A 129,351-nucleotide genomic window follows, 5' to 3' on the forward strand; every position below is an offset into this window, starting at 1 on the left:
TTATAGGGTGTGGTGGTGTCCCTTCCTTTCAGGTTGTTGGCCTGAGGTAGGACTAAATGTTTTATATTAACAAGGCAAGTCAATTAATTGGTGTTATTTTTTGTGTTTGATGTTTTGTGTTTGATGATTTTCTGTATTATTTTTTTCCAAGCAAAGTATAAGGGATTTGTACTCCAGTCTAGTAGATGGCGGTAAAGCAACATTTATTGGATGCCAACAGCCGTGAAACCTCATCGAAGAAAAATACAAGGAGGAAGAAGAATAAGAAGGAAAATAAAGTGTTTTGAAATAGCATCCGGTTGATTTAGTGGTCACAGCGAATTCAAGATGGCGGCGCACATGTCGCATTGTAGAAGTTGGGGCCGTGTTCAGAGGTAATAATCACAGTTTAGTACTTGCAAAAATAAAATAACGTAATATTTTATATTCACGTGTATCCTAAAGCATTTGAATTGACTTTACTGAAATATGTATTTTCGTGATCAGCTAGCGCGCAAGCAAGCCGTGTAACTGATAGATTAAGTCAAACAAAACAATGTTGTGGAAAGCTATATTTTTAATATGCAGTCGGCTGCGAACGAATAGCATTATTGACAGTGTCGTTATATGCATGCGAGTACAGTCGTGATTTCCTCTTTAGCTAGCAAACTAGGTAGCTGACGTACACTGTCACTGGCAACTTGGAATTCTGGACAAACACACTTTGGCATCATCAATAGTTAGCATATGGTGCTACCTAGCTCTTTTTTTTATAAGCTAACTACTACCTTTTAGAGTCTATTGAAAATAGTATCTTCTGGTCGGGGAAGTTTTAAAGGTCCACTATAATTGCTCGGTTATTTCCTGATTGCAAAATTCTAGTTCGCCTATGTTTAGTTAATCTAACAAAACAGTCAAGTATAGTGTAGAGAATCATTGGACCATCTAAACCACTGAAATATTTTCCATAACCAAAAATATGGTATTTTCAGGTGTTTGAAGCTGGTGTACAAAACCAATAGTAAAAGATGCATAAACGAAAGTATGAACAGGAAGCAGAAATCGGACACACAAAACATATACAGCTTCTTAGAGTTACTTTCGATGAGAATTACATTTTATTTTAAAGTTTATTATTTTGTGTATTTCACCCCCAGTTTTGTGATATATGAAGGTCAAGTCATGAGTCGCTAAAGTGCGATGGCCAAAACCTCCCCGAACCCGGATGATGCTGGGCCAATAGTGCGCCGGCCTATGGGACTCTCGGTCACGTCCGGTTGTGAGACAGCCTGGGAACGAACCCGGGTCTGTAGTGACACCTCAAGCACTGTGATGCAGTGCCTTAGACCTCTGTGCCCTCGGTAGGCTGAGAATTCCATCTCTGTGTTTACAGAAAAAGGGGCATACATATAGTCTCCAAATATCTCAACACAACTCTATGATGGAGTTGAGGGGAGACGAGTGTGGGCTGACTGGAGCTCTGATATCACATAAAAGGAAGTTATCAAAAACGATGGATTTCAGCACCCAAGGAGTAGCCCACCGTATGGATGGTGTGATGCAATTGGGGAGCCTTCAGAGGCCCTCAGAGGCCAAATTGAACTCCGTACCACATCGCAGTGGGCCTCTCAATCTTTTTTGTAACAATGTAGAGAGCTCCATATAGGTCTGCATTGACTTGATTGGTTGACGGTAGGTGAGGGCGGGAGGTCCTGTATAAACACTAACTCCCTTGACAAATTCCTTCACAACAGCACTGTGCTGCTCTGCAAAGCGCAAGACTGCAAAACACAACAAGTATGAATGCCCTGACTTCTGCAGAGGCCACGTCACTGTATGGCCAATGCAGACAACGGATTGACCATGCAGCTTCTTTAAGATAGAACTGGTCCACGGACCCCAACCGATAATCGTTTCGAACTTTATGAATAGCAGATCTACTAAAACGTTAAGCTTATTACTTTCTTTCTACCTTTCAAAAACACCTCATATTTTGTGGCACCTCCAGTGTAGAACTAAGCATGTAAGTGTTGACATTTGTTTTGCATGCTGAACAAGATCAACTCCAGGCAATTTTACTATCCTAGTCAAACTGCGCACTGATTTAAACAATCAGTGTAAAGATATACAGGGTATATAGTTGATCATTTCATAAGGACGCCAGCAGTCACTTTGCAAGGCACACTGCATGGCCAAAGCAGGAGAAAAGGAGCTCCCTAAACTTCCAAACGGTCAAAACCATTCGATTTTGAGGTGGGGTGAAATCCGAAGTTGGGCTTTATATTCGTTGGAGATGTCATAGCTAATTTGTAAACTAAAGAATTAATGCGTTACGAGCCCAAACAGTTAATCTGCAAAAATGATACGTTAATTAGTGGGCGGCGGTTATTTCTGAAGTGGGGGGACAAAAAACAGGCTACATTGCGCCCCCCTCCCCAAATCTGATATTGGTAGTTGGGTGGTAGATGCCAAGTCTCCCTCATGGCCCATGTGTCTACATTGTACATACACCATAATCATGCAACATTCACACACACACATACGTACATCATATATACAGTTGAAGTCAGAAGTTTACATACACCTTAGCCAAATACATTTAAACTCAGTTTTTCACAATTCCTGAAATTTAATCTGAGTACAAATTCCCTGTCTGAGTTCAGTTAGGATCACGACTTTATTTTAAGAATGTGAAATGTCAGAATAATAGGAGAGAATTATTTATTTCAGCTTTTATTTCATTCATCACATTCCCAGTGGGTCAGAAGTTTACATACAATCAATTATTATTAGGTAGCATTGCCTTTAAACTGTTTAGCTTTGGTCACACGTTTTGGGTAGCCTTCCACAAATTTCCCACAATAAGTTGGGTGCATTTTGGCCCATTCCTCCAGACAGAGCTGGTGTAACCGAGTCAGGTTTGTAGGCCTCCTTGCTCGATACACACTTTTTCAGTTCTGCCCACAAATTCTCCATAGGATTGAGGTCAGGGCTTTGTGATGGCCACTCCAATACCTTGACTTTGTTGTCCTTAGGCCATTTTGCCACAACTTTGGAAGTATGCTTGGGGTCATTGTCCATTTGTGACCAAGCTTTAACTTCCTGACTGATGTCTTGAGATGTTGCTTCAATATATCCACATGATGCAGTCTATTTTGTGAAGTGTACCAGTCCCTCCTGCAGCAAAGCACCCCCACAACATGATGCTGCCACCCCCGTGCTTCACGGTTGGGATGGTGTTCTTCAACTTACAAGCCACCCCCTTTTTCCTCTAAACATAACGATGGTCATTATTGCGAAACAGTTATATTTTTGTTTCATCAGACCAGAAGACATTTCTCCAAAATGTACGATCTTTCTCCCCATGTGCAGTTGCAAACTGTAGTCTGCCTTTTTTTATGGCAGTTTTGGAGCAGTGGCTTCTTCCTTGCTGAGTGGTCTTTCAGGTTATGTTGATATAGGACTCATTTTACTGTGGATATAGATACTTTTGTACCTGTTTCCTCCAGCATCTTCACAAGGTCCTTTGCTGTTGTTCTGGGATTGGTTTGCACTTTTCACACCAAAGTGCGTTCATTTCTAGGAGACAGAACGCATCTCCTTCCTGAGCGCTATACCGACTGCGTGGTCCCATGGTGTTTATACTTGCGTACTATTGTCTGTATCAAAAGCTTCTAAAGCCATGACATAATTTTCTGGTATTTTCCAAGCTGTTTAAAGGCACAGTCAACTTAGTGTATGTAAACTTCTGACCCACTGGAATTGTGATGCAGTGAAATAATCTGTCTGTAAACAATTGTTGGAAAAATGACTTGTCATGCACAAAGTAGATGTCCTAACCAACTTGCCAAAACTATAGTTTGTTTTCAAGAAATTTGTGGAGTGGTTGAAAAACGAGTTTTATTGACTCCAACCTAAATGTATGTAAACTTCCGACTTCAACTGTATATATTATCATTTACACTTGCACAGTCAGCGCAGACAGATTCACCTCAGAGGCCCAGCTCATGAGCAGCAGATTCTAATTTAGAATGAAAAAATGGTTTAAGTTTCAAGCTTTAATGTCATGTGTTAGCTATTTAGCAGACTTATGGCTTGGTGATAGAAGCTATTCAGGAGCCTGTTGGTGTCAGACTTGATGTACCGCTTGCCATGCAGAAACTGAGAGTAGTCTGTGGTTTGAGTGGCTGGAGTTTGTCATGATTTTCCTTCCTTTCACAGCCTTAATGTAACAAATGTTAGATCATCGGACCAAATCGCATTGATTAGTTCTCTAATCAAACTGAATCGCATATATTCGTTTTGAGTGGTCTTTAAAGGGAATGATGCACATCCCTAGGATTTACACATAACATTGTGCTGCCGGCAACAACAGTACTAAAACCTGTTAGAACAGTATAAAGTAAGTGTATATTTTACATTTGATATAGTTTTGATGTGATTAAAGTAAAGGGCTGTATCTTTCTACAACTGTACCGCAATTGAGAATCGATTCGCGTTTAGATTGAGTATTTGGCTGTTTTGGCTACCAGAGCCGGTCTACCTCTGAAAATAGCATAAGGTCCTTGGACCTAATGGACTAACGGTAACGTTATAGGCTCCTTAACAGTATATATGTTGGGCTAGGTGCTACCTAGAACATGTGGAAAGGTGAATCTGGTACTTAAGTTTGACTTCAGCTCCCCTGACTGTCAAGACATGCTGTTGTTGATTGCCGCAATCCATAAACTAACCTAAACCTGGCCTCTTTCTAATCCTGGTGTGACATTTGTTTCCTCACTCGTCTCTAATATATATGGTCTAAAACGCCAAACGGTCTCTACAAGTCAGAATGTTGAATAAATCTCATTTGAATTTACTCTGTTGTCTGACCATTTCATCCTTATTCGGGTGGAAATGGGAGACAAAATATCCACAGGAAAGTAATATTAACTGACCAAAAACGATGATCTCTGTGTGTCTATCCCGATTTGTCTGCTTATCAACTAAAGCTGGACATTACATGATTTTTTTTTTAACTACTTGGGATCCACAACACATTAATGGGATTGCAGGTGAATTGTATAATTGTAGGCGACAACTAAAACGTCTTAGGTCGCAGAATGGGAGCGGGAGAAAGATGTGCGATTATGGGTCTTTCGCTCTCCCGATCCGCATTTTAGGTCCAGATAAACCTAATTCTGACATGCTAGATATTTTGCGTCGTATCTTTTCTACAATGTGATTTGTGCAATTTGTCCTCTGTTGCTTGGCTACAACTACAAAGAAGGGATAATGATGACACTTCTGAATACCACAGGCACCACGACTCATCTGGAAATGTATAAAACTGGGATGGGTCTAGACAGGAGGTAATGTGAGCAAATGTGTGTAATATGAGCACACCAGTCGCAGTCTTCAGGATGATAAGATTATGCTGCCAATTCGCATAATGTTGGTGCTCCCAAGATGTGAAGATGTTTGTTTTTTGTGTAATGTATGCCTAGTTAAAGGCACAAAACGGAAGTTTTTCAGGTGTTTACATGGTTTTGCGCATGTGTCCGGTTATCGTAATCTCAACGGCAGTACTGACGTTTAAAAAAAATTGGGTACATTATACTTTCCTGTGGATATTTTTCTTACATTTCTGCCTGAATAAAATAACTACAAGAGTAAGTTCAAATGTAATGTTGTTCATCATTTTGGCTTGTAAAGACATTTATTTAATTCAGACTGGATTGCAGAAGTCTGAGATTACAGTCTGAATTATTTAGGCACATTTAAACCTTACATCTTTGCATTTACAGGTTTGGAATTGCAGTATATAGAAAGTACAGCAGTGGCAGCAGATATCCAAATATCTCACTCTCTGCACCGTTACCAGGGATCCCTAAACCAGTGTTTGCGTCCGTTGACGGGCATGAGCAATGCGAGACTAAAATCACTACTTTGGAAAATGGCCTTAAGGTAGCATCTCAAAACAAGTTTGGTCAATTCTGCACTGTTGGAAGTAAGTTGAATATAATTGATATTTTCTTCTTCTACTTCAAAAAGTCTCCATTGCTGCATAATCAATAAAGTATGAACGAATGAATGATTTGCTTCTTCTCTCCTTCCAGTTTTAGTGAATTCAGGATCCAGACATGAGACAAAATACCCCAGTGGAATTTCACACTTTTTGGAGAAACTGGCCTTTTCTGTAAGTGTCATCTGCTTTGAGACGGCTTGTGCAAGAGATGTTCCACCGTTTTGCCTCAGTCTTGTCACTGTTGTAGCATAAGCAAATTGATGGCCATGTTTTTGTTTATGGGAAACAATGAATGTACGTGTATGTGCGTCTTCAGTCCACAGCCCAGTATGGCAGTAAAGACGAAATTCTTCTCACACTTGAAAAACATGGAGGGATCTGTGACTGCCAAACGTCCAGGTATGAATCATTTCCTTTGGCTTCGATGTCCAGGCACAGTATGTTTTCTCTCTGACTGCCGGAAAGGTATAGGAAGTATAGTCACGGTACTCTTTATCCCTTTCAGTGTTCTACTGCTTTGGAAGGGGATGAAGCTTCTCAGTCAGTTTGTGTGACGCCTAAGGTTTTATTCACAGAGACACCACCATGTATGCCGTCTCTGCCGAGGTGAAGGGACTGGACACGGTAGTCAGCCTGCTCTCTGATGCTGTATTGCAGCCACGCCTGCTAGGTGAGTCAACACGCTGAGTGACAGGTCTGTCTGTCATCATGTTTGACGTCTCCTTCAATGATTTGGGGAAAACGTTGACTTAATTGAATTGCCTACGAAAGTAAGACTCGTAAACGTTTTTTGTGGGAGTATATTTTCTTCAGGGATGGCTCTGCTTCTGGTTACTAGATGAGGAGATTGAGATGACTAGGATGGCAGTGCGCTTTGAGCTGGAGGATCTGAACATGAGGCCTGACCCTGAACCTTTACTGACAGAGATGATCCACGCAGTGAGTCGTGCTATTGATTGATACTCAGAAATTATTCTTGAGCTGCACGACGTCTCTTGTTGCACCGTTACTAATTTACTTTGGCCCCGCCTCTGCAGTGAGCCTAGATCAATTGTGCCATTTTTGGACAAATTCGTACGATGATGCATGACGTTTCACAACACTTACTCTGTGAACTAGGCAGCATATCGGGGGAACACTGTTGGGTTGCCTCGCTTCTGTCCAGTAGACAACGTGGAGAAGATTGACAAGAAGCTGCTACATACGTACCTGCGGAGCTACTACTGCCCAGAGCGTATGGTGCTAGCCGGTGTGGGTATCGAACATGAACAACTGGTGGCCTGCGCCAGGAAATATCTGCTGGATGTGAAGCCAGTATGGGGAGCCAGTACGCCTACCAATGTCGACCTGTCTGTGGCACAGTACACTGGTGGAATCGTAAGGGTAAGAGCAGGAAGATTTTTTTCCCCCTTTCCTTTCCTTCCTTCCTTTTTCCTTGTTTATTTTACTAAATCAGAATGTAAATCTCTGTTTTGATCCTCTCAGATGGATAAGGATATGTCAGACGTGAGCCTTGGCCCCACTCCCATCCCTGAGCTCACCCACATCATGATTGGCCTGGAGAGCTGCTCGTTCCTGGTGGGTGCTCACTGTGATTGGTTGGTGTGGAGGATCTCCCGCCCACTTGCTTGAACTGTCTCAGGCTCTATCTAGGCTATCCTGTATCTGGATGTTATTATACATATTTTGTGATACAGGAGGAGGACTTCATCCCATTTGCCGTCCTCAACATGATGATGGGTGGAGGCGGGTCCTTCTCAGCGGGGGGTCCTGGGAAAGGCATGTTCACTCGGCTTTACCTGAACGTGCTCAACAGGTAAGCAGGATACATCCTTCTCAATTCTAATGAAAGTAATTACGATTGTATATTTTTAAAGTTATTATTTTTTAAATCTACAGGCATCATTGGATGTACAATGCCACCTCATACCATCACAGTTACGAGGACAGCGGCCTGCTGTGTATCCATGCCAGTGCAGACCCCAGACAGGTAAGTCGCTCTGGATAAGAGCGTCTGCTAAATGACTTAAATGTAAATGTAGTTTAAAGGGCTAATACTAAGCTGCCATATGCTTGGAATATAATATATGTTAAAAATAAAACATTTTTGTTATGTCTTTTAAAATAATAATTTGGTGGTGGCTTATATTTGTCAAATTTCACACATTTACATGCACTCAGTGGCCAGTTTATAATGTATACCCATCTAGTTTTGTGTCGGTCCCTCATTTGCCTCCAGAACAGCCAGAATTCTTTGGGGCATGGACAAGTTGCTCAATTGGTATCAAGGAACCTAACGTATGCCAGGAAAACATTTCCCACATTACACCACCGCCACCAGACTGGGGCCATGGACATGTACTGCTTAATGCCAAATCCTGACTGCCATCAGCATGACTCAATAGCAAGCAACTGAAATTTGTTGGCCTAGGCAATATTTTTCCACTCAATTGTCCAGTGTTGGTGATTGTGTGCCCACTGGAGCTGCTTCTTTAGGAGTGGAACCTGGTGTGGTTGTCTGCTGCAATAGACAAGGACTGACGAGTTGTGCGTTCCGAGATACTGTTCTGTACACTAATGTTGAACTGCGGCGTTATTTGCCTGTTGGTGGCCCGCCATTCTCATTTGGCCTCTCAACAAGCTGTTTTCGCCGACATGATTTCCGCTGACTGGATGTTTGTTTTGTCGTACCATTCTCGGTAAACTCTAGACAGTGTCGTGCATGAAAAGCCCAGGAGGCTGGCCGTTTCTGAGATGCTTGAACTGGCGCGGCTGGCACCAACAATCATACCACACTCAGTGTCTTAGGTCACTCGTTCTGCCCGTCTAGCATTCAATTGAACAGTAACTGAATTCCTCAATGCTGGGCTCTGACTGCTTTATATAGCAACCCATGGCCACGTGACTGTTTGTAGGAGCGACCCATTTTTGTGAATGGAGTGGTGTACCTAATAAACTGGCCATTGAGGGTGTGGGAATTGGAAGTGTTTTTTTTTTTTTTTTGCACATCCCAACTCTCTGAGACACCCTCATAGAGTGGGGCCAGGGTCTGTCATTATCAATGGCGACCCTGGTGCAATTAGGGTTAAGTGCCTTTCTCAAGGGCACATTGACAGATTTTGCACCTTGTCGGCTCAGATTGCTAGTTAGAATCCTTATGTTACTGGCCCAATAGCCTAAAGGTTATCTGGCGCCCCTGCATTTGACTTTTGTATGACGTGTGTTCTCTTGACGTTGTGAAAGTGCTGCCATTCCAAAGTTGTTGATTACAACATCTTGCTTTGTCAAGGTTCGGGAAATGGTGGAGATTATAACCAGAGAGTTTATTCAGATGGCTGGGACAGCAGGAGAGGTAAGGCTTGTCACAAAAGCCATTTTAAAATGACAAAGATTTCTGAACTTGGAACTCTCTCTTTGAACTTCCAAACGTTGCATCTCTCTTCCTGTGCTCAGATGGAGTTGGCGAGAGCGAAGACGCAGCTCAAGTCCATGCTGATGATGAACCTGGAGTCGCGGCCGGTTATCTTTGAAGATGTCGGCCGACAGGTTCTAGCCACAGGGAAGAGGAAGCTGCCACACGAGCTGTGTGACCTCATCAGTGAGTAGTAGTGCCCTGGGTCATAATCGTGGATATTGATATCCTCAAACCCAGAATGAAACATTGGTGTCCGACAACCTGCAGGGAAATGACAAATCATGACTGTCATGGCAGATGCGTAGTTCTTTATGCTGACTTTTCACTCACTTCTCTTTCCAGGTAACATTACAGCAAGTGATATCAAGAGGGTCACAACGAAGATGCTGCGCAGCAAGCCAGCAGTAGCAGCGCTAGGAGACTTGACTGAGATGCCCTCCTATGAGCACATCCAAGCTGCCCTGTCCAGCAAGGACGGACGCCTGCCTCGCATGTACCGCCTCTTCCGATAGACCTCCCTGTGTTTACCCTGACATAAATGTATATATATACTGGACACTGACCTACACTACCGGTCAAAAGTTTTAGAACACCTACTCATTCAAGGGTTTTTCTTTATTTAAAATGTTTTCTACATTGCAGAATAATAGTGAAGACAAATTATGAAATAAAACATATGGAATCATGTAATAACCCAAAAAGTGTGAAAAAAATAGCCACCCTCTGCCTGGAAGACGTCTTTGCACACTCTTGGCATTCTCTCAACCAGCTTCACCTGGAATGCTTTTCCAACAGTCTGGAAGGAGTTCCCACATATGCTGAGCACTTGTTGGCTGCTTTTCCTTCACTCTGCGGTCTGACTCATCCCAAACCATCTTAATTTGGTTGAGGTCGGGGGATTGTGGAGGCCAGGTGCAGCACTCATCACTCTCCTTGGTAAAATAGCCCTTACACAGCCTGAAGGTGTGTTGGGTCATTGTCCTGTTTAAAAACAAATGATAGGCCCAGTAAGCCCAGATCAGATGGGATGGTGTATTGCTGCAAAATACTGTGGTAGCTGTGCTGGTTAAGTGTGCCTTGAATTCTAAATAAATCCTAGACCGTGTCACCAGCAAAGCAGCCCCACACAATCACACCTCCTCCTCCATGATTCAAGATGGGAACCACACATGCGGAGATCATCCGTTCACCCACACGGTGTGTCACAAAGACACGGCAGTAGGAACCAAAAATCTACAATTTGGACTCCAGACCAAAGGACAAATTTACACCGGTCTAATGTCCATTGCTCGAGTTTCTTGGCCCAAGCAAGTCTCTTCTTATTGGTGTCCTTTTAGTAGTGGTTTATTTGAAGCAATTTGACCATGAGGGCCTGATTCACGCAGTCTTCTCTGAACAGTTGATGTCTGTTACTTGAACTCTGAAGCATTTATTTGGGCTGCAATTTCTGAGGCTGGTAACTAATGAACTTAACCTCTGCAGCAGAGGTAACTCTGGGTCTTCCTTTCCTGTGGCGGTCCTCATGAGAGCCAGTTTCATCATAACGCTTGAAGCTTGAAGGTTTTTGCGACTGCACTTGAATAAACTTTTTGAAGTTCTTCAAATGTTCCGCGTTGACTGACCTTCACGTCTTAAAGTAATGGACTGTTGTTTCTCTTTGCTTAATTGAACTGTTTGTGCCATAATATGGACTTGGTCTTTTACCAAATAGGGCTGTCTTCTGTATACCCCCCTACCTTGTCACAACACAACTGATTAGCTAAAATGCATTAAGAAGGAAAAGATTCCACAAATGTACTTTTTAAGGCACACCTGTTAATTGAAATGCATTTCAGGTGACTACTTCATGAAGTTGGTTGAGAGTATGTGCAAAGCTGTCAAGGCAAAGGGTGGCTATATTCTTTTGGTTACTACGTGATTCCATATGTGTTATTTCAGAGTTTTGATGTCTTCACTATAATTCTACATTGTAGAAAATTGTGAAAAGAAAAACCCTTGAAAGAGGTGTTCTAAAACTTTTGACCGGTATGGTACAATAATGTTCTCTTAATGGATCTGTGCTAAACACTGGGACAGGATTCATGTTTGGATCTCCAACTGTAAAATAACATTTTTGAGTGAGGTGATTTAAAAAAATCTAAATGTTACTTTTTTTCCCTTTTTTTGCTTACCTGGAGCGTCTACACTTTCTTGCCAGAGGGAAGTTTTAATTTCCTGTTCACTATCCCACCTGACCCACGTTGGCTGGGATGGTTTGCATGCTTTTGTGTTTAATTCCAAGTATGTGTGAATGAATATGGCTCAAGAGTTACATTGCTGGATCTGTAGAGGGAGACCTACAAATTACCTTCATGGTAAAAAGGAAAATAAAGGGTTGTGATTCTCTGTTTCCCGGCCTTCTGTTGGATAGCAAACAGGCCTGGCCCCGGTTGCCCGACAGCGATGGACCTTCGGCGTATGAGTGTTAACGATGCGGCGTTCCTGTAACAGCCAAAGATGTAACATGCGTTTCCCAAAACAGCACACCGAGAGAACGTTTGCGAAGTCCATCGTTGGAGCATGTCGATATAGTGATAGGATCAATAGAAAGGCTGCGCTGCTGAGGTCATCGGTGGTCACAGACAGATGAACATCTTGATTCTGTTCATGAAGTGACGTGGAGGGGAAAGAAAAAGCATCTAATGACGCACTTAGTAGTTCTACGAGTGGTCCGAGGCAGTCAGTAAATATTGTGCGTTTTCAAATACAACTTCAGTAACAAGGGTTTTGGGAAACTGCTCAGAGATTTAACAATGCTCCTACAAAGGCTCTAAAGAGGAACTTAGCCTTAAGATACTTTTGGAAAACCGGGTCCTGGACTACACTGTATGTGTGAATGTCCTAGCAATGTCCTACTACACTGATGTTTGCACATTTAACACAGATACTTCCTTAAATTTGACAGACACTTTTTAATGACATTTCAGAGGCTGTAGTCTCACCCAAGGCCTTGTCATCTTCAGCAGGCGGTGACAATACTAAGAGAGACGTATCTGACTAACTGCAAGCACTTCTGTCAAAATGTCCCTTACACATATGGCTGAGTTGGTCACCTGTGTACAGCAGAGATAATGAGATGTTTGGATTAGTGTCACCAACATTGAGTCTTTTTCTTGAAGATAGGTACACATTGATTTCCACTTATCCAGACTGAAATTAGACCTACTGTATGATGCTGTGTAGTTATAGTATTGTCAGTATTCTAAGCTATATTCTTTCATTCAACCCACTATATCACTGTTTTGACATCTGTGTATACAGAGTGTACAAAATATTAAGAACACCATCCTAATTGAGTTTCACCCCCCTACAAGGTGTTGAAAGTGTTCCACAGGGATGCTGGCCCCATGTTGACTCCAATCCTTCCCACAATTGTCAACTTGGCTGGATGTCTTTTGAGTGGTGAACCATTCTTGATACACGGGAATCTGTTGAGCTTGGAAAACCCAGCAGCGTGCCAGTTGACACACTCAAACCGGTACACCTGTCACCTACTACCATATCCCGTTCAAAGGCACTTAAATATTTTGTCTTGCCCTCTGAATGGCACACATACTCAATCCATGTCTCAGTTGCCTCAAGGCTTAAAAATACTTCCAACCTGTCCCCTTCATCTCCAGACTGATTGAAGCAGATTTAACAGGTCATAGTAGCTTTCACCTGGGCAGTATGTCATGGAAAGAGGAAGGTGTTCCTAATGTGTTGTACACTCAATGTATATCGTACTGTGTGTGTGTGAGCGGATATCCTTTCAGGTGCCAGAGAAATCTTTACATTTATTACATTTATTTCTCATTTCCAAAACTATATCGCTATATAGTGGTATGTGTCTTCTCTACATTGTAATCATGTATTTAGCTTTTTCACTTTGTTTCAGAATACTGCCACAATCTTACATTTAATTTCAAAACAAGGTTTCTCTGCGTCCTTGAAAGTGAAAATAATGAATCTGTATTCAGCCCAATTGGAGATTTGTTTCTGGTAAATTAAGAATTATTGCCATGAATTAGCATTTATAAAGAAATTATACTGCCCTTCTTTGAGGGATATTTAATGTCCACTTCAGATGACAGAAGAAAACATTTGTTTCACAATCTCAAAAATAAAACAGAAATAACATTCCAAACAGCTTGTGATATTACATCACAAATCATGTTATAAAAGACCCACAGATATGGAGTCCTGAGAAAAATCACAAACAAGATCACAGGCACTTGCCCTGAGCGTTAAAGTGAATGACAACTCATGATTCACCATTACACCAGAACCATTGATCTCCATGCAATGAATCCTCTTCCCCTCGTTAGCACAATACAGTACATGGAAAGTATATATTTTTTTGATTAAGTTACATGAGTGTATTTAATTTAGTCACGACAGATGACATTAAGGCAATGAACCAGAGTTCAACCGCTCCAACACGATCCACATCACCATTGCAAAGGATGGTTCTGTATCCGTTATGCGAGATATTAAACAATATGTTAATAAGCAAGATTTCACAAATATCAATCACACATGTTTTTTTATACAATGCCAGAAAAGCCACCATGCCTTAATTCAATAAGCACCATACTTGCAGAAAATGTATGTTCATCAAGCAACATAAAAATAACTGAAATTCCCTTTAAATTTGATAGGGATAAGTCCATTTCTGTGAAATCATGGGTCAGTTGTTTCTTTACTGGAGGAAATCCTAGAACACCCCAAAAGTTTGGTATATCAAAGAAAGTGCTTTATACTGCTTAAGAGCTGTTTGATGAAAATGCATTGACAAGGCCTTTGAATACAGGTACACCAAGTAAAAAGTGACATTACATATGGACCATATCAACATGGCTTGTTAAATAAATGTACAAAATAAAACAAACAAAAAAAGAACGTATTAAGTACAGTATGCTCAGAGCAACATCAGCCAACCAGCACACACGGGTGACTGATTACCTTTCAATCTTCAATGTCAGGTTCCCCAGTTCAGTCTTGTTTATAGAAGGTCTGTATAAATAGACCAGTTTACTGCCAAGTCTGCAGACTGGAGTCTGAACTCAAGGTCCCTGTCTTCGAGAACAGCCCGTCAGAGACCCCCCCCCCCCCCCAAACCACATGAGTGACAGTTCCAACAGCCCTCTGTAGGGGGTGCTCATGGATAAGCCTACGTGACTTCCATGAGTCACAGGGAGATTCTCAATTGGGCAAAAGTCCGTCCTCTCCTCCCTGACCCGGAAAGCGATAAGTGGTCGAGGAGAGTGTCAATTCGTTAGTAGGCGAACGGAGGAGTCTGCTCATTACTTACTTCAGCAGAGGTTACACAATAGTATCCTGGGCTAGTGTTTTAATATCCACCACACCCCTTTTGAATCAGCTGTTGTTTTCTCAAAGGAGAAAAGTATGCACACATTTAAAAACTATACGCTACTTTTATCTTGAAAATGTCTCGCAAAACTAGCTAAATGTGTATCCATTTACACATTTATTTGGGGATTCTACCCGTCAACATAATTTGCCTGATGACACACAAGTAGAGAACGAAAGTAATTTCATACAAGCACATTTGTTTCTACGTTTCCTCTCCTCGATTACCTTTGACCTTTTCTCAAAAGCAGGCGTGGACGCAAGGCCTCGGACAAAACCAACAGATTCTCCCACAGACTGGGCTGGAAGTGGAAACACAAGACTGGTTCCCTTTGGTCCCCCATGGCTGGGTCAGATTGATTCTGGTCCAGGTTCAGGAGATGGAGCAGATGGTGCTGCTGCCCTGGTCCTTTGTGGCTTCCCTCTTCTTCAGCTCTCTGGTGATCCTCCTCCTGATGCCCTCCAGGTACAGACTCCTGTCAAACTGACCCGCTCCCAGAGGAATACTGAGAAACACGCCAGACAGTGAACAACAAATAAAGAGGGTTAACCAACTGTTCTGAATCTTGAGCTTTTCGTTGACCGCACTTTTGGACACCTATTACTGCGAGAAAGGTTTATAGTGTTGGAGCTGAACGCTGCTGTAAACAGCTAAGAGAGGCAGGGGTGGGACTCACTTGTCTCTTCCAGGACGGAGTTTGACCTGGAACATGCCGATGACAGGCCGGTGGTCTGACGTCTTGATCATTGAACAGCTGGTGTACTTTATCACTTTGATGTCACCCACCTGCCTGTTCCTGAACAGTATTCTGTCCTAGAGCACACAGAGGAACAGTCAAATAAAACATTCCTTTTTTTTTGTGTGTGTGTGTGTTTAAAACAAGCCAATAAAATAAAGCAAAGAGGCCTGCTTGTATGAATGACACAGGGTATCGCTGACGGTGACACGTACTGTGTATGAGGGAGTTCTCTGCTTAGAGGTGGTGTCATACACGTCACAGCCAACGTCAAATTTGTAGGTGGGGAGGAACTGAATCAGTGCTTCCTGGAAGCCTTTAAAGATGGAACCTGGAACAGAGCATAACACATTTGTACTCTATTGTCAAGTATCTGTCACAGTGAGCGTGGTAACAATACATTGAGATATCATCCACAATCTAATACATGTAATATTTGCCTAAACCTCTAGTGTTAGAATGGTGTCGTTCCATGTAGACGTACCATCCTTCATTTCCTTGGAGAGTTGGTCATGGTGGAGAAGAGGACCCATGTCCACACCCTGGTTCTGGTTTAGAAGGGCCTCTACCTCCACACGGTCTTTACTCAGGCGGAAGTTAAAGTCCCCAAACCAAAAAACCTCATCAAACCGTGTTGTCACATCCGCTGAAAGACATAGTCATTATCAGTAACATTAACAATGTACTTATTGAGCACTTGTTGCATGAGGGAAACTACAGCATTTCTCCTCGCATAATTAGGATGCTCTTCCAGATGTGGCAGCAGTACTTCAATATAGTAGTAGTACTGCAATAAACAGCTCTGGTCTTTAAGAGTACTTACAGGATGTGGAGCGGTAAGGGTTGGTGTCTGGAAGAACTTTAGGCAGAGCAAGTGCTTCAACGATCTTGTTGTAGTCCAGAATCCTCTCGTACACTCTGGAATCTCCAGCTGGAACATAAGGACATTTATTAAATCGCCTAGTTAGCAGTGCGACTGTATCCAAAAGGCTTTCCACTTCCTGTTTACATTCACATGCAATATCATCACCTCCTGAACAACAGAGGTGTCACTCACAGGTAAAATGGGAGGTGATGAAGAGGAAGGAAGTGCCAAAGAAGGTGAAGCCGATCCCCACGGCTCCTTTGGTTTTAATCTGAGACATGATGCGTGTTGTGACCGTGGCATGCTCCACTTCTGTTAGGAGGAGATGCGATGGTTACAGGGGCCAAATCAGATCACGTACTGGACACATAAAACGTGCAGTGGGTAGCCAGAGAGATCACCTTACAATGTTACCTCTCTTACAACATTTTAATTAGAGACAACCTTCTGAGATTTGTTGATGGGAAAGGACTGATTCACTCTCCTCTGAAAAAAAAACAGACAACTTGTAGTAGTGCCATTTGGGACGGACCTGAGCAGAACCAAATGAGGTCCCTCCTGACGAACACAGTGAGGTAGAGAACCCCGTGGGAGGCTGCGTAGAGCATGACGTAGTACGGCCCCAGAGTCTCCTGAAGACGGATCTCCCATTCCCTCCTGTGACACACACACACACACACAAAATATCAGCATAGAGTGCTGAAGACACGATTGATATAATGCAAACTGCTCTCATACACAGTCCTATACCGGTCTGGACATCCCTCCTGGACTCCGATGATGTAAAAGTCTTGTGCAAATTCAGAGTCTGTCGGGAGCAACAGGTCATCTAGGTTGTTTGGAAGTCCCTGAAAATGATACGGAAGCGGTCATATAAAAAAAAAAATATCAAAGAGAGTGAGTGTAGAACTTGCGTACAGATATTCAGGCTCTAGGCCTAATGTTGAACAGTAGGAGTGGTCCCACCTTCTCTCCATGCATGTTCCATGTGGCTATGTAGATGCCAACTCTCCTCTCTGGGAAATAGCGGTCCAGCTCCTCAGCGCCCAGAAGGGCACCACTGCCCAGCACGCTGCCCTCCAGAAAACTCCTGGAACACAATGAGGAAATGAACACTTCATAACCGGAGGTATAGCAGCACGGTTTTCCCTGCTTGCTCTAACAAACAGTTCGTATTCTTGGCTACTTTGAACCAAACCCATTTCAAATGTCTGGTAGGCTCCATTATACAAATTAAGTAGAATACACACACAATTCAAAGAACGCTGGATATTATTGGCGCTGAGGCACATTTCAAAACAATAGGCTTCTTCCATAGCCGATAGTTGTCTGAAACATTTCAGATAAATCCCCCGATTCCTTGAACAGCTCCTTGCTGAGGCACAACATGTGTATTGAGACCCATCTTTGCACCCCAAATGGTGGCAAAAACTATGCGGATTCACACACTTCCACCTGACAATTACCTCTGTCAGAGTGAGCACTTATACATACCATAAGCCTCTGAGGCCTTCATTAAAGCAGCCAGTGTTGCTAGAGCACACACCAATGCTAATGCCCTAGCGGCAGATGTGGCACGGTAATAATTACAGCACAGTCTTCTTGGTTACAATTCACTGATGGTGAACGTGACTGCTCACAATAAGTTACAATAGCTCAAATGCCCATCTGTAGTTCATGCAGAATATATTTAACTCAAGGCCCACCTCAAGTCTTACCATGAGATGTCATGTTCCACATCGCAGGAAGTACATGATTTTATCAATGAGATGGAGCATCACTTAAGCCCATCTTCATTTTGGAGCTGCATCAAACAGTCAACGGATACTTTATACACTGTATTTAGATAATCTATTACAGTTTCAATGCCTTTAGAAAGCTATCAAGACTTATAGCACTCTGATACCGGTACGGTATCCAATACAGGTAGAGAAGGCTTCTGCAGGACATATCTGGTCAGTTATCTGGAGAGGATATCATTAGTGAGAGGCGTGTAGTCCTACCTGTTCCTGACGTCCCTGGGTCTGATGGGGTTCAACGCTGAAGGTGGACTTCATGGAATTGACAGAGGTGTTGTCCAACACCATGTTATCCAGAAGCCGGCTGTCGCTCAGGTTCCTGTGCAGGTGCAGCCTCTCAGGCCCAGCTCTCCCCGGCACAATGCCATAATCCACGCAATCCCTGTCAATCCGATTAGCCGTCCTTAAGGACTCCGACACCGAGGTCTGCTCCAGAGCAGGAAGTGGACCCGATGGCTGTAAGGGAGAGAGGCGTACCTTAAAGGGCCTCCCCCCGCTGCTCAGCTGGGTCACCGTGGTGGTCGTGGGGCCTCCTCTCATACTCGGAGAGGCTCTGGCCCCTGGCTCTGAAGACAGGGGACCCTGTAGGAGTTAAGAGGGGTCCAACGATGGAGCCCTGTCCGTTCCTTAAGGTGGCAGCACCGCTCAAGGTGAACACACCTGTAACTGTCGAGTCCTCCTTAAGAGAGTCTGTGGAGGAACCAGTCTCAGCTGGGTCAGTCAGACTCTCCTGGCTGTGCTTAAGTCTTCTGCTTCTCACCTCCTCCAACGAACCGCTCTTCCCTCCTTTCGAAAGTGCAGGGGGCTTGGGCAGCAGGGGCGGTCGCGGCTGGTAGAGACTGGTCTTGCTGGTTTGGTCTTGTACATCCTGAGGGAATTGCAGGGTGTCGATGAGCTTGGTGGGTTTGTTGTCCTCGGTAGAGGGGTTCACTGGCCTCTTGTCACTGCTAACTCCTGGATCCTTCCCACCAGGAGCTTCACGAGGTAACACTCCATCAGGCTGAGAGGGGCTGCTGTCCTCCCCATTCTCAGTCATCCTCATGCCAGGCTGCACCTTCTGTCAGATGTCTGTCAGTACCATGGCATGGAAGGTCATCTAGAAAACAATTATAGCTACTGTACTATTAATGAGAATGGATTGACAATATTTCTAATTATATGTATGATTGTTACACTAGCTAGCTTGACACTTGCTATGTTACTTATCTTACAGAAGCAATGACGCGAATTGATTAGCCCGACTAAGTTAGCTGCACATATGGTTGGCTCATATTAGCTAGCTAAATTACTGGAAGAGAGAACTCCACAGACAAAATAATAAACCTTAGTTACCTGTATATTTAACAGCTCAGTTTGCAGTAATGTTAACTGGATGCTAAAATTGCTAACTACTGTGATGACATGTAAAGCTAAGTAGCTAGCACGTTTACGATAATGCTAGCTAGTTAGCTACATCATCGTAAACATGTGCTGCTAGAAAAGATAGGGCGCATAGTAAGCTGCTAACGTTAGCTATATAGCATTCAAATTCACATATAACAATCGCTAGATAGCTAGCAGAAACGCACTGGTGAAACGTTGTAGCCGCTAGCTCTGCTAGCTAATATTCTAACCTATGACAGAACGCTAGGAATATATCAGTCTGGGAAAAACAAATGCATTAGACATGACACTACATTTAATCAACGTTAGATACCTGGGGAAAGCGAAATCAAGTTTCGTCCATGACAACATTGTGAGAATATATCGTTAGAGGTAACGTTAACTAGCTAGCTATTTTTAGTTTAGCTCCCAACGCTAAACCAAACTTTCCACTTCTCTATGATCACTTGACATGGTTTTTCTTCTTCGTTGATGTTTATTGGCAGAATACATTCATAACGTGTATTGCCGCCACCTACTGTAAGGGGCAGTAAAAAAATACCCCAAAAACAAATTCATAACTAATTACCAAAACACTAACCAAATTCACGCTACTGTCCTGTATAAAATAAAAGATACTACTCCTTCGGTCGGATTTCAAATCCCTACACAGGCTCATTGAACCTCTTCATTCAGTACGACCTGTAACATTTCGGCTGTATAGTCCTGGAGGTCCAGAAATATATTTGCCGCCTTCACAATGATGTCTAACTTAGATTTGTGTATTCATTTGACTAGTGCAATTTATCACTTGCGCTATTAAACGCAACTAAGTCCACCTTCTTCACTGTTAGTGTGTCGGGATCCGTCTCCTGCATGGCTTCACTGCAGACTGTGGGCCATCCACTACCATCTCATCTCTACTCACTCATTCAGCTATTTTCACCGCCTCCACATAGGCGACCTGCTGGATAGCCCTGATCCTAGTTACTGCAATCTCATTCATCCTTACAGGGCACACCGGGAACGTGATTCCCATCACAATAACAACATGCTTCATCGGACTCTTCAACTGCTACATACAGTATTTATTACTTCGACAAACACTTGCCACGTGTCCAAACTTGTTAGAATTGTAACACTGCAGCGGCTTCTGTACAGTACATATGTTGTCACCGCATACCTCACATTTCCACGTTTGACATAAATCGGGTGAACCACTTAATCAAACCGATAGGCTTTGCTCCTTCTTTCCATCCATCATTTAATTCAAGCGACGTGCGTCTACCACTCCTGGGACGTTATCCCTTAACCCCACAGCCGCTATGTCAAACGAGACACGAGATGACACCTTTATCCGGAGCCCTACTCTGAAAATCACAGCTTTCCACGTCATACGTCAACATCTTGTAGAGCCACAGAGCTTTCTCCTTTTGCGCTTTCGACACTCACGATATCAACATCATACCGCTCATTGCCACTCTGACCGATTCCACTCTACCCATTTCTTCGTTCACCATCTTCGAGACCGCAAACGAGAAAACAAAACACACGTTGCTTGCATTGTAACGCCACCTACTGGTAGCTAGTAATAGTAGTCGTACAACTACCCGAGCCACCCTGATCTCATGTCATGAGTTTACTGTACATAAATAGGTCGCTCATAAAATTAGGATGTAGAATATTAAAATGGACATGAATGCTCTAAAAATGGTTTATTTCACATTCATTCGACATTACAAAGTATCAATGGCAGCCGATGCTGAATTATTTTACACAATTCACATACAAGAAAATAATCAACACAATATTAACTACAACTTTAAAATATATCTATTTTGGAAAACCATCAGAGCTAAGGGTAAAACAGAAATGGCAGTCCACAGCTCGCTGGTTGAGCAGTCGAGTTCTATGAAAGTATAAAAGGTCAGCCATTTTGTTCAGCCAATTGTTTACAGACAGATTATTTCACTTATAATTCACTGTATCACAATTCCAGTGGGTCAGAAGTTTACATACACTAAGTTGACTGTGCCTTTCAACAGCTTGGAAAATTCCAGAAAATTATGTCATGGATTTATAAGCTTCTGATAGGCTAATTGATCTCATTTGAGTCAATTGGAGGTGTACCTGTGGATGTATTTCAAGGCCTACCTTCAAACTCAGTGCCTCTTTGCTTGACATCACGGGAAAATCAACAACAAAAAATAAGTCAAGACATCAGAAAAACAATTGTAGACCTCCACAAGTCTGGTTCATCATTAGGAGCAATTTCCAAATGCCTGAAGGTACCGACATAACCTGAAAGGCCGCTCAGCAAGGAGGAAGCCACTGCTCCAAAACCGCAATAAAAAAGCCAGACTATGGTTTGCAACTGAGCATGGGGACAAAGATCATACTTTTTGGAGAAATGTCCTCTGGTCTGATGAAACAAAAATAGAACTGTTGGGCCATAATGACCATCGTTATGTTTGGAGGAAAAAGGGGGAGGCTTGCATGCCGAAGAACACCATCCCAACTGTGAAGCATGGGGGTGGCAACATCATGTTGTGGGGGTGATTTGCTGCAGGAGGGACTGGTGCCCTTCACAAAATAGATTGCATCATGTGGAGGAAAATTCTGTGGATATATTGAAGCAACATTTCAAGACATCAGTCAGGAAGTTAAAGCTTGGTCGCAAATGGGTCTTCCAAATGGACAATGACCCCAAGCATACTTCCAAAGTTGTGGCAAAATGGCTTAAGGACAACAAAGTCAAGGTATTGAAGTGGCCATCACAAAACCCTGACCTCAATCCCATAGAAAAGTTGTGGGCAGAACTGAAAAAAAGCGTGTGAAAGCAAGGAGGCCTACAAACCTGACTCAGTTACACCAGCGTCAGGAGGAATGGGATAAAATTCACCCATCTTATTGTGGGAAGCTTGTGGAAGGCTACCTGAAATGTTTGACCCAAGTTAAACAATTTCAAGGCAATACTAGCAAATACTAATTGAGTTTATGTAAACTTCTGACCCACTGGGAATGTGAGGAAAGAAATAAAAGCTGAAATAAATCATTCCCTCTACTACATTTCACATTCTTAAAATAAAGTGGTGTTCCTAACTGACCTAAGATAAGGAATTTGTATTCAGATTAAATGTCAGGAATTGTGAAAAACTGTGTTTAAATGTATTTGGCTAAGTAGTATTTAAACTTGACTGGGTGTGGTAACTCATATGTCTAGTAAAGATGTTAGGTACAGTGGAACTCTTTATAAATGGAAGCATAGCAGTGTATCAACCTACAGTTGGGAAGTCGGAAGTTTACATACACCTTAGTCAAATACGTTTGAGTTACCACACCCGGTCTCAGGGATGGTTGACTGGAAACTCCTTTGGTCTCTACTGTTAGGTACGTCAGCTTTGACTTTTCTTGAACCTTATCTGTGGAACAATCTTCAAAATGTTCTTAAACGTGATGTTGTGGTGCCTCTAGGGGAATTCAGAAAGCTGATTAAAGACCTTATTACTGATGAATGTGTTGCTGTTTTTTATGACTATATTTTTCTTTCTGCTTGCATTTAGTATTTATATTTTGATGTGTGTATTTTCTGTTAATTATTTAATTCAGGGCTCATCTGTAAAAGAGACCTTGGTCTCAGTAAACCCCCACGTTAAAAATATAGATTATATATCTTTTTTTAATTTACAATAAAATTAATCCAAATAGACTTGTCTGTTTGTTCAATGTATTCACACATAGCTACTGTAGCCTATATTTCTTTTTTAAATGACTTATTGTTGTTTATTTTTCCCAGTAACCGCTTTGAGATTCTGTAATGAAAAGCGTTATAGAAAGTTGAATACATTATTAATTAAGTAAAAAATTTTGCAGCCAGAGACAACCTTTGCAATTGCACGTTTAACCAGAAGGTGTCATTATAGGGATGTGTACTGTAAGTGCAGCACGTGTGGCTACTTGATTCACAATAACATGAAATACATCTGATTTAGCTCAATTATTGACTTGTACGTCATCTACACACATTCGCATATCCCATTTACAATGAAATAGTGGGTAGAGTGAAGAGAGCAGGTTTGCAGACTGTTGAGGACATGATTATTCAGCATACGGTCGACGAGGCTATTTACCCAGAGTAAATACAAAGGCCATTTTCTGAGCTGTTTGAGAACTGCTAAGTTCCTGTGTTTGCTCATGTTTAAAATGTTTATTGGCTCAATGATCCTGCAGCACAGAAGTGTTCTCCTGTGATTGAATCACGGTGCTTTATCTGAAATCCCAGCAAGCGCTCTGACATTGAGTCTCACCCTGGTAGAGAGCAGATGGATGCTGCAGCTGGCTTCATGCAACTCAGCTCGTGTTTGATATCGTCACCTTTTATGGCTCCCTCCTACAGTTGAAAGCGAGATGTCTAGGTTAGAGAGGACCTGGGAATCTTGACTAGAGAGGGTTCCATAATCCAGGGCATCTGTTCACTGGAAACAATGTTCTTTCATGACTGTAAGACTAAAAAGCCTCCCAATGATGTCACTCCATGATTATGAACTTCTGGATCATCTGTACCAGAGCTTATTATATATACACTAAAGATCTGGGGACCAGGCTACCTCATCTCCCCTACTGAGAATGATCCTTGCACAGTTCAAACATGTTTGAAAATACCACTTACACATAGCCTGTTGGTGTGGACCCAAAGGTCTCCCAAATAGGACTTTGTTCAGACATGCCTCTCTCTCCCAGTGTTTCCGACCCATTTTACAGAGCTGCTATATAGAGAGCCCTGGTGAAACTGGCAGCTACATGTTGCAACAAGACTCTTGGTTAGGAGTGGGAATAAAAAATGATCTGGAAGCTCAAGGGACACGTATGCAGTTTAACCATGAAAAAGTAATCAGGGTCTGCTCACGGAAAAGGTTTTCCACAATGTCTGAATCTTCTGTATGCTGTATATGTACAGTGGCAAGAAAAAGTAGGCGAACCCTTTGGAAATACCTGGATTTCTGAATAAATTGGTCATAAAATTTGATCTGATCTTCATCTAGGGCACAACAACAGACAAACACAGTCTGCTTAAACTAATAACACACAAACAACTATACGTGTTCATGTCTTTATTGAACACACAGTGTTAACACTCACAGTGCAGGGTGGGAAAAGTATGTATTAAACCCCTGGATTTAATAACAGGTTAACCCTCCTTTGGCAGCAATAACCTCAACCAAACGTTTTCTTTAGTTGCGGATCAGACCTGCACAACGGTCAGGAGGAATTTTGGACTATTCCTCTTTACAAAACTGTTTCAGTTCAGTAATATTCTTGGGTTGTCTGGTGTGAACTGTTCTCTCGAGGTCATGCCATAGCATCTCAATCGGGGTTGAGGTCAGGACTCTGACTGGGTCACTCCAGAAGGCGTATTTTCGTCTGTTGAAGCCATTCTGTTGTTGATTTACTTCGATGTTTTGGATTGTTGTTCTGTTGCATCAACCAACTTATGTTGAGTTTCAATTGGTGGACAGATAGTCTAACATTCTCCTGCAAAATGTCTTGATAAACTTGGGAATTCATTTTCCCATCGATGATAACAGGCTGTCCAGGCCCTGAGGCAGTAAAGCAGCCCCAAACCATGATGCTCCCTCCCTCCACCATAGTTTACAGTTGGGATGAGTTTTTGATGTTGGTGTGCTGTGCCTTTTTATCTCCACACATACTATTGTGTGTTCCTTCCAAACAACTCAACTGTAGTTTCATCGGTCTACAGAATATTTTGCCAGTTGCGCTGTGGAACATCCAGGTGCACTTTTGCACTGTTTTTGTTGGACAGCAGTGCCTTCTTCAGTGGTGTCCTCCCATGAACACCATTCTTGTTTAGTGTTTTATGTCTTGTAGACTCGTCAACAGAGATGTTAGCATGTCCCAGAGAATTCTGTAAGTCTTCAGCTGACACTCTAGGATTCTTCTTAACCTCATTAAGCATTCTGCTCTGTGCTCTTGCAGTCATCTTTGCAGGACGGCCACTCCCTAGGGAGAGTAGCAACAGCGCTGAACTTTCTCCATTTATAGACAGTTTGTCTTACCGTGGACTGATGAACATTAAAACTTTTAGAGATACTTTTGTAATCCTTTCCAGCATTATGCAAGTCAACAATTCTTAATCTTGGGTCTTCTGAGATCTCTTTTGTTCAAGGCATGGTTCACATCAGGCAAAGCTTCTTGTGAATAGCAAACTCAAATTTTGTGAGTGTTTTTTATAGGGCAAGGCAGCGCTAACCAACATCTCCAAACTCGTCTCATTGATTGGACTCCAGGTTAGCTGACTCCTGACCCCAAATAGCTTTTGGAGAAGTCATTAGCCTAGGGTTTCACACTTTTTCCAACGTACACTGAATGTTTAAATGTTTAAATTACAATCATTTGTGTTATTAGATTAAGCAGATTGTTTGTCTATTGTTGTGACTTAGATGAAGATCAGATCAAATTTGATGACCAATTTATGCAGAAATCCAGTTAATTCCAAAAGGTTCACATACTTTTCTTGTCACTGTATGCACTGGTATGTGAGCATATACTGTGTCACCCCTCACCAAGAGACAACTGATCGACCTTCCCTGATAAAACATTGGAACTGTGGATCCACTCTTTGAATCATATTGTAGATCTTGTATAGATTTTGGAATCAAAATATTTTTGTCTGGAACCATAGTTTAGACTGTGACGATACTAATTGGAATTTCAAACATTGTGTCTGTAGTGCCATGTAGTAAACCTCTGCAGAATATTTTTTGGATTCTTTGGTAATGTTAGCATTAGCAGCATTTGCTTGACTCCTATTCAAAGTTGCCATGCGGTGTAAACATTGACTTTGGCCACTTGATGTCGGTTTCTATCTTGGCCAGACTGTACAGTTCCTTTTTACCCGTTTCTCATTATAAAAAAACAATAACAGAGCAGTGCAGTGCAGTAAATACATCAGTGGTCATACAGACACACAAACACACCCACTCCATTCCATCCGTTTAAGGGTGAGAAAAGGACAAAGTTGTCCATTAAACTTCTCTATTGTACAGCAGTGTAATGGTCTCTCTCTCTCTCTCTCTCTCTCTCTCTCTCTCTCTCTCTCTCTCTCTCTCTCTCTCTCTCTCTCTCTCTCTCTCTCTCTCTCTCTCTCTCTCTCTCTCTCTCTCTCTCTCTCTCTGTCTCTCTCTCTCTGTCTCTCTCTGTCACTCTCTCTCTCTCTCTCTCTCTCTCTCTCTCTTCTCTCTCTCTCTCTCTCTCTCTCTCTCTCTCTCTCTCTGTCTCTCTCTCTCTCTCTCTCGCTCTCGCTCTCTCTCTCTCTCTCTCTCTCTCTCTTTCTCTCTCTCGCCCCCTCACCCTCTCTCTCTCTCTCTCTCTCTCTCTCTCTCTCTCTCTCTCTCTCTCTCTCTCTCTCTCTCTCTCTCTCGCCCCTCGCCCTCGCCTCGCTCTCGCTCGCGCTCTCTCTCGCTCTCTTGAGAGGGCCGAGCGAGCGGGAATCGATGCGCTGATATGATATTCAGTCTAATGAGGATCAGAAACATCTTAATGAAGGCCCGTAATCCCGGTTTAATCCCTCATTACAGGCCAATCTGTATTCAGTGCTCCTACCTCTGCAGTCACGGCACATTGCCCTCGTTATTGTTCTCCCTCTCCCCATCCTTCACATAGGGCCACGCTCTCTTTGTCTTCTCTCGGTGTCAGTTATATTTGATCCCCTCATTAGACTTTAAGAAGAGAAGCGCTCCAGGGCTGAAAATAGTGCTTTTGTATGCACTTCTTATAGTATTAGTGGACTGAAATGGAAAATTAGACATATGCTTAATAACTCTAGACCAGTGTGGGACTGGGGCCCAGTATTGTTTAATCATTTTATCAAATTAAATGTTATAATGGAGTTTGAGTGGTGAGACTGGCTGGGCTTTGACCAGAAGTAAAGAGACACACTTCGGAATCATGTATTACTTACTGTATGTGTATGAACTTGGACAGTGTGACATTAGTAGTCAGACATATGGGCTTTTACAAAAGAAACCTCATCTTGAGAGTATCCTACATGAATTGTGTTCAAAACAGATATGACCCCTATAATGTGACACCATACGTGTATAGGACGACACACTTCTGACAGGACCACTGAAATCAATCACACCTATGAAATCCAACCTGTCCAGCCACATTGCTTTGCAAATACCTTTGCAAGGTAGACCCTTGTGAATGGAGCATGTTAAAATATCCAGAGGGAATGTTGTTGGATGATATTGACCTTGTGACCAGTTCAAATATCGCAGTGAGGCGTTGGGCGTCTGAATGGAGGTGTGTGTATTGGTGACCTCTACTTCCTACAATAGTCCTGAACATGAAGGCCCTAGTTACGGGCTCCAGCTATAGGGCTGAGAGTTTTCCCAGGAAAAGTCAGGTCAGCTCACATGGTCAGGAAAAAACTCTGTGCTCTATTACACTACAACGTTAGAACCATTTTGTTGAGCCCTGTGGATGAGAATAGCAGCCGAACCTTGTGAAAACCAGCTTATCAACACCAAGGGCGTCTATTCCTGTCGGCCAATGCACGTGTCCCATTTTTCACTAATGACGGAGGTTAATGTTGAATGATATGGAGAGAGAGAGAGAGAGAGAGAGAGAGAGAGAGAGAGAGAGAGAGAGAGAGAGAGGCGTTGCAATGATCCACTGTTGGGGTGAGAGGACCATTTGTTTGGCGATGATGTCGCTCTAGCTCAGCCATCATAAATACCTCGCCCTTTTGCTTGACGACGAGGGAGCCGGGGGAGAAAACATATAATGATAAATGAATCTCATTAAGAGTAAGAGTTGCTAAAAGCAGTAATGCAGCACAGACATGATGAGGTGAGGCCATAGGGAGACATCGGTACAGTTGTATCTGTGTGTGTCTGAAAGAAGATCAAAGGCATGTGTCTTTTGACCTGAGGAGGAATATCAGCATCAAGAGCCCTGCTTTATTTTTTGGGGGGCAGATTCCCCATTTCTTCTCCAGCTAATGGCAGCATATAAGAGGTGAAAAAAAAACTGTTTTTAAAAGACTGAAGAGGTGTAATTCAGAATTATCTCTACAATGGGGACCAGCACTGGCAATATTTTTGCAGTCAACAATTAAGTTCATATTTTATGTCAAATATACGTCATAAGTCATATTTGATCTGCACTTTGTTTTGAATAGAAACGCATTTACGTTTTGTTTTGTTGAACCCAAAGGGACAGTTGATATACAGTTGACTTTGTCACAAAAAAGTTGTTTTCCCTTCCGAAGGTATTCCTTTCACAACAGTGAGAACTCTGCAGGTCTAATTTAGAGCTCTGTGTCACTTAACACTGCCTTACCAGCCAATCAAAACCAAAACACAGCCTGCTGATTTTGATTATATCCATATCAATTTATGAGGGTAGGTTTGGCCATGTCTGTGCACGCACATCGAGTGGGCAAGGAACATTATCATTTAAATCACCAAAAGGGGGTCAAAACAGGAAGAAAAACAACATAGTTTCTTATTATAATATAATAATATATACCATTTAGCAGAAGCTTTTATCCAAAGCGACTTACAGTCATGTGTGCATACATTCTACGTATGGGTGGTCCTGGGGATCGAACCCACTACCCTGGCATTACAAGCGCCATGCTCTACCAACTGAGCTATGGAAGTTTGTTGGAAACAAACCGTCAGGCAATGTGTAGTAGATGATGGTGTCTTTAGGAACGTATAGGGTTCGTGAGCTGTGGAGGCACAGGTCAGAGATCCCCATACTCAATCACTGTGGCAGATCTCCCTCAGAGGGGATGCTTTTGCTCAAACATGCTTTGTGTAATCCACTCAGATTCCCTGCTTGCTTCATTCCATGTTCCCATTCCCAATTTGCGTTGGAATGATCCAGGCAGATCTACGGGTCACCTGGCATGAACACTGCTCCACCCAAAATCACCAACTCTCAAACTCATCAACACCTAAACTTGGCTTCTTAAATTAAATGACTCCCACCTCAAATTCGAGGGTGTAATATTTAATTAGCATTTACTGTTCAAATATTATTTAAATTAAAGGGGCCCCCAGTGAACCTCAACTTGAATTTGCCTGTATTGCTTCATCCCATTATCCATCCCCCCACTCCCCTCCTCACTCGGGCTCTGCCCCTGCTCTGTTTACACTGGGCAAAGAGAGGAGCAGGTGCAGGCCTCAGGAGTATTGTGTGTGTGCGTGTGTTTGTGTGTGTGTGTATGTGTGTGTGTTTGTGTGTGTGTGTGTGTGTGTGCGTGCGTGTGTGTGTGTTTGTGTGTGTGTGCTCTCAGAGAGAGCATGTGCCAGCAAAGACCCTGTACACTAATCACACATGATAGCATCTCCAGCAGAAAGACAACAGGCGCACGTTAGAGCCCCGGGCACTGGGCTGGCCAAACTGCCATAACCAGCCATGGTGACAGCACTCTCACTCAGACACAAACTCTCTCTCTCTCTCTCTCTCTCTCTCTCTCTCTCACTCACACGCACGCACGCACGCACGCACACACGCACACACACACACGCACACACGCACACACACACACACACTGCTGCCTTTAAGGTGTCTGTGTCTGTTATTTGTTATTGGAGAGTGAGGGGAACAAGATTAGATCTACAGATTGCACAGTGTGTGTGCAATGCTTTCTACTGACAAAACAAATGGTTTTGTGTTAATATAAGAATAGTTATTTTTCAAATCACATGGTTTTGAACACATTTAAAGTACAGTTGAAGTCGAAAGTTTACATACACTTACGTTGGAGTCATTAAAACTCATTTTTCAACCACTCCACACATTTCTTATTAACAAACTATAGTTTTGGCAAGTCGGTTAGGACATCTACTTTGTGCATGACACAAGTAATTTTCCCAACAATTGTTTACAGACAGATTATTTCACTTATAATTCACTGTATCACAATTCCAGTGGGTCAGAAGTTTACATACACTAAGTTGACTGTGTCTTTAAACAGCTTGGAAAATTCCAGAAAATTATGTCCTGGCTTTAGAAGCTTCTGATAGGCTAATTGACACCGTTTGAGTCAATTGCAGGTGTACCTGTGGATGTACAGTTGAAGTCTGAAGTTTACATACACCTTAGCCAAATACATTTAAACTCCGTTTTTAAAAAAACAATTCCTGACATTTAATCCTAGTAAAATTCCCTGTCTTAAGTCAGTTAGGATCACCACTTTATTTTAAGAATGTGAAATGCAGTAGAGAGAATGATTGATTTCAGATTTGATTTCTTTCCTCACATCCCCAGTGGGTCAGAAGTTTACATACACTCAATTAGTATTTGGTAGCATTGCCTGTATCCACCATCTTTGGTTATATCTCTATGGGTGGGACCCTGCCAACCTCTGGTCATCTTTGGTTATATCTCTATGGGTGGGACCCTGCCAACCTCTGGTCATCTTTGGTTATATCTCTATGGGTGGGATCCTGCCAACCTCTGGTCATCTTTGGTTATATCTCTTTGGGTGGGACCCTGCCAACCTCTGGTCATCTTTGGTTATATCTCTATGGGTGGGACCCTGCCAACCTCTGGTCATCTTTGGTTATATCTCTTTGGGTGGGACCCTGCCAACCTCTGGTCATCTTTGGTTATATCTCTTTGGTGGGACCCTGCCAACCTCTGGGTTATATCTCCCTGCCAACCTCTGGTCATCTTTGGTTATATCTCTATGGGTGGGATCCTGCCAACCTCTGGTCATCTTTAGTTATATCTCTATGGGTGGGGTCCTGCCAACCTCTGGTCATCTTTGGTTATATCTCTATGGGTGGGATCCTGCCAACCTCTGGTCATCTTTGGTTATATCTCTATGGGTGGGATCCTGCCAACCTCTGGTCATCTTTGGTTATATCTCTATGGGTGGGATCCTGCCAACCTCTGGTCATCTTTGGTTATATCTCTATGGGTGGGATCCTGCCAACCTCTGGTCATCTTTGGTTATATCTCTATGGGTGGGACCCTGCCAACCTCTGGTCATCTTTGACCTCTGTTCTGCTGTGGCCAAACGCTTTAGTAAGGGTTACAGAGATTAGTTCCACATGGTGACTTACAGTGGAGGACTTAGTGGAGCGCACCGGCAGGATGTTTCACAATTAAAAGTCTCCACTCTTTGATCACTGGAGCCAAGGAGCTGAGATCACCAGGAATGAAGAAGTGATCATAGATGGCTAATGGTTTAACAAAAACCACTTTATTCTGTATATTCTAATGACATTAAATGAAACATGTTGAAGTTTTTATTCAGGACCTAGTGATATGATTGCATTTTTCAAAACAAGTTGTAGAAAAACTAAAAACGTTGTAACAACATAATCATGAGCTACAAAGGCACAATTCATAACATGTTATTATTGGATTTCCATGCAGTACATACTCACAAGTCATAACGTGTTATTATTGGATTTCCATGCAGTACATACTCACAAGTCATAACGTGTTATTATTGGATTTCCATGCAGTACATTCTCACAATTCATAACGTGTTATTATTGGATTTCCATGCAGTACATACTCACAAGTCATAACGTGTTATTATTGGATTTCCATGCAGTACATTCTCACAATTCATAAGGGTCAATCAAATCAGGTATTTCATGTTATGATATATGAAATAATATGTTATGCACATTTCTACAGCTATGTTTGTAATCATGTTGCTTTTCTGAGACTCAATTTGCAGATTAATAGAAGATGTCTGTCTGCAGTTAGGGAGTCTCCCAGCTTACTGTGTTGTTGACACAGCTGCAGGCAGGCGGAGTGAGTGTGTAGCCTACCCAGAAACCAGGATGCATCATGTGCTTGCCAGCCCACCTCACAGGGCTAAACACTCACTGTGAGAACAATTGAAAGGTGAGGATATTTTGATTGTTAGCTGTTAGACTTGAGAGAAAGCTAGAGTCATTTGTGGGCCAGGGCACTTGGAAGCAAACAACCCTCTTGGACACGCCCCTCTTTTATTTCTGAAGCTTGTTCTTACACAAAAAAACATTTTTCAAATTCCCTTTTGTTATTAGTCTTATCTTATCAGGTACTGATGAATAATTGTAGCCAGCACCCTTACAAAACTAAACAACCTGCGGCTCCACTCTACAATAACTGATCATCCATACTAAGAAAATATTGATATAGCTGCATTATGCAACTTTTTGGGAGACCTTACAGAAGTCACATAGAAATGTGTTTTTACAGATCTGTCTCATTGAAAGCAAATTGATGTGGTAGATCTGTTCTATGTCAGCTATTTCTATGCTTCCAGTTTTCTATGCTTCAAGTTTTGTTTTTGCGTCTTTTACTTTCGGTTTTGTACACTAGCTTCAAATAGCTGAAAGTACATTATTTTTGGTTATGGAAAATATTTTTCACAGGGGTTTAGATGGTTCAATGATTCTCTACAACAGTGGTTCCCAAACTTTTTATGGTCCCGTACCCCTTTAAACATTCAACCTCCAACTGCGTTCCCCCGTCTAGCACCAGGGTCAGCGCACCATCATTGTAAGCCTACCACAAACAGACTATACAATACATTTATTAAACATAAGAATGAGTGTGAGTTTGTCACAACCCGGCTCGTGAGAAGTGACAAAGAGCTCTTATAAGACCAGGGCACAAATAATAATATAATAATAATCAATCATTTTGCTCTTTATTTAGCCATCTTACATTTAAAAAAATCTTAGTTGTTCATCGAAAATTGTGAATGACTCAGAGAAAGGTGTGCTTGAAAGGATGCACATAACATGATGTTGGGTTGTATTGACAGAAAAGAGCTCCAACTTCTTAATCATAGCCTCAGTTATGTTCCGCACATTGAATATAGTTGCGGAGTCCCTGTAATCCGAGATTCAGATCATTCAGGCGAGAAAAAACATCACCCAGTCGTGTGAGAAACTTATTATCATGCAAGCGGTCAGACAAGTGAACATGATGGTCAGCAAAGAAAACTTTAAGCTCGTCTCTCAATTAAAAACAACGTGTCAATACTTTGCCCCTTGATAACCAGCGTACTTCTGTATGTTGTATAAGCATTACATGGTCGCTGCCCATATCATTGCATAATGCAGAAAATACAGGAGTTCAGGGGCCTTGTTTTAGCAAAGTTAACCATTTTCACTGTAGTGTCCAAAACATTTTTCAAGCTGTCAGGCATTCCCTTGGCAGCAAGAGCCTCTCGGTGGATGCTGCAGTGTACCCAAGCAGGGTAGAGAGCAACTGCATTACCACTCCACTGTCATGGCTTTTGCGCCATCAGTACAGATACCAACAGATCTTGACCACCAAAGACCATTTGATGTCACAAAGCTGTCCAATACTTTAAAAATATCCTCTCCTGTTGTTCTGGTTTCTAATCGTTTGCAGAAGAGGAGGTCTTCCTTAATTGACCCCCCATAAACGTAACGTCTGTTGACTCATCCAGCTGTAACGCATGTAATTCACTGGCATGTATGCGAAGCAGTAATTGTTTCAAAACATCTCCTGCCATGTCACTGATGTGCCGTGAAACAGTGTTGTTTGATGAAGGCATTGTCTGTATAGTTTTTTGGGCCTTTTCCCCCAGCATTGTCCCAGCCATATCCACGGCAGCAGGAAGAAGTAAGTCCTCCACAATAGTATGGGGCTTGTCTGTCCTAGCCATTCGGTAGCTCTCCATATAAGACGCTTCTAGCCCCATCTTATTAATGGTATCTGTTGCTTTTATACGTCTTACTACTCAAAAGTCATATTTATTCTCGCTCAAAAATCTCCCGTGGCTTACTTTTCAAATTGTCATGTTTCGTTTCTAAATTTCTGCGCAAGAGTGAAGGTTTCCCACGAGAGAGTAACGGTTAATGTGATTGGATGTTAATTCTTTGACTAGATTACCTGTATTTGTTATGCAGGTGAATGAGGACCCAAAAGCGACTTGGCGAAAACAGAGTCTTTAATCCAGTAAAGTAAATATTCAATACTCCTAGACAATTCGGAGCGGTAAATAAAACATAAAGAACAATTCCACTCGAAATGACGAGAACAGACTGGAGACTCGATCATAAACTGCAGGTTGCCTCGGGAAGGCACTTGACCGTAGCAGACTCAGACACCTGCTCACCACGCAGCATCTGAGGGAAACACGACACGACAGGGCGATACAAAGACACAGAACGGTGAACAATATACAAGGATCCGACAGGACAGAAACGGAAAACAAGGGGAGAAATAGGGACTCTAATCAGGGGAAAAGATAGGGAACAGGTGTGGGAAGACTAAATGATTGATTAGGGGAATAGGAACAGCTGGGAGCAGGAACGGAACGATAGAGAGAAGAGAGAGAGAGAGGGAGAGAGAAAAAGGGGAACGAACCTAAAAAGACCAGCAGGGGGAAAACGAACAGAAGGAAAAGCAAAATGACAAGACAATATAAGACAAAACATGACAGTATTTGACATTGTGTTGTTATTTCGCTGAACACTAGATGGTTTAATTTTATTTTTGGCAGTGAAACGAAGCTACTCAGGCGAGAAAAAAACCTCACCTAAATGCATAGCCTCATTTTTATTTGAGTTTATTTTTTAAAATGTGAATCACATTTTTATTTGGCGTACCCCCGATGGCATTGCGCTGCGCGTACCCCAGTTTGGCAATACCTGCTCTACACTATACTTGCTTGTTTTGTCTCATAAACTGAAAATATGCACACTATTAGAATTTTTGCAACCAGGAAATGGTGGAGCGATTTATGCATAGTGCATCCATCTTTAAATGTGTTACTATAGATGGGATGAAAACTTGACAGTTTGGATGTTCAATTCTTGTAGTTAAAATGTTGTCACATGAACATTGAACCAATACGAATGCTGTGCTGTGACCTTTTTGTTACATTCTGTCACAGACCCCTCCGTAACTTTCATTACCCACACCTGTCCCTTATTCCCACTGATTAGTACTTGTATAAGTGTGCCCTTTTGTTTCCTGTGGGCTGTTGATTATTGTTCCAATGTCTGTTGGTGCGTGTGTGTCACAACTCCTACCGAAGGTGGCTCCCCTTCCCGTTCGGGTGGCGTCGTCACCGGCCTACTAGCTGCCATCATTGATCTTTTCCTCCCCCTCATTGTCTGTTTATTAGTTACACCTGTTGTTAATTAGGTTTATTAGTTGGGCTTTATTAGCCAGCCGGCCCACCTGCTGGGTGTGCGGGATTGTTCTATGTGTACTCATTATACACGCCTGTAAGTCACGGTTGTTCGTGTACGTGAGTTGTTTTTGGGACTGTTTAGTTCCCCTGTGTTTTTGGGACATTTGTTTTGAGTGGTGTCTGTTTTCACCTGGTTGGTGAATAAAGAAGTAGCGCTACTCTGAATTCTCTGTCTCCTGCGTCTGACTCCTTCCTCCACTACACCCCGGGCGTTACAGAATCCCGCACCAGTAAATATGGAGTCAGAAGGAGCAGCTGCCAAACCCCTCCCATCGATGGAGGAATGTGTCCTCCACCACACCACCATCCTCCATCGGAACGGATCCACCATGGACCAAATGATGGAAAGAATGGACCGATAGGAGAGAAGTGGTCTCCTCTCTCCACCTTCGGCTTCCCCAGCTCAGGATTCCCCTTCTCCTCTCTCCCCATCCCCCGGCTCCAGCGCTCTCCGTCTTGCGCTCCCGAGGGATTATGATGGAGCGGCGGCGGGGTGTCAGGAGTTCTTACTCCAACTAGAACTGTACCTGGCGACCGTGAGACCCACTCCCTCAGGAGCGGAGAGGGTGAGTGTCCTTGTCTACTGCCTGACGGGTCATGCTCTGGAGTGGGCAAACGCGGTCTAGAATGGCCCAGACTCAGTGAAGGAGCACTACCCGGAATTCGGGTAGAGCGACTGTTCCACCTTAGGCAGGAGAAGAGGAGCGCCCAGGATTACGTGCTGGAGTTCCGGACCTTGGCCGCTGGGTCTGGGTGGAACGACAGGGCCCTTATAGACCACTACCGGTGTAGTCTCCGGGAGGACGTCCGCAGGGAGCTAGCGTGCCGGGACACCGCTCTCTCCCTAGATGAACTAATTGACATGTCTATCCGACTGGACAATCTGCTGGCTGCCTGTGGGCGTTCGGAGAGGGTCCTGTGCGTTCCACCACCCAGCACCCCCGCTACCATTCCGATGGAGTTGGGAGGGGACGTGTCGAGGGGTACCGGAGGAGGAGGCTCCCCCTGCACCAGCTGTGGTCAGAGAGGACACACGGCCGATCGGTGCTGGGGGGGCCCGCATGGGAGTCGAGATGGCATGGTAGTTTCTCGGTCACTCCAGGTGAGTCAGCACCAAACTCACCCAGAAACCCCTGTTGGTCTTGATTTTTTTTCTTGATTTTTCCCCCTCTTCCCAGCATAAGACGCTAGTCGATTCAGGTGCAGCTGGGAACTTTATGGATCGCGGACTCGCCATCAAGCTGGGGGTTCCGCTTGTGCCGATAGATTCTCCCTTCCCCGTGCACTCCCTAGATAGCCGGCCATTAGGGACAGGGTTGGTCAGGGAGGCCACGGTTCCACTGGACATGGTAACGCAGGGGAATCATAGGGAGCGTATAAGTCTCTTTATTATCGATTCACCTGCTTTTCCAGTGGTGCTGGGGATTCCCTGGCTGGCTCGGCACAATCCTAAGATTTCGTGGAGAAGGGGATTCTCCAGGGGTGGTCAGAGGAGTGTTCTGGAAGGTGTCTGGGAGTTTCCATCGGTGCCACGTCGGTGGAGAGCCCAAACCAGGGTTCCACGGTCAGCATCCCCCCCGAATATGCCCATTTGGCAATCGCTTTCAGTAAAAAGAATGCGACTAAATTACCACCTCATTGACCGGGAGGGGATTGTGCGATAGATCTCCAGGTAAACGCAGCACTTCCCAAGAGTCACATGTACCCATTGGAAAACATATGTCACGGAGTCTCTGGGACAGGGGTACATTCGGCCCTCCATCTCACCCGTCTTCTCGAGTTTGTTTTTTTGTGAAAAAAAGGAGGGAGGTCTGCGTCCGTGCATTGATTATAGAGGTTTAAATGCCATCACAGTGGGGTATAGTGACCCACTACCTCTCATCGCTACGGCGGTGGAATCATTTCATGGAGCACAGTTCTTCACAAAACTGGATCTCAGGAGCGCGTATAGTCTGGTGCGTATTCGGGATGGAGATGAGTGGAAAACTGCGTTTAGTAGCACATCGGGCCACTATAAGTACCTCGTCATGCCATATGGTTTAAAGAAAGCTCCAGCCGTCTTTTAATCTTTTGTAGATGAGATTCTCAGGTACCTGCAAGGGCAGGGCGTGGTTGTTTATATCGATGACATTCTGATCTATTCCGCCACCCGCGCCACGCATGTGTCTCTGGTACGCAAGGTGCTTGGTAGACTGCTAGAGCATGACCTTTACTACACGGAGGATCGGTACTCCCATCCTTCCCACTTCGAGGTTGATGGCACCGTGGCATCCGAGCCAGACCGAGGCTCCTGCGGTGGAGGAGTGGGTGCAGCGCTCCAAGGAGACCTGGAGGGCCGTCCAGGAATCCCTCCAACAAGCCAGTGGACCGCAGAAGAGGAGTGCTGACCACCACCGCAGTGAGGCCCCGTGTTTTTACCAGGGGACAGGGTCTGGCTCACGACCCGAAACCTACCCCTCCGCTTGTCCTGCCGGAAACTGGGGCCGCAGTGTGTAGGGCCCTTCAAAGTCCTGAGGAGAATAAACAAGGTGTGTTATCGATTACAACTCCCTTCCTATTATCGTATTAACCTCTCGTTTCATGTGTCTCTCCTCAGGCCGGTGGTAGCTGGTCCCCTGCAGGACAATGAGGTGCCGGAGGTCCCTCCTCCCCCTCTGCACATCGAGGGGTCCCCGGCGTACACGATACGGGCCAGAGGTGTACACGATACGGTCCCCGGCCTACACGATACGGGCCAGAGGTGTACACACGTACGGGCCTCTCCGGAGGAGAGGGTACCGGGGGGGGGGGGGGGGGCATTTTGGATCCGTCAATGTTGAGGGATTTCCATCGCCTCCACCCGGATCGCCCTGCGCCTCACCCTCCGGGTCGCCCTCAAGGCCGGTGTCGGCGCCCTGCGGGAGCCGCCCGTCAGGGTGGGGGTACTGTCACGACTCCTACCGAAGGTAGCTCCCCTTCCCATTCGGGTGACGCTCGGCGGTCTTTTCCTCCCCATCCTTGTCTGTTTATTAGTTACACCTGTTGTTAATTAGGTTTATTAGTTGTATTTTGTATTGTTTTATTTGTACTCATTATACACGCCTGTAAGTCACAGTTGTTCGTGTATGTGAGTTGTTTTTGGGACTGTTTAGTTCCCCTGTGTTTTTGGGGCATTTGTTTTGAGTGGTGTCTGTTTTCACCTGGTTGGTGAATAAAGAAGTAGCGCTACTATAAACTCTCTGTCTCCTGCGTCTGGCTCCTTCCTCCACTACACCCCGGGCATTACAGTGTGAGTACCTGTGCTGTGTGTTTGGGCTTTCGTGCCCTTGTGGATTGCGCAGATGATTACGGGTCTCGTCCCGTGTGATAATCATTATTCGAGGTACTCCTCGCCCTTTTGTTTTGAGTTTCTACGTTTAGTGTTTGTTTGGTCTTCGTCCCCATGCCTTTACACGGCACGCCGTAAGTTGGGCTGAATAAAAAAAAACTATTACGCATTCCTGCGCCTGTCTCCCAAATCATTCATACCAACATGACACATTCACCTTGTGCCCTGCAACCCCTTGCCCCTATGCTGATGTACTGCCCTAGTTGACCTGCTTGAGTCAGCCCTGATACAGTGCCTTCAGAAAGTATTCATACCCCTTGACTTATTTCACATTTTGTTGTGTTACAGCCTGAATTCAAAATGTTTTAAATATGATTATTTTTCACTCATCTACACACAATACCCCATAATGACAAAGTGAAAACATGGTTTTAGACTTTCTGCAAATCTATTGAAAATGAAATACAGAAATAGTATCTAATTTACAATACTTGGTAGAAGCACCCCTGGCATTGATTACAGCAGTGAGTCGTTCTGGGTAAGCCTCTAAGAGCTTTCCACACCTGGGTTGAACAATATTTGCCTATTATTCTTTTAAAAATTCTTCAAGCTCTGTCAAGTTGATCATTGCTAAACAGTCATTTTCCACTCTTGCCATAAATGTTCAAGTTGATTTAAGTCAAAACGGCCACTCAGGAACATTCAATGTAGTCTTGGTAAGCAACTCCAATGTGGATTTGGCCTTGTGTTTTAGGTTATTGTCCTGCTAAATTTAGCCTGTGCTTAGCTGTATTTTGTTTATTTTTATTCTAAAAAAAACTCCCTAGTCCTTGCCAATGACAAGCATACCCATAACCTGATGCAGCCACCATGTGTTGTGTTAGATTAAGTGCCATGTTGCAAACAGGATGCATGTTTTGGAATATTTTTTATTCTGTGCAAGCTTCCTTCTTTTCACTCTGTCATTTAGGTTAGTATAGTGGAGTAATTGAATGTTGTTGATCCATCCTCAGTTTTCTCACATTACAACAACCCTCTACAGGATCGCCCTGTAGAGGGTGATTGGTGAAATCCCTGAGCATTTTCCTTCCTCTCCGGCAACTGAGTTAGGAAGGATGCCTGTATCTTTGTAGTGACTGGGTGTTTTTTGCTTCTGAATTTATTTAGGCTTGTCATAACAAAGGCAAAGAATACTTACCTATAATGACTGAAGACATTTCCGCTTTTACATTTGTATTAATTTCTCAAATGTTCTTCAAACAAAATTCCACTTTGACATTATGGGGTATTGTATGTAAATCAGTGACACAAAATCTCAATTTAATGCATGTTTTATTCAGGCTGTAAACATAACATAATGCGGAAAAAGTAGTTGTGTGAATATTTTCTGAAGGCAGTGTATGTGCTATTCTCTCCATTAGGGGGCAGTGGTGCTCTTAATGAGGATTCCTTTCCTACACTATTGACCAGGAGGCAGCACAATGAGAGGAGGCCAAACAGTGGTGGAAAGCTGCCCTTTGTCTCTCAGTCAGTGCCCTGTCCTCCAGCTATGCCTGGAGATCTGGCTTGCATGGCTTCGTGTGGGCGAGGGTGTGGTACCAAACCCAAACTAACAACAATGGTATCAGTTTGGTCGGTCTACTGGGAGATAACAGCTTGTTAATACTTTGACCTGTTGTGTTTTGTTTCAGAGTTATTTGTGTCCGTATTGTGTTATTATATTATGTGAATGGTAGGGGGGTTGGTTAGTTAGAGGAAGGATGTTCTCTCTCTCTCTCTCTCTCTCTCTCTCTCTCTCTCTCTCTCTCTCTCTCTCTCTCTCTCTCTCTCTCTCTCTCTCTCTCTCTCTCGCTGTGGTGTCAAGGATGTGTACTCCCCAAGGAGCCATAGGGATGGAAGTCCTGCTGTAGGGGGTAGGGTTTAATGTCTTGCCTCTAAATAGCAACAAAGAAAATACAGCTTTCTGGGAACACAATAGATGAATTTTCAACACACACAGATAATCCTCAGACTTTTGAAATGTCTCCTGACGAAATTGGTTTTGTCTCAAGACACTTGTACAAATGATCTTGATGAGCTTACGAATTGGGTTATTTTACAGCCAAGTGAGTGTATGTGCTACTGTAAGTGTCATAGTGTTAACAATGCAATCCACCTCCTCTCATGTGCTGTATCTGTCTATTTCACAGCTCATTGAGAAGACCAGTGGCGTGGAAAAAGAAAGACTTATCCAGCCTGATTGATCTATCTCATAGTTAGTCATTCATTCCCAATAGGTTTGTTGACCTCCCCCAGAGATACACATTAACCGAGATCCTAGTAGGCCGAACGAGGAGCAGTCTACTCCAAGAAGAGGGGCCAATAGGTTTGTTGACCTCCCCCAGAGATACACATTAACCGAGATCCTAGTAGGCCGAACGAGGAGCAGTCTCCTCCAAGAAGAGGGGCCAATAGGTTTGTTGACCTCCCCCAGAGATACACATTAACCGAGATCCTAGTAGGCCGAACGAGGAGCAGTCTCCTCCAAGAAGAGGGGCCAATAGGTAAAACCTTACTCTTTCAATTTCAGGTGTCAAAACGTGATTCGGTTAATAAAGTTCAGAGTCAATTGGGCAAATGGTGAAGTTGTAATAATACACATTATATATCAATAGGCTGTGACCTGACCCTAGGGTCCGAAGTTTAGTCCGGTCAGATCACATGATCTGGAAAAACTCTGTCCCTTGTAGATATATCTAGATTTCTTCCCGATTACATTTAACCACGTGAAGAATATATTCTGAAGTGAGTTCAAGTGAATTCTCCAGACTTTGGGAGACTCCTCACATCCTCTCTCCTCGCCTGCTAAAAACCCATTGGATGAGAAGGTCCAAGATCCCTCCCGTCTGACCTTCTCATCCAATGGGTTTTAAGAAGAGGGTGAGGAGATGGGACGCGAGGAGTCAAGGAAATGCAGTTTAGATTCTCCCATTATTCTAGGCCTCTGAGGTCATTTCCTGTGCTGCTATTCCTGATCCTATTGTCATTGAATAATCCACGGTTGTTAATCATCCACAGGAAGTCCTTGCTTAATTTGTGTTGTTTTCCACACCTCCTTTTTTGTCATTCCCAAGGGAGAAACCAAGCGATCTACTTATCAGCGCTTTCAGATGTTTATTTACAAATCATCAGGGGCTTGAGAAGAAAGGATGCCTCAAAGACGGTCACCTGCGGATCTTCAAACCCTGTATGATTTCCCTGGCACAGCAGCAGCCCGGCCCGGCTGCGCCACTTGCCATATTTGATCGGTGTCGACAGCCACTCATGGGGCTTCAAAGGGAGATAATGAGGGCTGCAGATGTGTGACTGCTGGCAGTCCTAATCTATTTAAAGTAGGGATCCGCTCCGGATCTTCTTCATCCACCCTCACAGAGACGAGGCTTTTTCCAAGGACTCTATAATACAGTGCATTAGGAGATAAATGCCTCTCCTCACAGCTGTCTCATGCTGACAGCCTCCTGGAAAACTGGCTCTGTGAGGCTCTGGAAGGATCCTTCCTCCCCTGTATCTCTCTCTCCCTCTTTCCCTTCCGTCCCTCAGCTCTGACTCCTGGCCTTTCCATTGAGCTCATTTTACTTCATAAGTTATTTTCATGGTGAGACACTAGAGTTTTTGGTCAAGGCTGAGATATTTCTCTCTTTTTCTTAAGCTACCCGAAATAGTATGATACATGAACAAACTAGATGACATCTTGACCTGGGATTTGTGGTGACCTAGTAAAACAAAACAAAAAAACTCTCCGAGACAAGATGCCAAACTGTGATTGGACGAGCCCCGAGTGAGTGGTGTTCTATAAGACGCTGCTCTGGATCTTCTGTTTATGTATTTATAGAGCAAGGTCTTCTGAGGGTGATGGATGACAGTCTCTTGTCATCCTCTGGTCTCAGCCCAGACTGCAGACTTCCATCCCCAGAGTAGGAGGCCTGAGCTGGACCCCAGACGACACATCTGCCATCACTACTCCCCTGGGGCCCCTGGGGCATGGGAACCTGGCTGCCTCCCCCACCCCCTTCCCTGTCCCCATCTCTCTCTCTCTCTCTCCTCTCTGTGGTCCATCTCACCCTCCTCTTGTCTTCTTACCCATTTCCCATCAACCTGATGACTTCTATGTAATCGCCATGTGAGGATATCATTGGAAAGTGATGTCGCGGAGGAGGACCCGACGCCTGATAGCGGCCTGTGAGAGGCTGAGAGGAGCATATGGGTCATTTCTCCTGATAGTCCCCAGTGGTCGTAGGTGATAATTGTCAAGTTATAGAGCCCTTTCATCTCCCATTGATCTCAGCAGAAGACCTGGTGGGACAGATGGCTGTTCCCCGCTGACTCATTCATTCCTCTAGGGATCAAGTACTGGGGGAGCTTTTAACACATCCATGCTACTTAACCATTTACACTTGTCGGAATTGGCCTACGTGGATAGGGCTAAATGGAAAGGTTTCTTCCAGACAAAATTTGAAAAGCAGATGCATGATCATGGTAGCAATTGAAAGGGAACAGTTTGGATAGACCAAAGGTGAGGACACAACAGTTAGACTTTTATCAGTGACCAAATCTGCCATTTTTAACCCATATACACTAGTTTATATTCTCCCCTTCTCTCTAGCTGTAAAATACACCATTCTGTCTGGATATGTTGCGGGAAAACATTTTTACATTTCACATTTACAAACAGTATTAGTCATTTAGCCGAGCACACAATCTTATCCAGAGCAACTTGCAAATTCATCTTAAGATATATATACCTAAGACAATCACATATCACAGTCGTAGCAAAGTATTCTTCATTGTACAATAATACTGCAAACATCACAACTATGAAATAACACATATGAAATCATGTAGTCACCAAAAAGTGTTAAACAAATCAAAATATAGTTTAAGTTCAGCATGTTGCAGCTGTTGGCAATGCTATTTACCACAAAAAGGCAGCAGAGATGTCACTGGCACAGATCTGTACGTGTGAGTTGCAGCTGTCTGCAGCATGTGTGTGTCTGCCAGCCACTGGGCAGAGCCGGCCCGCTGCTCCTAAAGTTCACAACTTCACAGCAGGCCTTCCTTCACACTCTCACATCCAGACAGCTACTCCATATTCCACTACTTCCAGTCCAGTTTCTGTCTTATTTACTGCGTTGCATTACATGCTGTTGGTTCCAGCACCTATGTGCGCCTGTCTTTTCAGAGAGGAATGATATGTATACAGTATGTTAGAAGAAAATGGTCAAATAAAGGCTATTCAAAAAAATACGACAGGAAAAAAAGTCATGTCTATGGGTCAAGATTTGGCTTTGTTTTTTTTGTGAAAGGTCAGGATCATTTAAATGAAATAAATGTGTAGCCTAAATCAGTTTGATTCTGGTCTGACTGAACTGCTGAAGTCCCAAACCCCATTGTGCTCATTGGGGTCAATTCTGAAAAGCAGGCTTTGTTTTTGAGGGGCATGAACAAGCGAAGGCCACTTTTGAAGTTGATCCATATCATTTGTGTCTCTAAAACAAGTTATATGGTACAGTTGACACACTGTAAGGGTATAAGATAACACAGTTGACACACTATAACAATATAAGATAACATATCAGTCCAAATCAAATGAACAGACAGACACATGACGAAATACTCCACATAACTCAGATTTCACAAATGCAGCATGCGCCCAAACAACAGAGAAGGGAATAATCAAGGAAATACCTGAGATACCTCAATATGGCTTGTCAGTGCTGTGAGGGAGGCACGTGGTCTCTGGACTGCACCAGTCAACCCCATGAACTGATTCTAAATCAGTGAAATGTATCCTCTGGAATGTACAGAGCAGTCACAGAGTGGAGAGGACAGTGGAGAGTGTAATCGGTGGAATGACATGACTGGTAACATGTGGCTACTTTTCTCCTGATTGGTTTACATGCCACTCGTTCATGTCATTCTGATGTGTTGGACAGATGGCGAGTGAGAGAGATTTGGGGTATGTATTTTGGACAGGTCTGGGTCTAAATATGTTGTTTGCACTGAATAATGACAACAATGTGAAGTATAACAAGCACATCTACGTTTACATAATGGGTTGAGCTGGACAAATACAATTTGATCATCTGACATATCTAATACATTATAATGGACTAGGAAAGCGATCCATTTTTAATGGAACCTAGAATATCATTTCCTGCAAATAGCTATGTTTGTAGTATTGTAGACGGCAATCTTGTTGACCTCGTACTGTATGTTCTGTTGCCCTGTTTCCTTATTGTCCAACTACATGTAATGACATCAGCATGCGACTTCCACTTGGCAAGGCAAACTCAATCAGGGGAAAACATGAATATTTCCGTAGATTCTATCGTTCATGGCCAAGAGTCAATTGCACATTTACACTTGATCACACAGGGAACAATGTGTTCATTCAGATGCTACTCAAGGACAAGAATGGTCACGAGATCCACTGCTCAACTGATAGAGATTGATGGGAAAGTGTCCACCATGGGAATATAAAGATATAGTCAGATTCACTCCTGGAGGATGATACTTAGTATTTGGTATTTTGGTATTTTATTAGGATCCCCATTAGCTATTGCAAAAGCAGCAGCTACTCTTCCTGGGGTCCACACATGTAACCATGAAAACATGAAACATGACATAATAGAGAACATCAATAGACAAGAACAGCTCAAGGACAGAACTACATACAGTATCAATGCATACACACAAACTATCTAGGTCAAATAGGAGAGAGGCGTTGTGCCGCGAGGTGTTGCTTTATCTGTTTTTCTGAGACCAGGTTGGCTGTTTATTTGATCAATATGAGATGGAAGGAAGTTTCATGAAATAAGGGCTCTATATACTGTAATACTGTATGCTTTCTTGAATTTGTTCTGGATTTGGGGACTTTGAAAAGACCCCTGGTGGCATGTCTGTTGGGGTAAGTGTGCGTGTCAGAGCTGTGTGTAAATTGACTATGCAAACTATTTATTGGATGATTGACAAATTAAGTAAGAATGCTTTTGGCGCTTTCTCATGGGGTCTTTTTTTTCATATTGAGCTTTAATGTAGAATTCGATGAATCATCAAGCATTATTGTACAGCTCAATTCTACACACATGGAAACCACAGGAAAGTACTAGAATTTAGTAGCAGGCCATTCGATAAGCTCTGTGACAAATGAAGGGGTGTGTTACACAGAGTGTGGTGAGCTAAATTACACCACAGATCCCCAGAGCAGAAGCTTTGACAGACAGAGGGGGGCATTTGGGAGGGAGAAAGGCTGGGGAATCAGTAACCAGTTGTTACCCTCTCATGTATGAGGAGCAGGTGAGCAAGGCTGATGGACTTGCTATTGTCACACACACACACTACCAGGGAGGCTAATTGACACAGATCTTAAACAGGGGGACTTACAGGAAGAGCACCAGAAGAAGGTGGGAGTCAGTATCTCTTTTGTAATCCTCCAGTTGAGCAAAGGCAGCTGGGAGATTGGCAGCCGTTCAGTCCCAAATGAGGGACCATCTCCCTGGCCTGTCTCTGCCTCTCTCTGCACCCCTGACCCTCCATCCATTCAAAGCACAAATCACAAATTAGGAGAGGAGCTGAATGTGGTGGCAATGAATGAAAGGACACAACCAAACAGGCCGGCAAAGGGTGGAGGTTGGCTTTGGAGGAGCATTGTGCTGGGGTAATGAGTAGTCCATGAGTCCAAAAGTACAAACGGGTCTTTGTTTCCCAGGGACTAGATAGGCAGACGCACGGGTGAGTTCATCCCAGTGTTGCGGTCTCACTGTCGGGAGCGCTTGTCCAGCACATGTCCACATGGATGGCCGGTCAAACACTGGAGCACTGGTGCCTGTCTGGGGACACTGGGAGGGTGCCTGGGGGACAAACACATGGCGACCCTGACCTGCCCTGCTAGCCAGTACTGTATAACTCAGCGGCTCTGAATGGCCGGCTGGCAGGCCTAGCAGTATGGCTCCCTGAAACTGAAATTATTAGAAGCTGCAATGGAGGATGTAAGGACGGTCTGATCATATAAAGGAAACGCAGGTGCACTACATGTATAGGCCTATCTTTACTGTTAAACATAGTCAAGTAACTGTCTTCTAAAGGAAAAGCAGGTGCACTACATGTATAGGCCTATCTTTACTGTTAAACATAGTCAAGTAACTGTCTTCTAAAGGAAAAGCAGGTGCACTACATGTACAGGCCTATCTTTACTGTTAAACATAGTCAAGTAACTGTCGAGGGAACTTTGAATTTGCAGACTTACTCCACTCCCTGTGTGGACTTAATGAGTCAAAGAATAACTGACACTATTTTCTTGAATTTCTGTTATGCAAAATGTGTCCTAATTCGGTGTTTATAGTTTTCAGTATAGAAGATTCCATGCAAAATGTTGAGACCTGAGGCAGTCTCACAGCGCAGGTTGACAAAACTAGCATGACTTATCTTTCTTCACCCAAACTAGAACATATGTTCACTCTCTTCTACCATTATACCAGCCAAATGAAAGTAACTCAAAACAGTGTGAAGGCTTCAATCTGGTCTACTGCAACATGGCACACCCAGCACTTAAACAAACAAACACACATTTTGGCAGAGCCTCATAAAAGAGAGTAAACCAAAAGTCTTTGTACGAGGTCACAGCGGACATTTGTGGGGAAATAAAACTGTAAATAGAAATGTAAATATTATTTTCTCCACTCTGGAACTGTTTCCCAGGCTTCTGACTGTATGTGGAATGTGGCGATGTTACAGAACCCGCAGAATTGTGCTGATCGAGAAAGAAGAAGAGATATCGGGTTAAATGGTAAACAAAGTCCTAATGCCCTCCAGCTCTTTCCCTTTGTGTTGGGGCTGTAAACCGTTTGCTGAGACGACACAGGATGGCAGATGTCAGGTAAGTGAAAATGGGAGTCCGGCTGAGATTTCTCAGAGATAGAAAGATCAAGGCAGCAGTTACCTGTCCTGGGTGAGAGGAGAACATCCAGATCTCAGGGACAGGTATATCTATCAACAAGGTCAGGTAACTGCCAAAATAATGGAAACACTTGAGTAAATGAGGGACACATACTGTAGTGTTTTGAAAGCAGGTGTGGTTCCCGAGTTAATTAAGCAATGAGCATTCCACCATGCTTAGGGTCATGTGTAAAAATGCTGGACAGGCCATAATTTTGGCTACCATGGCTATGCCCCCATAGGATGACAATGCACCGATCCATAGGGCACGAGTGGTTACTGAATGGTTTGATGAAAATGATGTAAACCATATGCCATGGATGTCTCACTCATCAGATCTCAACCCAATTGAACACATATGGGAGATTCTGTAATTCTCTTCACGAGTGAGAGTAGTGCACCTCTTTTCTGCTCAGCTTTAAGTACATACAGTATAGTCAGAGAGCATGGGGTATAGTATTACGTTTTTATTGTCATTAAATTATGAACCAAATGAACACAGGGCTTTAGGAAAGACTAGTCATCCCTCTCCCCATTATAGCCCATTTCCACCCTCAGAACCAAAGCTTGCAAGTCTTACTGATATCCCTCTACTGAAAGGGGAAGGGGAAAGCCGCAACGAAAGTACAATACAAGCCCATTTTCTCAGATATCACAGAAGCTGGAATGACATAGTGAAGTCAGCATGTTCATAACGCGGAGGATGACCTACCTGCAAAAAAAAACAGCCCAGTCCAGCCATGTTTCGCAGTTGTTGTTTAATAAGGTTCCAAACATATGTAGTTTTCTTATCCCATCTAGTGACTAAATGACAGCACAGGCTTCAAGTGTCACGCTAGCTCTGGGTTTTAGTCTGGGAGAAGTCACAGGAGAGACGGTTGGGGGGAAAGTAACACAAAGTAAACTGATGACCTGGAATATAATGGAAATGAATGTTTCAGCACAGGCCGTTGTCTCCTCTAGTTCACATTGCTTTTATAATGCTAGCAAAAATATCAACAAGTGACTGAATGTTTGAAAATGATATATGACATCTTTCGAATTATGACTTAATCAATTCACTTGATGGATCAGCTTCTCACATGAGCTTTCATCGGCAGTTAAGTGGTTAAAATACGTAATTATGAAATATCTTTATAATTCTTCATAAGTCCTTATTACCTTATGTCAAGCCATGGAAATGTGAGAGACTTGATGAGTTTGTTGTTTGTGAAGTGAATAAAGATGTTTATTCTATCAAGACACCAAGAGTGCGCTTGACAAGGGCAGCTGGAGCGCACCTGATTGGTCGAATTAGGCATGAATAGTCAATGAAAATGGTAAAAAACATCTCCTACTACATTCCCATTAAAGTGAGATGAGAAAATGATGGTTAATACAGCTATTATGTCATCCATTTTAGTCTGATTAATATTCATAAGGCTAAATATTGTGGTTGTGCAACATTGCGCTGTTGACTCATGGCTCATTTTCATACATTTATGTATGAACCAAAAGCATCAATTATTTAACTCGATACATGAAATGATGGCTGATAGAACATTTGTTGAAAGTAAGGAGCATTACAAACCAGAAACAAGGAGATAAGACAGATATTGTGCGCTTCTCGCTAGCCGTTACTCCCGCCCCAAGGCTGTTACTCCTGTCCTGCTGGCAAGTACAAAAGTAAGGTTGTGGTAGTTCTGTTCTCGGTCTATTTCATTTCAACTTATTTCCCCTGAAATGAAATCACAACTAATAAAATATGGTGTCTCTATCGCTATTGATCGCTGAGTAATTAGGAAAAAAACGAAAAGTGTTACGTTCATCCTGGTTCTCCCCTACTGTGTAACATCATTCTGTGGCAACACTGATTCTCCGCCCCACGCCCGGCCTGGGAATAGGAGGCCATTTCCTGTTGCACAGAACGCTGGGAGAAGTGATTTCTACCTCTGACCTGATGGGACACTGGTATGAATGGAACACGACAGGAAGGAGACACTGTTTGTGTCTATGAACATGCCATGTTCTGACCAGAGGTATGTCAAGTTAGAATAAGTCAGTTCATTTGGGTCTAACAAACCAACACATTGTGAAACAATTCTAATTGTTTAAGTTCCATAAACAGTAGGGCTTTAAAATGGTCTATGTTGACAGAATAAAACAGCAGTACCAAATAAAATATTCTGTTGCCCAGAAATGACAGATACACAAAAGACTATAGAAGACACTGGACACAGATGCCATGATACAAAGCATCAATTGTGCATATGCAAAAGCTCTTCTTTCCTAAAATAACATTTGTACAAATAGATATTTTCAATGTTATTCTAATAAACCTCTTGAGGACACATACACTACATTTATTACTGTGACGATAATGTACAGTCAAAGATCATCTCCACCCCAAGGAGGCTGCTACATAGTGCATAAGTTAAATACTCACAGTGCAGTACCATTGAACACACCATAAGATCAGAAAGGGTGGAGCATCATCAGAGCACTGCTGAAGTTGGCTAAAGAAAGTCATATGTCCTTAGATTCTCACTGCCTTTTGGGTCGGGGTGCATCATGGAAGTTTTGGCCTTCCATGGTGACATTACGATGGGGTAAATTAGTTAAAGACCAATAAGAAAGAGAGTTCCAAACCTCTGCCAACAACAGCTAGTTTTCAGTTTCCCCTCCCCAATCAGACCACTCCCAGACAGTTATAGCAAAATTCTTGCTTGAGAAATTGCTCTTTACTAAGAAGCTATTTTTGTTCATTTATCACAGTAAGGTACTTAATTGTTCCCCAGAAATGATTTGACGTTGAGATAAAATAGCTGCATTGGACCTTTAAAATGGCAATGTGCCAGGTTTGAGTTTTGAGGAAGAGACGAAAGAACCCCCATACACCAGGGAGACATATTTGAGATCTTCGTCAGATATCGTTTAAAAAAGTGTTCATCGCACATCAATCAAAATCCTTAGAATACTGCTTTTATTATGCATTCATAGGCAACATAAAGAACTAGTAAACTCATGCAAGGCTGTTGTGAATGCATGCAATAAATCCGAGATATTGTTGATCCCGGACGGTCTCTCTATGTGAGCTGCAGAATAGGACCTCATGATAACAGGGACTTTTTATCATCCCAAGCAAGTTGAAATAAAGTACTGAAGAACTGCACTGCACTTAAAGGGGAAATATACAGTAGCTACTATGTATATTTGGACTTTAAATTAATAAATTAATGACATGCACCCATTGATTCTGGAATACAATATAACATATAAATGCCTCGTGAGCTGAGTTCAACTGTCATAATAACCCCAAATATAAACATACCCTCAAAACATTACATAGCCTCAAAACATGGTTGAAACTGTAACTTTGATATCATGCATGGTCAGTCCTTAGCTCTGTCTATGATTTGAGAGTGGTGACATTTCTCCAGCCCCCATCCCTCAGCTTCTTTGCGTAACCAATGGCGGAGAGAAGCTTTGTTATCGTTTCAACTGCTGATGGCCTCTTTAGACTTCACTTGTCCGATGTGCACTTTCTCAGGCCGTTGATTGCATTTGACAATCGTCCCATTTGTGTGTGATCACGGTATAACGCCCAAGGTGCAATCAACCTTCTGTTTCTCCTTCTTTCTCACAGATCGTCGTTGCTGACTTATTTCCTCCCTGTTACTCTGTGTGTTTCCCACTATGTAGAAGTAGTCATATCATGAATAGGACAATAGTTTGTGCCAGACACAAACAAAATAGGTCTGAAATGTGTTGACTCTTAAATGTGGCATTGTTTGGAGAGAGTAGGGGGTGGACATCTGAAAACCCTGTGAAAAGCATGAGGGCTTGAGCTGAAACTTGCCTTAAATAACTGTTTTTCACATGTTAGGCATTCAGGACACATCGAAGAAATTCTGAAATTAGTGAGAGGAGGAAGTTGGAGGTGATTTAGTGTTGATGGTATCATATTACATGGAACATTTTGCCTAACGGAAGTTTAGAGAGAGAGAGGACAGTAAGAAAAAACATTTGTAAGGTGAAATATGGATATTGTTGATCTGGGCGGGCTCTCTATGTGAGCTGCAGAATAAGGACCACATGATAACAGGGACTTTTAGCACAAGAAGTGAAGGAACCTGGCTATGTCCAGCTAGCACAACACTGATCTACAAGTCTCTTTCTAAACCAGTGTCACAATCTACTACCATAGTACTCAGTGCTCACATACCGACATTACACAGCGCTCATAGGAGAGTACTAATCTTCCTCACCCTTCCTTCCCTCTCCCCAAACAAACATTAGATCACACACACACATACACACACACACACACAAACACACACACACACACAATTGAGGCATACACGACTATTCAGCCTTGTAAAAAAAACACTTGATGTAACACTATATTTTGCTAAAACAACCAGAGTCCATCAGTCTTAAGTAGATTGTTTTGCTGCAAATATTGAGAGAGAAGGAAAAGGGAGAATGAAAGAAAGAGAGAAAGAAGGAAAGTCCCTCACTCACACACAGAGGCACAGTTGTGGCCTTGCTGTGTTGGTGCCAGTGCTACTGTCCCCGCTCTGAGACTTGACATGTATTTCATTCCCATGACTGGTCCGCAGATATTTACCCAGAATTCCACGGGGCATGGAGCCAGTCTGTCCTGCTGATCAGTGATCCTTAGCCTCTCACAACACTCTTATCGTGACTACATCAGCATACCCTATGAAGGAATATCAAACTCAGGATCTCTCATCTTCTAGTATAAAAATTTCAGAAGATGATGTTGAAAATATATGCCGGATTTTATCCTGAAGTAATGATAAGATAAATGTTTGCTTGCGCTATGCACGGCCATATACCCATAAAGGGAGGATATTATAATATATGCCATTTAGCAGACGCTTTTATCCAAAGCGACTTACAGTCATGTGTGCATACATTCTACGTGTGGGTGGTCCCGGGGATCGAACCCACTACCCTGGCGTTACAAGCGCCATGCTCTACCAACTGAGCTACACAGGACATATTAGTAAGCCACTAAAGTGAAAAGAATGAAAAGAGGAGTGTTTCTAGGAAAAGGTGACTCTCCTAACTGGAATTCGGATTGGCCTGGAGGAGGTGATGCAATAAGTCAGAATTTTGTCAATTTGGTGAATTACCTCATCATGAAACAGAATACTGAGCTGCATGGGCAGACAGATACTCCCATACCACTGGAAGCCTTTTGTTGAGCCGTTTCCTGGACCACCAGTTCTCCTGGCTCATTGGCTGGTAAACAACACCTCAGGGACCATCATGTGAAAATGGTGCACTCGTTTTCCAATTTGGGTAGCCTTATGGGAGATCTTTGGATAATCTTCAGGGAGATGAGTTATGTTTGAGAGAAAGTTCCTCTAGTGTCACCAGTGCAAAGTATCATTTAGTGTTGAGAAAGTACATATTTTGAGATGGATGTGAGCTCAATCTATTTTTACATTTTATGGGAAGTAAAAGCAGTAAAAAAAAATCTGTGAGGACCTCTTGACTCATGGCCCAAGAAATGGGTGTGGAACATAACATTTCTGCCTGATACTGTAGACCTACAGCAGAGGAGGACAGGCGATAATAGACAGTGCCTTTTGAAAGTATTCAGACCTCATGACATTTTCCACGTTCTGTTACGTTACAGCCTTATTCTAAAATGAATTAAATACAAAAATGTCCTCAGCAATTTACACACAATACCCCATAATGACAAGGCGAAAACAGGTTTTTAGAAATACCTTATTTACATAAGTATTCAGACCCTTTGCTATGAGACTCAGGTGCATTCTGTTTCCATTTATCATCCTTGAGATTTTTCTACAACTGGATTGGAGTCCACCTGTGGTAAATTCAAATGATTGGACATGATTTAGAAAGGCACACACCTGTCTATATAAGGTCCCACAGTTGACAGTGCATGTCAGATCAAAAACCAAGCCGTGAGGTCGAAGGAATAATCCGTAGAGCTCCGAGAGAGGATCGTGTCGAGTCACAGATCGGGGAAGGGTACCAAAGCACTTCTGCAGCGTTGAAGGTCCCCAATAACACAGTGGCCTCCATCCTTCTAAAATGAGAGAAGTTTGGAACCACCAAGACTCTTCCTATAGCTGGCTGCCCGGCCAAACTGAGCAATCGGGGGAGAAGGATATTGGTCAGGGAGGTGACCAAGAACCCAATGGTCACTTTGACAGAGCTCCAGAGTTCCTCTGTGGAGATGGGAGAACCTTTCAGAAGGACAACCATCTCTGCAGCACTCAACCAATCAAGCCTTTATGGTAGAGTGGACAGACGGAAGCCACTCCTCAGTAAAAGGGAGGACAGCACTTGGAGTTTGCCAAAAGGCACCGAAAGGACTCTCAGACCATGAAAAAACAAGATTCTCTTGTCTAATGAAACCAATATTGAACTCTTTGGCCTGAATGCCAAGGGTCGCGTCTGGAGGAAACCTGGCAGCATCCCTACGGTGAGGCATGGTGGTGGCAGCATCATTCCGTGGGGATGTTTTTCAGCGGCAGGGACTGGAAGGCTAGTCAGGATCGAGGGAAAGATGAATCAAGCCAAGTACAGCGAGATCCTTAATGAACACCTGCTTCAGAGCACTCAGGACCTCAGACTGGGGCGGAGGTTCCCCTTCCAACAGTAAAACGGCCCTAAGCAAACAGCCAAGACAACGCTTTTGGTGCATTTGGCCAAACATGATATCATGATCTGGATTTTTCCAAGCTTTTTAAAGGCACAGTCAACTTAGTGTGTGTAGTGTTATTAACAGACAAATTATTTCACTTAAAATTCACTGTAATTTCAGTGGGTCAGAAGTTTACATACACTAAGTTGACTGTGCCTTTAAACAGCTTGAAAATTCCAGAAAATTATGTCATGGCTTTAAAAGCATCTGATAGGCTAACTGACATCATTTGAGTCAATTGGAGGTGTACCAGTGGATGTATTTCAAGGCCTACCTTCAAGTGCAGTGCCTCTATGCTTGACATCATGGGGAAATCAGCCAAGACCTCAGAAAACAAATATAGACCTCCACAAGTCTGGTTCATCCTTGGGAGCAACATCTCAAGACATCAGTCAGAAAGTTCAAGCTTGGTCGCAAATGGGTCTTCTAAATGGACAATGACCCCAAGCATACTTCCAAAGTTGTGGCAAAATGGCTTAAGGATGACAAAGTCAAGGTATTGGAGTGGCCATCACAAAGCCCTGACCTCAATCCTATATAAAATGTGTGGGCAGAACTGGAAAAGCATGTGCGAGCAAGGAGGCCTACAAACCTGACTCAGTTACATCAGCTCTGTTAGGAGGAATGGGCCAAAATTCACCCAACTTATTGTGGGAAGCTTGAGGAAGGATTCCTGAAACGTTTGACCCAAGTTAAACAATTTAAATGCAATGCTAGCAAGTACTAATTGAGTGTATGTAACCTTCTGAACCACTGGGAATGTGATGAAAGAAATAAAAGCTGAAATAAATAATTATCTCTACTATTATTCTGGCATTTCACATTCTTAAAATAAAGTGGTGATCCTAACTGACCTAAGACAGGGACTTTTTACTAGGATTTTATGTCAGGAATTGGCCAATGTGTATGTAAACTTCCGATTTCAACTGTATATATATATATGCTAGATAGAGACTGGGGGAGCAAGGCTCAGCAAGCAGGGAAGTAAAGGATAAGTGAGAGAAAGAGAGATGGTGAGAGAGGGAATGAAAGAGAGAACTAGATAGAAAAGGAAAGATGGATAAAGTACTGGGAAGAAACCATGTCCTAGGGGATATCCTTGTGAAGAAAAGGCCACATATTTCCCAAACTCAATAAATTCGCCAATTTTTCCTGGCTGCACCTCACACAGTGGCTTTAATAGGATGTTGGGAAGCCAACATTTACCCTATGAAATATATCTGTTATCTAGGGCTCAAGGGAGGGAATTTAGAGTCTTGGACAGAGTGCATCCGACCAACACAGGGAAAGTCAAAACCTTGAGAACACTTCTTCAGCAAATACAGAATCCTTCCTCAGCAGATTTATTTTATACAGTATGTGCAATGAAAATGAGATAAACCTGAATCTGAAAAACATTTTATATAATCTGATTTCATAGAGACAGTTGGCAAAATAACTTGAACATATTTTTGTTGTTTTAACTTGTCATATTTTGATGCTGTAATTTACTTTTTTTTAACCTTTATTTATCTAGGCAATAACAAATTCTTGTTTTCAATGATGGCCTAGGCACAGTGGGGTTAACTGCCTGTTCAGGGGCAGAATGACAGATTTGTACCTTGTCAGCTCGGGGACTTGAACTTGCAACCTTTTGGTTACTAGTCCCACACTCTAACCACTAGTTTGTGATGCTAACCACTAGGTTACCCTGCCACCCCAGCAGTTGAAACAACACACAGGTAAAACGCTGGTATCGTGAGGTGAGAACTGTGAGAATAAAATCCCAGTAATTATTGATTGTTGTACAATGGATGGTTCTAATCCTGAATGCTGATTGGTTAAATCTGCTTTCCAACCCGTGTCTATACCACAAGTTACCACCGGCTGAATATATGACTTTAAAATGCCTTTTTACTCTGTTCCATCTGACTGTGCAATCCATTGTCTCATCAGCCCAGCCAGGCAATTTATGAAGTTGATTTCTTTTCGACTAACATTTTGTTTTCAACAGCGGAGATTTGTATAAACCCTGCTGTCTGTCTCTCCGACATTTGCAACATTGTTTCAATATTCAAATTCGATCTCCAGCTGTCCCATAGTAATGAACATGTCGGGAGTCGGGATGAAACAGACAGGCAGGTAGTGTTTATCAACTGGCATCATTTTTATGGATATATACAAAGAAATGTCAATTGAAGAAAGGTAAAACTAAACGAAGTGCAGCTTGAATGCAGTCTTTCCTGCTTCAGTTTGAAGTGATTGTGTTAGCTGTGTTGTTGGCTAGCTCCTCTGAACAACAGTGTCTTAATGAGAGAGCACATTTTCTATGCAAGGCGAAATCGCGCCTCATTAGTTCATTGTTACGGATGTAACCAGATTTATGTCACTAGAAAACAGCTTAAACAAATGCAAATGCCACTACTGTTGTTATTCTGGCTGCACTGTTTGATGTGACTGTAAATTAGCCGTAGTTGGCTAACTAGCAACCAAGGGATAAAAACATTGCCAGCCAATACGGAAATGGAACATTTAGAACGAACAACTGGGTCGTGTCCACAGATTCAGCACAAAAAGACTGAACGTCTGGGTCGCGTCTCTGGCAACCGAACGGATAGAACGACCAGCCGGCTTGGGAAGCAAACCTAGACCTGTGCCGGGACTATATCTTGTGGAAGGATGAAATAGTGTGAATAAATTAATCAAAATAACATTTTTAATGACAATTATTTGAATATGTTGGCAACCCATTCTATTTTATTGGTTGTATAAAAGTGATAATATCCTCGAAGCCGGTGTTTGGATGATATATTGGCACAGTTTGCTGGCCTTCGACTTCGTCTCGAACCTAACAACACCCGTGCCAAAATATCCTCCAAACACCGGCTTCTCGATCATTATCACTTAATTGGGGTAACAAAGGGAATGGTGCTCTCACTTCCTGGGAACCATGGTCAGTGGGAGAGGCACTCTTCTGCTTATTAGTGTCCTTACTCTGACACATTTCTCGGATGAAAGAGAAATCAGCTTTCTCACATAGCAGTGACTCCCTTTGATACCACACTCTACATGTTCATATTGTTCATGATGAAACAACCATATAGCAACATTAACCTCAACCTCAACCAAGCTTGTATTTCAGACATGAGCAACTGAAAATATACATTCATTAGCGTTGACATGGAGAAGTGCTGGGACCAAGAATGCAGTGTGAAGGGAGAGGAGTCTTAGGAGAGCTTAGGGAGAGGGACAGAGGGTGACGATGGACAGAGAAATGCAGGGGCATAATATGGGGCAGCAGGCATGGTGTGACAGGACAGCATCCAGGAGCCACAAAGGTTGATACAATCTTCCAGTAAACAAAAGAAGGAAGCTGTCCCATGTGACTGGCTCCCACTAACTTCCTTTATGTGATTGCGCAGCCCAAAACAGAACCAGAGCAGCTATAGGAGTCTGAACTCCCACGGTTCCACAGCACTGAGGTAGGTACTACTATTAACCATTGGTGAGCCTGTTCATACATTGTGTCCCCCCCTACAGTAGCTGGAGCGGCAAGGACACAATACTGGGAAGTGGCTGCAGTGGCCAACAAAAAAGTGATAAATGTGTGTTTACGCATCTCATGACATGTTAACCCGATATTAACCTAATTAGTTGTGATTAGGTGTTGGAGATTTTTAGCCACCACTTTAACCACTTTAAATGTCTTGTTCAGTCCCTTACAGTAATGTGAGTGTTGGTGGGTGGCAGTCGATCCGGACTGGGTTGGCTGAATATAAATTGACTAGAAATACTGGCTAGTCACCAGACAGCTCAAAAGGCTTTAGATGGATCATGGTGCCAAACACGTTTGTGAACCATTGCCTAATATCAGCAGTTTGTATACTCAATCAGTTGGTATATTCAACCCAAAATCACACTTCTTATTGTCACCCCCTCCCATGGCAATCTCCTCAGGAGAGCAGCAGCCAAGGACCCAGGCCAGCATTTCCTCCCATTTGACAGTATAACCTGGAATCCAACAATACTGTTTGTAAACCATATCCTACAGCCATTCATAAGAACAATACTAGAGGGGTAGGATACATTAATCTATGGTTTGGTTGATACACAAATAATGAGACTGCAATACAATGGTGTATTTTGTCCTGTTTTCAGGTAGGCTAAATATCCCCAGTTGAAGACTGCTTGTAGTATTGTCTCGGTGTGGGAGGTATTAGATGGGATGGACACTTTAAAAAAAGATCTATATATTTTATTCCACCTTTATTTAACCAGGTAAGCTAGTTGAGAACAAGTTCTCATTTACAACTGCGACCTGGCCCAGATAAAGCAAAGCAGTGTGACACATTTACATTTACATTTAAGTCATTTAGCAGACGCTCTTATCCAGAGCGACTTACAAATTGGTGCATTCACCTTATGACATCCAGTGGAACAGCCACTTTACAATAGTGCATCTAAATCTTTTAAGGGGGGGGGGGGTGAGAAGGATTACTTTATCCTATCCTAGGTATTCCTTAAAGAGGTGGGGTTTCAGGTGTCTCCGGAAGGTGGTGATTGACTCCGCTGCCCTGGCGTCGTGAGGGAAATATATGTTGACACAAACAACAACACAGAGTTACACATGGAATAAACAATCGTACAGTCAATAACACAATAGAGAAAATATATAATTATAAAAGAATTCTAAAAAGAATGTCTCTGCTCTAACAATGGGATTTGTTGTACACAGTTGGGATAATGTCTACTGTGCTAATGGAGATATTAAAAAAATATTTAAAAAAGGTAACAAAGAGCAATGTACAATGCAGTTAGATAACTTAGCAAACAAGGCATTTGTTTTATGCACATGGAGGACGCCCTTTTTATGTACCTTCGCTAATTGAAAAGACCTCCAGGGGACCATGACACACTTTCCTGTGTTTTAAACGCCATTCGACACATTCATGTTCTTGCAATGCCACATGAAACGTGTCTCGAACATTAATGTGGGCTATTCTGAGAACATGGTAACCACGTTCTGGGTTCGTTCTGTTTGACATTGAAGGAATAAACAGGTTCTCAGGAGGTTTTTGCTGACATACATGTCATGTTCCTATAACTAAAGGAAAACTGGACAAACATCAGGTGAACATTACAGGTCAAATTACAAAAACGTTTTCTCTCCCAAGAATTGTTTACTGGGAAGGTGCATTTTGGATTATCCCAGTGTTAGGGGTTGGGCATTTAACCTATTCAGGTTGTTCATTCCAGGAGAGCTGAGGCAGGAGTGACATATTGTCCCAGGGCTCTCTTAACCTCAGCTGTGTGATGAATTATTGACACTGTCAAAGTTATTGGCGCTCTGCCTAGCTTGGAGGCAGTCTGCCTTAGAAGCGGCTAGGTTCAGTGAATTTGCCACTTAGATTATTGTTTATTATTTTGAATGTTCATGTTCATGTTCGTCCACTTCTTATATTCCATAGTTCCACATTCCAAAGTTTCAGCTTACCTTCTGCACCTGTAAATACCACAATTTATCACCTGATTCCATATGACTTTTGATGTTTCACACCCCTTGACAAGACCACGTAGGGTCCACTATCCTATATGTGCTGATATAACTCCCAAATACATCAATGTGATAGTAATCATGTTGATTATCTCCCTTATTCTCATTTCACTGTCCATGGCCTGTAACTCCCTGTTTTATTGTGATTTCACTGTCCATGGCCTGTAACTCCCTACAAGCGCCATGCTCTACCAACTGAGCTTTTATTCTCATTTCACTGTCCATGGCCTGTAACTCCCTGTTTTATTCTCATTTCACTGTCCATGGCCTGTAACTCCCTGTTTTATTCTCATTTCACTGTCCATGGCCTGTAACTCCCTGTTTTATTCTCATTTCACTGTCCATGGCCTGTAACTCCCTGTTTTATTCTCATTTCACTGTCCATGGCCTGTAACTCCCTGTTTTATTCTCATTTCACTGTCCATGGCCTGTAACTCCCTGTTTTATTCTGATTTTTCCATGGCCTGTAACTCCCTGTTTTATTCTCATTTCACTGTCCATGGCCTGTAACTCCCTGTTTTATTGTGATTTCACTGTCCATGGCCTGTAACTCCCTGTTTTATTGTGATTTCACTGTCCATGGCCTGTAACTCCCTGTTTTATTGTGATTTCACTGTCCATGGCCTGTAACTCCCTGTTTTATTCTCATTTCACTGTCCATGGCCTGTAACTCCTTGTTTTATTCTCATTTCACTGTCCATGGCCTGTAACTCCCTGTTTTATTCTCATTTCACTGTCCATGGCCTGTAACTCCCTGTTTTATTGTGATTTCACTGTCCATGGCCTGTAACTCCCTGTTTTATTCTCATTTCACTGTCCATGTCCTGTAACTCCCTGTTTTATTCTCATTTCACTGTCCATGGCCTGTAACTCCCTGTTTTATTCTCATTTCACTGTCCATGGCCTGTAACTCCCTGTTTTATTCTCATTTCACTGTCCATGGCCTGTAACTCCCTGTTTTATTATAAGCAAGATGATCAGATTTTCTCAGGTTGGATGATTTAGAAGCTCAGGTCCCTGGAGGTGGTATAAAAGTTGTGTCATATGTTACATTGATTAGGATCCACAGATGACGCAATCTCAATCGCAATCCACACTGCCCTAGGCAACAACACATCTGCCACGCTGCTCCTTAACACTGGGACCCCTCAGGGGTGTGAACTTACTCCGCTCCTGTATTCCCTGTTCACCCACGACCGCGTGGTCAAACACGACTCCAAAACCATCATTAAGTTTGCTGACGACACGACAGTGGTAGGCCTGATCACTGACAAAGATGAGGCGGCCTATAGGGAGGAGGTCAGAGAACTGGCAGTATGGTGCCAGGACAGCAACCTCTCCCTCAATGTGAGTCAAAGGAGCTGATCGTGGACTACAGGAAAAGGAGGGCCGAACAGGCCCCCATTAACATTGACGGGGCTGTAGAGAAGCGGGTTGAGAGTTTCAAGTTCCTTGGTGTCCACATCACCAACATACTATCATGTTCCAAACATATCAAGACAGTCGTGAAGATGCACGACAAAACCTTTTCCCCCTCAGGAGACTGAAAAGATTTGGCATAGGTCCCCAGATCCTCAAAAGGTTCTACAGCTGCACCATCGAGAGCATCCTGACTGGTTGCATCACCACCTGGTATGGCAACTACTCGGCATCTGACCATAAGACGCTACAGAGGGTTGTGCGAACGGCCCAGTACATCACTGGGGTCAGTTTACCTGCCATCCAGGACCTATACAATAGGCGGTGTCAGAGCAAAGCCCATAAAATGGTCAAAGACTGCAGTCACCCAAGTTATGGATTGTTTTCTCTGCTACCGCACAGCAAGTGGTACCGGAGCGCCAAGTCTCGGATTAAAAGGCTCCTCAACAGCTTCTACCCCCAAGCCTTAATACTGCTGAACAATTAATAAAATCGCCACCGGACAATTTACATTCAGCGTTTATTATCTATGCATAGTCATTTCACCCCCACCCACATACACAAATGACCTCAACTAACCTGTACCCCTGCACACAGACTCGGTACCAGTGCCTCCTGTATATAGCCTCGTTATTGTTATTCTTGTTGTGTTACTTCTTATTACTACTTTTTATTTTAGCCTACTTGGTAAATATTTTCTTCTTCTTGAACTGTGCTGTTGGTTAAGGGCTTGTAAGTAAGCATTTCACAGGTAAAGTCTACACTTGTTTCACAGGTAAAGTCTACACTTGATGTATTCGGAGCATGTGATAAAACAAGTTTGATTTGATTTGATTTGATTAGATCTCCTATAGCCTTTTACAGGGGGTTGGTGTGCACTCAACATGGTAATTGCCAGGCTTGTCCCCAAGACAAAAGCAGGGCAAAAAGTTGGTAGGGCTGTCATTAGGTGGGAACCGCCAAACCAAACAACTCCTGAAACAGCCTCATTGGATCCCTTGGAGCTCTTTGAGGTGCTCTGTGGGGAGTTGGGTGTTTGGGTTGGAAGGTCTTTCACTTTGTGTGGTGTAACCGAGGTGACAGAGTCTCCTGGCCCTCCCTGCCCCCACAGCCTTAACGTTGCCTCATGGTGTGACAGGGCAGCTCAGAGACAAACAGGTGAGAGAAGTTGACACAACACGACTGGTGTGGATATCAGCACCCATGGTCCCAAGAGGAAACTGATCAGTTGATCGTTCAAAGGATTGCCTTTTAGAGTCATTTTACTGTCAATGGGAAATGTGACACATCACATCAAATCAAACTGTATTGGTTGTATAAACATATTTAGAAGATGTTATTGCGGGTGTTAGCGAAATGCTTGTGTTCCTTGCACAAGCATTGCTACACAGAAGGTGTTTCAACAAATAGTGTAAAATTAATACTCACACCTGTGTGTGTGTGTGTGTGTGTGTGTGTGTGTGTGTGTGTGTGTGTGTGTGTGTGTGTGTGTGTGTGTGTGTGTGTGTGTGTGTGTGTGTGTGTGTGTGTGTGTGTGTGTGTGTGTGTGTGTGTGTGTGTGTGTGTGTGTGTGTGTGTGTGTGTGTGTGTGTGTGTGTGTATGTGTGTGTGTGTGTGTGTGTGTGTGTGTGTGTGTGTGTGTGTGTGTGTGTGTGTGTGTGTGTGTGTGTGTGTGTGTGTGTGTGTGTGTGTGTGTGTGTGTGTGATGGACGAAGATGAGGAGAGGAGAGTAGCAGGAGAGAAAGTTGTTTGTTTTTCACACTTCGGCAAACTTTGCTAGTTGCTCTGTTGTTCACACTTCACCACATTGCTATATAATCCAGTGGAGGGTCATGAGTCAACACTGGAACCAATGACATGTACTGTAAATCACACGGGTAAATGCATTTGATTTCAATCACGTTTTGACAGCAACCCTATTGATTTGAATAAAACCTTTGTTAATTGTAGAAATTCTCAGAAAGTGACTTTTTGGACCTGCATGCCAAAACATTCAAGAGATACAGGTTCTCAAAGTTGACCCATATTGCATAACCCCACTATGCAATAATATTAGTTTTTGTTTTGTTTATTGGTCATGTACACAGTTATATAGATGTTATCACAGGTGCAGCGAAATGCTTATGTTTCTAGCTCCAACGGTGCAGCAATATCTAGCAATACAACAACAATATACACATTAACCGACATTTAAAAAAAAATAATAATAATTAAGACATGAGACGTCCATGTCTTCATCACTGGAAAATATAATGGGTTGAGATGTATAATTTAAAAGCTTACAAACAGGGTTGTAAAACTATTTGATCATTCGTGGGGATAAAGTTTTAAAAAAAAAGGTTTTATCGTCAATTATCTTAGAACTCCAATTTGTTTCATATTCGTATATGCTATAGCATAGATTCTATTTTACGTCCTCTAAGGTTTTAGTATTGTGCCCGCCGTCGGATAAGACACAACGCGTTCTTGAATACAGGGTGGGTGTCATGTTCTGGCTGATAAATGTTCTAAAATGGGAATGACATTTAAATAAGCTAGAAGTGTTATGAAAAATATTATTGAAACTTTCAGTCAAAGTTTTAGGGGAGTCATTAAAAAAACCTTCAAATAACCTACATTTTCCGTTATCGGAACGTCAATATATAACCTCCCAGGAGAGCATTCAGGGAACCATATTAAAACGTTCTCAGAACCTCACTGCAACCAAAAATTGTATGTTCCTAAAACAGGAAAAATGTTCACTTCCAATCTCAGAAAGTCAGGAAAATGGCTTCATTCACAGAACCAAATACAGGTACTTCCAAGGAACCAAATGTGCCAGCTGGGGTAGGTCCATTCTATGAATTCTATTTTTATTATTGAAATTCCAGAGCATGTTGTGTCTCAACAGATCGTGGGCACAATACAAAATGACGTGTGAAATTGACACAACATATGTGAATATGAAAAAATATTAGAGTTTACGAGTTTTGTCGATCATCGACGTTAAAGGTTCTTTTTTTTCATTTTTTTTTTCAATAAATAATCAAATAGTTTGAAAACACTTTGTAAGCTTTTAGATGATATCAAACTCAACCGTTTATATTTCCCAGTGATGAAGACATGGGTGTCTCATGGTATGGTGGTGTATGCAAAATGGGTCAACTTTAAGCACCTTCATCTCCTGAATGTTTTGGCATTCAGGCCCAAAAACTAACTTCTGACCACTTCTGCCATGGGCATGTGGACGGGTGAGGAGAGATGGTTTGGGTTTTCAATAGGCAGAAACAATCACTGTATGTTTCTCTGCAGCTTCAAAGTGCTGTATGGTCTGGGTGGGTTGGCCTTACTGCACACTTCATCTCAACAACAGTAAAGATCTAGAGACATGGATCATATTGGACCAGTTTAGGATTGTTGAATTGGGATGGATGGCACTCTGGTTTTTAGGAAAAGACGCATTCATCTAAGTAACACGTAATGAGAGAGAAAGACTTGAAGCTTTTATAATGGAGGAATTCAAATAATCAAAAATACAAACATTTATTTGATCTTTTATAAAAAAGAAAGCATGGATTATCGAGTCATTATAAGTTTTACACTAAAGACAAGACTGAAATTGTGCTGTAGACTTTGTGAATTTTGTCTCTTGTATAATAAATTCTAAACATTAGTTTACAGTATACTGGAGTAAGCGTACATTTGCTGAGATAAATGGGAAAATTGTGTATTCTTATTTATCAGGACCTGTTGTTACTACAGTAGATGGCAACATAGGTCTCTCCAAACCAGCTCCTCTTTAAACGTTCAATTTCAAAAATAAATGAATTAATGTGTTATTTCATAGTTTTGATGGCTTCACTATTATTCTACAATGTAGAATCTAGTAAAAATATAGTAAAAACCCTTGAAGGAGTAGGTGTGTCCAAACCTTTGACTGGTATTGTACATCGTACATACACTACATGTCTAAAAGTATGTGGACACCTGCTCGTCGAACATCTCATTCCAATGGCAGTGAGCTTTACACCACTCCAGCCGCCACTTGGCACTGCGTATGGTGATATTAGGCTTGTGTGCGGCTGCTCGGCCATGGAAACCCATTCCATGAAGCTCCCGACGAAGAGTTCTTGTGCTGATGTTGCTTCAAGTTGCAGTTTGGAACTCGATAGTGAGTGTTGCAACCTCAGACAGACCATTTTTACACGTTCCGTGCTTCAGCACTCGGTGGTCCCATTCCTTCATTCCATTGAAGGGAAATCTTAACGCTACAGCATACAATGACATTCTAAACAATTCTGTGCTTTGTGGCAACAGTTTGGGGAATGACAATGCCCCTGTACACATTTATTTTTTATTTAACCAGGTAAGTCAGTATTGTCGGCCTACCCCGGCCAAACGTTGCCCCTAACAACGCTAGGCCAGTTGTGCATTGCCCTATGGGACTACCAACCCTGTTGGTTGTGATACAGCCCAGGATTGAACCTGAGTCTTTAGTGATGCCTCTAGCACTGCGATGCAGTGCTTTAGACCGCTGCACCACTCATGATCCCAAAGCACAAAGCGAGGTCCATACAGAAATGGTTTGTTGAGATCGGAGGCTGTTATAATAGCAAAGGGGGAACCAACCCCAAATTAATGACCATGATTTTGGAATGAGATGTTCGACAAGATGGTGTCCACCTTTGGTCATGTAGTGTATTTCTCAGCACCTCCAGGATGTATGACACCTACTAATGATCTAGTTACTTTTGACAGAATCAAGAGTAAATAGATTGGTCGGTGAGGATGGGTGGGTGTAATTCATGATTGTCTGGCAATCCAAAGTTTGCATGGTCGAGTCAGGTCGGGTGACAACTGTAACATTTTAGATAACCCTTCCCCTTATCCTAAACATAACCCAATTCACCTAACCTGCTACGTGAATTCACCTGCCCTTTGTCGTTTTACTTCTTCTAACTTTCTATGTAAATTCTCCGCCAACGTAAATTCTCCCCATAATTCTCCTTTGTTGTTATGGTGCAACAAGCAATCTGGTCTCAGAGACATTTGTAGAATAATATACGTCCTCCAAGATGTTACCCAGCAGATCCGACACCTTAGGCTTGCTTAAAGCTGTACTCATGGGTCGGAGAGGATGTTTGCTTAAAGTAAGACACCACAGAGCCGCCGCGAGATAAGGCTCTGAAAACATATCTCAATCCAGGATGAGAAGTGCTTTGTACTCCGAATTGTCCCATTTTCCCAACTCTTACACTGAGAAGATTGAATGACTGCTAAGCAAGACACTAAGCCTAAAGTGTTGTTTCTGCTGGCTACCAAGACGTATGATACATTTCGTCGTCCAATTCATATGCTATTGTACGACCGGGTAAAACGTATGATACTATACATTCTATAGTTTGGATAATATTCTGTGTATGACCGCTTCCATTCATAATGTCACCTAGTGCCACAGATTTAATTACAGAATAAACTATTTGCCCTGAGAGCACGTCGTTTAGATATGTTTAGATAAACCATGTCAATGTTTAGTCAAGCAGTGATTGCTCTGAGATTAACTCAGAAATAGTCCATCTCAACCTAAAACAAACTGAAACTAGTGCCTCTCCCAACAGTGATAAACTCAACTTGGAGTGCTAACAAAGCCAACTTTTATATATATTTTTTAAATTGAACCTTTATTTAACCAGGCAAGTCAAGACAGGACAGGCACAAAACAGGTACAAAAACACAATTAATTTCCAGGGAGTGATCAAAATAGGTGAGATTCTACACTGTACTGTACAGTAGCCTGTTTTCAGTGGCTTGAGTTGATAGTTGGCAAGAGAGTGGCTCTAGAAAGCTCAAGGTAGTGGTTTCAATCCCCGTAGGGATCACATATACTTCACGATGGAATCCATACTTGGTGTAAATGCCACGTCTGTTTGGGAAGTTATAACAACAAAGAAGCTACTTCAAACAACAAACAGTGTTTCGTTCCCCCCTCGGACATCATTACACATGCGATAGAAAAGCAGAATATGTACTGCGATTTGTTTGTTTATTATACTGCCGGTCACTCCTCTCCTCGGTTTCATCAAGAAAACAAACCGTGGTACTGTTTCCCCATTTACGTATTTCAACTTTAAATAAAAAAATATGTGTACTCGCTGAACTGTAAATTGCTTTGGATAAAACCATTTTCTAAGTGGAATATTATGGTCCTGCATCTGTAATAGCCACTGGACTGGAGGCCATTTCAATGGCCCAGGTCAACACAATGAGAAGGAAGGCAACACAAATTCTGTTAAAACTCAGCCGTGGAATGTGACACATTGGAGATAAAGCCATAACCGATTATATCATTTCCATTGCTTTTATCTATGTTTTCCTGTAAAAGTTAGAAAAACAAGTTGTTATTGCTGTTTTTTTTGTCACCATCGCCACCTCCTCAACCACTTTACCTTCTCTCCATCATATTCTCCCACAACCCTTCACTCCTTTACCATTCTCTCCATTCTCTCCTCTTCCAACCCTTCTCTCCATTCTCAGGCCCCAGGGCCGCAAAGCTGTCTTCAGTCTTCCTCATGCCACACTCCAGGTTGATGTTCTACCTGGAGGTCCTGTTGCGTATGCAGCTCCTTTAAATGTCATACAGAAATAGGGATTCACCACTGAACAAATTAAGTCCTGCAGGCATAAAAAAAAAACACCAGTTGCAAATATTTCCCCTTCTTTTTGGTTATGATTAGTTCCAAATTAATTAATGCAACATTTTTAAATGAATGAATGTTGTTTGGGAATGGAAGTTGACATTTGTACTGACGATCTGATTGTGATCCGACCCATTTAGGATACACATACAAGCCTATGAAACCAAAGTTGCCATAAAAAGACAAAAACATTCTCATTAAGGGCCTTCTTGATTTTTACCCATGACATGTAGGCATTGCAAAGCCCATATCCGTAACAAAGGATTTAAAAAATATATATATAATACTTTGCGTCAACGTGCCATTGGATGGAATCAATTTGAAATCTGACCCGCTCTGTGTTTGCTGATTAAGCACAACCAGAATGTATTTATCTGTTTCAGGCCTACTGTCAGCGTTGACTTGCTAGCTATGGAGGATTAGATCTGTTATCATGGCTCACATGCTAGATAACATATTTTAATCATGCATACCTCTGTGAAAAACAAACACATTTCCCACAACTTTGAGAGCAAAACAGAATGATTGTGTCTGTATGTTGAGTATGTGAAAATGATAGTAACCAGAGAACACCTTCACTTGGGCTGCTGAAAGATAAGATCGCTTCTACATTTGTATTTTAGTGATGTGAAAGCCACACAACAAAAATATAAACAATGTAGGAATATGTCCTTAATTTGGTTATAAATTGGTTATGACATAAGACATACATAACACAAACTACATATTCTTCCAAACTAAGGGTTAACTGTTTAACCTGGTTTAATTGAGGATTTATTCTGTTATATTTATGTTTTTATTAATAGAAATTAGCCTAGATTTACTGGAAATTCTACATACTGTCGCTTTAAAGTATCTGTTTTGTCAGTGATTGCTAAATCAGGGTGTGCGTATTTTCCCACTGCTCCTCAGAACATTTATAGATTAAATAAAATAATGAATAGCTGTCGTGGGCGAAGTAGACCTAGTGGCGCGGAACCATAACGCCCCTATATGTGGTTTCGGGAATTGAGTCATTTACAACTCCGAAGCTGGAGTGAAAACATCGCATGTACGAAGTTTAGAGACACGCCGCAAACGTTTACTTTTTTGGATCTATGAAATGATGAATTGGACGTTTTTTTAAACTGTCGAAGAGGAAAATTAACAGGATCTATGATAACTCCAATTGGAATTATACATCAATTTTAAATCAGAAAAGAAGGAATGCATCATTTCTTTGTGAAACTAACTTTCCTGTTGTCGCTTATTGCTCTAACACGAGGTAAGTGCAATAACAATAGTCAACCGTGTTTTGTTCGATACACAGTGGATAAAAATTCATAAAATAAGTGAAATTGTACATTTATTACGTAAGATGTTTTCCATGAATTCACTCATAACATCGTATTAGTGCACAGTAAATACTGATGTGCAGGGAAGAACAAATGGGAGGAAGTGACATTGATTGTAGAACGATGTCAGAATGTTGCACTTGTTGCATTCGAACTTCAAAGGCATCTTATTTTTGAGGGCATTACTTAAAATTACGTTTTAAAATGTGACAGTTAAGAATATATTCCAGCATCAGTTTTCTTTCTTTGCAATATGCTCATGAGACCCGATTATTTATATATATATCAGCATTTACTGTGCACTAATTTATATATATATATATATATATATATATATATATATATATATATATATATATATATATATATATATATATATATATATATATATATATATATATATCACAGCTGAAGTCGGAAGTTTACATACACCTTAGCCAAAAACATTTAAACTCAGTTTTTCACAATTCCTGACATTTAATCCTAGTAAAAATCCCCGTTTTAGGTCAGTTAGGATCACCACTTCATTTTTAGGAATGTGAAATGTCAGAATAATAGTAGAGAAAATGATTACATACACTCAATTCGTATTTGGTAGCATTGACTTTAAATTGTTTAACTTGAGCCAAACGTTTCTGCCCACACATTTTCTATAGGATTGAGGTCAGGGTTTTGTGATGGCCACTCCAATACCTTGACTTTGTTGTCCTTAAGCCATTTTGCCACAACTTTGGAAGTATGCTTGGGGTCATTGTCCATTTGGAAGACCCCTTTGTGACCAAGCTTTAACATCTTGAGATGTTGCTTCAATATATCCACACAATTTTCCTGCCTCATGAAGCCATCTATTTTGTGAAGTGCACCAGTCTCTCCTGCAGAAAAGCACCCCCACAACATGATGCTGCCACTCCCGTGCTTCACAGTTGGGATGGTGTTCTTCGACTTGCAAACTTCCCCCTTTTTCCTCCAAACATAACGATGATCATTATGGCCAAACAGTTCTATTTTTTTTATCAGACCAGAGGACATTTTTCCAAAAAGTACGATCTTTGTCCCCATGTGCAGTTGCAAACCGTAATCTGTCTTTTCTTATGGTGGTTTTGGAGCAGTGGCTTCTTCCTTGCTGAGCAGCCTTTCAGGTTATGTCGATATAGAACTCGTTTTACTGTGGATATAGATACTTTTCTACCTGTTTCCTCCAGCATCTTCACAAGGTCCGTTTTCTGTTGTTCTGAGATTGATCTGCACGTTTCGCACCAAATTAATTAATCTCTGCACCAAATACATTAATCTCTGCACCAAATACATTAATCTCTGTTTAAAAGCACAGTCAACTTAGTGTATGTAAACTTCTGATCCACTGGAATTGTGATACAGTGAATTATAAGTGAAATAATCTGTCTGTAAACAATTGTTGGAAAAATGACTTGTGTCATGCACAAAGCAGATGTCCCAATCGACTTGCAAAATCTATAGTTTGTTTAACAAGAAATGTGTGGATTGGTTGAAAAACGAGTTTTAATGACTCCTACCTAAGTGTATGTAAACTTCTGACTTCAACTGTATGGTACTGATATATATATATATATATATATATATACAGTACCAGTCAAAAGTTTGGACACAACTACAACTACTCATTCAAGGGTTTTTCTTCATATTTACTATTTTCTACATTGTAGAATAATAGTGAAGACATCAACACTAAACTATGAAATAACACATATGGAATCAAGTAGTAACCAAAAAAGTGTTAAACAAATCAAAATATATTTTATATTTGAGATTCTTCAAAGTAGCCACCCTTTGCCTTGATGACAGCTTTGCACACTCTTGACCTTCTCTCAACCAGCTTCATGAGGTAGTCACCTGGAATGCGTTTCAATTGACAATTGTGCCGTGTTATAAGTTCATTTGTGGAATTTCTTTCCTTCGTAATGCGTTTGAGCCAATCAGTTGTGTTGTGACAAGGTAGGGGTGGTCATATTATGGCAAGAACAGCTCAAATAAGCAAAGAGAAATGACAGTCCGTCATTACTTTAAGACATGAAAGTCAGTCAATCCTGAAAATTTAGAGAACTTTGAAGTTTCTTCAAATGCATTCGTAAAAACCATCAAGTGCTATGATGAAACTGGCTCTCATGAGGACCGCCACAGGAAAGGAAGACCCAGAGTTACCTCTGCTGCAGGGAATACGTTTATTAGAGTTAACTGCACCTCAGATTGCAGCCCAAATAAATAACAGACACATCTCAACATCAGCGACTCAGAGACTGCATGAATCAGACCTTCATGGTTTAATTGGTTAAAAAAACACACTACTAAAGGACACCAATAATAAGAAGTGACTTGCTTGGGCTAAGAAAAACGAGCAATGGACATTAGACCGGTGGAAATCTGTCCTTTAGTCTGATGAGTCCAAATGTAAGATTTTTGGTTCCAACCGCTGTGTCTTTGTGAATGCAGAGTAGGTGAATGGATGATCTCCTGTGTGGTTCCCACCGTGAAGCATGGAGGAGCTTTTGCTGGTGACACTGTCAGTGATTTATTTATAATTCAAGGCACACTTAACCAGCATGGCTACCACAGCATTTTGCATTGATTCGCCAACCCATCTGGTTTGTGCTTAGTGGGACTATAATTTGTTTTTCAACAGGATAATGACCCAACACACCTCCAGGTTGTGTAAGAGCTATTTGCCCAAGAAGGAGAGTGATGGAGTGGTGCATCAGATGACCTGGCCTCCACAATCACCCGACTTCAACCCAATTGAGATGATTAGGGATGAGTTTGACCGCGGAGTGAAGGAAAAGCAGCCAAGAAGTGCTCAGCATATGTGGGAACTCATTCAAGACAGTTGGAAAAGCATTCCTCATGAAGCTGGTTGAGAGAATACCAAGAGCGTGCAAAGCTGTCATCAAGGCAATGGGCGGCAACTTTGAAGAATCTAAAATATATTTTGATTTGTTTAACACTTTTTTTTGGATACAACATGATTCCCTATGTGTTATTTCATGGTTTTAATAAAGAAAAACCCATGAATAAGTAGGTGTGTCCAAACATTTGACTGGTACTGTATATACATGTAAATATTTTTTTCCATAAAATAAGTGTTTGGGGTGAAGAACGAAAAAAAAGTTACCAAAATTATTATTAATTTTAAATGTTGTTTGTCAGTTATTTGAAGTGCAAAACTGTCCTCTTTAGTGGTCATTAGGACGTTAATATGATAACATTTACATTACAGTCAATGGGTAGAGTAGGTGAAAAACATAGTTGCGGTATCCAGGTGTCCACTACAGAGGACATGTCCTGCTCTTATTTGACTATTATTTAACGTGACACAGTCCTGACTATTCACTGAATTATTCCTGAGATGTTCACTTACTAGAAACAATTTAAATATCAAACTCACAGAAATTATAATTTATAATTACACACACTTTTTACATTTCCATAAAATGTGAAGCAGACATTATTTTTAGAACCAGGAAGATAAAGTTGGCAAGGATGTCCTCTCAAGGGGACAACAGGACTCAATAAAGTGGCCTGTATGGCCTCAGGTACAGACCAAGATCTGATATCCACTGGAGGACAAAAATTATGGATCTCAGGAGGATATGTGACTTTGTGGGTGACCCCACCAAATTGACATAGAAATGTGAGTTATAGATCTGTCATTCTCATTGAAATCAAGTCTAAGAAGCAGTAGATCTATTCTATGCTTACAGTTCTTAAGTTACGTTTTTGCGTTTTACTTTCGGTTTTGTACACCAGCTTCAAACAGCTGAAAATAAAATATTTTTGGTTATTGAAAATATATTTCACAGCGCTTTAGATGGTACAATGATTTTCTACACTACACATTCTTGTCTTGTCACATAAAACTGAAATTAGTCAAACAATTAGAATTTTTGCTACCAGGAAATGGTGGAGCGATTTCTGCATATTGCACCTTCACATGTATTTTGTATTTACAGATAGCCAGGCAGGACATTGTATTGTCCTCATAGGATCCTGGATAACACTAACCGTTGTGCTCTCGGCTCACAGATGTGGCTTGCGCCATTCGCTCTGCGTTTGCAAGAAAGTTCACTGTTCAGCCTAGGAATATGACAATTCAAGCCTTAACCATTGAGGCAGGTTTGAGTCGAGTTACACAGAATCATTTTGCAGCGCTATGTTACTCCCCAAATATCGTACATTCTTTGGGACAGCTGCAAAAGGAAGAATGCGCCTACCAGTGTGTCAAGTCCCATTCACCACAAACTGCACTTCAAGGTGGCAGTAGTCGCACCTAGTCCTTACAATCGTCATCATGAAGGATATTTCTGTTGTTTAATACTCAAGCATTTGGATGTTATTTTGTTCACGTCTTGTTGCTTTTCCAAAACCATCCGTTGATGACTGTATATCAAAACCTTCTCTTCAATTGTGAAAAGAATTAAGAGGTTGTGTGTGTGTTGTATTGACTCGTTCTGTTTGCAGGCCTAAGATGCTCTATGTCCACCGAGTCGTGTTTGAACCTGGGGAGGTGTGAGGCCACGGCTGACGGAAATGGAGAGTGCAAGTAAGTTTCAAATCCCTTTACATGAGGTAAATATGCACAGCAAACTCCTGCATGAAATACATATTCTACATTCCAGAGAGCATTTAGTAAATGGCATATCCAAGAACATGAGGTTGTTTCATTTGATCATGTTGAGTTGAGGCCTAGCTTGGGCCTCTGAAGGCATTTTCAGTCGTCTAAGAGAGTAGCACAAGCCTATTCTTGGAAGACAATTACAACCTAGGCCTGGGCCAGCGAATGAATGAGATGTGTGGGTTTTGAAGAGGACTGCACCGTGGGGGGGGGGGGGGTCGCTGTGTCTGTGTGTCTCGCAGCCTGCTCAGCCCAACCCACTGCTACTGAATGCAGGTTCCCTCTCCCCTCTCTCCGGCAGAAGTCTCTGTTGGAGACACTCACTCTTAGTCCTAAATCTTGTTTCTCTTTTCTTTCACGGAGCGACAGCTGGGCTTTGCCAGAAGCTCGGCGGCCATTGTTCTCCAGTCAGATGAATTCTGTGTGACTAATCTGGGTGATGCTTCCCAGTGAGTTCTGGCTGCAGCCCCTGTCCTTCCCCCCGCTCCCCCTGCTCAAGGGTTTTTGTCCCCCTGTTGATTGTTGAATGGGCTTTCTCTCTCTTGAGAGATTTTCATCTGAAGGACAGATGGAAGTAGAGGGTAATTAGACTGGATGGTTTCATAATTGTGAACAGATTCATAAAGAGACTGTAAATGAGTAAACAAGTTGTAATGCATATCTGAGGCTGTTGTTGTTCTCCAATTGTAAAGTGAAACGAGCAGGCCAATACAAAGCGTTCGGTAGCTCTTCTACATCAACGACATGTAGAACTTCCATTGTCCCCTGACCCCTCTTACCCCTGTTGCACAAAGGCTACCTGAACATTGGCTCTGTTTCCAGCCTGTTATTTGAGTGCCAGTGTTGCCTTACTGAGCTGTAGTGGAGTGGGATGAAACTGGACTAGCGCAGAGGTTCAATCAGGGCAGGTCGGGCTCTTGGCTCCCGCAGGCCCAGGCAGCCATTTTGGCTCTGGGCCACATCTTAATTGTGTCTGGCAGTGTTTCGCCCCCCTTGTTGGGCCACAAAGCCATCATTGTGCCTGCCACTGTCCTCAGACTCTCCTAATTAAACATGGAGATTGTGATTAGTGGCCTGCTAGACTGGAGCACCACATTCTTTGGAGAGAGCTGACATTTTCTTTGTTTTACTACGCCTTCCTTTTGTGTGTCTTTTACTATGCCTTCATTTTTTGTATTATCCCACGGTAACGAGAGTTAACAATCCCACAATGTGTCTGGAATGTACAGGCAGAGGTCAGAGGTTGTGTTGTGTCTTCTCTAGTGCTCAATGCTGGAAATGTTTGTTTATGGGTATACAGTATGTTTGGACAAACTGTAAACAGTGGTGTGATGCGAAAAATGATGACTAAAATGGGAACATTCAGCAGAGCAAGCTAAGTGCACCCTATCAGATGAATCCAATTCGAATACCGTGGCTTAATGTCAACAACGCTGCTAGTTTCTTTCCACAATCTTCCACTGAATGTTCAAGCGTTTCTCACCATGTAGGCTAAACTGGCTTGCTTTTGTCTTTTCAAAATCAAAGAATTGTGTGGCAGGTCCTACTGAATTGTTGACAACATAAGTTAATGCCTGGAGGACTAACCACATCCAGGTGGGTTAATTGGCATGATCCCTTCAGTCTTTTTAGGTTATAAGTTAGGTCTCATGAAGACCAATGAACCCATAAGATACAGTAGACCCAAGGCCTCATATTGGAGGTTTGATGAGAGAGATACAGACTCAGTGAGCATTGCTACTGAGAGAGGCAGACCTAAACTCTCTAGAGAAGACAGGCTATGTGCACACCGCCACAAAATGAGGTGGAAACTAGATGTCGACCGATTATGATTTTTCAACGCCGATACCGATTAATCGGCTCATTTATTTCATTTATTTATTTGTAATAATGACAATTACAACAATACTGAATGAACACTTATTTTAACTTAATATAATGCATCAATAAAATGAATTTAGCCTCAAATAAATAATGACACAAGTTCAATTTGGTTTAAATAATGCAAAAACAAAGTGTCGGAGAAGTGTCGGGGAAGTGCAATGTGTGCCATGTAAGAAAGCTAACGTTTAAGTTCCTTGCTCAGAACATGAGAACTTATGAAAGCTGGTGGTTCCTTTTAACATGAGTCTTCAATATTCCCAGAAAGAAATTTGAAGTTGTAGTTAGGAATAGGAATTATAAGACTATTTCTCTCTATACGATTTGTATTTCACATACCTTTGACTATTGGATGTTCTTATAGGCACCTTAGTATTGCCAGTGTAACAGTATAGCTTCCGTCCCTCTCCTCGCTCCTACCTGGGCTCGAACCAGGAACACATCGACAACAGCCACCCTCGAAGCAGCGTTAAAAATCAAATCAAATCAAATTTTATTTGTCACATACACATGGTTAGCAGATGTTAATGCGAGTGTAGCGAAATGCTTGAGCAAGGGGAACAACTACTCCAAGTCTCAGAGCGAGTGACATTTGAAACGCTATTAGTGCGCACCCCGCTAACTAGCTAGCCATTTCACATCGGTTACACCAGCCTAAACTTGAGAGTTGATAGGCTTGAAGTCATAAACAGCACAATGCTTGAAGCATTGCAAAGAGCTGCTGGCAAAACGCACGAAAGTGCTGTTTGAATTAATGCTTACGAGCCTGCTGCTGCCTACCATCGCTCAGTTAGACTGCTCTATCAAATCATAGACTTAATTAGAACATAATAACACACAGAAATATGAGCCTTAGGTCATTAATATGGTCGAATCCGGAAACTATCATCTCGGAAAACAAAATGTTTATTCTTTCAGTGAAATACGGAACCGTTCCGTATTTTATCTAACGAGTGGCATCCCTAAGTCTAAATATTCCTGTTACATTGTACAACCTTCAATGTTATGTCATAATTAAGTACAATTCTGGCAAATTAGTTCGCAACGAGCCAGGCGGCCCAAACTGCTGCATATACCCAAACTGCTGCATATACCCAAACTGCTGCATATATTTATTTCAATTGACAGATTTTCTTATATGAACTGTAACTCAGTAAAATCGTTGAAATGGTTGCATGTTGCGGTTATATTTTTGTCCAGTGTAGTACTGTAGGTTGCCTACTTTACATTCCAAGCCATGAATACTGAGGTCCTCCCTCATATCTGGACTGGTGAATGAGAGCTACTGGGATCAGGGCAGGACAGGGTAGTTTATCTGAAGGAGGCCTCTCATCTAGTAAGCTGACATGACAGTAACAGAAAGCAGTGCAGTGTAGGGCCAATAAGAACCCAAGAGAGAGAGATATGATCCACACTCTAGGATGGCTAGAATCAAGGGGCTTAGCTTCAGATCCTCAGCCAGGGAGATGAGAGATGCACCGTCTAGAGAGGGCTTCACATACTGTGCCTCAGTCGTCAGGAAAACAGAAGAGCCTCCTCAAAATATTTGTATTTTTTTGGACCGGCAATTGATACAGTGAGTCACGTGACCTCTTGTGCTTCAGAGGAGGGCTTTAGTCCCCCACTGGAGAAGGGAGATTTGGAAGTGATGTGGTATGGATGAGACTGAGCCAGGGTATTTTGAGCAATATTGCTGTCTGTCTGTCACTCATCAACCTGTCCTGTACTCAGGTTGTGTCCAAAATGGGGCCCTATTCCCTATGCAGTGCATACATTTTGCCTGATGAAAAGTCTTTGATGTGATGATGCATGCTGAGTTGAGGCCTCAGTATTTGGGGAGTCACACCTTAGCGTAGATGTCCCCTGTACTGCCTGTCTGCGAGCCTGCTTGCCTGGAGAAATATGTCTTCTGAAGTAACAGCCAGTCTCCGCTCCTTCAGAAAGACATAAATAGCCCAGTTAGCACCTGAGACAAAGGTTTCCATGACAGGTTCTAATCTGCAGGCACTGTATTCAAAGAGCTGGAACTGATATAACCTCGGATAATCATTCTCTCAAGTGTTTGTCCAGGCTTTAACAAATTCCCCTTTGGATAGCTAGCTAGATGGCCTAGCTACGTGTGTGTTAAAACTCTCTGACTGAAGTGAAATAAGGCCCATTCATTCACTGGCATGTGTGGTGTGGTAGTGACCGGTAGTCGGTAGTCCGGCTGGCCATTTGATTCATTGTTCAGCAGTCTTATGGCTTGGGGGTAGAAGCTGTTAAGGAGCCTTTTGGTCCTAGACTTGGCGCTACGATACCGCTTGCCGTGCAGTAACAGAGAGAACAGTCTGGAGTCTTTGACAGTTTTTTGGGCCTTCCTTCGACACCGCTTATTATAGAGGTCCTGGATGGCAGGAAGCTTGGCCCCAGTGGTGTACTGGGCCGCACACACTACTCTCTGTAGCGCCTTACGGTCAGATGCCGAGCAGTTTCTATACCAGGCGGTGACGAAACCGTTCAGAATGCTCTTGATGGGGGCAGCTGTAGAACTTTTTGGGGATCAGGGGATCCATGCAAAATCTTTTCAGTCTCCCGAGGGGGAAAAGGTGTTGTCGTGCCCTCTTCAACTGTCTTGGTGTGTTTGGACCATGATAGTTTGTTGGTGATGTGGACACCAAAAGAACTTGAAACTCATGAATGAAAGCCAGCCCTTGTCCTGGCCAGTGATGCTTCAATGCAACCTCTGTTTGCTACGAGGCAGATGAATCCCTGCATTTTAGTCCACCACTCCGCCCCCCCACTCCCATCCTTTCATTCAGACGCAGGAAACAGCCTCGAAGGACCGGGGGGAAGAAAAGGTGCTGTATTGTATGTGATCATATCATCACACAGGGCCCTGGGCTTTCATGGGCCGCCGGGCCCGGGTCGGCTTCCCTTTGGCACAAACCTCAGTGGAGCAAAGGAGGGGCTGAACTGAGCCGCTGACTGTTCTGTTCTGACGGATTGAAGCCACTTGACGTTGGGGAACTTCAACGCTGTGGATGAGAGATATTTGAGTCTGAGGGGTGACACTTAACAAAGAAAAATCACATACATTTTGATCACCGGCTAATATGACTGACAGCGAGGCCATCTGTGTGTGTGCAGCGAGGCAGGAGAGAAAACAACAATAGAGTAGCATTTCCTCATTTGATGAATTTGTGCCCGACCACCTGTCTGTCCGTGGATCATAACTGAACAACTTAAAGGGGCTTGCATTACCCACAAGGCAGAACACTCCATAATAACCATGATTACTTGTGGTTTTCGCATTCAACTCCAAACAGAAGACTGCCTCACAGCGGCAGGTGTTCTATGAACTTTCACACACACAAATTCACACAGGATACTCCTCACAAAGACAACACAAAACACAAGTTACTGGCTTTCTTCTGGATGGAGTGATAAGGAGGTCCTTTAAAAAAACATTTTTAAATTGGTCTGAAATGAGGTCTAAACTAAAGCCAATATCACCTGTTTGAATCACCTAAACTTCATAAAATGTTCTCATAGGTAGACCTCAACCAAACACAACACTGAGCTCTGTACAGTAACTACTCCGTCAGGGTCTGCTTCCGTGTCACACACCTTCAGCCACATTTAATCACGTAAGAGGTTCCCCGTCTCGTAAAGCAGCAGGCTAGGCAGTAGCAACACCACCACCAGTCATTAGAAGGCAGCATGAGTCAGAAATCCCCCAGGCAGCCTCCTTCCCTGTCCCTGTTCCTGTCCCGCCATATCTCCCCTGCACCTCCTATCTCCCTTCTGCCTCTGCCTGCATCCCCTGCCTCTCCTCCTGCCCCATGTTCTGTGTTGTGTCCCTGGGGGAGCAGTTCCTTTCCCATGGGCTCTGTCAGTAATAGGGCCAAAATAAACAGGCCTCTAATGAACACTACCAGATGTGGGCTGGGAAGCTACGATTAGAGAGAGAGAGGGGGGCTGAGGCACAGCACCACAGCCCCGGGGGAGTGCTTTCAGACAGATCAGACAGACTAAAGGATACTTAGCAGAGACACAGACACCAAACAGCCAGGAAATGAGACTGGAGAAAAACAAGGCAGGGGAGAAAAGTGTTCCTAGAAGAGTTTGACTCCAGGCTGGAGGCAGTTTAGAGAGGGGTGGTAGGAGGCATGTGAAAGAGAGATGGACTGTGAAAAAAAAAAAAAAACTGAATTAGCTCCAGGCACAAAATGGTCAGGTTTGTTTCTTTGGAACAGTCAAGTGTTCTTTGTGTCTTATAGCGCAGACAGACCAACCTAAACATCCCCCGTCTGCCGTTAATCATCTGCTGAGTTTTGCGATTCAACATTCCCCGAATCGTCAGGAAATGAACAGAAAATGACGGCTGATGTTCAGTGGTCAGATGCAATAGGACGGCCACTGTGCTAATTACAGTTAGTCAGCACTGTGTGTTTGACCCTTTTAGAGAAACTACACTACAATACTGTAGTTCTCTCACGTCACCCCGCTCCTCCGTTCTCTCCACTGGCTTCCAGTTGAAGCTCGCATCCGCTACAAGACCATGGTGCTTGCCTACGGAGCTGTGAGGGGGAACGGCACCTCAGTACCTCCAGGCTCTGATCAGGCCCTACACCCAAACAAGGGCACTGCGTTCATCCACCTCTGGCCTGCTCGCCTCCCTACCACTGAGGAAGTACAGCTCCCGCTCAGCCCAGTCAAAACTGTTCGCTGCCCTGGCCCCCCAATGGTGGAACAAACTCCCTCACGACGCCAGGACAGCGGAGTCAATCACCACCTTCCGGAGACACCTGAAACCCCACCTCTTTAAGGAATACCTAGGATAGGTTAAGTAATCCCTCTCACCCCACCCCCCCTAAGTTTTAGATGCACTATTGTAAGTGACTGTCCCACTGGATGTCATAAGGTGAATGCACCAATTTGTAAGTCGCTCTGGATAAGAGCGTCTGCTAAATGACTTAAATGTAAATGTAAATGTAAATGGTGAACATAGGTAGGCTGCATGGCTGTCGTAGGCTGGTATTGAAGAGTGGAGCCTGTACGTCTCTGTGCGTGTGTGTGTCTATATATGCGTGTGTGTGTTCATGTGTACGCCTGCGTGCCGGTGTGTCTTCAAAGCACAGTGCCTTTCTGTGCATGGTGACCTCCGAGAGTGACAGATGGCAGATTGGCCCAACAGTGGAGAAACCCCCCCAGAGTGGTGTCTGCTCCCGAGGTCAGGTGTCATGACAACATCTGCTCTCCGCCTGGGCTGATCCTCAGCCGCCCGCTGCACACTGCAGCGCAGACGCACACAAACACACACAGACGCACACAAACACACACATGAGCACACACACAGACCCTTTGCCACGGGCTACTGGTGGCCAGGAAGAAAAGCAATCTCATCAGGACAGTGGAGGCTACTGGGGCAGGCAGGGAGGGACGACAGTCACAGGATAACAACAACAGTATCAGCCTGATTACAGAGGTTCCCCTGTTATACAACATCACTCCGGGCCTGCTGCACACCTGATATTTGAACAGCTTCTGATTCTTCTCCTCTTTTCAGCTGTTCTTTATTTAACTTTCTAGCAGATAGTTTACCTGCTGCCAAGATTAGCATACTCTGGATGACGTGGCCAGGAGTCTGTTGTAGCAGCTGCCTTTCACTGTTTGTTTTGAACGGTTCACATTACAAGAGTAGTTGTGTGTCTTTTTGGTTTTTCCCTTTTATAGTCTGTGTGAGCCATTTAAGACGGTTAGCCGTGTGTGTCCTGTAAAACGTATTTTGTGCTGACGGCCTATTCGTCGACCTCTCGCCAAGTTAAAGAGCAAACGGTTAGCATTCTTGGCTAGCGCGTGCTGAGGTTGACTCTGTTCAAACGCCAGGGCCAGAGTGTGTTTGAGCAGCGGGACCACGTGGACCCAGGCAGAGGAGTGAGTGCTTTATGTATTTGTCTTTGAGGCCCCAGTGTGAGACATTCGGCTGTTTGTGATGAACAGGCAGGTCTGGGCCTGGTTTAAAAAGCTGGTGTGAGTTTTTGCATAGCCCTGTAAAGTGAGGCTGCCAAGAGCCTCCATTGAGGACTGTGGTTCAGGGATAGGGACAGGAGACTGGGGGGTTGGGGGTGGGTTTATAGTAAACACCAACATTCCTTCCAAACCAGCAACCTCCTCTGTTCACTGGCTTCCCACTAACTCTCCATCCCACCCCCTCCTCCAAAACCAGTTCAATTTCCTTGCTTTCAGACAGCTTTTGTTTGTCTCTCTCTGCATCGTTTAAGTATGCTTGGGTTGACCAGTGAAAAGTAACACCCAGGCCCAGACTTTGAGGTTTTTGGAGCCAAGGCCCAGTCGAGAGAGAGTCATAAATCCTAATATGGTAGCTTACAAAAGCAGACGACCCTATGGACGCCATGAAAAGAGAGAGTGGGGGAAAACAATTAGCGGAAACTAGAGCGAAAGAAGGTATATTGAGGAGGGGGGAGTAAAAGGACGGTCAGCCGTACGAAGGCTCCATAAGGAGGAAGTGAAAAGAAGACCGAATGAAGGACCAAAAAGAGAGAGAGAGAGGCCAGGGATGAGCCCGATGGAGAGAGAGAGAGAGACCAGGGATGAGTCTGATGGAGAGAGAGAGGCCAGGGATGAGCCCGATGGAGAGAGAGAGAGAGACCAGGGATGAGTCTGATGGAGAGAGAGAGGTCAGGGATGGGCCCGATGGAGAGAGAGAGAGAGAGACCAGGGATGAGCCCGATGGAGAGAGAGAGCGAGAGGCCAGGGATGAGCCCGATGGAGAGAGAGAGAGGCCAGGGATGAGCCCGATGGAGAGAGAGAGAGGCCAAGGATGAGCCCGATGAAGAGAGAGAGAGGCCAGGAATGAGCCTGATGGAGAGAGAGAGAGAGAGAGAGAGAGAGAGAGAGAGGTCAGGGATGAGCCCGATGGAGAGAGAGAGAGGCCAGGGATGAGCCCGATGGAGAGAGAGAGAGAGACCAGGGATGAGCCCGATGGACAGAGAGAGGTCAAGGATGAGCCCGATGGAGAGACAGAGGCCAGGGATGAGCCCGATGGACAGAGAAAGGTCAGGGATGAGCCCGATGGAGAGAGAGAGGCCAGGGATGAGCCCGATGGAGAGAGAGAGAGGCCAGGGATGAGCCTGATGGAGAGAGAGAGAGAGAGAGGCCAGGGATGAGCCCGATGGAGAGAGAGAGAGGCCAGGGATGAGCCCGATGGAGAGAGAGAGAGAGAGGCCAGGGATGAGCCCGATGGAGAGAGAGAGAGGCCAGGGATGAGCCCGATGGAGAGAGAGAAAGAGAGAGAGAGAGGCCAGGGATGAGCCCGATGGAGAGAGAGGAAAAACTTGTTTGTGGACAGAGAAGGAACAGAGAGGAGAAGGTTTACCAGCTGAATGCACACTCTCAGCTTGGAGGCTCCCGGCCTGGCCTGCCTGTGGTTAGATCTGAATGGGTAGGAGAAACAATGGAGCCACTCATCCTACCCCCTCCACTGCTGAAGGGTGGGGGGGAAGCGCTGGCCAGGCAGCAGCTGCCGTCCCCTCATTTACATGCGCACCTGCTCCGTCGCTGAAGCCTTTTGGGAACGATGGCTCAGAGTGTGACGCATGCCCCGCCTCACGACCCCAGCACCAGGCTCCCGTTATGTCTGCTCTGTGTCCCTCTCTGGGAGACCTGGGTTGGCTTATAGACCCCCACTATTTCAGAACTGCATTGCTATGAATGCTAGCTGGCAGAATGCTTCTAAAAAAAGATAGCGAAATATCTGAACAATTGAAGGGCTTGCAGTGAAACTCTGGAGAACAAGGATGAACTGAGCATGTGTTCTTCTAACCACAGGAAAATACCTTTGATCCTGTTTAGATTTAGAATAGTCCTCAAATAGCATATGGCAATGTTGGGATTTTGGTAGATGGCCCTTTCTCCTCCTTCGCACTCTATATCTCTCTAGAAAAAAACATCCAGACAAGCATGCTCCCTGTAACCCAAGATGGATGAATCTCTAGTATTTCCCAGTGATTGGAAACCAGAGGTAGCCTAGCCTAGCATTAAAGCAGCGTGACATGCCATCAGGCCCTTCATGTTTGTGTAGCTAGTGCCCAGCCTAGCATGTGATGTTTTCTTTCCCTGGCCACCCTAATCCCGTGAGAGAGAGACCCTGTCTAAACACACGTCTGTCCCCACAGGGGGCCTCTGCTTGGCCCCGGGCCCCCAGCCCTGCTCACACAACCAACGGCCCCCTGGGAATGTTTGGGGAGGTGATTTAGTTAGCCCCCTTAAGGGCCAATAGTAATAGACTTATAGACAACTATGTGATAGTATTTTGGAGTGACAGAACTTTTAACAGTATTCAAAGGTTGCTGAGACATTGTTACATTATGAAATCCCCCAGAATGAGACACAGTAGCTATAATCAACAACTATTAACGATGTAAATGAATACAATACTAGTTGCAACTGGAGAACAAAAAAAACAACAGCCTCCAATGGAAAGGAATCAGCTTTTTGGGGACTATGTATTGTCTTTCATGTGAATCCCTTCATTTTTCGGCTTCAGACCAATCCCTACTTCTCACTTAAAACATTGTTTCACTAGAAGGATAACTGATACCAAAAGTGTCTGTGTGGCTCTAGAGTTTGCTATCTCTCTATATCCCTTGTCTCTGTCTGTCAGAGAGCGAGAGAGAGAGAAAGACTCTATACAGTAGAAGAATACAGGGCATTGAGGTGGAGGAACACTGCTTTGAACTCTCCATAATGTTAGCTCTGAGTTCAAAGACGGGCATAGACTCGGCCTTGTCCTTTGAATGAATGAGCGCTGGGAAAAAAAGGAGTGGAGTGGAGCATATTTCTTGCTAAGAGCTGTTGATGTGGGCCATGGGGCTACCTTTGTCAAAAATGAGACCGGATTATGTACAAGAATTCAGTCAGCTCATCAGAGTTCAGCTCAATGTTGTTGTGTAGTGTTGATGAATGGAGTCAGTCTATCCACAATGACCAACAACCGTCACCAGCCAAACATGTGGAAAACAGTACAGAAACCCCCTGGATGACAAATGGGAGCATTTGGTAGCAGTGAGGCCCTAGACAGAGTGGTGGGTTATCTCTTTCCACGGACCCTGCCCACCTCTATCTCTCTCTCTGTGTGTGTGTGTGTGTGTGTGTGTGTGTGTGTGTGTGTGTGTGTGTGTGTGTGTGTGTGTGTGTGTGTGTGTGTGTGTGTGTGTGTGTGTGTGTGTGTGTGTGTGTGTGTGTGTGTGTGTGTGTGTGTGTGTGTGTGTGTGTGTGTATGGCTCTTTGTTGGGAGTTGACCTTGTGTTGCCTCGGGGGACTCTCCAAGCCCTGTCATTGTAATAGTAAATGTGCGAATCCATCCCCGCCGACCCCCGCTCTCTTCCTCTCTCCTTCTCTCGTTCCCTCTCAATTCAATTTCGATTCGAAGGGCTTCATTGGCGTAGGAAACGTATGTTTTCATTCCCAAAGCAAGTTAAATAGATAAGAAACAAAAGTGAAATAAACAATAAGAAAGGAACAGTAAACATTACACTCACAAAGGTTTGAAAAGAATAGACATTTCAAATGTTATATTATGGTTATGTACAGTGTTGTAACCAGTGTGCAAATAGTACAAAAGGGGAAATAAATAAACATAAATATTGGTTGTGTTTACAATGGTGTTTGTTCTTCACTGGTTGCCCTTTTTCTTGTGGCAACAGGTCACAAATCTTGCTGCTGTGATGGCACACTGTGGAATTTCACTTCTCTCATTATCTCTGGGAACCGTTTGCTGGGGGCCACTTTATGACTCTAAGAGGACCTGTGAGAAACATCACAGGGGCGGATGATGCCCCCTGTCCCACCCTCTTTCCCCCATATCCTGCAGTCAGGGTTTTATGGCCTTAAACACGTTGTCTGAAAGGACAACAGTGACAAGGAAAATGTGCTGTTTAGCTGCATAGTTTCTCATGGCTGCGTTGCCGTGTAGTTAAAACAGTGGGCAGGACAGAGAGAACACCCTGACTGAGCCCTCAGAGCATCTTTCACTGAGAGCAGGGACGAGTTAGTTACTTAGTTAGGGTCAGGCTGAGCCTGTTTCCCAGGCTGTTGAAGGTCTATATTGATAGGAACATCTCAGTGGCTTCCTCTCCTTGTTTGCACTGACCTCTGAAAACATCAGAGGTGAAAGTAAGAAAGTGGATGACAACAAGTGGGTGTTTGCTTTGATTCTTGCTGTGTTCCCATATCGTCCGTCTATTAAAACAAGACAAAGACAGGTTGCATTGTACTGGCCACACACATGCTTGACTCGTTAACTGAAAAGACAAACAAATGCAGTGCCGTGGCTTTTGTTGCCAGTCCACACCTGTTGAATACAACTTTTCCTCAACCCTTAGTGCTTATTATTATCTTTCTGACTTAACCCGCCCCTCTCTCTCTCTCTCTCTCTCTCTCTCTCTCTCTCTCTCTCTCTCTCTCTCTCTCTCTCTCTCTCTCTCTCTCTCTCTCTCTCTCTCTCTCTCTCTCTCTCTCTCTCTCTCTCTCTCTCTCTCTCTCTCTCTCTCTCTCTCTCTCTCTCTCTCTCTCTCTTTCCAGATGTCGGGATGGATACGTGGGGAACAGGTGTCAGCATCAGGACCCCTGCACCTACTCTTCATGTAAAAATGGCGGCTCATGTCGCATGGTGCCCCGTGGGAATTCAGTGGAATTCACGTGTTTCTGCCGGCCAGGCTTCACGGACCGCCTATGTCTGACGCCCATCGACAACGCCTGTCTCAGTTTACCCTGCCGGAACGGTGGCACTTGCGACCTGGTCAACCTCAAAGAGTACAAGTGCAGATGTCCTCCTGGCTGGTCTGGTAAACACGGTCATATTTACTACTCACACTGTCGTCAGAATACTGGAGGGGAAAGCTGCACAGTCTAGTAGTAATAAATAACATTACTAACCGGTCTTATGTTCTTTCAAATATTCTAACTGACCCTGGTTACAACTAATTGTAGCACATGAAAAGAAACAAGGTGCTACGTATGTAAATAAAGATGAAAATCCTGATTTCATTTACAAGATGTGTGTCTGTCTCTTTCAGGTAAGCAGTGCCAGCAGGCAGACCCCTGTGCCTCTAACCCCTGTGCCAACGGCGGGCAGTGCACCCCCTTCGAGTCCCACTACATCTGCTCCTGCACCCCCTTCTTCTACGGCCAGACCTGCAAGCAGGACGTCAATGAGTGTGCCCAAAACCCCTCACCCTGCAAGAATGGAGGCGTGTGTGTGAACGAGGTGGGCACCTACCGCTGCCAGTGTCCCCAGGAGTATACGGGCAAGCACTGCGATACCCGCTACCTACCGTGCAACCCCTCCCCCTGCCACAACGGGGCCACCTGCGTCCAGAAGGGAGACACCACCTACGAATGCTCCTGTGTGCCAGGTACTGCTCTGTTAATGTTGTCCCATCTGATCCCCTACAGGCCCAAACCTACATTTACTTCAGAAAGTATTTATACCCCTTTTCAAAATGTTATTTTACAGCCTGATTTTGAAATGGATTAAATTGAGATTTTTGGTCACTGGCCTAAACACAATACCCCATAATGTCAAAGTGGTTTTACGTTGAATTAAAAATGAAAAGCTGACGTTTTTTTTTTGAGTCAATATGTATTCAATCCCTTTGTTATGGCAAGCCTAAATTCGTCCAAGTCACATAATAAGTTGCATGGACTCACTCTGTGTGCAATAATAGTGTTTAACATGATTTTTGAATGGCTACCTCATCTCTGTACCCCACACATACACAGATTGAACCACAAAGACCAGGGAGGTTTTCCAATGCCTCACAAAAAAGGGCACCTATTGGTAGATGGGTACAAATAAAAAAACATACATTGAATATCACTTTGAGCATGGTGAAGTTATTAATTACACTTTGGATGGTGTATCAATATACCCAATCACTACAAAGATGCAGTTGTCCCTCCTAACACAGTTGCCGGAGAGGAAGGAAACTGCCTAGGGATTTCACCAATGGTGACTTTAAAACAGTTACAGAGTTGAATGGCTGTGATAGGAGAAAACTAAGGATGGATTGACAACATTGTAGTTACTCCACAGTACTAACCTAAATGACAAACACCCTGTTTGCAACAAGGCACTAAAAGTAATGCTGCAAAACATGTGGCAAAACAATTGACTTTTTGTCCTGAATACAGTGTTATGTTTGGGGCAAATCCAATACAACACATTACTGAGTAGCACTCCTCAAATTTCCAAGCATAGTGGTGGCTGCATCATGTTATGTGTTTGCTTGTAATCGTTAAGGACTGGGGAGTTTTTCAGAATAAAAAAGAAACTGAATGGAACACAGGCAAAATCCTAGAGGAAAACCTGGTTCTGCTTTCCACCAGATCCTGGGAGATTAATTCACCTTTCAGCAGGACAATAACCTAAAACAAAAGACCAAATCTACACTGGAGTTGCTTACCAAGAAGACAGTGAATGTTCCTGAGTGGCCGAGTTACAGTTTTGACTTAAATGTACTTCAAAATTGAATGAGGCACTCGCACATCTGAGCTATCTTTGTTGCAGGTGCATGGTAACAGTTAAATAAGATGAGAAAAAAGAAGATACCACACGCTGCTCTTGCTAGTATCACTGTTCTTTAATTAGCTTTACGTGTCGACCTCAAGGCCTTCGTCAGAGCTTGAGGAAGGCCTTGAGGCCGATACGTAAAGATAATTAAAGAACAGTCATAGTAGCAAGAGCAGTGTGTGGGTTTCTTCTTTTTTTCTCAACTTAAATCTACTTGAAAATCTATGGCAAAGACCTGAAACTAGTTGTCTAGCGATGATCAACACCCAATTTGACAGATGATCAACAACAGCTTGAGGATGTTGAAAAGAATAATGGGCAAATGTTGCACAATCCAGATGTGGAAAGACTTACCCAGAAAGACTCACAGCTGGAATCGCTGCCTATAAGGTGCTTCTTCAAAGTATTGACGCAGGGGTGTGAATACTTGTGCAAATGAGATATTTCTGTATTTAATTGTCAACATGTTTTCACATAGTCATGATGGGGTATTGTGTGTAGATGGGTGAGAAAACAGATATATCTAATACATGTTGAATGCAGGTTGTAACACAACAACATTTGGAATAAGTCAAGGATACTTTCTGTACATGAAGTTTTAGTCATTAAGCTGAAGATTGTGTCCAGGATGATTAACCATCAGGCCATGTGTGATATTTTAGATTTTAAGTTAGGATTTGACCCAGTATGAACTTTCAAGTTGTAGAATCCATTTCCACTTAGGGGCCGCTTAAGTGTTTTGTCCACCAGTCTATCCTCTTAAGTCAAATATCTAAAACAGCTGTGAAATGAACTAGCGGTACTGTTGTCAAGTGGCTGGTCAGGATGACTTGTGGAGGAAGCTGTGCGTGGTGGCTCCACAGTGCTCTGTGTGTGTGTGTGTGTGTGTGTGTGTGCGTGTGTGTGTGTGTGTGTGTGTGTGTGTGTGTGTGTGTGTGTGTGTGTGTGTGTGTGTGTGTGTGTGTGTGTGTGTGTGTGTGTGTGTGTGTGTGTGTGTGTGTGTGTGTGTGTGTGCGTGAGCTGTAGGGCGATATGGCCTAAAAATCATATCTTTATTTTCTTTTTAAACTTGCCATCGATTCACAATATATGTTTTCTCTAAATAAGCTTTGTTGTACAATTAAAGGTCAAGTATTATTTTAGCAAAATAGTTTAACCGTCTTTTTTGCTATAATCACCGATCTGGCTTTCAAGTCTGTCTATGAAAATGCCCTTTTTGTTACAAATGTAACCAGAACCAGAAGCTTAATGCACATTCACTAATAATGACCAACTTCTTATAATGGGTATTATAGAAGATGAACACAGGTCTCATAAACTCTCTCTCAAGCACAAGCTCACATGTTAGAGACTAGCCAGCTAATCTTTATATTTCAAGTTTAGCCAACTTGGATCTATTGGCAAAGGTTGAATTGTTAGGAACACACCCTTCTGTCCATCTCCAGCTGTTTTGTACAGCATGCTAGCCTGTCCACTTTGTTATGATGCTGAAATCAAGTGGCCTACCTTATTTCTCAGAATAGGAATGGGTTGCAAATTCCTTATGTAATTGTGTTTTAGGCTTATTGCACATTTATAAAACATAGACTAGACAGCTTGTGTAACAGTCCTTTGGCTAAAATACTGCTAGCGGTACGTGGTACCACAATGCCACACGCAACAAACTGAGGATCCATTTTCCAGAATCAATGTTCATTGATTATCCTGTTTTAGTAGCGTCTGCTCTGCGCGCAATTTCAAGAGTTGAAACACAAAAAAGGTGTCGTTGGAAGGGCTAACGTCTCCTTTATGACAGTAAAATAATGTCTCGATGTGTCCCATTCTGTTGAACCAAACCTCAAATGCAAATAGCGAGTTGAATCTGCTTGCCAGAGAGGAAGAAGGGATCATCTTTGTTGTGTTGAGTGGCAGGCGTAGGGGCTTGGTGTGCGTGTGTAAATAGCAAGGTGCACACAGCCTACAGTCATTACGGTACAGAAGGAGCGAAGAAGACAAGACCAAAAAGACAACAGGAGAGCAAGTGGACATAATAAACGCCCATAAAACATATTTTGTTGCGATACAGGCATTCGGCATATCGCACCAACAAAAATATTCAAATTGATTTGTTATATCGCCCAGCCCTAGTGGGCTGTGTGTAGTGGCTCCACGGTGCATTATGCGTGTGTTGTGTGAACAGAGGGGAACAGGATAGCATTGGGCCTTATCGTGAGGAAATGGCTGAATGATAAACACCCTCGGAACAGAGCCTGCTAGTCCTGTAGACAGGGTTACCGCGACTGGGCGTCCTCTCCCTACTCCCCACAGGTCACCACTTCCACCCTGCCCTGCTCCTAAGCCAGGCTGAGCTAGACTTCCACTGAGCTCCCAGTAAGCACCACGCCACTTTCCTTGTGCCTCTAACACTGTTTTGGCCGTGAAACATGGCCCTCACCGAAACGCCACTGCCAAAGAGAAATAATTGTGAATCAAGAGAAGTACTAGAATTGTCAACAATCCAAATGGTGCTCAGATTCTACCTATGTGAAATTGGCAGCATAACCTCCTAAATGTCCCTCTTCTTTTCTTATGCAGCCAGGGTGCCAGACAATACTGTGGTGGTGTGTTGTGTAATGCCAGAGCACGATGGTTTCTGTTATATGAAGGGAAGCTGTGGTCTGGCTGGCTGTTTGTTCTGACTGACACAGACCAAAGGAGGGCTGCCACCGCTGCCATTCATTCCCCTCTGAAAAAGGAGGCCGTTGACTGCTGCAACTGTAAAAGAGTTTCCCCTTGTTTTGAAAGGAACCAACCAGGCAATTTTGAAACCAAGCAATTTTGGCGGGGCTGTGTGAGAGAGGGATGCAAAGGGACAAATATACTCAGATATACAATACGCTTGATATCAAATCAAATTGTATTTGTCACATGCGCCGAATGCAACAGGTGTAGTGGACCTTACCATGAAATACTTACTAACGAGCCCTTAACCAACAATGCAGTGTTTTTTTTTAAGTACGAAAAATGTGCTAAACGAACTAAAGGAAAAATAATAATACAATATAATAGCAATAACGAGGCTATATACAAGGGGTACAGGTAGCGAGTCAATGTGCAGGGGTACAGGTAGCGAGTCAATGTGCAGGAGTACAGGTAGCGAGTCAATGTGCAGGGGTACAGGTACCGAGTCAATGTGCAGGGGTAAAGGGTACCGAGTCAATGTGCAGGGGTACAGGTAGCGAGTCAATGTGCAGGGGTACAGGTAGCGAGTCAATGTGCAGGAGTACAGGTAGCGAGTCAATGTGCAGGGGTACAGGTACCGAGTCAATGTGCAGGGGTAAAGGGTACCGAGTCAATGTGCAGGGGTACAGGTAGCGAGTCAATGTGCAGGGGTACAGGTACCGAGTCAATGTGCAGGGGTACCGGTACCGAGTCAATGTGCAGGGGTACAGGTACCGAGTCAATGTGCAGGGGTACCGGTACCGAGTCAATGTGCAGGGGTACCGGTACCGAGTCAATGTGCAGGGGTACCGGTACCGAGTCAATGTGCAGGGGTACCGGTACCGAGTCAATGTGCAGGGGTACCGGTACCGAGTCAATGTGCAGGGGTATGGGTTAGTCGAGGTAATTGAGATACAGTGGCAAGAGAAAGTATGTGAACCCTTTGGAATGACATGGATTTCTGCATAAATTGGTCATCACATTTGATCTGATCTTCATCTACCTCACAACAATAGACAAACAGTCTGCTTAAACTAATAACACACGGACAATTCCAAATTTTCATGTCTTTATTGACACAATGTGTAAACATTCACAGTGCAGAGTGGAAAAAGTATGTGAACCCTTGGATTTAATAACTGGTTGACCCTCCTTTGGCAGCAATAACCTTAACCAAAAGTTTTCTGTAGTTCCGGATCAGACCTGCACAACGATCAGGAGGAATTTTGGTCCATTCCTCTTTACAAAACTGTTTCAGTTCAGCAATATTCTTGGGATGTCTGGTGTGAACTGCGGTCTTGACGTCATGCCTGGACCACTCCAGAAGACGTATTTTCTTCTGTTGAAGCAATTCTGTTGTTGATTTACTTCTGTGTTTTGGGTTGTTGTCCTGTTGCATCACCCAACTTCTGTTGAGCTTCAATTGGCGGACAGATAGTCTAACATTCTCCTGCAAAATGTCTTGATAAACTTGGGAATTCATTTTTCTGTTGATGATAGCAAGCTGTCCAGCCCTGAGGCAGCAAAGCAGCCCCAAACCATGATGCTCCCTCCACCATACTTTACAGTTGGGATGAGGTTTTGATGTTGGTGTGCTGTGCCTTTTTACCCCCTCCCACGCGTAGTGTTGTGTGTTTCTTCCAAACAACTCAACTGTAGTTTAATCTGTCTACATAATATTTTGCCAGTAGCGCTGTGGAACATCCAGGTGCACTTTTGCAAACTTCAGATGTGCAGCAATGTTTTTTTTGGACAACAGTGGCTTGTTCCGTGGTGTCCTCCCATGAACACCATTCTGGTTTAGTGTTTTATGCATCGTAGACTCGTCAGCAGAGATGTTAGCATGTTCCAGAGGTTTTAGCTGACACTCTAGGATTCTTCTTAACCTCACTAGGCATTCTTTGCTGTGCTCTTGCAGTCATCTTTGCAGGACGGCCACTCCTAGGGAGAGTAGAAACAGCGCTGAACTTTCTGCAAGTCAACAATTCTTAATCTTGGGTCTTCTGAGATCTCTTTTGTTCGAGGCATGGTTCACATCAGGCAATGGTTCTTGTGAAGAGCAAACTCTAATTTTGTGAGTGTTTTTTATGGGGCAGCGCAGCTCTAACCAACATCTCCAATCTCGTCTCATTGATTGAACTCCAGGTTAGCTGACTCCTGACTCCAATAAGGTTTTGGAGAATCCATTAGCCCAGGGGTTCACATACTTTTCCCAACCTACACTGTAAATGTTTAAATCATGTATTCAAGATACAATAAATAAATAAATAATACAATAATTTGTGTGTCATTAGTTTAAGCACACTATGATTGTCTACCAATTTATGCAGAAATCCAGGCAATTCCCTAAAGGAATGTGTGTGTGGTGTCAATATGCGTGTGTCCGCGTGTGTGTGTGTCTTTGTGTGTGTGTGTGTGGTAAGAGTCCAGTGAGTGTACATCGAGCAAAAAATAAGAATAAAATAAGGGGGTAAATTTAAATAGTCCGGGTAGCCATTTGATGAACTGTTCAGCAGTCTTATGGCTTGGGGGTAGAAGCTGTTAAAGAACCCTTTGGTCCCAGACTTGGTGCTCTGGTACCGCTTGCCGTGCGGTAGCAGAGAGAACGGTCTATGACTTGGGTAGCTGGAGTCTTTGACAATGTTTAGGGCTTTCCTGGCCCCAGTGACGTTCTGGGCTGTACATACTACCCTCTGTAGTGCCTTGCGGTCGGATGCCGAGCAGTTTCCGTACCGAGCGGTGATGCAACCAGTCAAGATGCTCTCAATGGTGCACCTATAGAACTTTTTGATGATGCAACCAGTCAAGATGCTCTCAATGGTGCACCTATAGAACTTTTTGATGATGCAACCAGTCAAGATGCTCTCAATGGTGCACCTATAGAACTTTTTGATGATGCAACCAGTCAAGATGCTCTCAATGGTGCACCTATAGAACTTTTTGAGGATCTGAGGGCCCATGCTAAATCTTTTCACCCTCATGAGAGGAGTTGTTGTGTCCTCTTCGTGACTGTGTTGGTGTGTTTGGACCATGATAGGTCCTTAGTGATGAGGAACTTGAAGCCAAGGAAATGTAACATGACCCCTCCTGTTGAGATGGGACTTATTTAAAAACTACAGTGTGTAATATGTGTGTATTTAACATAATGTCCTGTGCTCTCTAGGCTTCTCAGGTCAGAACTGTGACACCAACATTGATGACTGTCCAAGACACGAGTGTCAGAATGGAGGAACCTGTGTGGACGGAGTTAACACCTATAACTGCCAATGCAAACCTGAATTCACAGGTAACTATACAGACCCCCCCCCTCCCTAATTTCTACACTCACGGTAGGAGTTTGTCATAAATACAGATCTAGGATCAGATTACTAACCCTCAATCCTAACCAAGACCATTGGGCTAATAAAAAACATATCTGACCTTGCATCAGTGATTATGGTGTAACTTTTACCCTACTCCGATCTCTATAATGGAAGCCTCCTTTCTTTTGACTCTTATGACTAGTACTTATCTTTGTCTCTCTTTGACTCTTTGGACTTGTGTGTGTGACACTGTGGCTTGTTGATAAGTGCACTTTCCCCATGTTCTCTCCTGCAGGCCAGTTCTGTACAGAGGACGTTGACGAGTGCCAACTGATGCCCAACGCGTGCCAGAACGGTGGAACGTGCCACAACATCTACGGTGCCTACCAGTGTGTGTGTGTCAACGGGTGGACGGGCGATGACTGTGGAGAGAATATTGACGACTGCGCCAATGCGGCCTGCTATCAGGGGGCCGTCTGCCACGACCGTGTGGCGTCCTTCTTTTGCGAGTGTCCCCATGGTCGCACCGGTGAGCCGATGGACTTTGGTCTTCTTCATTTCTCATAGATTTTCCATTTATCTGACCCTGAGCTTTGCACACTTGTATATCTACTACTTAATGCAAAATCTCTTGTGGTCTCTAGTGATACTAAATAGGTAGCGTTTCCTCGTCCAGTGCCGACAGCATAGATAGTTACTACATGGTTGAAAAGCAACAGCTACATAAAGAACTTTTAACGAAGTAAATAACTGCAACGACTAAACCAATCAGCGTCTCCTGTTGTTCCTGTGCTGTCGCCAGGTCTGCTGTGTCACCTGGATGACGCCTGTATCAGTAACCCCTGTCAGAAAGGCTCCAACTGTGACACCAACCCCGTCAACGGCAAGGCCATCTGCACCTGTCCCCTGGGCTACTTTGGCGCCGCCTGTGACCAGGATGTTGACGAGTGCTCGCTGGGTAAGTAGACTCAGACCAGTGACGGATGCTTTTCATAAACAGCTTCTATCTCAAGGCCATCAGACTGTTTAACAGCCATCAGTAACACAGAGAGGCTGCTGCCTACACACAGACTCAAATCATTGGCCATGTTAATACATACTTTAATAATGTTTACGTATATCTTACATCACTCATCTCATATATATCTTTATACTGTATCTTATACCATCTATTTACATTTGTGTGTATTAGGTAGTTGTTGTGAAACTGTTAGATTACTTGTTAGATATTGATGAACGGTCGGAACTAGAAGCACAAGCATATCGCTACACTCGCATTAACATCGGCTAGCCATGTGTATGTGACCAATAAAATGTGATTTGATCTGAACAGACATTAGATCACTACAGGAATAGGTTTGGTTAGTTTGAACTGGAAATGTGAATCGCTCAACACCAGAGAGGGCAGAGACACAGACAGGTAGCAACCACCACAGAGCAGCACGAAGGAGCACGCCCTGCAATGTGTTTGTCAAGGTACACTCCATGTCTCTCTCTCTCGCTCTGTGTCTAGGTGGTAACCCCTGTGAGCACGGAGGGAAGTGCCTGAACACCAAGGGATCGTTCCAGTGTAAGTGTCAGCCCGGCTTCTCTGGGGCTCGCTGTGAACACGACATCAACGAGTGCCTCTCCAACCCCTGCCAGAACGAAGCCACCTGCCTCGACCAGATAGGAGGCTTCCACTGCATCTGTATGCCAGGTAACACACACACACACACACACACACACACACACACACACACACACACACACACACACACACACACACACACACACACACACACACACACACACACACACACACACACACACACACACACACACACACACACACACACACACACACACACAGTTAATTACCAACATCAGTATAAGTTCTTCTTGCGAGCAAGTTTAAAGACACCTTTTTAATCAAAAGGGTGACCACACTCTAAACATAATAGCTGTAAAGTTAGGAAATTTGGCAATGTTACTGTACACTGACTAACTAACCAGGCCTTGTTTCCCTTGCTAATTGGTTAAAGGCTACGAGGGACTGTTCTGCCAGATCAATACGGACGAGTGCGCCAACAACCCCTGCCTAAACAATGGGAAGTGTATCGACAAGATCAACACCTTCCACTGCCAGTGCCCCACAGGTGAGCCCCGGTGCGTCGTAGCGGGAGGAGGGGGGTCGATCACCCCCCCCTCCCCCGGACAGGACGGGCGCGGGAGGCAGACTCTAATCCTTGCCTCAGGCAAGCTTTACCAGGCCAGCTCCCGACGAGGAGGAAAATCCATGAGGAAGTTGACACTTTGAACAAGTTTTTACTCTCAACTCTGATGAGTGTGCAGTTCAACTTGGTTTGGATGTAGCTAGCTACAAGAACGTTAATTGAGAACTAAGGAAAGAAGGACTAAGAATAGCAGCTGAAATAGTGTTGTGTTTCCACGTATTGAATTTCTGTATAGTTGGAGAAGCTGTTGTGAGCTTTCAGTTTTGTGTGTAGTAAAGTTTTGAATTTAGATCATTTTATGGGGTATTTCTCCAGGGATTCCAGTGGGGTTAGACTATGTGACAAGAGACATTGAGGGTTTTGTGAGTAGAGGAATGCTCTGATGGATAAACGCGAGGCCAACCGACACAGAGGAAGGTTTCTCACCCTCTAAAATGCGTTTTTGTTTTCATGCTTTCACCAGAGCTACTGGGCTGGAGTTATTTCTGGAACAAAATAGTGCAGTTCTCAGTCGGTTCGGATCAAAGACCGCTCAGAGATAAAGGCAGGAGGCTCCTTGTGTTGAGAAAGTGCAGTTAGGAAGCTGAGGAATTAATTGTAGGGAGGTACAGCAGAGAACACAAGAGCTTAGCTTCTGAAAAGCCCCCCCATGTATATGGGACAGGGCAGGAGAGAGGCCTGAATGACACAGTGGTGAAAGTGGAAGGGGTAGGAGGCGGTGTTGGGGTACTGGAGGGGACTGAGGCACATAGATGGTTATGCTCTAAGGGGGGGGGGGGAGAGGGGAATTGCCTTCTTGAGATGTAAATTTGTTCCTGTGTAAGCCCAGGCTGGGGTAGGGTAGGGTCCTCTCCTTTCATTTCTGTACACACCATCTCCATGGAAACCCCACTGGGGCAGTTTGAAATGTCTGATTCCAGGAGCCTGGGCTAAATCTCCTCTCTGGGATGTGTGTGAGGTAACGTTAGCATGGGCAGTCTAAAGCAAAAGGGACTCTGTGTTGTGAATGGGAAAATCCACTGGGAGCAGAGCAAACAGCTAGACATGTAGCCACTTCCTATCTGGGTTAGTGACCACTGGGATGTCTGGCTGGCTGCTTGGCTTAGACCCCCCTGTGTTCCAATAGGGGGGGGTCTCTTAATCTCTTTATCAAACAGAATCCATCTTCTTTCCGCTTAGAATGTAAATGTGCTCCAGCAACTGAAGTTGTAAGAAGAAACAAACTAAAACAGATTAGAATAACTAGAGAAAAATGGGAGCCTGCTGGTTGATTTTTTTGAATGACGATGGATTTGAATAGCTGAGTTCAGAGGTCAAGCTGGCCCTTTTGGGCGCGGCCGGCGGGGAGCTGGGCAAGACGGGAGAATGCACATTGTGATGGAAAAGTTTTGGGGGACAAAAGAGGCAACCGGCTCGGCTTCGCGTTGCATTGAGCAGACAGTCCCCCCTTTGTCTCTCACCCCTGGTCATGAGGCCTTGGAAGTTTTTCGCCCCTTCTTTTTATACCCCCCTTTCTCAGATGCAGTTATTTGGGGGGAGAAGTGGTGAAAAGGAGTAGAAATAAAAGAAAACAGAAAGCTTGTAGTACGGTGGAGATGTTGATTAATATGCAGCCACCTCTGTTGTTGCGGGCTCTCATAGGGCAAGAGTGGGAATAGTTTGGACTTGGTGAGATCACCCCCCCCCCCCCCCCCCCCCCCCCCCACACACAAACTCACCCCCACCCCTTCTTGTTTTTCTAGGCTTTGCTGGGAATCTCTGCCAGATAGACATTGACGAGTGCGCCAGCACGCCTTGCAAGAATGGCGCCAAGTGCACGGACGGCCCCAACAAGTACACCTGTGATTGCACTGAAGGTATACAAAGCAGCATCAAAGCAACAATAAAGATTTTAAAAAATCTACCAACACTGATTGAATATTTTATGCATCCTGAATAAAATGGGGAGAAATGAGACAGTGACCAACTTCTTCTCTTTCCACCAGGTTACACAGGGCAACACTGTGAGACTGACATCAATGAGTGTTTCTCAGCCCCCTGTCACTATGGTACCTGTAAAGACGGCCTGGCCTCCTTCACCTGTTACTGTCGCCCTGGTTACATGGGCCGGTTGTGCGAGACCAACATTAATGAGTGTCTGAGTCAGCCCTGTCGGAACGGAGGCATCTGCCAGGACCGCGAGAACTCCTATATCTGCACCTGCCCCAAGGGCACCACAGGTCAGACACACACACACGCACACACACTAAAATACTTCTCCTCTTAACTCAAAATTGGCCTTCACAATAAAATCATCCAAATGTACTTTCATCTGTGAAAATGTAATTATAGAAACTTTGATGCTAATTTCTTTGCCCCTTAGGTATAAACTGTGAAGTCAACCTGGACGACTGCAAGAGCAAGCCGTGTGACTACGGGACATGCCTCGACAAGATCAACGGCTACGAGTGTGCCTGTGAGCCCGGCTACAGTGGTGAGTAGATACTGTAGGGGACCAGTTTGTCCGACTGTGGCAACCCAGGTGGAGACTTGAAGGTGGTACTCCTACCGCCGTGCGTGTTTTCGTCTCCTATTCAGACCTCAGGCGAGGGGAGGACAACAAGGGCGTAGGGGGCAGCATGAAGGGATTGAAGAGAGGGAGGGGTAACAGATGGTGAGCGAACGCACTCCTTTTGAGGCCTTCCGTGGCGGTGTCACTTTCCAGCCCCTCCCTGTCCCCAACCTGCTGCCTAGACACACAAGCTGGCCTCTCTCGCCAGGCCCGAAAGGACCAACACCCACCGGGGATTTCACAGGAGAAAAGATCCCCTGAAAGATTCCTGAAAGTTGATCTTTTAAAAGGGGGAGAAGTTGGTCTATGCTGAATGGCTGCGGTGCTTCAATTGGCCGACAAAAGCAGACTTAAAAACCCCATGTTTCTCGAGATGGATGCATTTACTTTGGGGACATAGAGCTCATTGTGTGGTCCATTGTCTGGTGTAGTATGGGTTGTGCCTTGTGTTTTACTTCAAAGTTATATCTTCATAAAAATCGAACCAAACTCCAAAGACTAAAAAACAATATTATGTTAGGTCTAACCATAAAGCATTATTCATTTGTATCATTTTTGTTAAACCAATTTCATGCGCTTGTAAACCATACACGTTCCTAGTGGTATAGAGTTGAGACGCTTCCATACGAGGGGTCGGAGAAGTAAACATGTTCATGGGTTCTGCTCCACAGGGACCATGTGCAACATCAACATTGATGAGTGTGACCTCAACCCGTGTCACAATGGTGGCACCTGCATCGATGGCATCAACAGCTTCACCTGTTTGTGCCCGGAGGGTTACCATGACACCACCTGCTTCTACCAGGTCAACGAGTGCCTTAGCAACCCCTGTATCCATGGCCACTGTCAAGACAAGGTCAACGGGTGAGTCTGCCTCTTTCATCTGTCTCCATGGCTCCTCCCCCGAAGGAAATTACATCGTTGTGTTTAATTTACATCTAGAAATCTTCCCTACATGTATGGTATGGAACTATGAATATACGGTATCAAAGTGAAAGAATGTATGTTTCTCTAATACTGAGCGTTTCCATCTTATCCTTAGTTACAACTGTCTGTGTGACAATGGCTGGAGTGGCAAGAACTGTGACATCAACAACAACGAGTGCGAGTCCAACCCCTGCATGAACGGAGGCACCTGCAAGGATATGACCAGCGGATACGTCTGCTCATGTAGAGTGGGCTTCACGGGTGAGTTAGTGTGTGTGTGTGTGTGTGTGTCTTTGTGTGTGTGGTCGTCTAGATCGCACTCCCACCATCAATACATTGTACTGTTTTTATCTATTTGACCCTGACTCAAACTCCAACTCATGTGCTACATATCTTCTTGACCTTTTGATTCCAGGTCCAAGTTGTCAGACGAACATCAACGAATGTGCCTCCAATCCCTGTCTGAACCAAGGGACCTGCATCGATGATGTCGCTGGCTACAAGTGCAACTGCCTACTCCCATATACCGGTATGAACATATTTGTCTATTGTGAAATATTTGTCTGAGTGTCTGTCTGTCTAAGTGTGCTGTTTTCTATTCCCTTGCTGTGGGGCGCTACGTTGTTGCTTCTCTACGGCATTGGACATACAGGAAAAACATGCTCTGGAAGACCAAGCTGTCGATGGAAGTTCAGCAGCAATCCTTCCTCTTGACTAAAAGACTGCAGCGTCTGGTGTGTTGACGTTGGCCCGCCATGACAACTTTGCAAGTGTCCCTGATAACAACACAATATTTTTCAGCAGTCCTCACGTCCTTTCCTTTCCTCCCTTGTTGTATTATTTGAAAAAACAGATAATGATGGACTGCCTTTGGGCACATTTGTTATTTATTCTCCGTCTTTTTGGAAAAGTTCACACAGCGTTGGGACCTGAAATAATAGGGGTTGGGAACGAACGACCCGGCTGCTTGACACATTTCCTGTTTGCAGACTTCCTGTCTCACAGAACAGCAAATGCCTTGACAATAGCAGGAAACGTCAGCCTGCTTCCTGTCCGCGCTGGGTACCGTGAAAACAGAAAGGGAATTGTCTCCGCAGGCCCAAACAGCTCTGCTCTCGAACACTCACAGAGCTTTACACTGTGGGCAAGAAGCCTCCTGATATCCTCCTGAATGAAGTGTTTAAATGTCCAATGAAAGCATTATCTATGTAGGGAGGTCTATCCAGACACCCACTACTTCTTGTCATGATACTCTGGTTCCGACAAACAATAGTATTAGACATGATAATAATATGATTTTTTTAAAATTGAGCATAGTTAATGTCCATTATCTAAAAGTTTGTGTGTGTGTGTGTGTGTGTGTGTGTGTGTGTGTGTGTGTGTGTGTGTGTGTGTGTGTGTGTGTGTGTGTGTGTGTGTGTGTGTGTGTGTGTGTGTGTGTGTGTGTGTGTGTGTGTGTGTGTGTGTGTGTGTGTGTGTGTGTGTGTGTGTGTGTGTGATAGGTGAGAACTGTGAGACCCTGCTGGCACCCTGCAGCACCAAACCCTGCAAGAACGCAGGTGTGTGTCAGGAGTCTGAGGACTACGAGAACTTCTCCTGTGTGTGTCCAGAGGGCTGGCAAGGTGTGGGAGCAATATCTTAATAGTAGATTGTATCATTCTTATGCATTTATAAACACATATGAAAATAGACAAAATATCTTTATAAAATGGGCAAACGATCTCAGTGATGTATGTGTAGTAAGCCTCGCCCCTCCTGTTACCAACCCTCTATAGGCCAGACCTGTGAGGTGGACATTAACGAGTGTGTGAAGAACCCCTGTCTCAATGGGGCCACCTGCGAGAACACCAAAGGCAACTACCGCTGTGGCTGCAAGGCCGGCTACGCTGGCCGCAACTGCGAGACCAACATTGACGACTGCAAGCCCAGTAAGTCTCCTTTCCTCTCATCTTCATGACTTCCTCATGAAAACAGGTGGATATGAGACAATGGCCATGTCTCAATACTCAAAAAGTTGTTCCCTCTCCTTGGCTCTTTTATTTATGACTGATAAGTTTAAAAAACTAGATAGGCCTCTAAAATATCTCTATAACATCTGCCTTGTGATCAGTGGAGGGGAGAATAAAAAAATACAAGAAAGGAAGCTAATGGAGACTATTGAGCCGCAGCCAGTGTGCTAAGCTATCAGCTAACTTTTCTCCCTCCTTGCTCTCGTCCTTAGACCCCTGCAGCAATGGAGGTTTCTGCCGGGACGAAGTGGACAACTTTGTGTGCACCTGCCTGCCTGGTTTCCGTGGCACTAAGTGTGAGGAGGACATCAATGAGTGCGACAGTAACCCATGTAAGAATGGAGCCAACTGTACAGACTGTGTCAACAGCTACACCTGCACCTGTCCCTCTGGCTTCAGTGGGATACACTGTGAGAACAACACACCGGACTGCACTGAGAGGTGAAGAGAGCTCGGACTCCTATTTCTTTCTGTCTTATCTTCATCACATGGCCTGTTGCGTCTCTGTCACAAACGATGAATATGGCTTTGACCTACCTCTTGTTTTTCTCCTGTCCACTTCTGCCCCCTGTGGCGGAAAGTTTAATGACACTAAATGACTCCTGTTATAGCCCAAGAAGTTCACACTTACTAAGTCACTTTACTAATTGCTTTCACATGATACGCCTGGTATTGCTTGATTGATGTTTTGACGGTCTTTTATCCCCAGCTCTTGTTTCAACGGTGGGACGTGTCTGGACGGCATCAACACCTACACCTGCCTGTGCCCACCTGGCTTCACTGGCAGCTACTGCCAACACGACATCAACGAGTGTGACTCCAGGCCCTGCCTGAACGGAGGCACCTGCCAGGACAGCTATGGCACCTACAAGTGTACATGTCCCCAGGGCTACATTGGACTCAACTGCCAGGTACAGTGTAGGCCCAGTAAAAATTTGACTTCATACTGGCTGTAGGCAATATAACATTTTGCTATTGTTAAATAAAATGTGCTTTTAGAAATCAAATACTTGGCTGAACAAAGGTGTTATGAAGACGTTTAAGTTAACGCGCACTACAAACGTCAGCTATAATGATGTCTGTAGCTGTGAAACAACCGTGTACATTTCCAGTCACTTCCACCTGTCTACTCACCTAGTGACTAACTGTGTCTATGGTGTGTCCGTTTCTCCGTAGAATCTGGTACGCTGGTGTGACTCGTCTCCCTGTAAGAACGGGGGCACCTGTTGGCAGACTGGCACCACTTACAGCTGTGAGTGCCAGACCGGCTGGACAGGGCTCTACTGCGATGTGCCAAGCGTCTCCTGCGAGGTGGCTGCCAAACAAAGAGGTAACACTGGGTGTGTGAAGGTGTGTGTGTGTGTTGTGTGTGTGTGTGTTGTGTGAACGCCTGCATGTATGAGGTTGGATGTGTTGTTGTTGTTGTTGTGTTAGTATCAATCTCACACCTGTAACATAAACACTTGGCATAAACACTTGGCTATGTTCTCCCTCTTTCTTGCCCTCCCGCCTCCAGGTGTGGAGGTAGTTGCTCTGTGTCGTAACTCAGGCCAGTGTCTGGACGCGGGGAACACCCACTACTGCCACTGCCAGGCGGGTTACACAGGCAGCTACTGTGAGGAGCAGGTGGATGAGTGCACCCCCAACCCCTGTCAGAACGGAGCCACCTGCACTGACTTCCTAGGAGGGTACTCCTGCAAGGTAGGCTGCTCATGAGGAACACAGCACTCTCCACTTATTTCTCAGGCCCTGGGTGAAACGCATAACAAATGTGACCTAATGGTGAAGCGATACATAGGCTGAACAGGGATTCTACGCCTCCAGAAATTTTTATTTTAAAGTGTTTCCCGGTCTGAAACATTGTCAGACATTCTCACTTTTGGAAAGGATCGTCACGTTTTTGGGTCGTGTAAATAAGTGTGTTGGTGTCCTTTCTAAGTGATTCTCCCTATTAAACCTAGATGGGTGAAGGCTGTTTATTAACAGACCAACACACTGCTCATTTGTGGAGATCTCTGAGGAAGGAGAATTTGCTGACCTGTGTGGAAAATTGGCAAAAAACAGCCAGGTAAACAGAAACGGCCTTGTTTCATGTCGGTCGTTTGGTTTGGCTTTTTCTCTCCTCTCTCAGTGCGTGGCAGGATACGTCGGGACGAATTGCTCCAACGAGATCAATGAGTGTTTCTCCCAGCCGTGCCAGAACGGGGGCACCTGCATTGACCTGATCAATACCTACAAATGCTCCTGTCCCAGGGGAACCCAAGGTCAGAGCCCCGCTACCCACCTCCACACACACCATCTCCCTCCTTCCCTCCATCCTCTCCTCTGGTCTCTTCTCCCTCTTTCTCTATCCCTCTCCTCTCCTCTGCTTTTCTCCACCCTCCCACTCTCTCTTACTCTCTATCCCTCACTCCTCTGGCCTCCTCTGTTCCTCTCCGTACTCCCACTCTTTGTCTCTCTCTTTGTCTCTCTCTCTCTCTCTCTCTCTCTCTCTCTCTCTCTCTCTCTCTCTCTCTCTCTCTCTCTCTCTCTCTCTCTCTCTCTCTCTCTACCTACCTCTCTCAATCCACCACACTTCATTAATTAGGGCTTAACAGTGTCCAGCACATGTCTGAAACTCTCCTCCCCGTCAAATGCAGGATTGATTTATCTCCTGGACATAAAGGGTGAGTTTCTTGTTGGTCAGCTGAAGTACTGTTGAAATGAATGTTGCCCCCCAAAAAGTGTGGTTACATAGGGAGCAAACAAGAGAAAACACCACAAAACTGTACATTAAAATGTCTATTGCACCATTGCAGGTCGTAGGATTTAGGTTGTGTTTAGGCTGACTGTTCCTCCCCTCTTCCTCCCTCCTGACCTCTACCTCTCAGGCGTTCACTGTGAGATCAACATAGACGACTGCAACCCCTTCACAGACCAAGTCACCAACGAGCCCAAGTGCTTCAACAAGGGGAAGTGTGTTGACAGGGTGGGAGGTTACCACTGTATCTGTCCCGCCGGCTACGTAGGGGAGCGCTGTGAGGGGGACGTCAACGAGTGCCTGTCCAACCCATGTGACCCCCGCGGGACACACAACTGCGTCCAGCTCACCAACAACTACCGCTGCGATTGCCGTACTGGATACACAGGTAACATTTAACGTGCAGGAGGGTGATGTGATGGACCAGGCTGGAGAGTGACTGCAGCGCAGGGTTGGGTTTAGTGTCATGTTAATTACAGTTATTTCATGGGGTTGAGTATGGGAAAGCAAAGACTAGTCTTTTTCGAGACGAATCACCTTGGACTTGCATGAGAAATGTCAACAACAAAAAAATGACCTCGTCATTTTTTCTGTGGTATATAGTCCCAAATGCTACGTATTTACCCCATATGGCAGGACTCTCTAACCCTGTTCCTGGAGAGCTACCTTCCTGTAGGTTTTCGCTCCAACCCTGTTCCTGGAGAGCTACCTTCCTGTAGGTTTTCGCTCCAACCCTACTCTAGCAGACCTGATTCCAATAATTAACTGGTTGATAAGCTGAATTGCCTTAGTTACACCTGGGGTTGGAGTGAAAACCTACAGGAGGGTAACTCTCCAGGAACAGGGTTGAAGTGAAAACCTTACAGGAGGGTAACTCTCCAGGAACAGAGTTGAAGTGAAAACCTACAGGAGGGTAACTCTCCAGGAACAGGGTTGGAGTGAAAACCTACAGGAGGGTAACTCTCCAGGAACAGGGTTGGAGTGAAATCCTACAGGAGGGTAACTCTCCAGGAACAGGGTTGGAGTGAAAACCTTACAGGAGGGTAACTCTCCAGGAACAGGGTTGGAGTGAAAACCTTACAGGAGGGTAACTCTCCAGGAACAGGGTTGGAGTGAAAACCTACAGGAGGGTAACTCTCCAGGAACAGGGTTGGAGTGAAAACCTTACAGGAGGGTAACTCTCCAGGAACAGGGTTGGAGTGAAAACCTACAGGAGGGTAACTCTCCAGGAACAGGGTTGGAGTGAAAACCTGCAGGAGGGTAACTCTCCAGGAACAGGGTTGGAGTGAAAACCTACAGGAGGGTAACTCTCCAGGAACAGGGTTGGAGACTCCTGCTCCATGGCATTAAACGTTAACCTGTGATTGGCTTATTGATAAAGCAACGTTTCATGTCCTTGATGTAAAACCATCTCTCTCTGTGACCCTACAGGAGAGCATTGTGACACGGTGTTTGACGGCTGTAAGGGCAAACCCTGTCGTAACGGAGGGACATGTGCCGTAGCCAGCAACACTCCTCACGGCTTCATCTGCAAGTGTCCACCTGTAAGTTCCCGCACAACCACGGCTGCTGCCATAGTTCTGCCAAAGACACCGTATAAGAGACATCCAGCAGATGTGTTGCACCGTTTTCATTCATTCAACATGCTGTAATGCATTTAATAAATAGTATTACTACATTGACACGTTTCCTCTCCTTCCCCTCTACAGGGCTACACTGGCTCCACCTGTGAGTACGATGCCCACTCCTGTGGCAATCTTCACTGTCGTAACGGTGGCACCTGCGTCTCCGGACACAAGAACCCAAAGTGTCTCTGTACCTCCTCGTTCACGGGGCCAGAGTGTGAATACCCCACAGACAACCCTTGTAACACCAACCTTTGCTACAACGGGGGAACCTGTGAGTACAGCCCAGAGGCTCCGTACTACCACTGCGTCTGCCCCAGCAACTTCAACGGCCTGCTATGTCACATCCTGGACTACAGCTTTCTGGGCGGGTTCGGCCGTGACATCACCCCCCCGCCGGAGGTGGAGGTGAGCTGTGAGATCCCCCAGTGTGAGGAAACGAAGGGGAACAAGTTCTGTGATATGTTGTGTAACAACCACGCGTGCGGCTGGGACGGGGGCGACTGCTCGCTCAACTTCAACGACCCGTGGAAGAACTGCACGTCGTCCCTGCAGTGCTGGCGCTACTTTAATGACGGGAAGTGTGACGAGCAGTGCAACAACGCCGGCTGTCTCTACGACGGCTTTGACTGTCAGAACCTGGAGGGCCAGTGCAAGTGAGTGAGACGCTTGCCACCCGGGGCTGAATACAATACTCGATCAGGGGAGGCCCAATCCACCTTGAGACCTGTTGGCTATGCAGGGTGCCGCTCCAGACCTACTATAACGCACCTGATTCAGCTAATGCTGTAGATAATGCATCAAGTCTGAGTAGCAGTTCAAGGCCTGAACAACAGTCTGAGATTTATTTTGAAATAATACGCATCCCATTAAAAGCCATACTGAATAATACTATTTCCTCTTGTCCCTCCAGTCCTCTGTACGACCAGTACTGTAAAGACCACTATGCGGACGGCCACTGTGACCAGGGCTGCAACAATGCAGAGTGTGAGTGGGACGGTCTGGACTGTGCCAACAACATGCCAGAGAAGCTGGCGGTGGGCCGCCTGGTCATCGTGGTCCACATCATGCCCGACCAGCTCCGGAACAACTCGCTTGGCTTCCTGCGCGAGCTGAGCCGCGTGATCCACACCAATGTGGTGTTCCAGCAGGACGCTAAGGGACAGACGATGATCTACCCGTACTACGGCAGTGAGCAGGAGCTGAAGAAACACAACACGAAGCGCTCGGTGGGCTGGACAGAGATCCCTGACACCGTTCTCAGCTCCATGAAGAACAGCATGTATACTATAGCCAATGGAAGCAGGCGCAGACGCAGGGAGCTGGACCCCATGCAGATCAAAGGGTGAGACAAACGTTCGGGAACAACCATCATTTGGAACCTGGATTTCAATGGAATTTTCATGCGAACCTCCCATTTACGTGGAAGTCGAGCTAGTTTCTGTGTGAACTGCCCTTCCACGTATTTGGTAGCGATGTGTTGTATAATCCTCCATTGGAAAACTGGTGTCTGTCTTTTGAAGAACTGCTGCTAGTTCCCTGAACAGGAACCACTGAGCTGTCCTTTCGTGTCTCTGAGGTTTTTAGATCAGGTCTAACGTGTGTCACATGACTCTGTCCTCCACAGCTCCATAGTGTACCTGGAGATTGACAACCGCCAGTGCGTCCAGCAGTCCACGGAGTGCTTCCAGAGTGCCACTGACGTAGCAGCCTTCCTAGGGGCCCTGGCCTCCAGTGGGAACCTCAACGTTCCCTACATCATAGAGGCGGTTCACAGTGAGTTTCTATCTCCTTCCATTCTAACAGTCACCAGGCCAAGAGTACTGCTGAAACAGCCAGGGACTGTACCCCTAACGCCACCTTACTCATACACCCCCCCACACACACACACAGACAGATAGACAGACACCACACACACACGGTGAAGGTTTTCTCCCCTAGGTCTTAACCCTCCAACACCACACTGTGATGATGGGGTGTTCTTTGATTGTGTATTTGATATTCAACAATGAAACAAATGTACTTTTGAATCACATGTACTAAACAATCAATGCAGCAGTCTGTGTTTAAATCCAATGGCTTCAGGCTCCAAAATGGTTAATTGCCGTAAATCAACTCATCCACCCCCCTACCCCATCCACATACCATTCTAGCGCACACACACACACACACACGCACGCACACACACACACACACACGCACGCACGCACGCACGCACGCGCACACACACACACACACACACACACACACACACACACACACACACACACACACACACACACACACACACACACACACACACACACACACACACACACACACACTTCATCCCACAGTGTGAGGCTGCTGCAACCTTCACCTCACTGAATGTAATACCAGGACTTAATGCATCTCTAAGGGTTTGGGTTGGGAGAGTTTATCATTTCAAAATCGTTAGTGGAAAAAAGCGAAGGGGAAAAATTGATCGGGAGTGTGCTAGAAGTTGGGAGTCTTTGTTATCTTGAAAATCCTAATAAATCCTTCGTCTTTACAGCTTAAAGCGCGTGCAGTAATTTGAAGTTCATTAATCCCTCCCTTTTTTTCCCCTTAAAGAAGAAATGGTAGAGTTGTCTCCTGGCACCCTGGGCTGAGAGGGGAGAGGAGGTGTTTTTTTTTGTATATTTTATTTTATCTCCAGCTCTATTTGATGAGAAGTGGTTAGCAATTCTGATGATTACAGAATAGGACCAACCTTGTTTTACAAACGGCGCTCCTCCTTCCAGTTATAGCTCTGGCCATGGACAACTAGGACCAGGCTCCAGGAGGGGGTTTCACTAGACTAGAGGAGCTGGACTAGCAGTCCTGCGACCAACCCAACGCGTGCCTGCCTGCCTGCCTATCTGGGTTCTCAGGCTCCGCTGCAGTCCGCCTTACCATGTTGTCCCTTTCCCCTCCAGGTGAGGTTGACCCCCAGCTTCCGTCGGAGCTCTATCCCATCTACGTGGTCCTAGCCGGACTGGCTCTCCTGGCCTTCGCAGGCGTGGGGATGGTCGCCTCACGGAAGCGTCGTCGCGAGCACGGCCAATTGTGGTTGCCGGAGGGCTTCAAGACCAGTGAGCCCAACAAGAAGAAGAGGAGGGAGCCCGTCGGGGAGGATTCGGTGGGATTGAAGTAAGTTTCCCGGGTTTCCATGCGGCACCACATTGTTTTCCCACCATGGGTCACAGTTTGTTTTTCCGTGGATTTGGTCGTAGCAGGGTGTGGAGCGGTAACGAGAGTTTTTGGGGCTGAGGGGTGTAGTTGGCGATTAGAAAGAGGGGGGAACGGTTTGGATCATTAATGATAATGTTGCAGCAGGTTTAGGTAACGGGTGCATTAATTGACTTGTCTGGGCGATAGTGGTGGGACGAGACAGGATGGGGGGGCTCAATCAATGCTTTTGTTTCGGTGTTGGTGCACTGCCACTGAGGAAGAGGGCTCAGCTGGGATAGTTGGCTAGCTCACGTGCTGCATCCGGATTTTCAATGGATTTCTGTCTGACCACAGGCCACTGAAAAATTCCTTGGACATATCACTGATGGACAACAACCAGAATGAATGGGGAGAAGAGGAGCCTTCAGACGCCAAGCGCTTTAGGGTAAGGAGTCGAAGGACACCACATACTGGCATTGGGACCTACTGTTGGAGGGAAAGACAGGAATAAGAGTAGAACATGGACTTTCTAAGAAATACCTAAAGAAAATATCTTCAGTCAGGGATTTTCTCTTCTTCATCACTGATAATAGCCTTCAAGTATAACTTGATTCCAGTTTAGTTTCAAGAGGTATACATTTACATAGGCTATTGAATTGAATTTGCTTTAATTTAATATTAAGATATTGAAAATGTAGAGTCTCCTTTGTGTTGGTTTTTGGTTTTATTGTCCAGAATGTCAGCATTTGAATAATATAAAAGTTGGTTAATTAAACCTTAGTTTTCAACTAGGTTTGAGATGAAAGGCATTGGATGCGGTGTGAGCTAATTGATTGTCCGTCCACCCCTCGGTCTGGTTCCAGCAGTTTGAGGAGCAGGCGATGCTGGACCTGGACGACCAGACGGACCACCGCCAGTGGACCCAGCAGCACCTGGACGCGGCTGATCTCCGAATCCCCTCCATCGCCCCCACACCACCTCAGGGGGAGATCGAGAACGACTGCATGGACGTCAACGTACGGGGACCAGGTGTGTTTACAGCCACTAGTTTCATCGTTAGGGAAATTAAGACAGATTTTAGCTGTGAATTTGACAGAGTTTGGGGAGATTATTTTTGTAAATTTTTTTACCTCAATGTCTACTGACAAGGATTGAGTTGATTATTACATTTCATGAAATTGTATTTTTGGGGAATATAGAATGTATGTATTTAATTCGATGTGTATCCGGTGTGTAGGACTTCAGTAATACTGTTGTATGGAATTGTTGAATTTTGACCCATCTACTTTTATATTTACGGTGCAGAGGTCATATATCAAGTATTTTTGGGGGGGTCACATTTCAGTTGTCAGTACTGGTGTAGAGTTAGAAAAGGAGAGGTGAGTGGTCTTCATAATTATGTCATCAGAAGTGTCAGGAAAAATGTGGATACAAATATTGAATTTTTTTTTTTTTAAGTATTTAAATATGATCATTCTAATAATTTGTATTACACACAAAATATGTATTCCTATTCAATTGAATTATATTACCTTAAAATATTGCTTTGTATAGACGTCAAACTAAACTTATGGTCATATTTTAAGATATTTTTCTGCCTCGGTTATTAGTTGATTGATTTACACCTCTGACTGAGTGAGCAATGGCAAGATTGTGTGTGTGTGTGTGTGTGTGTGTGTGTGTGTGTGTGTGTGTGTGTGTGTGTGTGTGTGTGTGTGTGTGTGTGTGTGTGTGTGTGTGTGTGTGTGTGTGTGTGTGTGTGTGTGTGTGTGTGTGTGTGTGTGTAGGAGTAGCTAAATCCCTGTGTCCTCAGGGGTAAGGGGATCCAGATCAAAGCATGTGGCTAGAAGCCCTGAGCCCAGGGGAAAACTCCCTTCCTGCTTACATTCATCATCAGACCACTAATAGGCCTATTTCTTCATATGCTTTATTAATAAAACCAATAACGGGCCAAAATACAAGAACACCCTTTTATTAAGTGTCAAGCCCCCTGAAGAGTATTTTAAGAAAATCAACAGTAACATGCTCCTCGAACTAAAGCACAGCACACACACGTTTTCTCTCCCTAACCGATCAATGAGCCCGAATTGAATCTGTGAGATCTGGGGCTCGCTATTCTTTTGAAGAGGAGAAACCCATCCAGGTCGACTGGCTGAGCCTCCCCTCAGAGATGATAATGCTCAGTTTTCCAGCTGCCTGGGTTTCACATAGCCTGGCCCGTTTCCCCAAGCTCCCCAACGTCGGGCTCGATCAGAATCCGTTATCGAAAAGAGAGGTGATGATACACACAGGCAAACGCATCAAATCCACATTCGATTTGTTTGTTGCTTTGTTTTGATCTTCCTTGTGCTTTGAAGTACTGACTCTTACCGTTTGTACCAGGAACTGGGCTCCGTCTCATGCTGACCCTGCACTAGCGCACTGACTGCCAATGCTGAGGTATAGTCAACTCCCCTGGTCCTAAAGTATGGTCTCTCCCTCCCTCTGCCCAGATGGCTTCACCCCCCTGATGATCGCCTCCTGCAGTGGTGGAGGTCTGGAAACCGGCAACAGCGAGGAGGAGGAAGACACCTCTGCCAATGTGATCAATGATTTCATCTACCAGGGTGCCAAACTCCACAGTCAGACGGACCGCACGGGGGAGACCGCCCTCCATCTCGCTGCCCGCTACGCCCGCTCCGACGCTGCCAAGCGTCTGCTGGAGGCCAGTGCAGATGCCAACATCCAGGACAACATGGGCAAGACCCCGCTACATGCTGCTGTGGCTGCCGACGCTCAGGGCGTCTTCCAGGTTAGGGTCAAATGCAGACTCATTTGTGGTTTTGAGTAGCAAAGAGATCTACTGTATTGGATTGGCAATGTGACCTTTCTTCCTTAGTATCTCTATAGATAATCTCATGCAAGGTTAACCAGCTTGTGTCTTCCTGTAGATTTTGATCAGGAATCGTGCCACAGACCTGGATGCCCGCATGCACGATGGCACCACCCCTCTGATCCTGGCAGCCCGCCTGGCAGTGGAGGGCATGGTGGAGGAGCTCATTAACTGCCACGCTGACGTCAACGCTATCGATGACTTCGGTAGGGCTCTTATGTCACTGTCGTGTCCATATCGGCTCCTTGGCCTCATCGTACTCTTTCAACCAGAGCTATAGTGGAGCACTTTCGATCCATCAAACGTTACATTTTGTCATTAGAAATGGGCAGAATAACATTTAAAAAATGTTATTTTACAAAATGTTGAAATAATGTGGGGTTTGGAAAGAAATGATAGTCAGGTTTCTTTAGGTCAGTTTAGACAGGCATGGCTTGATGTGAACTGAACGTTTGTCTCTCCCGCTCTCTTTCACAAAGGCAAATCTGCTCTGCACTGGGCAGCAGCAGTGAACAACGTGGAAGCAGCTATCGTACTACTGAAGAACGGCGCCAACAAGGACATGCAGAACAACAAGGTAAGGCATCTCTTCCGCCTGATAAGACGCCATGGACGAAGCTGCCTCCATAAAGCTGCGTTGCTTTTTTTAATTGAACCTTTATTCATGCAGGTTCATCTCAGTATTAAAGGTTCCCATCCAATTGCGTGATGACGTAGTGCACACAAATGTACAGTACTTTTTCATCGACCGAATAAAAATCGGAAGTTCAGTGTGTTTCCATGGCATTTTCAACTCTACCGATAGTTCTGTCACAAAAACTGTTGCGTTAAATAGCAAGTGTGCCTCATCTGGTTTTGACACATGCGCTCTTAGCCAACAGCTCACAGATACAGTGTGGGTAGGCTAGTCTACATGACGACATTATTATGGGATTAGAGCGAGAATATTTGTATTTGTCAAACGGCAGTCAAGCATCAATAATCATGTCACTAAAATAAGATCCTGGATATTTATTGGAAAGGAGCATCAAGCTCATCACCGTGCACGTTCAACGGCCTGTGAAGTTCATCAGAACTTATTTCATCTGTAGCCTAATAAACTGCAGGCTTTCCCGGGGTCGTAGTGGGAGGACCATAAACCATATCATCCCGTGACTCCGAGTTTACTTCTATGTGATGGATATTATGGCGTTTCCACCGCCATTTCTCGCATACTTACTTTTAACGACACAAAAACATCCCACCATGTCGAACAAATAAATTATCTGTCAGCGTTTATCAAATTGTACCGAAACTTCCATCACAGCTGTCGTGATTTCTTAAAAATATGGTGACTTTACTCGCATAAAAACTAAGGCTATAAACATGGTTACTGAGATACAATCAATTTTGCAAGAGAGAGCTGTCTGTCTGTGGCCCACTGTAAACATGTTTCTCACTGTGTGTCTTCCTCAGGAGGAGACCCCGCTGTTCCTTGCTGCCAGGGAAGGAAGCTACGAGACCGCCAAGGTTCTGCTGGAGCACTTTGCTAACCGCGAGATAACTGATCACATGGACCGGCTGCCCCGAGACATTGCGCAAGAGAGGATGCACCACGACATTGTCCGTCTCATGGATGAGTACAACCTGGTCCGCAGTGCACCCGTGCACAGCCATGGCCATGGAGGCTCCATGGGCACGACCTTGTCCCCCCCCCTCTGCTCCCCCAATGGCTACCTGGGCAGCATGAAGGTCCAGGGCAAGAAGGCCCGCAAGCCCAGCGCCAAGGGCATCGGCTGCAAGGACGGCAAGGACATGAAGAACAAGAAGAAAGCCTCCCAGGATGGGAAGGGAGGGAGTGTGCTGGATAGCTCAGCTGTTCTGTCCCCGGTGGACTCCCTGGAGTCTCCACACGGTTATATCTCTGACGTGGCGTCTCCTCCCATGATGACGTCCCCTTTCCAGCAGTCCCCGTCCATGTCTCTCAACCACCTCCCGGGGATGTCCGACCCCCACATGGGGGTCAACCACATGGGCATGCCCAACAAGCAGGAGCTGGCACACATGCAGTTCGACCCACTCCCGCCCCGTCTCACCCACCTTCCTGTGTCAGGCTCCAACGGCTCGGGGGGCATGAATGGCCAGTGTGATTGGCTCTCCAGGATGCACGCCAGCATGGGCCAGCCCAGCCAGTTCAATCCCATGAGGGTTGGTCCTGTCGGTGGGCAGGGCGGTCTGCACCAGGGGAGCGGGCAGCAAGGCATGATGACCTCTCTCCACAACGGGCTCCCCACCACCAGCCTGTCCCAGATGATGAGCTACCAGGGCCTGCAGAACACCCGGCTGGCCTCGCAGCCCCACCTTCTGCAGCAGGCCCAGCAGCAGATGCAGCAGCAGATGCAGCACCAACAGAACCTGCAGCAGCAGCTCCAGCAGCAGCAGCAACAGAGCATCCAGCTGCAGCACCAGAACTCTAACACTGGCACTAGTGGCCATTCCATCAGCCAGAACTTCATCAGCAGCGAGCTGAGTGGCTCAGAGCTCCAGCAGGGCACAGGGAACCAGAGCTCCATGCCTATCCACACCATCCTACCCCAGGAGACCCAGATCATGAGCCAGAACCTGCCCAGCACCCAGTACCTCACCCCTCCCTCCCAGCACAGCTACTCCGGCCCCATGGACAACACCCCCAACCACCAGCTACAGGTCCCGGACCACCCCTTTCTAACCCCCTTCCCCGGGTCTCCCGACCAATGGTCTAGCTCCTCCCCGCATTCTAACATGTCCGACTGGTCAGAGGGCATCTCGAGTCCACCAACCAGCAGCATGCAGTCTCAGATCGGACATATCCCTGACCAGTTCAAGTAGAGAGTTATGACAAGATGGACTGATTTTGATATTTTTGTATGAAAAGGCACTCTTGAGAAAACAGAACAAAAAGACAGAGCTATGAACTGATTTGACCGAAGGATCTTTTTAAATGCTTTTATACTAACAGTAAGAATTGCCTATGTTTTAATTCATTCTGTTTTTATTTATTGTCTTATTTATACGTTTGTTTTCATGTGCTTACAGAAATGTTGGATCCAAGGTGTCAGGCCATAGTCAGGGGAAAGTGAAACTTATAGGCATACTGTAGCTTTGCTTATTTTCTTTATGTAGTGCTTATGTCTGCAGTATACCAAGTTATTCCGACGTACACTGGGTATTTATTTTTGTAGAAATGTTGCCTTTTTAATTTTCATATTGTCTTTCGTCAAAATCTTGTTTATAGTTGAATTTTTAAAAAGAATATGGTATAATCTTGTAAAAACAAACCGTGATTTAAGTCATTCTATAGAGCACATTCTTAAATCCAGTGTTATTTCAATGTGTTTGAGTTTTGTTAAATACTCTAGCGAATTCAAGAACTGCATTTATTTGTCGACATTCATAAAAGTCAGGCTTATTTTTCCCATTTGTGGTCAGGGATGCTGTATGTATGAATATTTTATATATACTACATTAGCTGGTTTCCATGTTAACATTTCAAACAGGTCAGCTGACCAGAACCAAGAATCAGCTAAATGAGGTGCTAAGCCTCTTGATTTGATTGTTTGTATGTGTGTGGAGCGTGTAGGTGTTGGGGTTATAGGGAGTAGGGTGGGGTAATGTACAGCGCAACCCAAGCTTTGAGATGGGCAGTTAATAGACTGGGCTCGAGTCTCTGTAAGTCTATGTCCCTTGTTACTTTAAGTTGTTCAACAAATGGCCGGGTTGTCAAAATGTTTCAGATGTTATTCTGAGGGATCATTTGCAAATTAACTTACCTATCGCCTTCCAACTGTTTGAGCCTGTGGCCGGGTGTTTCAATGTAAATATGAATATGCATTTCCCTTATAAGCAGGATTTTGTTTCAAAAATCTTAAGCATGCCATTCGGATAAGAGGTTTCACAATGATCCGCAGTAATTAAAATATATATATACATACAGAGCATATATTTTACTCAGTATCACTGAGGAAAAGAGGTCTGAAAGATGTATGCAAACAACATAAATATAGATATTCTAAGCCCTTACAGATAAAGAATAACAGAAATATTGAGGACTTATGAAATTATTATTTATTGACTGTTTCTGTGATACAAAATCATTCACAGATGACTATTTGGACGAATGTTGGATGAATTTTTACTCTATGTAAAAAGGAAGACTGAGGTGTCCTGTTTCTATTGTGTGTCTTTCCCTGATAATTTGTGAGACACTCTGAATGGTATACGTTCTCAATGTTATTCATTCAAATCCTAGGCTGTAGTATCTGCAATAAAATGTTACCTTCCTGCAAAGTTGTCATTTGCATAAAAAGTATTTTTCTTCCTCTGACTGACTTTAAAAACTAAAATAAAATAAATACAAAAAAAATCGTATGATAAAAGACATCATTGCGTCTTTGATCTTTGCGTTCGGAAAATCAATTGACTGGAGGTAATAAATCCTCCTTGTAAAGTATACCAAGTCTTTCAGTTCATCTCAATATAGAAACGTTGGTCTCCTGCTGTAGTTTACCGATGTGGACTCGGCAACCATGCAAGCACAATCAAACTCGATTGATAATACTGATACAGAGAAAGTGACAGTGAGCGAGAGTGCGTGTGCCTCTCCAAATTGATACTTAATGTTATTAGTAGAGTTTTCACACTCAACAGTAATCTCTTAATGAGTTACGGTTTTTATTCATTGACAGAGATTTTCACATTGTCTTCAGAAACTATACTTTTTTCCCCCCACCAACATTCACATCTCATTGATATCTATTGACAGTGTCTGGACAAATTAGTCAGGTATTGAAAAGTAATTTATTCCCGCATGAGGCGGATGCTGTAGCTGCCATAATGGGATACCTTAGTGGGGCAATATTTAGTAGTGTCTCTCTTGTGATAGTGCCTTTTAGGACTTCACACCTGAGTCGATTGAAAGAACTACAACTCCCACTATGCATAGGGTCCAATATGTTGCCTGGGTTCAGGTTTGTTAATTGACCTCTATGTTGTATGATTCAGACAATGAACATTTCATAAAAACAGTTATTTGCTGAGGCTTTCACCAACAGGCCTTTCAAGATGCCAACTCTGTTTAATTAGCATGATCGTTTTGCTCTCCCTCTACTCCAAGACGCAAGGGGCGTTTTCACGTACAGGCGTTTTCAGGTACAGGCGTTTTCAGGTACAGGCGTTTTCAGGTAAGACATCGGGTTTGTTCCCCTGAACATCTCATGCTTATTAGGTCAAGAATCCTGAGCACAGCACTGACCCAAAACCCCAATTTAAAGATAAATACTTTCCCCAAATACTGGACCACTACAACAGCATGGGCAATGGCACCTATGAGCAGCGGTACCTACTCACAGGTGAGCAATCAGCATCCATCAATTGACATTTCGCACACTTTGTACTGGCCTATCTTATTCTGTCCAACCTGCATGCCCACTTTTGACTATTGTCATGCTCTATGTCCTTCTAGATGAGTACCGGAAGAGAAGCTATGGACACATCTTCCTCTACACTGGCAACGAGGGAGATATTTGGGACCATTCTGCACTAACTATAATTTTTATTCAGACATTTGGAACCACGAAAATAAATAAACTATATAAATATAAAAAATATATACAAAAATAAGACTCATCAATATAAAAAAACAAAAACAAATAGAAACAAATTAATGTTGATTTGGCACTCGAGCATTAATACATTACCCATCCCCGAACACTGTCAACCAAGTGTCAAGACTATATTACCCATCCCCGAACACTGTCAACCAAGTGTCAAGACTATATTACCCATCCCCGAACACTGTCAACCAAGTGTCAAGACTATATTACCCATCCCCGAACACTGTCAACCAAGTGTCAAGACTATATTACCCATCCCCGAACACTGTCAACCAAGTGTCAAGACTATATTACCCATCCCCGAACACTGTCAACCAAGTGTCAAGACTATATTACCCATCCCCGAACACTGTCAACCAAGTGTCAAGACTATATTACCCATCCCCGAACACTGTCAACCAAGTGTCAAGACTATATTACCCATCCCCGAACACTGTCAACCAAGTGTCAAGACTATATTACCCATCCCCGAACACTGTCAACCAAGTGTCAAGACTATATTACCCATCCCCGAACACTGTCAACCAAGTGTCAAGACTATATTACCCATCCCCGAACACTGTCAACCAAGTGTCAAGACTATATTACCCATCCCCGAACACTGTCAACCAAGAGTCAAGACTATATTACCCATCCTCGAACACTGTCAACCAAGAGTCAAGACTACATTACCCATCCCCGAACACTGTCAACCAAGAGTCAAGACTATATTACCCATCCCCGAACACTGTCAACCAAGAGTCAAGACTATATTACCCATCCCCGAACACTGTCAACCAAGAGTCAAGACTACATTACCCATCCCCGAACACTGTCAACCAAGAGTCAAGACTATATTACCCATCCCCGAACACTGTCAACCAAGAGTCAAGACTATATTACCCATCCCCGAACACTGTCAACCAAGAGTCAAGACTATATTACCCATCCCCGAACACTGTCAACCAAGAGTCAAGACTGTATTACCCATCCCCGAACACTGTCAACCAAGAGTCAAGACTACATTACCCATCCCCGAACACTGTCAACCAAGAGTCAAGACTATATTACCCATCCCCCAACACTGTCAACCAAGAGTCAAGACTATATTACCCATCCCCCAACACTGTCAACCAAGAGTCAAGACTACATTACCCATCCCCCAACACTGTCAACCAAGAGTCAAGATTAAACCGATTCACCTTGGTGGTGTGCAGACCGGTTTTATATTATTCATAAAAATGTTACACAAACCAGAATAAAATGTCATTAAAACTCGTTTTTCAACCACTCCATACATTTCTTGTTAACAAACTATAGTTTTGGCAAGTCGGTTAGGACATCTACTTTGTGCATGACACAAGTAATTTTCCAACAATTGTTTACAGACAGATTATTTCACTTAATATTCACTGTATCACAATTCCAGTGGGTCAGAAGTTTACATACACTAAGTTGACTGTGCCTTTAAACAGCTTGAAAAATTCCAGAAAATGATATCATGGCTTTAGAACCTTCTGGTGGGCTAATTTACATAATTTAAACCAAATGGAGGTGTACCTGTAGATGTATTTCAGGGCCTACCTTCAAACTCAGTGCCTCTTTGCTTGACATCATGGAAAATCAAAATAAATCAGCCAAGACCTCAGAAAAACAATTGTAGACCTCCACAAGTCTGGTTCATACTTGGGAGCAATTTCCAAATGCCTGACAGTACCACATTCATCTGTACAAACAATAGTACGGAAGTATAAACACCATGGGACCACGCCGCCGTCATACCGCTCAGGAAGGGGACACGTTCTGACTCCTAGAGATGAACGTACTTGGGTGCGAAAAGTGCAAATCAATCCCAGAACAACAGCAATGGACCTTGTGAAGATGCTGGAGGAAACAGGTACAAAAGTATCTATATCTACAATAAAACGAGTCCTATATCGACATAACCTGAAAGACCGCTCAGCAAGGAAGAAGCCACTGCTTCAAAACCGCCATAAAAAGGCAGACTACGGTTTGCAACTGCATATGGGGACAAAGATCGTACTTTTTGGAGAAATGTCCTCTGGTCTGATGAAACAACAATAGAACTGTTTGGCCATAATGACCATCGTTATGTTTGGAGGAAAAAGGGGGAGGCTTGCAAGCCGAAGAACACCATCCCAACTGTGAAGCATGGGGGTGGCAGCATCATGTTGTGGAGGTGCTTTGCTGCAGGAGGGACTGGTGCACTTCACAAAATAGATGGCATCATGAGGAGGAAAATTATGTGGATATATTGAAGCATCTGGTCGCAAATGGGTCTTCCAAATGGACAATGACCCCAAGCATACTTCCAAAGTTGTGGCAAAATGGCTTAAGGACAACAAAGTCAAGGTATTGGAGTGGCCATCACAAAGCCCTGACCTCAATCCTATAGAAAAGTTGTGGACAGAACTGAAAAAGCGTGTGCGAGCAAGGAGGCCTACAAACCTGACTCAGTTACAGCAGCTCTGTCAGGAGGAATGGGCCAAAATTCACCCAACTTATTGTGGGTAGTTTGTGGAAGGCTACCCGAAACGTTTGACCCAAGTTAAACAATTTAAAGGTAATGCTACCAAATACTAATTGAGTCTATGTAAAGCTGAAATAAATCATTCTCTCTACTATTATTTTGACATTTCACCCTTCTTAAAATAACGTGGTGATCCTAACTGACCTAAGACAGTGGATTTTTTACTAGCATTAAGTGTCAAAACTGAGTTTAAATGTAGTTGGCTAAGGTAAACTTCCAATTTCAACTGTATTCACAGTATTATGAATGAATTGTGGTTTATTTGGTAGTATTTCGTAGTGTGACTGATTTTACTAATTGCATTAGTACTGTACAAATTTAGAGGTGTGCTATTTGATAGATTCCCCCGCTCGCCCTACCTCGGGCTTCCAGTGGGAAGACCTGAGGTCAACCTACCCCTGCCCCATCTTGTACTTCTGAGTCCATATTATGGTCCATAGACCAAGTCCATTTTATGGCGAGAACAGCTCAAATAAGCAAAGAGAAATGACAGTCCATCATATCAATTTGTAAGTCGCTCTGGATAAGAGCGTCTGCTAAATGACTTAAATGTAAATGTAAATTAGAGTAAGACATGAAGGTCAGTCAATCTGGAACATTTCAAGAACTTTGAAAGCGCAGTTGCAAAAACCATCAAGCGCTATGAGGAAACTGGCTCTCATGAGGACCGCCACTGGAAAGGAAGACCCAGAGTTACCTCTGCTGCAGAGGATAAGTTCATTAGAGTTAACTGCACCTCAGATTGCAGCCCAAATACGTGGAAATGATCTTATCTCTATGCCAAGTCTCGACCTGACGTGAGTGATTTTCCTGCTGGTTATGTATTGCTATTCTTTTTTTCCCTTGCAGTTTAAGGTCAGACCATTTCTTTTTCACATCAGCTACAGTTCTGTCTTGCTGCCCCACCTGGTTCACTGCAGCGGCGACACACTGCCAAGCTACCTGTTTTGGCTTTCTTTGTCAACCCACTATTTAGTTCACTGAATAATTCATGTTGCCTGTCTTCAATTTCCTCTACCATCGCCGTGGTCTCGTCTTCCAAAACGTTTGCTGTTCTCTTTTGGTCCATGGCTATTCCTGACTAAATCCTCATTTGTGCTAGCATTCTGTAAGGGGAAATCGCTGACTGTAAGGCACATTCAGGTGCCGTCACTTTTAAGTTAATTTGAGATGTATAGATCACAGGTGCGTAACCTACAAATGGGCTTCTTAGAACCTGCGCAAGCAAGGTTTTTTATGCTCAGTGTCATTTATAAATCGAACGTAAGCACACCGTCGGAAATTATCTCACAACTAAGTTCAAGTATAAATCTAAGAACATTTTTATAAATGAGGCCCCTGGCCTCGACAATCACCCAACCTCAGCCCAATTGAGATGGTTTGGGATGAGTTCAACCGCAGAGTGAAGGAAAAGGAGCCAACAAGCATTCAAGCATATGTGGGAACTCCTTCAAGATTGTTGGAAAAGCATTCCAGGTGAATCTGGTTGAGAGAATGCCAAGAGTGTGCAAAGCTGTTATCAAGGCAACGGGTGGCTACTTTGAAGAATCTCAAATATTAGATATATTTTAATTTGTTTAAGACTTTTAAGATTCAATGTGTTATTGCATAGTTGTGATGTGTTCACTATTATTCTACATTGTGGACAATAGTAAAAATAAAGACAAATCCAGGAATGAGTAGGTGTGTCCAAACTTTTGATTGGTACTATATTATTTAGTTGCTTTGACAAGGTAATTTCTGAAGATCATTATTTATTTGATGAGATTAGTAATCAATTTAAGGTCCAAAAACCCCTGTCCCTCGTTTTAAAGGGGCAGTGCAGTCAAAAATGTGATGCTAGTTCTTTAAAAAAATATGTATCTCCACACTATGAGGTTGAATTAACACTCTGAAATTGTGAAAATGATAACACCCTTTTTGAAGAACAAAAACCCACCTGGAATTTCAGCCTGTTCAGGTGGGATGGAGTTTTTGGCCCACAGCATGACATCACAATCGGATTATTCTGACCAATGACCACTTATCTTTTATTTGCATATGTAACCTCCTACATTAAATGGGTAAGTTGGGTAAGCTATAGAGTTTAGACGATCCTATCCGCTAACCAGGGCTGTGTATGTAAACCTATTTACATTTTTATCAGCACCCCCACAAGATCAGACTGAGCATTTTAATGGCAAAAGTACCCTCATTTAAGTCATCAACCCTGTTGCTTTATTTGGCACTTAATAGGCACTTACTATAGTATTTTTTAAATTATTGAGATGGCAACTGTTTGGCGGAATGACCCTGCTGCCTTGCTCATTTCGACATCATTTGAAATTCCCATGCAGTACACATGGCTTGCTTCTAGAACACTTGGCTGTAATGTCACCCTAGTCCGCTTGATTTTTCCATAGTATGGTTTCCTCAGTGCTGTTTTGTTCTTTATGTTTCGGTTCTTTGTTGCCTTATCAGCCCTCTCCACAGCCAGCAACATTTTCTCCAATGAAGACCTGGACCCATGGGCAAATGGAAGAGTAAGATATGAATAAAATGTGTATGACTTTTGTTCTGTAGGTGAGAAAGTCCTTAAGCTCATCACTGATTGCATCTCAGAGGGGGCTCACCATTTGGATTTGAGGTGAGAGGACTTATGTCATTCAAAAATCGCACTTGACTTTCTTCCACTCCACAATCAACTACTGTAAATTCAAACAGTATACAATTATTTACTCTAGAATATTATTTAGTATCTTTTACGGTACCACCACAGGCATGGTTTCAATTCAATGCTAATATTATACCATGCAATCTTACTTCCCAGAGAGGCCAATGACGCTGTTATAAAGGCCTGTAAGATGGAGTCAGATTCCATCGCCCAGTGGGTGAAAATGGAGATACTGATGAAATGCCTTCGACATGGATTGTAATGATCGAGTGACAGAGTTGTAAAATGTTCAATAAAAGTATTTTAATGTTGACATTTATACAAAATTAAAGCAGGTCCATGGTTTAATAAAACTAAGTGACATGATTCATAACACATTTTGAAAGGCCATGACTTAAAAACAGTTCACAGACCCAGAAACACTAGTCTCATTAGCTCCCAGCCCTTGGTTTAGCATGTTCATGCCCAAGTTGAAAGAGATTTAAATCAAGACATGGGTGTACTACTTTCCATCTGAGTCAGTGGTGTTGCAGTCTCATCACATGGGCTGTTCCAAAATACAGTGTTGCAAATGTCATAGGCGCATAGTTGAATTGAAATGGAGAGATTCTGACCAATGTGTAACATTGACTGCAAATGTTTACAATATGCAAGAAAAATACAATAACTTATATTTCTTATTTTGCCTTGAGGTCCCAGGCGGGTATATGGCATTAGCAGTTTGAAATAAAATGGTCCTCCACAGCTTGAGGGAATCAGAACAACAGCAGACGTGATTAACCAAGACAGTATCAACACGCTGTTGACCTTGGTTAGCTAACAGCTGTCAGCAGGCTGCAGCTGACTTCAGATGCTGTATCAAAAACTCCAATAGTCCTTAGTTACATTGTTATAAAACATGGCTTTGGGAAATGGCTTATTTTGTCATTCCTCACAGAATGAAGTGTAGATTCATTCCAGATATTGTAATAACCAGGATATCTTTGGTTTATAACCGTTTAGAATCCATTTTGAGAAACATCAGAGTTCTAAAAAAGGAATCTGAAATCCAACCAGCAGTATAATAACTGATCAGACATGTGAAAGAGGGATAGCAAGCAAAGAGCCCTTATTCGTGATATGTGCTATAAGTGCATGCACAGTTTGATAAGAGTTACGGATGTACATCCAGCAAATGGTTGAAAGACTGTTGGAAAATGACATTCCTTATTCCACACCATGAATATGTAAAACAAAAATCTGTGCACAACTATCCACATTTCCATAACAAAACAGCAATTTATGAATGATGTCAAAATAGTTTCATAAGGTTATCCAGGGCAACGTTGAAGGCACAAGTGATGCAACACTGAAGGAGGAGAGCGCTGAACATTTCAATTGGGAAGAAAATCTCACACTATATACCTAGGATGTTGAATTGAGTCTCAAAAACGTTTAAATAAAATACTCCTACAAATAGAACCATGAGAGTGAAACATGTACATATCACATTCCCAATAGATATTTACAGGAATGATACAGCCTATCCAGATATACAGTGCCTTCAGAAAGTAGTCACACACTGACTTTTTCCACATTTTGTTGTGTTGCAGTTTAAAATTGAGTCAAGTATTCAACCCCTTTGTTATGGCAAGCCTGAATAAGTTCAGGAGTAAATATTTGCTTAACAAGTCACATAAAGTTGCATGGACTCACTTTGTGTTCAATAATTGTTTAACATGATTACCTCATCTCTGTACCCCACACATGCAATTATCTGTAAGGTCCCTCAGTTGAACAGGGAATTTCATACAGATTCAACCACAAAGACTAGAGGTTTTCCAATGCTGCGCAAAGAAGGGCACCTATTGATAGATGGGTAAAAATAAATTAAAAAGCAGACATTGAATATCCCTTTGAGCATGGTGAAGTGATTACACTATAAATGGTGTACCAAAACACCCAGTCAATACAAATATAGACTTCATATTTTTAAGCATGGTGGTGGTTGCATCATGTTATGGGTATGCTTGTCATTGGCAAGAACTAGGGAGTTAATGATAAAAAAATGGAATAGAGCTAACACAGGCAAAATCCTAGTGGAAAATCTGGTTCAGTCTGCTTTCCAACAGACACTGGGAGACAAATTCACCTTTAAGCAGGACAATAACCTAAAACAAGGCCAAATAAATCAAATTAAATGTTATTGGTCACATACATGTGTTTAGCAGATGTTATTGCGAGTGTAGCTAAATATACACTGGAGTTGCTTAGCAAGATTACATTGAATGTTCCTGAGTGGCCAAGTCATAGTTTTGACTTAAAAATCAGCTTGAAGGTCTATGGCAAGACTTGACAATGGATGTCTAGCAATGTTCAACAACCAACTTGACAGAGCTAGAAGAATTTTGAAAAGAATAATGTGCAAATATTGTACAACCCAGGTGTGCAAGGCTCTTAGAGACTCACAGCTGTAATCGCTGCCAAAGGTGATTCTAACATGTATTGACTCAGGGGTGTGAATACTTATGCATTACATTTCTTTATACATTTGCTAAAAACAGGGTTTTCACTTTGTCATTATGAGGGATTGTGTGTAGATGGGTGAGAGAATACATTTATTTAATAAATTATGAATTCAGACTACAACAACAAATTGTGGAATAAGTCAAGTGGTATGAATACTTTCTGAAGGCCCTGTAGTATACCACAATACACTAAATTAATTCAAATGATACTAACTAAATTCAGCTTAAATCTCAAACATTTGTATAACTAAAATTACCCAAATGTCCACTCCAACTTACACTAGTTTGACCCCACAACAAAGGAAAGCATGACAAATAAGGAAAACGTAACATTCATTAAATATAATAGCAGCTGAGTCAGTCAAATTCAAAACACAAGGAAATTAAACAATAAGTGCTTGCAGTCCCCATACACAAAAATGTTCACAGTATGCAATTAAAATCAGACTGATTCTCTTTTCAAAATCTGTATAAACCATTTCTTAAGAATGCGATCAAGAGACCGGAGAGTGAGAGGATCCAGGGACACAGAATGTTTTATCACAATACTTGGTCATTTACTGTAAACCCACATACATAAAACAAATGAATACTATAGTACATACTATAGAATTCCATAGTAACCTGTAGTATGTTATACTACACACTATAGTATCCCTCAATTATGTGTAGAACTTACTATAGCATGTTGTAGTAAATACTACAGTAATGTCCACAAAAACACTACACTTTTATAACTATAGTAAATACTACAGTATTTAATTAGCATATACCCTGCCCATCCCCTCTCCCATATCCCAATTTGCACCACCCATAAGTGAGAAACCTATATGCCAAGTATAGACTATATATTGTGTTCCCTACAGGTTATAGAAAAGAACAGAAGCTCTGAACTCTCCATTCAGACCCCAGTCCTACCTACCTACAGGTTATGGAAAATGTGCTTCATTAGTGATTCTCCAGTAGGTTTTTGGAAGGAGAAAGCCTCCCCTTCTATGTCAAAGATAATAAAACAAAAACACTATAATAAATACTACAGTATACTACTGTTTTCCTTTACTGCAGTATTTATAATATAGTTAACTGTAAATACTACAGTATACACTACAGTGATTTATAACATAGTATGCTATAGAATTTCTTCATGTGGGAAGTCCATGATAGGGAGTGTCACTGGTCACTCAGTGCTGTATTCTGTCAAACTAGCACTTCCTCTCAGGCTGCTGCTGCCTCCAATCTAGGCACATCTTGGAGTCCAGTCACGCTCATATCTTTCTCTAGTGTTGGTGTACAAAATAACCATGATGATCCAAGGACATAGCTTGGCTGCCTGTCATGTTTTCCACTCTTCCTTCGGAGTAAACAACTGTCATCAGAGGATAGACAGGCCCTCTCAGCAGCAATGTGGCGAGAATGTCATGTTTGTCATTTATTATCTTGTCTTGTCCCTGTGCTTCCCATTCTATTCGTTTCCCTCTGCTGGTCTTATTTGGTTCTTTCCCTCCTTCTAGCCCTCTCTCTCCCCCTCCCTCTCTCACTCTCTCGCTCTCTCTTCTCTCTATCGTTCCGTTCCTGCTCCCAGCTGTTCCTATTCCCCTAATCATCATTTAGTCTTCCCACACCTGTTCCCGATCCTTTCCCCTGATTAGAGTCCCTATTTATTCCTTTGTGTTCCGTTCCTGTGCCGTCGGTTCCTTGTTTTGTATTCACCATGCTGTGATTGCGTTTCGCCCTGTCCTGTCGTGTTTTTTGCCGTGATTGTGTATCACCCTGTCCTGTCGTGTTTGTGCCTTCATCAGACGCTGCGTGTGAGCAGGTGTCTCAGTCGACTACGGCCTGCGCCTACCCGAAGCGACCTGCAGTCTGTGGCCGCTTCTCCAGTTGTTTTCCCCTCTACAAATCTAGAGGATTTCAGTTATTCCGTTTTGAACATTAATAAACTCTGTTTCTGTTAAGTCGCGTTTGGGTCCTCTTTCACCTGCATGACAGAAGGAACCGACCAAGGAATGGACCCAGCGACTTCAGACGCTGTTTACACTGCCGTCAAGAAGGAGCCATGCTCGGCAGACACGAGCAGGAATTGTCTGCTGCTCGCCATGCCGTGGAGAACCTGGCCGCTCAGGTTTCCGACCTCTCTGGACAGTTCCAGAGTCTACGTCTCGTGCCACCTGTTACTTCCTGGCCTGCCGAGCCTCCAGAACCTAGGGTTAATAACCCACCTTGCTACTCCGGGCAGCCCACTGAGTGCCGCTCCTTTCTCACGCAGTGTGAGATTGTGTTCTCTCTCCAACCCAACACATACTCTAGAGAGAGAGCTCGAGTTGCTTACGTCATTTCACTCCTTACTGGCCGGGCTCGAGAATGGGGCACAGCTATCTGGGAGGCAAGGGCTGATTGCTCTAACAAATTCCAGAACTTTAAAGAGGAGATGATTCGGGTTTTTGACCGTTCAGTTTTTGGTGGGGAGGCTTCTAGGGCCCTGGCTTCCTTATGCCAAGGTGAACGGTCCATAACGGATTATTCCATTGAGTTTCGCACTCTTGCTGCCTCTAGTGAGTGGAACGAGCCGGCGCTGCTCGCTCGTTTTCTGGAGGGACTCCACGCAGTGGTTAAGGATGAGATTCTCTCCCGGGAGGTTCCTTCAGATGTGGACTCTTTGATTGCTCTCGCCATCCGCATAGAACGACGGGTAGATCTTCGTCACCGGGCTCGTGGAAGAGAGCTCGCATCAACGGTGTTTCCCTGCTCCGCATCGCAACCATCTCCCTCCGCTGGCTTTGAGACTGAGCCCATGCAGCTGGGAGGGATTCGCATCTCGACTAAGGAGAGGGAACGGAGGATCACCAACCGCCTGTGCCTCTATTGCGGAGTTGCTGGACATTTTGTTAATTCATGTCCAGTAAGAGGCCAGAGCCCATCAGTAAGCGGAGGGCTACTGGTGAGCGCTACTACTCAGGTCCCTTCATCTAGATCTTGTACTACTATGTCGGTCCATCTACGCTGGACCGGTTCGGGTGCTACATGCAGTGCCTTGATTGACTCTGGGGCTGAGGGTTGTTTCATGGACGAAGCATGGGTTCGGAAACATAACATTCCTTTCAGACCGT

General features: G+C 43.8%; 3 protein-coding genes across 5 annotated transcripts; 2 read left to right on the forward strand and 1 right to left on the reverse strand.

Annotated features, from left to right (window-relative positions):
* The first annotated feature begins 256 nt into the window (after positions 1 to 256).
* On the forward strand, positions 257 to 10,264 carry LOC124035172 (mitochondrial-processing peptidase subunit alpha-like). Its single transcript, XM_046348597.1, has 13 exons — positions 257 to 374; positions 5,766 to 5,968; positions 6,078 to 6,157; positions 6,303 to 6,385; positions 6,562 to 6,656; positions 6,825 to 6,925; positions 7,106 to 7,369; positions 7,472 to 7,564; positions 7,684 to 7,802; positions 7,886 to 7,976; positions 9,276 to 9,338; positions 9,440 to 9,584; positions 9,744 to 10,264. Exons 1-13 carry the CDS (start codon positions 328 to 330, stop codon positions 9,911 to 9,913), a joined length of 1,554 nt encoding a protein of 517 aa, XP_046204553.1. The 5' UTR covers positions 257 to 327; the 3' UTR covers positions 9,914 to 10,264.
* A 3,200-nt stretch (positions 10,265 to 13,464) lies between these two features.
* Positions 13,465 to 20,699, reverse strand: LOC124036132 (phosphatidylinositol polyphosphate 5-phosphatase type IV-like). Its single transcript, XM_046350297.1, is given in 13 exon segments — positions 13,465 to 15,298; positions 15,470 to 15,606; positions 15,745 to 15,860; positions 16,014 to 16,175; positions 16,353 to 16,460; positions 16,587 to 16,706; positions 16,927 to 17,051; positions 17,145 to 17,242; positions 17,361 to 17,484; positions 18,398 to 18,433; positions 18,435 to 18,685; positions 18,687 to 19,306; positions 19,890 to 20,699. Coding segments are annotated over 12 exon segments (1,959 nt in total). The 5' UTR covers positions 19,236 to 19,306; positions 19,890 to 20,699; the 3' UTR covers positions 13,465 to 15,165.
* A 27,197-nt stretch (positions 20,700 to 47,896) lies between these two features.
* On the forward strand, positions 47,897 to 117,232 carry LOC124036133 (neurogenic locus notch homolog protein 1-like). 3 transcript variants are annotated; one of them, XM_046350300.1, is made up of 34 exons: positions 47,897 to 48,001; positions 74,200 to 74,281; positions 86,822 to 87,084; positions 87,316 to 87,654; positions 94,675 to 94,797; positions 95,109 to 95,342; positions 95,616 to 95,771; positions 96,327 to 96,512; positions 96,838 to 96,951; positions 98,772 to 98,885; positions 99,015 to 99,248; positions 99,392 to 99,502; positions 100,252 to 100,444; positions 100,623 to 100,768; positions 100,923 to 101,036; positions 102,010 to 102,129; positions 102,283 to 102,435; positions 102,729 to 102,957; positions 103,226 to 103,427; positions 103,693 to 103,846; positions 104,033 to 104,217; positions 104,648 to 104,780; positions 105,387 to 105,644; positions 106,688 to 106,800; positions 106,966 to 107,537; positions 107,795 to 108,226; positions 108,509 to 108,657; positions 109,818 to 110,031; positions 110,407 to 110,497; positions 110,916 to 111,081; positions 112,545 to 112,843; positions 112,983 to 113,130; positions 113,404 to 113,501; positions 114,380 to 117,232. In XM_046350300.1, exons 1-34 carry the CDS (start codon positions 47,995 to 47,997, stop codon positions 115,769 to 115,771), a joined length of 7,524 nt encoding a protein of 2,507 aa, XP_046206256.1. In that variant the 5' UTR covers positions 47,897 to 47,994; the 3' UTR covers positions 115,772 to 117,232. The 3 variants fall into 3 exon arrangements, with proteins under 3 accessions (XP_046206256.1, XP_046206254.1, XP_046206255.1); XM_046350298.1 differs by lacking the exon at positions 47,897 to 48,001 and adding an exon at positions 69,387 to 69,641; XM_046350299.1 differs by lacking the exon at positions 47,897 to 48,001 and adding an exon at positions 69,387 to 69,641 and having other exon boundaries at positions 110,919 to 111,081.
* Positions 117,233 to 129,351: the final 12,119 nt, after the last annotated feature.

The sequence above is a fragment of the Oncorhynchus gorbuscha genome, linkage group LG05 (genome assembly GCF_021184085.1).
Source record: "Oncorhynchus gorbuscha isolate QuinsamMale2020 ecotype Even-year linkage group LG05, OgorEven_v1.0, whole genome shotgun sequence".
Taxonomy (NCBI): domain Eukaryota; kingdom Metazoa; phylum Chordata; class Actinopteri; order Salmoniformes; family Salmonidae; genus Oncorhynchus; species Oncorhynchus gorbuscha.

Bases quoted from the DNA above. Each gene is read 5' to 3' on its own strand.
- LOC124036133 (XM_046350298.1), top strand. From the start codon at position 69,584: ATGCATCATTTCTTTGTGAAACTAACTTTCCTGTTGTCGCTTATTGCT. The intron at 96,513-96,837 runs GTAACACACACA...AATTGGTTAAAG, and splicing joins CCACTGCATCTGTATGCCAG to GCTACGAGGGACTGTTCTGC. The intron at 102,130-102,282 runs GTGTGGGAGCAA...AACCCTCTATAG, and splicing joins GTGTCCAGAGGGCTGGCAAG to GCCAGACCTGTGAGGTGGAC.
- LOC124035172 (XM_046348597.1), top strand. From the start codon at position 328: ATGGCGGCGCACATGTCGCATTGTAGAAGTTGGGGCCGTGTTCAGAG. The intron at 7,803-7,885 runs GTAAGCAGGATA...TTAAATCTACAG, and splicing joins TACCTGAACGTGCTCAACAG to GCATCATTGGATGTACAATG. The intron at 9,339-9,439 runs GTAAGGCTTGTC...TCCTGTGCTCAG, and splicing joins TGGCTGGGACAGCAGGAGAG to ATGGAGTTGGCGAGAGCGAA.